The 144,179-nt window shown below is 44.0% G+C and overlaps 2 protein-coding genes across 2 annotated transcripts in view; both read right to left on the bottom strand.

The window, feature by feature from the left end:
• Positions 1 to 4,839: 4,839 nt before the first annotated feature.
• Positions 4,840 to 103,812, bottom strand: LOC310773798 (protein NLRC3-like). The gene is made up of 9 exons (XM_083633752.1): positions 103,774 to 103,812; positions 96,044 to 96,316; positions 87,534 to 89,346; positions 77,058 to 77,231; positions 75,324 to 75,497; positions 52,449 to 52,622; positions 52,088 to 52,261; positions 6,422 to 6,468; positions 4,840 to 5,796 (listed from the first exon to the last, which is right to left on the bottom strand). Exons 1-9 carry the CDS (start codon positions 103,805 to 103,807, stop codon positions 5,255 to 5,257), a joined length of 3,405 nt encoding a protein of 1,134 aa, XP_083489878.1. The 5' UTR covers positions 103,808 to 103,812; the 3' UTR covers positions 4,840 to 5,254.
• Positions 103,813 to 135,986: 32,174 nt separating this feature from the next.
• Positions 135,987 to 144,179, bottom strand: part of LOC310773365 (uncharacterized protein) — a gene marked incomplete at both ends in the record, with an annotated part of 22,144 nt that continues 13,951 nt past the window's right edge. The window contains 5 exons of the mRNA XM_083633234.1: positions 135,987 to 136,033; positions 136,421 to 136,519; positions 136,645 to 136,668; positions 137,565 to 137,702; positions 137,805 to 137,904. Of these exons, the coding sequence (XP_083489360.1) occupies positions 135,987 to 136,033; positions 136,421 to 136,519; positions 136,645 to 136,668; positions 137,565 to 137,702; positions 137,805 to 137,904 (408 nt within the window). The remainder of the gene's footprint in view (positions 136,034 to 136,420; positions 136,520 to 136,644; positions 136,669 to 137,564; positions 137,703 to 137,804; positions 137,905 to 144,179) is intronic.

Consider the following 144,179-nt stretch of genomic DNA (forward strand, 5'->3'; position numbering starts at 1 on the left):
TTATCATCATATAAAGATTTTGGAATATATATATATATATATAGGAATATCTCATTTTAAATTAACATTAGGATTAGACGGTTGTGATGTCAGTATTCAGTCTTAACAATCATATATTTGCTCCTTTTCTCACTCACTCCTATGTCACCACCTGCTCTCCGTGCAGGGTTTGAGATTAAACTTTTTTTTTATCACCAGCCAATATGGCTGCTAGATTTTAAAGTTACGGGCCAATTAATTTCAACTAGCCAAAATGTTTTTCTTGAAATAAACCAGAATATGAGTGCCACTGGGTTAATACAAGCATACGTATCAGTACAAATAAGTTATAGCATAATGAATCTATAAATTACAGCAGGGCTATTCAACTAAATTGTTCAGGGGGCCACATTGTCAGAAACCTAAGGGACCTGGGGCCGGACCGTTCCCCGAGCCAGTACACTTGACACAATGCGCCACCACATTTTCGCAGCCGCGCTGGAACTATTATTAAGTAGGGGGTGCTGTAAGGAATGGAATCTCGGCAGCGTCGAAGAAAATTTTATGTTTTTTGGACTTTTATCCATATTTAGAAGAATATTTACTTTTAAATTAACATTAGGATTATACTGTTGTGATGTCATTATTCAGTTACTTCTCCTTTTTTTTCTTTTTCACAGCCTGTGTGTGTGTGTGTGTGTGTGTGTGTGTGTGTGTGTGTGTGTGTGTGTGTGTGTGTGTGTGTGTGTGTGTGTGTGTGATTAGTTTATTAATCTGAGCCCATCTGGCACATGGCCACATCTGTGAATACTTGTTGCTTTAGACATGGGCATTTACTGCTTTAGCGCGGAGCGCACAGCCATTTTGCGCTGCATGGAGAATAGCAGAGCACTTGGCCACGCCTCAAAATTGCGCTGCGCCGAGCGTTAAAGGCTGCGCAAGCGCTAATTAGCGCGTTTGGGAAGATAGGGGCCGGAGAGTTTGAATTTTGTCTCCTGTCTTCATGTACATGTAGTGTTTATGTCATCGGGGGCTCTCAAAGTGATTGTCTTCTGTCTGTCTAGTCTTCCCTAGAGACCACCATGCTGGCAAACTATTTCATAGATGTGACTCTGCTCGACTACGAGTTGGTGCATCACCTGCCCTCTGAGATAGCTGCTGCCTCCCTCTGCTTCTCCCAGCAGCTGCTTGAAAACCTGCCATGGGTGAGTTCATGAGTGAAGTCTATGAGACTATTTCACTTCCCATCAATTTCACCCATTTTGTGTCTAAAGGCAAGAAGTAAAACAGGTGCAAGCAAGACATCGTTTATTGCCACGGCATAGGAACACCCAAATGGATTGGAAGTTGGAAACCCTCATTAGTATTTTACTTGCACCTGTTTTACTTCCTGCCGTGTAGACATAAAAGGAGTCAAAGGTAGCAAGTAAACATGCGTTCAGTTGAGTGAGTTGATCTCTCCTCTTTTGTGTTGCAGTCCCCTACACAGAGGCAACTACTCTACGTACGACCAGTCCCACCTCAAGCCAATCATCGAGCGCATTCCCCACAATGTGCTGACTGTGAATGCGGGGGAGACAGAGTTCCTGGTGAGTTGTTTGCCAACAGTGCACTCTCAATAAGATGAAATGGGTTTTTAGCATCATGACCTCTAATGCCTTGTTGTATTTCCCTGCAGGCTGTCAGACACAAATATAAGAGCAACCAGCTGATGCAGGCAATCATCTACAGCTTAAACTGGGGCAACATCTGGCCAGGACAGTTCAGCTGAGTGGAGCAGCAAAGCCGTCCATTGTTGTGTTGGGTTGAAAACTGGCAACCGGCAAATATCCTGGACCTATACAGTATACTCTGGGAATTAAAGTTTCACATCTATGCTGTCTGCTGAGTCAGCAACAACTGATGCAGAAAGCTCCTGCTTGGCGTTGATCTCATGTTGCTGGTAGAAGCCAAGAAGGAAAGCCATACCTGGGATGTATCGCTCGACTCCCCATGACGGAGGAAAGCCATACCTGGAAAGTATCGTTCAACTCCCCATGACGGAGGAAAGCCATACCTGGGATGTATCGTTCAACTCCCCATGACGGAGGAAAGCCATACCTGGGATGTATCGCTCAACTCCCCATGACGGAGGAAAGCCATACCTGGGATGTATCGTTCAACTCCCCATGACGGAGGAAAGCCATGCCTGGGATGTATCGCTCAACTCCCCATGACAGAGTAAATCCCTACCTGGGATGTATCGTTCAACTCCCCATGACGGAGGAAAGCCATGCCTGGGATGTATCGCTCAACTCCCCATGACGGAGGAAAGCCATGCCTGGGATGTATCGCTCAACTCCCCATGACGGAGGAAAGCCATACCTGGGATGTATCGCTCAACTCCCCATGACAGAGTAAATCCCTACCTGGGATGTATCGTTCAACTCCCCATGACGGAGGAAAGCCATGCCTGGGATGTATCGCTCAACTCCCCATGACGGAGGAAAGCCATGCCTGGGATGTATCGCTCAACTCCCCATGACAGAGGAAAGCCATACCTGGGATGTATCGTTTAACTCCCCATGACAGAGGAAAGCCATACCTGGGATGTATCGCTCAACTCCCCATGACGGAGGAAAGCCATACCTGGGATGTATCGTTCAACTCCCCATGACGGAGGAAAGCCATGCCTGGGATGTATCGCTCAACTCCCCATGACGGCAGGAGAGTCGGGCGAAGTCCCCCCACTCCACAAAACATGCGTGCAGCCCTCCAGGGAAACACAGCCACAGCACCCTGCATCACTTCAGTTGTTTAGGAGAACGCTTCCCCGGAAAACTCCACAACTGCCCCATGGAGCGAAAAACAAAACCCGACCCCCCCCCCCCCCCCCACCTGCATAATCCACCCAGAGCCAAACTGTACAAATCAATGTGATGGACATTTCACTCAGGTTTGCTACCTTTCCAGAGAGACCCATCGATTGGCGCAGTGTGGCTGTCCATCAATTTAGGTAGACTCGCATAATCAAACTTGTTGATTTAACCACGCTGATTCCCCTTGAATGGTGATTGGCTTAGAAAGACAAGGAGGATCTAGTCGTGAGCCTTAGATCACTAATAGCCTGGCTCCCTTGATACTGCCATTTTTGTTTTGATCACTTTTCCTGATGGTTGTTTAAATCTTGAAACAGAGTATCAGTGATTGTCTCTATCCAAGGGCTTCATTGTCAAGCTTGTAACCCTGGTTCATTGTTATTGTGTAGAGCAACCACATTGTCACTTTCTGTTTTATTAATAATAACATGCACTAAACCTTGTTCTTTGTCATACTTTTGTTAGGTTGTTTTCTTTAGGGAGTGCATTTGGTGGATGTGCTGTGGGTTCACACATGATGCTCTTGCACTGTAATGCAGTGTGGGAGTGTCATGTGTGGACCTGCAGTATCTCTATCCAATGCATTCACTTGTATACATTTTATTATGTATTTTTCTAATTCTATTTTAATATTTTCTTACTTATTTTTTCTAATATGTTGACTTTCTATCCTTGCTTATATAACACAAGTGTGGCCATCCAGCCTCATTCTTCTCGTATGCAAAACATTGATGCATTCCTGCTGTGTAATATATACAGACTTATCTATACAAGTGTACTGTTTAAATTGTATCTTATCTTGTTTGATATTCTCTGATGTTTTTGATATTGTATTCTTTGATATTTTATGATGTGAGATATTTCCAGTACTTGATAATGTAATTGATTGTACTTCCGGTTTGACACTATTTATACGTCATGTCCGTCCACTATCAGCACAATGCTGAGGAAGGCTTACGCCGAAACGTTCATTGTCACTGCTGCTGCTGCTTGAAGGTATTAAAACAACCCAAAAGGATTTATTTTGAGTGCTGGTTTTTTGTCCTTCTATTCTTTGTCATACATGGGCCACATGTCTGCGATCCAATTCATCAGCAACACAGGCATTTCCTATTGTTTTGTTATGTTTTTCCTATGGGAAAGGCACATGCCAAAATGCCAATACGATTATGAATGAATTGAGTCCATTTGAGTGAATAGCTGTTGTGAACACAAACAAGCAATAATAACGAGCCTTCACAGAGGTCTATGCTCTCTGACTGGCTGAACATTATTGATTAATTATTAGCGTCTATATTTATTGATATTCTGATTGTGAATCCATTAAGCCTGAATATGATTTAGTGTGTGATAAACACTGTAAATGATTTATCAGGCTAAATGTTTCAGGGGAAATTGAAATGATGTCACTCATATCAAACTCCAGACTCAGGACCTTTCAGCCTCACATGTGACTGAATGGAAATGATGATAAATGATGTCACATATAAATGTGTTTAAAATGTGTTTGTTGCTGTCAGACACACTCTGCTTTATTTTAATTTGAACCTCAATAAAGGTGAATGGGGCAAATAACAGATCAAGAAAAATATTTGTAATAAATGAAGAAAGTTCTTCATGCTTCTTTTGTTGATCAGACCTCAAACAAACACAGATTATTAACTAGATGGTGAATCAGAAAACAGATTAAATATGGGGAGTGATACACTTGAGTTATCTGTATTCTGTCTCCACTCAGTAACTCAGTGATGATGTGTCAGCTCAGTGTGTGTGTGTGTGTGTGTGTGTGTGGGGGGTGGGGGGGGAGGGGGGGGCATGTCTTGAAGGTTTGTGGATGTGAGCGAGTTTCCATGTTGTAGCGTCCAACTGATTTACAATAGAGGGCGTGTCAGCATGTAAAACACTTCAGTGAAGACTGCTCTCTCTCTCTCCCTCACTCTCTCTCCCCCTCTCAAATTCAAATTAGCTTTATTGGCATGACAAGTTACAAGCTGGTATTGCCAAAGCAGTACAGAAAGTTGGTACAAATAACAATATACAAATATCAGTATGCAAATAACAATAATTATGTACAATACAAGTATAATACAAACAGTAAATAGCAATAATAATATTGTCCATGTTAAGCACGCGCACGCACGCACACACGCACGCACTTTTTACTAATTACTAATAGCCTACTTACAATAAATGCACTTCCAGACTGATGGATCATGTTTGTTTACAGTAAAATGAGCAGTAAACACAGAAGCAGAAGCAGCAAACACACACACACACACACACACACACACACTATTACACTAATGAATATACAAACATTATACTATTATTATTATGCATGCGGGCACGTGTGTGTGATGCTGTACAGAGTGAAGCATCATGTCAGCAGCTGTGTTTGGTCACAGTGTGTTTCTCTCTCACTCCTCTATCTGACACAGAGACACTGAGGCACCAGGCCCAAACGAAAACGCAGGGTAGAGTGCTTCAGTGAAGGTGGAGGTGAAGGTGTAGATGTGGGTCAGTGTGTCAGAGGAAACTGTGTAGAAGGAGAGAGAGCCAGCAGGCCAGTCAAGATACACTGCGACTCTGTTAGAGCCAGAGGAGGAGGGAGGAGGTATGACTGGTACATTGTTATTGTGCCCGGCAATGTAACGACCATCATCAAAGCAGCGCAGACACCAGGACTTTTCATTCCCTGCAAGCTTACAGTCATCACCCTTTCCTTTCCTGCTGATTCCTCTGTAAGTCACTCCTATATCAACCCTTCCTCTCCTCTCCACCTCCCAGTAACAGCGACCAGTCAGACCATCTCTACACAGCAGCTGAACAAAGCCGTCAAATCTCTCTGGGTGATCAGGATATGGCTGCCTCTCTTTCACCCTCGTCACCTTTCTGTTGTCTTCAGACAGGAGGAGCACTCTGGCTGCTGTGTTTGGGTCCAGTGTGAGTTCACAGGCATCTGAAGGAGAGAACAAGACTCAATACAGCAGCAGCTTCTCATCTAACACACCTGTTGTGTTTATTATTGGTGGATTTATTCACAGATTGACTGTTCGTCTCTTCAGTTGCATGAGGACACATTCTGTCAGCCATCTTTTTTCAGAGTAGGATTTGAATGAATATATGTCACACTTGAGCTTTCTATGTAGGAGTTCATTTGCAAAAGCAGATATCTTCTTTTGTATTTATTACCCCAACTTATATGTTCATGTCTATTCATATCATGTCTATTTTCTTTTATGAATTACAATTAAACCATTTTCACACAAACAAGTGTGTGTGTGTGTGTGTGTGTGTGTGTGTGTGTGTGTGTGTGTGTGTGTGTGTGTGTGTGTGTGTGTGTGTGTGTGTGTGTGTGTGTGTGAGCATGTGCGTACGCATGTGACTGTGTGTTTGTTTATTAAAAGGTCCCCCCATTAGCTGACGCCAACACGACAGTAGTCTCCTGGGGTGTGTGTGTGTGTGTGTGTGAGTGAGAGAGAGAGTAAAACAGGTGTTCATTTGTTTTAAGAATGGCTTTTATCTGTTTTTGCAAACACACAATGCTGCTTTGTCTTCATGAATCTAACTAAACACACACTTACACTTCCTCACACCTGGTTTCAACATCTGCACTCCACCGTGGTCCAACCTGTGGAGAAAGAGGAGGTAAATATAGTCAGACAGCATCATCTCTTTGATAATGAACACAGAACCTTCATAAGCTTCCATAGGAGTGATTTTGCATCTCCTCCATTCAACATGAAACTATATTCCTCAACTTCTCAGCTTCTCCGTTCACACTGACTTTATGAATGAGCCTCAATGTTCATATGTTGGTACAGACTGGAGTCACATGACCAGACTGAGTCTATACACTAACAGACTCAATGTTCATATGTTGGTACAGACTGGAGTCACATGACCAGACTGAGTCTATACACTAACAGACTCAATGTTCATATGTTGGTACAGACTGGAGTCACATGACCAGACTGAGTCTATACACTAACAGACTCAATGTTCATATGTTGGTACAGACTGGAGTCACATGACCAGACTGAGTCTATACACTAACAGACTCAATGTTCATGTTGGTACAGACTGGAGTCACATGACCAGACTGAGTCTATACGCTAACAGACTCAATGTGCATATGTTGGTACAGACTGGAGTCACATGACCAGACTGAGTCTATACACTAACAGACTCAATATTCATATGTTGGTACAGACTGGAGTCACATGACCAGACTGAGTCTATACACTAACAGACTCAATGTTCATATGTTGGTACAGACTGGAGTCACATGACCAGACTGAGTCTATACACTAACAGGAGTCATTCCACTCCTGTACATCATGTCTGTAACTTGAGTTTCATCTGTATTCTGTCTCCACTCAGTAACTCAGTGATGCTGTGTCAGCTGTATGGTGTGTGTGTGTGTGTGTGTGTGTGTGTGTGTGTGTGTGTGTGTGTGTGTGTTTGTGTGTGTGTGTGTGTGTGTGTGTGACGGTGTGTGTGTGTGTGTGTGTGTGTGTGTGTGTGTGTGTGTAGGTGTGTGTGTGTGTGTGTGTGTGTGTGTGTGTGTGTGTGTGTGTCTAGACACACACACACACACACACTGTGTAATGTGATACATTTTTGTAAGAATGTTTGCGTAATATTTACTTACATAATACATAATAATATTTACATACATAATCCTAAAAACAGTAGGTAAATTAACTGTGTGGGATGGGTACATTTTTGTAAGAATATTTGCGTAATATTTACTTACATAATACATAATAATATTTACATACATAATCCTAAAAACAGTAGGTACATTTTAATCAAGCATAGCTTTATTTAATCCGCGCATGCGCATTTGCACCAGGCAGTTCTCTTTCGGTTTCAAGCACATGGAGAAGGAGTTGGTGGGTGGCTGCATTTTTGCAAGAGGATTGACTTGGTTGCAAGGTAAGTTTGCCTTTCTGTTTAATTCGATTTGTGATACTAATAGTGGAGCCGTGTGCGTTTGTGATACTTGTTGATATGTTACTGTTCATATTTTAATCTCATAAACTCGTGTTGCTAACTGCAGTGCAGCTGCACAGCGCCTGGTTAACAGGTTGCCGCCATTTCACTGCCCTGTATTTTGAGCTGAACAATTCACAGTTAAAGCTGCCTAGTTGAGTGGAAGGTGCTCTTCTCAGTCCACTCTAGTTCACCACCAGTGCGGGACTGAGTATCCCGCCAGTCCCGGCTCTCTCTCTCTCTCTCTCTCTCTCTCTCTCTCTCTCTCTCTCTCTCTCTCTCTCTCTCTCTCTCTCTCTCTCTCTCTCTCTCGTGCTGTCTCTCTCTCTCTTGCGCTGTCTCTCTCTCTGTGCTCACTGCATTTGCAACACACACACACACACACACACACACACACACACACAGAATGAATGTCTTTAAAAAAGGGCTAGTCTGCACACAATGAAAGAATGTGTGAATACTTTTGCAATTAGGTGAATGTGATCCATGAAATTCACCTGTAATTGGTTCGCGGAAAAAAACATGTCTCTGTCAACAGGACACAGGGCAGCCAGCACCACACATCATCACAGACAGGCAGGATGAGACAGTGGAGTGACACTGCAACATTAGTCAGGCAAGTAGAAATGTAATGCATTCTATCATATTTCTGTTATTTCCCCCTATCCTTCACTGTGTAATGTGATATAAAATTGTGGCTAAATGTTTTAGATCGGGGCTTTTAAAGTCTGAGACTACAGCCCCCCCCCACCCCCTTAGTTTACGTATTTACTACAAAATGCCACTCAATACCTGTATTGATCATAAATTCCGTAGACACTCAATAATTGAGCAATGATAGCTTGATATTGCTGTTTGACATCAGACTACACCAAATTCATAAAATAAGGTTGGTCTGAAGGCATGTATTATTCTCTGACTGGAGGGGGAAATAGTAAATGATCTCTGAACTATCTCTTTAACCAAATCACATACATTTAGGCTATTCTATGTGATCTCCTTTTGATAACTAATGAAATAATGATATACGGTATGTTTTAACTTCCATTCACTGAGCCTTCCCTGAAACTGTTTGGAGTCCCCCTGGGGAGGCCCGCCTCTCACTTAGAAAACCTCTGTTTTAGATCATTGTTTTAATATCACAATTGTGTCTGTTACAGGATGACCTTACTCTTACGATGAGTCGAGAGTGGACAGTTGAGGGAGGAGGACACACCAACACCAAGGGAGGTGTTGTGGAGACAACTGAGGCCGTTCCTGGACAAACTGAGTCAGGTGTGCTTGTTGTTGTGTGTGTGTGTGTGTGTGTGTGAGAGAGAGAGAGAGACAGGGACAGGGCTGTGTGTGTATGTGTCCTGTGTGAGACAGAGTGGGGGTGTATGTGTGAGGAAACAATAATTATTTGTGTCCAGTGTTCACCCATTACAAAAGAAGTGTGTATTTGATTGTTATGTTTTAGTTTGACATCAAATTAATTAGATGAACTAAATCATTTACATACTATATTACCAAAGCACACACATACTTGCCAGTTAGCCTAACTGTCATTACAGTTGGAGGTTACATTAACATGACTTTATTTTTTCTCAGTCCACAATTCAGCAAACTGTTAATAAAATACATTTTGTTCATTGGCATTTTTTATGCCACATAAAGGTCCGCAATACCTTGGTATTTTTGTCCAAGGTTATCATACCGTCAAAAAATCATACCGTTGCATCCCTAGTCCCCACCCCTCTGAACTTTCTTATGTAGAGCTGTTGTTTCTAGATTTGCGCACAGTGCGTTGTGTATTCATATACAGTCTAGCTCTGTAAATATGGCATTTAAGTTGTAATATTTTTTGTCTCCCCAAAAGTAACCATGTAGATTCCCACTTTGAGATTAGTTTATCAAAATGACGCCTGTACGAATATCTGAATTTCGTTGTCGGAGATTGCTCCTAGCAGCCAGACTCCGAGGTGCTCTCGGTAACAAACTTCAGTCCCCAACCAACTTCGCAATGTCCTTTTTATTGCGGTCCATCGATATACAGTCTGGTAGACAGATCAAGCAGTGTCTTCCTTTTGTTTTACCCATGGTTTTACCAAGCAGTGTCTTCTCTATGTAAAATAGATCTATAAGGTGAAGAGCCTGTCCAGCCAATGACGGCTTGAGACTGGCTGCCACAGCTGTCAATCATCCCTTTTTATATGTCAAATAACTACTTAAAAACAAACTGATCAGAAAAATGACCACTTGCACAGGCATTAGCATGATAATAACTATCTAAAATGATACAACCCACCTTTGGAAAAAATGAGTGACGATACCATGCACCGGGGCTATGCCAGGTTTCGACCTGGCCTTGTTTCCATAGACATTTAAAAAAATCCTTATATAACAAGTTTTAAGGCTGGAACCAAGCCAACTCGTGACCTACTGAACTGTGAGTGACCATAAAACATTTAACTTGGAGCAAAAAAAATGGATCGGATCATTGAATCGATGCATCAATGCAGATCGATGTATCGTTCCACCCCGAGGCTCTTGCTCCGTAGGCTGGTAAACCAGCCCGTCACGTGAACTCACATTTCATTTGGTTCTGCGTGACGGTCTGGCCCCGACGCCAGTGGGGGGGTTTAGCAGAAGCGGAAGAGCGGAAGAGCCAATCAGTGACTCCGCTGTGATTGACAGCGCAAGTTGGCCAATCAGGAACGCCACTAGCACTGCACTAACAAAACAGTAATGGCCGCCTCCTTGCCTGATCGTCTCGAGGAGTAATGTCAGCATTTGTCTAGTTTAAACAGCCATAAAGTGCAGTTATTGCAGAAATAGACTCAATAACAACAATTAAACAAGTACAGGAGTATCGCCACAACCGCAGAGTTTCTTGACGGAAAATATGTTTTTGCCATTCTCCCGAGTGGATTTGGGTTTGATTGGATCCGACGCTGATTGGCTGAAGGAGTTGTCTGTCAAGTCAACTACGCCCGCCCATGCTCCTGCCCCTGCTAAACCCCCCCCCATGGCGTCGGGGCCAGACCGTCACGCAGAACCAAATGAAATGCGAGTTCACGTGACGGGCTGGTTTACCAGGCTACTTGCTCTGTGCACTGAAATCACATGTTGTGTTCTCTCTTGACAGTTCATCGTGTATGAATGGTTCAGTATTGACACAATATTTGTTGTGCTCTGTTCACAGAACCAAAGCATTGAGATGAGACATGAAGCTGTTATCTGCACCCTCACACTGTACCTTGGCGAGAAAGAAGAGGAACTTTTTGACGAATGCCAGGTAATGCATGATTTTTTTAACACTTTAAAATGTTAATTTGTTATCATTTAAAATGCAAATTAACAGTAAGAGAGGAAGGCAGACGAAGGGATGGAGGGAAGGGATGGAGATATTACACTCAGCGATGGCCCAAATGGCAGATAAAAAAAATAAAAAATCATACTGTATCATCTGGAAGAACAAACTCAATTTCAATGATTCAAATTAAGTACAATGACAAAAATTAAACGTGCTCTACGGTTACAAAGCCATAGGTGGGCCTTTTCCATTGGCCTCTTTGGCCACTTGAGCTAAACCATGTCACCCTGATTTATGTTTCCTTTACCACTTTAAATTATTAGAAGCTACAAAAGAACACTTCAAAGGCTTTTAAACACACCTTTCTCTCTGCTCTCTCCACTCTGGAGAGAGACAGGAGAGTTTGCTATTACAACATATGCTGCAACACAGCTGTTTGTTTGAGGGGGAGGAGGAAGGGTCGTCAAGGGTTGACTGAGGCGTTGCTGCAGCTCGCTTGCAATTTTGCAACCCGCTCGAGGTGGGTCTATTGTGCTTTGGTCCCATTCCAGAGAAGGTCCATCTCGATCGCAGCTGGGCATGGCTTGGCACATAAAAAAAATTGTAATGGAAACTGAAATCAGCTCGACATGGCATGGCTTTACACAGCTAAAGGTGACAATGTAAAAGGCCAATTAAGGTGCAGAGGCACACGATTGGCTGAAAGCAACATGTATGCAGGGGCTACAATCTGGAATGCAGCCATCTTGTGCCATGTTCTGCAAATATTTTATGAATGCTGGCTTACTGTAAAAGCATCACAGTGTGAACTTACTGTAGATTTGACACAATTTAACATAATCTGAGCTATGTTTAATAAAGGTCATTTTTAACACTACTGTATGTGTTCATTCTGCCCTGACAATGTAATCACTTCAAATGATTCAATCACTCTATTTTGTATTTGTTTCTCAACTGAATTGTCTTCTTTTTTCTTGTCAATTGTATGAGGGGGACAGTCGCAGTGATGCCACTCAACACATCCTCAAGATCCTGGTCGTCCATGGTGCTGATCGAGAGGAGCCAGTGGATGTATCCGTCCTTCTTGAGGGCAAGGAGATGTCAGGATGCGACAGTACTGCTGTCGCCATGGCAAGTACTGTACAATCTGCTGCTGGTACGCCTCAAATCACTTCTCCATCTTGCAAAAGACTAACAATTCACCTGCATTGGACCCTCGTCTCGCATACAGCAGCTTGTGGACTTTCCAATGTCATGACAGACATTAATCAATAACACATGCATCTGATATAGAAGGGTTGTTTTTTTGCTGTAACTGAATGTTCATTCAAGTGTCTGCTTTTCTGTAAAATGTTTCCAAAGTCAAGTCCTGGACATATTTGACCAGATCCAACACAAGTCTTTTAGAGCAGTGGTTTTCAAACATTTTCACATGAAGGACCCCTACATGACACAAATTAGACCATGGACCACATTTGATAAGTTTTTGTCCCAGGGTCCACCATCTGATACAATTTTTGCTTTTGATGTTTTATTACAGAAAGTGTACGAAAATCCATGAACAAAATAGTCATACATTCTGTCATTGTATTACTTTTGGATAGAATTATAGTAAAATAATGTCTCTCGCTTTTTGATGGGGATCTTCTTAACTCATTCATGGCCAAAGACGTCTTTGACGTGTTATCAGGAATAGCCCTCCCAGCCAATGACGTGTTTTTGTTTTTATTAGTACAGCGCGTAGTTCAAAGACTTCCCCAGCCTGTGACATGTTATCAGGTCCCTAGCCTCAAAGACAAAGCCGACAACACGCGATCAAACACATACCGCAGCTGTTGTTTTGAAATGAGCAGGAGGAAAAACAGAAAACAGAGAAACGCGCTTCCTTGTTGCAGAGGAGAAACGCCATTGAAACACCCCTCGGTGTGCTGCACGAGCTGATCGGCTTGCTGCAGGGCAGCGGACATCGAAACCGCGGTAGTCAAACCCGTGACCAACATGATCGATCCTGGTCCCTGGACCCCGTTCCTGTGTCCCAGCCAGAAAGAGACGAGACGGAGTCACAACTGTGTGAGGAGGAGGAGAACAGCAGCCTCGCCACAGAAATGGCTTTCACACAGAGCCAAGCAGCACGGCCACTTTCCTGTCGAGGGCGAGGAGGACTGGACTGACTCCAATGCGACAGGACCCGGATGATCTCGCGGTAAGGAGTGTGTGTGTGTGTGTGTGTGTGTGTGTGTGTGTGTGTGTGTGTGTGTGTGTGTGTGTGTGTGAGAGAGAGACTACACTGATCTCTGCATTCTATTCTATGATCACACTCACTCACACTGAGTAAACTGTATTGTTGAATGTAAAAAAAGCACTTCATGTATATATATATATATATATATATATATTATTTTTTTTGTCATTTGTGTCATAACGAATAATATTTACATGTCTGATGTCAATACAGTTCAAAATAAAAGAATTGAGAGCGAGTTCTGCCTGAGATTGTGTGATTTACAAAAATGCCATTTTCTGCAATTTGTCTTCTCAGAGAGACCTTTTTGGTGAAAACAGGGTGTATATAAATGGCTATAAGTAGAGTACACAACATGCTAAAAGCGCACTTTGGTGAACCCATAGACGTATATCTTCATTTTGAGGTATTGCAAATCACTTTGGTGCTAATAGATAATTTACTGTGGGTCTTGAAAGATGACCAACAATTATGAAAATCTTTGGCCTGTGCTAAATATTGGCAGTCCTAAACTGGCCATGAATGAGTTAAGGACCCGTGGGGGTCCCCAGGACCCCACTTTGAGAATCACTGTTTTAGAGAGTCAGAACATTTATGGTCGCTATGATTAGGGCACTTAAAGGGATAGTTTGGTTTGTTTGAAGTGGGGTCCTATCAACTAGTTGCATACACTAACTGAAATAGGTACAGTGTTCTGGACGCTGAGCGCACCGTCTATCGAGACCCAGCACTCTGAAGCAACAGCCTCCACAGCTCTGTCTCTTTAGTACACGGGGTCAAGAACTAAAACGTAATTTAGCCACCTAAAACAACGCCCACCTAAACGAATCAATATCTGTGTACATGCACGCTCTATTTTTACAATTTTCAGCGCTTTACTTTACCGTCAAACAGCCCTCTCATTCGGCACTATTTCCTCCCAACCGTAGAACTACCATATTCCTCCGCTAGAGATTCTTTGAGTGTAAAACACTTCAGTGAAGACTGCTCTCTCTCTCTGTGTCTCTCCTTTCTCTTATTCCCTCTCCCTCTGTCTCTCTCTCTCCCTCTCCACATCTCTCTCTCCCTCTCTCCCACTCTCCCTCCCTCTCTACCTCCCTCTCCCCCTGGCTCTCTCTCTCTCCCTCTCCCTCATTCTCTGTCCCTCTCTCTCCCTCTCTCTCTGACTCTCTCTCACTCTCTCTGTCTCTCTCTCTCTCTCTCCCCCTCTATCTCTCTCCCTCTCTCCTTCTGTCTCTCCCTCTCCCTCATTCTCTGTCCCTCTCTCTGTCCCTCTCTCTCCCTGTCTCTGTCTCTCCCTCTCTTTCTCTCTCCCTCTCTCTCTCTCACTCTCTCTCCCTGTATCTCTCCCCCCTCTCTCTCTGTCTCTCTCTGTCTCTCCCTCTCCCTCATTCTCTGTCTCTCTCTCTCTGTCTCTCTCTCCCTCTCTATCTGTCTGCCTGTAAAACACTTCAGTGAAGACTGCTCTCTCTCTCTCCCTCCCACTCTCTCCCTCTGTCCCTCTCTACCTCCCTCTCCCTCTGGCTCTCTCTCTCTCCCTCTCCCTCATTCTCTGTCCCTCTCTCTCTGTCTCTCTCTCCCTCTATCCCTCTGTCTCTCTCTCTCTCCCTCTCCCTCAATATCTGTCCCTCTCTCTGTCTCTCTCCCTGTCTCTCTCCCCCCTCTATTGCTCTCCCTCTCTCTGTCTCTCCCTCTATACATCTCTCTCTTCCTCTCCACATCTCTCTCTCCCTCTCTCCCACTCTCCCTCCCTCTCTGTCCCTCTCTACCTCCCTCCCCCTCTGTCTCTCTTTCTGTCTCTCTCCCTCTCCCTCATTCTCTGTCCCTCTCTATCCCTCTCTCTCCCTCTCTCTCCCTCTCTGTCTCTCTCCCTCTCCCTCATTCTCTCCCTCTCTCTCTCTATCCCTCTCTCTCTCTCTCTCTCTCTCTCCCTGTATCTCTCCCCCCTCTATCTCTCTCCCTCTCCCTCATTCTCTGTCTCTCTCTCCCTCTCTCTCTCCCTGTCTCTCCCCCTCTCTCTCTCTCTCTCCCTCTCCCTCATTCTCTGTCTCTCTGTCTCTCTGTCTCCCCCCCCCCTTTCCCTCTCTGTCTCTCTCGATCTCTCTCATTCTCTCTCTCTCTCTCTCTCTCTCTCCCTCTCCCTCATTCTCTGTCTCTCTGTCTCTCTCTCTCACTCTCTCTCTGTCTCTCTCCATCTCTCTCTGTCTAGGAACTTGTTGAACGCGTGGACTGAAAGACTGAGTAATCAGGAGTGGGAAATGTTACAGGACTATCTAAGTGGAACGGACAGTCCTAATGATGGGGATCCGTTTCCTGAACTGGGTCCTCAAATAGACCAAACTGGACTGATGGGACCATTGTTGGCTTATAAAAACGTTGAATCTACAGACCTGTACATGTTGAATGGGAAGGCAATGTATAAATACTGTGTGCAAGTTTTAAACACAAACATGCTGTGTGAGAACAGACAGTGTGTGGAGAGAGAGACTGAATGTGCAGGATGACTGTAAACCAGTGTGGAGGCTGTTTTATAAAGCACCATTAAACAAGAGGTCAGGTGACCTGCAGTGGACAATATTGAAGGGAGCAGTGGCAGTCAATAGTTTTGTCTCCAAGTTCAATCCAACAGTGTCCAACAACTGTCCTTTTTGTCAAGAACCAGAGTCTGTTTTTCACTGTTTTCTGGAGTGTAAAAGACTTGAAGTACTGTTTGGAATTGTAGAATATGTGTTTGTCAAATGTGGGGAGAGTTGGAGTGAAACTGCTTTTATTTTTGGTGCTGGTTATAAAAGGGCAAATGCAATGAAGTGGGAGCTGTTGAACTTTGTAGTGGGACAGGCCAAACTGTCAATTTACAAAAGCCGGAAAAATCAAGTAGAAAATGTTTCAGGTGGGGAGTTGCTGCCATTGTTTAAGGCTTTGGTACGAGCTGGAATCACAGTGGATTTTAGGTTTTATTCACTTCACTGATGCTCTGTGTTCGTTTGTTGACGGGCAGCTCTGTTTTAACCCTTTGTTTCTGTGAGAAGTTACATGCTGTCTATGTGTCAATATGTTTCTTTGATTAATGATTTAATCAGGTATTTTATGCAAAAAATTTCCTTTATTTATGGAAAATAAAGATTCTTAAAAATAAAATAAAAATATCTCTCTCTCTCCATCTGTCTCTCTCTCCCTCTCTCTGTCTCTCCCTCTCCCTCATTCTCTCTCCCTCTCTCTGTCTCTGTCTCTCCCTCTCTGTCTCTCTCCCTCCCTTTCTCTCTCTCTGTCTCTCCCTCTCTCTCTGTCTCTCTATCCCTCCCTCCCTCTCTCTCTCTCTCTCTCCCTCTCTGTCAATGTCTCTCCCTCATTCTCTGTCTCTCTCTCCCTCTCTATATGTCTGCCTGTAAAACACTTCAGTGAAGACTGCTCTCTCTGTCTCTCTCCTTCTCTCTCTCTCTCCCCCTCTCTACATCTCTCTCCCCCTCTCCCTCTCCATCTCCACATCTCTCTCTCCCTCTCCCTCTCCATCTCCACATCTCTCTCTCCCTCTCTCCCACTCTCCCTGTCTCTCTCCCCCTCTCTCTGTCTTTTCCTCTCTCTCTCTCCCTCCCTCTCTCTCTGTCTCTCTCTCCCTCTCTCCCTGTATATCTCCCCCCTCTATCTCTCTCCCTCTCTCTCTCTCTCTCTCTGTCTCTCTCCCCCCTCCCTCTCTGTCTCGCTCTGTCTCTCTCTCCCTCTCTGTCTCTCCCTCTCCCTCATTATCTGTCTCTCTCTCTGTCTCTCTCTTCCTCTCTATCTGTCTGCCTGTAAAACACTTCAGTGAAGACTGCTCTCTCTCTCTCCTTCTCTCTATCTCCCTCTATACACCTATCTCTCTCTCTCCCACTCTCCCTCCCTCTCTGTCCCTCTCTACCTCCCTCTTCCTCTGGCTCCCTCTCTCTCTCACACTCTCTCCCCCTCTATCTCTCTCCCTCATTCTCTGTCCCTCTCTCCCTCTCCCTCTCTCTGTCTCTCTCTCTCACTCTCTCCCTCTCTCTCCCTCATTATCTGTCTCTCTCTCTCACTCTCTCCCTCTCTCTCCCTCATTCTCTGTCCCTCTCTCTCTCCCTCTCTCTCCCTCTAGGACTGCCAAAAGTTTATGGGAGGGTGAATTTGGGTTCAGCAGGATCATCTTCACAAACGTGAATCACTTTTATGCCTTTTCAAGCGTTTTCTAAAAATCACGTTTAAGAAAAAACACATTTGCGTTCCAAAAGTCATAAAAGTTATTCACGTTTGTGAAGATTATCCTGCTGAACCCACCACTCCCACAAACTATTGTTAACCACAGACCTTATTTGATGCATTTAAGTGAAATCCCCATTCTAAAACCCCATAGACTTTTCCACTGACGAACCCGGAAGTACTTCCAGACTCATTCCTGCAGCTGGTGCTCTATTTGACTCAATTAGCAATGAAATGATTTCATAGGTGTGCTGCTTGCTGGTGTTCCCTATGAAGGCAGGCAGCTCAGCCTGTTTGAAACAAAGACTTTTAATGGAAAGATGGACTTGTTTTTATGAAGCATTACTGAAGGGGACTAACCCCCTGGTATTGTGGAGTGGACTAATTCTTTCTCGGGGGGACCACCCGGCTGAAAATCCAGTCAGGATGTGGCTAAGCTGTCCAGAAAGAGAGCAGATGAACTTTCCCCCATCATCCAAGGCCTGTCTAGGTAGGTGGGAATTCACAAACACAGTGATGGAGAACTTTGCACTGTTGGACTATGTTCTTTTACTAATTTGCCTCTCTGTCTAGAGCAATCAGAACAAGTTGGTCGTTAACCTGGAGTGCGAGCTGGACTCTACCATCTTATTAAACGTGTCCTGAAAAGAAATAAAACTGTTAAACCTGCCTTCAGAGTTGGACCCTTTTTTTCTTACACTGCATTGCAGGTTTCTTTTAACACGCATGCGCGCACGCATGCACACACACACACACACACACACACACACCCGCACGCACACACACACACACACACACACACACACACACACACACACACACACACACACACACACACACACACAAATCAACAGCTAAGTCCAACACAATCCAACACACCATGGCTGTGAGACACTGCTGTGCTGCTATAGTAATTATAGGCAACATGACAGTAGCCTATAGGCTACACGCATAGGCGGAGTTTGACTTTTAGCTTTGGGGGGCCACTTCTGCAGGAGTCAGACGTTTGTGCGCCGGCTAACCTTTTTTTGGTCATTTTACATTTGAAATTTTGCCCGTTTGAAGCCAGATTTAGAGAAATATCTAATTTTAAGGCTGGCATCATCATGGTCTCTCTCGAATTATTGTTTAATAAGTATAATAATGGAAATATAAGAAATATGAGTAGAATTACATAAAACCTCTTCCCCCCTAGCGGGCCCGCCGGCGGGCTGAGCCCTTGTCATCTCTCACAAATGACTCTCTACAGCAGCCTAGGAAGCAGGCAGCGAGACATACAGTACACCAAAATGTCAGGAAGAAACGTGGCTACAAGACTCTGACAAGCATTTGTATTCAAACGAAAAATAATTCCAACCCCAAGCAACAATATCACCATGTAGCAAAAACAAGAAAACCGTGCATGCCTGCGTTTATGTGGTGATTTGTTTTTGCGAGTGAATATTTTCTCTCCAAACGAGACGGCTTTGGATAGCTAAGGCTCTGCTCTTTCCAAAGAGGTATAGCTCGTCTCTGAGAGATGAAAACTCACTCAGTAGGCTGTCAAAGAACAGCAAAAAAGTTTTAACGTTTTACAGATAAAACTACAAGTTATGTCTTACCTTTGCTGTTTTCAAATCAAAAGTTGTGTTTGACTTCATAAAAACGCTACTAATTGCTACTCCTAATGCCTCTTCATCATCTTAAAGTGTTGTTTTTTTACAGTCATCGTGTTTACAAAGCCATATGGAGGATTTTACATGGAGTGGTCATCTTCACAGAATAGACGAGCTTTGGGTTCAGTCGACAGCATTTCCTGGAAAACTGTCTGACGTAAATTCTTTCAGTTTACGTCGATTCTATTGGCTCTGACGCTTCCATAGAGGTGTCAATCATCGAAATCGGCCAATGGGGTCCCGAGATATCCCTCTGCGTATCGTCCCAGGCTTTGCCTGCAATTTGAAGAAGCTTTTCTGATGCATTTCACAGAGTAAAAATACAGATATAACGCTTGAGGGTTATCCAAACCATAACGCATATTAACTGAGTACCTATAGTGATATGTAAGTAGGAGAAAAAAAAGGTATTTCAGTGTTCTACCATAGAAAAGTCAAATGGCACCCATGATACCCAAATTGTGCCCAGATCATGTCCGCCTGGGCCTACATGTAGTAAATCATCTGTACAATTGCTCTGGTTCACTTTCTAAGGATTTCCTTTGATACAAGCACTCATAAGATATTAGTCTACTGCTCCATAGAATAATTTGGCTACCAACCCATGATTTTCAGGTGCTTTTCATCCAAAATAGTGTTGTTTTTTTTGGGCGGAGCTTGAATTTTTAATTTTTTGCCATGTTCTAACTGATTTTACTCTGATACAGTACATTTGTAATTAATTCTGACACTTTTACAGCAATCTCACAGGTGTTGGCTAGCTTTTGAAAAAAATAATTTTCAGAAAATACCCTGTAGTTGTGGAGATATACTCAATTCAGTTCAGGCATGTCATTTTCGGCAGGTGAGCTGAAAAATGGGCTTAGGGGTTAACAGGTTAATACTAAAATATGTTTAGTAATGTAATGTATATTATATAGCGCTTCACTGTTCACTGTTGCTTTTTTGACCGTGCTCAAAGACACTTTACAAATACAGGATAAAACAACTTTAATAAAGAGAGAAAATATTAAAATAGATGAGAGAGGGTTTTGAAGGCTTTTTTGGAAAGATGACATCATGAGTATGCAAGACAATGAGTCCTGTCAGATGTGACTGGGGGGAGGGCATTCCAGAGGGAGGGGGCGGCTGCAGCAAGGCCCTGTCAGAGGCCCCCCTGTCACAGCTTTAGCAAAGAGATCCCTGTGATGCTTGTCAAAGTGGATATAAATTGTATGATCATAGGCCTGGCCCCCCATTAACTCCGCCCATGGCTACACGGGGCTTATTAACAAGCCAAACAAGATATTTAAGAAATATCACACAAGAGGGAGTCATGTTGTACTGGATATCGTCATGACAACATCATGACCATGATATTTCTTTTATACAACAGTTATTCATCAAGTAATAATAGATTATTTTTAAGTAATTTCAGACAACAGTTGATTTTTTTTGTCTGTTTGGGTGCTTTCTCACTGGCGCCCGGTACCGTTCCCGAGCACACTTGTCCCCAAATTGACCCCAGTTTCGGAACATTTGACGAGTGTGAATGTTGCGTACTGTTTCGTTCTGCGCCCGGGCGCGCAACGGGGAACCGTGACAGGATCCACTTGAAAAGGTGGTCTGGGGAGCGCTTTGGCGTCCCCGGGCACGGAACACTTGCGAGTGTGACAGCGAACCGTTCCGAACCACATAGACAACACACGGGCGACGATAAACTCCAGGCATAGTTGATGATGCAAGTGCACTGTGTTCCGTTTCCGAGCGCAGAATAAATGTTGTAATGTGAAAGCTGACCAGCGGGGGAGAGGGGCGAGGGGGCAATCGTTCCCGAGTGCGGAACAGAACGGAACGAAAGCAATCGTTCCCAGTGAGAAAGCAGCCTTTGTCTCCACCAACAAACACAGTTCCCTCAGGATTGCACTAGACTACCAAGGTTTGCAGAGCAACATGTTAATACTATTTCACAACTGCAAGCGAGCTAAGCTAGCTGCTTTTATAGCACTATTTCACTATTGCTGTCACTACTACTCACAGAAGAACGCTGTTTGAACGCAGCCTAACCAATGTTACATTAGAACAGCTGTGATATACACAGAGTGATGCGTCCTGTGATGTTATATTGAAATATCAGCATGGAATGACCCTTGTCCAATCAAATTGCTTGGGCAGAACTAACTGTTGTATACAATATTGTTACATTTATATTGTATAATATTGTTATTGTTGTAATGGTTAGTGTATCTTTATCCTCTGCATGGTTGTGGTGGTAAATTTTCAGCATATCTATATCTATCTGTTAGAAACTACGGGCCCTATCTTCGTACGGCGCTATCGTTTGCGCTGCGTTTGCGCGCCTTATTGCTATCTTCCCAGCGTATTAAGCTATCGTCTGCATCCACCGTCCAGTTTTGCGCTGGGAGGACACAGGTGTAGGCGTGGCCCAGGCATGTCCGTGGGCCTCTAGCCTATCATGTGTCTCACGCAAGTGTCATTTTCGCGCTCTGGGGAAGATACCGTCGGTTTATTCAGAGCGCAAAGAGAGGTTTGGAGGTTTGGACGTTGCCCGTTCCAAAATAGGCGTTCCAGCGCAATTTGTTCGAAAAAGGGGCCTTGGGTGGTCTCAATTTTAACGCCAGCAAATAGCTGATTTTCAACTAACCTACACTGCAGAAAAAAACACACCTTGATTTAACAATGAGAATTCGTTTGTCATGGTTTTGGGCGAAAAAGTGATTTGCGTTTTGAATTGGATTACCAGGGGAACGAGGGTCTGGCAGGGTGGGAGTCTGTGTGTAGCGCAGGGAGGGGTGCTTTGTGTTCGGCTAGTGTGCCGGTGTCCTGAAGGGGGGTCTCCCTGGAGAAGGTGTGAGCTGGGCCGGGTAGGCAGGCCGGGGGGGGTCGGTGCACAGGGTGGGTAGAGGCACTACCGAGGCACGGAGGCAGCGCTGTGTGTGGTCCCGCGGATCGAAATCAGTTTCTGGCAGCAAATCACTTTCCGACACAACACCGGCCAGTAGGCTATATAGCAGACCTGGGCAACTGGCGGCCCACGGGAGCGCCTCCTGTGTGGCCCGCGCTGGAAAAAAAGAAAAAAAAAATGTACAGTGCACCTGAACGCAACATGCAAGATACCCGCTGAATAAGTGTCCAAATGTTCATGTCATTCTGGCCAATACTCCACTTCTGTGTTGTAACATTTCAGTCTGGAATATATGGAATATCTTTCAATAATCTTTACGGATAAAAGGCTAAAAGTAATCTAATTTGTAAGAAATGACTGTTCTACATTGAAGTAAAAATGTAAATAATTAGTTAGTAGTTGGTTTTGGATTTATTTAGCTTCAAGAGTGCATTTGTGTGTGACCCTCAACACAGGCTTTGAGAATCCCGGGCTCATATACTCATATACTTATGCTTAAATTAACCCACTCATATTCTGGTTTATTTCAAGAAAAACATTTTGGCTAGTGGAAATTCTAAATTAGCTGGTAACTTTAAAATCTAGCAGCCATATTGGCAGGTGGTCAAAAAAGTGGTGACATAGAAGTGAATGAGAAAAGTTTCAAATATTGGTGTTTAAGACTAAATAATGACATCACAACTGTTAATTTAAAATTAGTTATTCCTCTAAACCAGACTTCAAATGCCCCAAATTTTTTTGCACCGGCGCCGTTTGGCCCCCAGCCCTCAGCAAAATCTGGCCCTCTGGTAGCGAGGACATTTTTTTGTGGTCCTCTCTATCATCAAAGTTCCTGGGTTACGGCATGACAATATTTGTTCGGCCCCCGGCAACAATCTGGGTTTCTCATGTGGCCCCCCATGAAAAATAATTGCCCACCCCTGCTATATAGTATACAGCATAGGCCACTAATAGGCGGACCGCGGTCCGAATCCGGACCGAGACGCCGTCCTATGCCGACCCAGACCTATAAGCTGTTATTATATTGAGATTCTTCTTCAATGTTGAAGTGTTTCTATTTTTAAATAGCACAGCTTTTCTGGCTATTCTAGCATTTACGGTACTGGTTTAGAGTCTCACGTGACGTTACTCGGCCAATGACCATTCAAGATTCCTCCGTGCGGCAGCGCTCCACTCTGCTTGTCAGAGAGCTGGTGTCAGTGAGCAGCGATACACACACACACACACACACACACAAACACACACACACACACACACACACACACACACACACACACACACACACACACACACACACACACACACACCTATACACACACACACACACACACACACACACACACACACACACACACACGGGGGAGAGAAAACTGAGACAAGTTGGAGAAATAGGTGAGACACAAGAAGTATGGCGTGCTCTAAAAAGAGAAAAGTGGAGAGAACCGAGTTTTAAATAAAGAATGCACAGATTTGTTCATGTTTATCCTCCCCACGCCAGTTCAAAGCCCGTGGCCCCTATCGTTGCATCGGCGCTGTTTCTAGGCCGAGCGCCTGGCGCAGCGCAAATCAGTGGCCGTGGACCAGCGCACTTGATATCGTCGTGCTGGCGCTACACGCAGCCTAAAGCATTACAACCACGCCTTTTAAGCGTAAAATTATGCACCGTCATGCTCATTGGATAACTGCAATAAACGAATCGCACGCTTGCCTTTTCAGCTCCAATTCCAGTGGTCCCGCAAAACCAGACGAAAGCCAAACGCTCTGCCCCCCCCCCCTCCCTTCATCCAGTCTGTCTGTCTCCATTATAGGCTATTATTCCATATTATTATGCTTCTCAAACCAATCTAACTGCAGTTTAAATACTGCAAGCATGTAAATACGCTACACTATAGCAAGATCAAAGTGAAAAGAATGTTCTAAAGGCATCAGCTAGAAAAATATAGCCTATCCCTATATGATGAGATTAATTTTATATTGGTGAAAGTTTGTCCAGAACGATATCGTTTTCTCTCCCCTGCTGCAGGTAGAATGATGCACATAAATATACCCTACATTATGTAAAGTCATTGCATGAATGTGTTTTTATTGTAAAACTAAATGTGCAGTAGGGCCAAGTTATTGGAGTGGACATCACAGTAGAGCACATGACAGTAGAAAGCGTTCCGCAGCGCATTCCGCTGTCACTTATCTAAATCACGTTAAATCGATAAGAGATATATATAGGCCCAGGAGGACATATATGTTTCACATAGGGTGGTGTATTCATTTCGATGTTTCATTTGGTCCAATATTGAAATGTGTACAATTGCAGGTTGTGTTACCATTACACATTAATTTAGATCGACCTTTTATATCTATTTCGCCTCATTTGGTTGCTATTTAGTAGCGAAATGGAGAAGCACAATGCATGCTGGGACAGGCCCAGGGCCGATTTTACCAACGGGCTTACCCGGGCTGAAGCCCGGGGCCCGGGACATCAAGGGGCCCAAAAAAAAAAAAAAAAAAAAAATTCAATTTTTTTTTTTTTTTGGGGGACCCTTGATGTTTTTTTTTTGGGCCCCCTGTCCAGGGTCTTCGCAAAAAATGTTTTTTTTACTGACGCCATTCAATTTTTTTTGCAGAGTAATAACATCCAGTGTGAGAGGGTGTCCACCCGCTATGCCGACCACTCGCAATGCCGACCTTAGGTTTAGGCGTGGGGGGTGGGAGAGGTTAGGTTTTGGGTTAGGGTCTGGGGGAGGTTAGGTTTAGGCGTGGGGGTGGCAGAGGTTAGGTTTTGGGTTATCGTCTGGGGGAGGTTAGGTTTAGGCATGGGGGCTGGGAGAGGGGAGGTCGGAACAGCGAGAGGAGGAAAGGCTCACCTACTTGACATTGATGTCATTGGAAAGTGACATTGTTAGAACATTGGACTTCACCACTCTAGTCAAACGCTTTGCCACGGCAAAAGTCAGGAAGAAGACATTTCAGGTACGAACAGACTTGAATACTGCTTGATTGATTTGTGCAATAATTGTGAGAATGTGTGTGTGCACTGTAATAATAACAGCAATAATAAATACTAAATAATAATAATAAAAGTGCTTGTTGTGACATCTCAGTGGCAATGTTTTCTTTCCAATCAGGCTGTTTATGAAAGAACATGATGGCTAAACCTACAGTTTGTGTTTGTAAGTTAGAATGCTGACAGGAGAGCAGGTGGTGACATGAAAGTTAATGAGAAAAGGAGAAGATACTGAATAATGACATCACAACAGTATAATCCTAATGTTGATTTAAAATTAGATATTCCTTTAAATACGGCTAAAAAAGGTAAAAAAAAAACACTCAAAATTTTTTCCGGCGGCGCCCAACGTTAAAAAAAAACACTCAAATTTTTCCGCTTGAGGGGGGGGCCCTGCAGAGATGAATAGCCCAGGGGCCCATGAAGTGTAAAATCGGCCCTGGACAGGCCAGACAACTTACAACTTATTTTTCCTATATGGGAAGTGTGTTGTGCCTGTCTAAGCGAGGGAGTCAGAGAGAGAGAGAGAAGGGTGACAGAGAAGAGGCAGAAGAGCACTGGCGCACTGAATAGGCCTGGTTTCAGAGAGACAGAGAAGGGTGACAGGGGAGAGGCAGAAGAGCACTGGCGCACTGAATAGGCCTGGTTTTCAAAGGCGCAAAGCGCTAAATTTACGCCAGGTGCAAAGATATCAGTACGTTGAGATTTAAGGCCGACACGCCCACTTTGGCCCATTCTGGGACTGCGCCACGCCCATTCGGCCTAAAGCGCATTTGGCAGCGTAAAGCCATATTGATATCGTCCCAAAACAGGCGCAAGGCATGTTTTTTTGCGGTTAAGGCCCGTTTTAGCGCCGAAGGCCTGTGGGAGAATAGGGGGCCGTATGTCTGATCTGCTGCGAGACACTTATTAAAAGCGGCAATGTGTGTGTGTGTGTGTGTCTGTCTGTCTGTCTGTCTCCCTCCCTCCCTCCCTCCCTCCCCTCTTCCCTCCCTCCTCCCTTCCCAGTACAACTAACTGCCCACACAGCCTGCAGTCTGGTTGAATTGTTGGTCACCTTGCCTGGTTTAGTTTGAATGAGTTCAGACAGGTAGTTTGGTTAAATATGAATGTATTCTTGGTTAGCTAGTCTGTTGAAACAAGGATGTGTTCTTTGTGAAATTAGTCATCAACTAGTCAGGTTAAATATGAATATTCCTATTCAGCAAGTCATCTACTCTCAGAACAGAAGAAGCTGTTCAATTGTTCAAATATGTTGAGATTGTTTTGGTTGAGACTGCAAAAACCAGAACAAGGGAAGCTCAGCTGCTACTTTTGTAATTTTTTTCTTAAGCACTTAATTTTAAGATGCATTTTCAAAAGCTTTCTGCTATATGTGTTTTTTATTTTTAAATGCAGCCCTTACTTTACTTGAAAATATTAACATATTAATTATTGAAATTAACTCATTGAGTGCCATGCACACGAGTATGTTCGTCATTTCGTTTAGTAACGTAGAGTGCCAAGGACGAGTATGTTCGTCAATTGCGTTTTTTGACGGTGGGACGTGGATCAAAGACTCAGGCATCTCCTGTTCAAATATGGGAGCTATTGAAGGTGTATAACCTATTTTACGGACTCATTAGGTGGCGACAGTGCTCTCCAGATTACAGAAAGGTCCGGAAAACAGGAGGAAAAAGCCGTGATCAAAGAGAAACCGATGCATGCTGCAGCCAGAGCCATATAGATTGCTCTGTCTGCAGCTGACGTTGTCTGCGAACCGCAGTCAATCCGCGCCCACAACTGAGCTCCTCTGCCTCTGTCTGTCTGTCTGCATATAGTTTCTCCACATGATTACCCGCCAGAAAGGCAGCACCCGACGCCGAAGGGCCAAACCTTTCCCTGCAGTCCAGTTTGGCATGTCCGTGTCGCGCTGGGAGCCGCCCGGCGCACAAAAACGAAGCGCTCCGAAAATAGACTGGGTGCGTGTAGGCTGTGTGTTAGTGTGGGGAGGAGTTTGCAGCTGAGGGGGGGAGAGGGGGGTGGGGCACGCAGGCACCACACAACTACACCATGTCACTACATCAGAAAATATTAGCTAGAGTCAGTGAATGTGCTTGAAATGCTTCATTTCACAAAAGGCTGAATATCTCTGCTTATAATTTGAAACCTGTCTTTTTGCTAATAACAGCCTATCTTCTCCGGCTCATAACTAAAGAACGGAAAATGGTATCAATAAACTTTTTTTTGCAGATGATAGAAGAGAGTCCCATCGTTCTTTGTGCGTGTTCGGTGTTCACATAGTAATATCACACAATATCCTGTGGGCCTCGAGAAATCACTGAAAACGCTCTGAAACTCTGGCGCTGGGAGCGTCCGTTCTCCAAAAGTGGCTGGCACTCAATGAGTTAATGAGTTGTTCTTTGTGGCTGACTACATACAGACATTGATACAACTATTAGAGTATTTCTATGGCACTGAATCATAACGCAGGTTAGACATTACGATGTTGTGGACCTTTGCTTGAGGAAATGTTCTCGAACTGGACCTCTCTGAATTCTAATTGAATACCCCTGGTATACAGTAACCTCTCTCCCTGCACCATTGCACCATGCAACAATAGCTTAACCCGAGTGGACAATTCTCATATAGGCTATTGAAATAGGCTAGAATTAAAATCTCACACATCCCTACCCTATTAAAGAAACAAATATTTTTAAATGTGTAGCCTATATGAGCGAAACGAATAATTAAAAGGCTACTAATTACAAAAGCATCAATTTTCGTTACGAATCCGAACTGGTTCATCCTCCAATTCTCTCTTCCCTCTCTCGTTCTCTCCCCCCTCTCTCTCTCTCTGACTCTCTCTCTTTTCTCTCTCTCTCCCTCACTCTGCTGCTCCCCCGCGTGATTTCTAACCCCACATAGGATAAGCAATAACCACGCCCTGTGGCGCCGGGATTGGCCAGGAGCAACACTGGAGGGCACGCAGCCCAGCGATTTCATGAACCAACTGAATAGCTCTTGAGAAGGGACAGCGATTTCGAGAGCGGACATTGAGAGCGGACATTGAAATGAATTATGGTCACCTACCTTCCTTAGCATAGTAATAATAATAATAAGCATAATAATTGTAATCTACACAATGTACACAATCTACAAAAACATGCAATAATATAAACGGTGTTGTGTTCACGTTCATAGCTCATATAATATAATGTATCATATGGTTAATTTCAAGCTCAATTCTTACCCAGAGAAAAGGTACAGCACTGAAAATGTAACAAGCAATCGTTTTTTAAACATCTTTATTTTAAAAGATGAAAAACCCCAGGTGCTTTAGTCCCAAGCTTCAATGCTCCTGGCCAATCCCGGCGCCACAGGGCGTGGTTATTGCTTATCCTATGTGGGGTTAGAAATCACGCCTCTCTCCCCCTCTGCCTGCAGCGCACGGAACCTTTCCCCTCTCTCTCGTCCTTTCTTTCTCTGTCGTTGCAACACATTTTCACTCTGAAGTAGTCAAGCGTCTGACGTTATTCCCATACCCTCTAGTCGTCACTTTCAGAAGAGAAAGGTGCCCGCTTCTCATCAGAGAGCAACGATTGGGGGCGGACATTTTAGGTGCACTCCTTCTCGTCAGAGAGTGACGATTAAGGGCGTCATTATTAGCCTATTAGGCCTACTGTATATGCATTTTACACAGCGGTCGGGCTGGCCGCTATGGCGGGCGGAGGGGTGTTACAAACACCCTAGTGTTAAGGGGAGTGATCTCAACTTGTGTTGAATCCTGTTAATATGGGCATAAACACGCCTATCGGGGTTTGCGCTGAGATGACGTGAAGCGCAGCGGCCCGACACGCCCACAATTAGGGCTTTGCGCGGCGATATTCCAGCGCAAAACGGGCGCTAACGCAAAATTACCGCCATTGGGAAGATAGGGCCCTACAAGTTTTTCCCCTGATTGTTTATCGATTGCCAAAGGCCTGTCTGCAAAAGTGTGTTTTAAACTGTTTTTAAAAAGGCTTTCTGATGGGACGGTTCGCAGGGCCAGGGGGAGGGCATTCCAGAGCCTTGGGGCCGTTACCCCAAAAGCTTGCTCCCCTTTTGTTTTAAGTTTTGTCCTGGGGACCGCCAGGAGGGAGGGAGGATGGGAGTATGGGAGGATGAGGTCTGAGTAGGAGGGGGCGTGACCGTGGAGGGCTCTGTGCGTGAAAATAGGGACTTTGAAGTCTATTCTGAAGTGTACAGGCAGCCAGTGCAGGGTGGCAAGGATGGCGGTGATGTAACATGATTTTTTTGACTTAGTGAGCAGTCTAGCAGCGGCGTTTTGAATTAACTAGAGTTGGTTGACAGATGATTTGTTAATTGAGACAGGTATATATATTAAAGGTATGCTTCACCAGGTATGAAAAAGGGGAAAAGCAAGCACACTCACAAAAAACAGTTGGTGGGTGCACGGCTCAAAATGGTCTATGAAGGAGAGGAAAAGCCAGCACTCTCAAAAATGTCCTTTTGTTAATTTAATTGAAGCAGATGGCAGGTACAAACGTTTCGACTGAAGTCTTCCTCAGTGTACAAAGAACCAGGAAATGATAGACCCTTATATACTGTCAAACCAACAATGTGATCACAATTAACATACTTAACATATCATTTGCCATGTTTTGCAGCATGCTCTGTGTATTTGATTTATTTTAGGTTTCACTAACCTTTTATACTATTAATTTTTTTGGTACTATTAATTGTGTGTGTTTTAATCATTTTTGGTTTTACTAACTTTCTGTACTTTTAATCTTTTTTGTACTATTAATTTTTCTTTCGCTTTCATGATTACATCAACCTGCCATGGGACTACAGGTGGAAACTAGCCCTTGGGCTATAACCTGGCATATTTACTGTACGGCTGTACTGTTCATTAATGTGTAAAGTCCCATTCTTTAAATAAATGAATCTGAAAAAAGTCTGTTACTTCCTACTTCAGCTTTTCAAAATAAAATAAAATAAAAACTTAACAAGTCATATATAGATAAACACAGTAAAGTAAATAAAGTGTCTATGGAAATGAAGTAAGATAGAAACCTATAACGCACAGTAAAGTAGATAAAGTGCATGAGCAAACAATACAATAAAGACAAAATCCAGATCATAAAGCACAGTGAAGTAGATAAAGCGCATGAGCAAACAATACAATAAAGGCAAAATTCAGATCATAAAGCACAATGAAGTAGATAAAGTGCATATGAAAAAATACAAGAAGTCAATAAAAATACTAGATCCTAAAGCACAGTCAAATAAATAAAGTGCATATGGAGACCAAGACTAATAGAACATAGGTAATGAAAATATATAACACTACCTAGACAATAGATAACTATCAAAAATACAAAATTAATAAAAAACATCCCAGTAATAACTCCTCATTAAGTCCTTTAGGAAACTCAGTCTGTAGTTGGTGTATCCAAAAGGCTTCTCTCTGTAACAGAGCTCTATCACTGTTGCCTCCCCTACGAGGTGTACCTACCATCTCAATACCCTGGAACCTAAGTGTACAAACATCGTGACCTGCTTCATTAAAGTGGCGAGCAACAGGGGATTTAACATCCTTGTTCCTGATGCTACTTTTATGTTCAGAGAAGCGTGTTTTAAGTTCTCTTATAGTTTTGCCAACATAACAAAGGCCACAAGGGCACTTAAGGAGATAAACTACAAATGTGGATTTGCATGTAATTCTGTTTCTCACATGTAGTTTCTGTCCAGAGTGAGGGTGTACAAAAAACTCACCTTTGATCATAGCGTTACATTGAACACACTGACGGCACGGAAAATTACCACCAGGTAAAGAATCTAAAAAATGTTCAGGTTTCTTAAAACAATCCGCTCTCACCAATTTATCACTCAAATTACTAGCACGTCTGAGGGCAAAGATAGTGATAGGATTTCTCTCCCCAATCTCTGGTTTTTTGATCAAACATTTTCTCCATAGGTCCAGTTTGGACTCATCAGAAGGCGGATACTCCAGAATGGCGGCCCAACATGCTGATATGAAGCATATGCATTTGTTAATTCAAATGTATCTTTTATTCTGTTATACATGTTCTGTTCCTGAAGTACACTTCTAGGTCATCGGGTGAGCTGCTGTGAGTGTGTTTAGATAACCTTCTCCCTCTCTGCTAGGAGACATGCTGACCATGGAGAGGTGAATGATTCAACTGCACCAGGATGTCAGTTAATGAGTTGAACAGATGGTTAAATGGTTCTTGTTATCAGTAAGACTCCTTTAGACTGGATGGTCTGTTGACCTTTAATGGATATATGGGTCCCTATCGTTGCATCGGCGCTGTTTCTAGGCCGAACGCCTGGCGCAGCTCAAATCAGTGGGCGTGGACAAGCGCACTTGATATCGTCGTGCTGGCGCTAGACGCAGCCTCAAACATTACAACCACGCCTTTTAAGCGTAAAATTATGCACCGTCATGCTCATTGGATAACTGCAATAAACGAATCGCACGCTTGCCTTTTTAGCTCCAATTCCAGTGATCCCGCAAAACCAGACGAAAGCCAAACGCTCTGCCCCCCCCCCCCCCCTCCCTTCATCCAGTCTTGTCTGTCTCCATTATAGGCTATTATTCCATATTATTATGCTTCTCAAACCAATCTAACTGCAGTTTCAATACTGCAAGCATGTAAATACGCTACACAGCAAGATCAAAGTGAAAATAATGTTCTAAATGCATCAGCTAGAAAAATATAGCCTATTAGATTGGTGAAAGTTTGTCCAGAAAGATATAATTTTCTCTCGCCTGCTGCAGGAAGGATGATGCACATAAATATAGCCTACATTATGTAAAGTCATTGCATAAATGTGTTTTTATTGTAAAACTAAATGTGGAGTAGGGCCAAGTTATTGGAGCAGACATCACAGTATAGCAGATGACAGTAGAAGCTTCCGAAGCGCGTTCCGCTGTCACTTATCTAAATCACGTTAAATCCACACAGGGTATATATAGGCTCAAGAGGACATATATGTTTCACATAGGGTGGTGTTTCATTTCGATGTTTTATTTGGTCCAATATTGAAATGTACTACAATTGCAGGTTGTCTTACCATTACACATTATTTTAGATCTACCTTTTATATCTATTTCGGCTCATTTGGTTGCTATTTAGTAGCGAAATGGAGGACCCAATTGCATGCTGGGACAGGGACATTCGCAGGCAGTAAACTTACAACTGCTATTTCCTATGGGAAGCTGGGTGCTGCTATGTGTTGTGTCTGTCTGAGTGAGGGAGTCAGAGAGAGAGAGAGAAGGGTGACAGAGAAGCGGCAGAAGAGCACTGGCGCACTGAATAGGCCTGGTTTCAGAGAGAGACAGAGAAGGGTGACAGGGGAGAGGCAGCAGAAGAGCACTGGCGCACTGAATAGGCCTGGTTTTCAAAGGCGCAAAGCGCTAAATTTATGGCAGGTGCGAAGATAGCAGTACGCCGAGATTTAAGGCCGACACGCCCACTTTGGCCCATTCTGGGACTGCGCCACGCTCATTCGGCCTAAAGCGCATTTGGCAGCATAAAGCCATATTGATATCGTCCCAAAACAGGCGCAAGGCACGTTTTTTTGCGTTTAAGGCCCGTTTTAGCGCCGAAGGCCTGTGGGAGAATAGGGCCCATGGTCTCTGCTCAGTCACTTTGGGATAAGGTCTGGAAAACAACACAGGGTTTATGGCGTCTCTCTAAGATAAATGGTTACAAGAGCATCCACAGAAGTGGGGAAACATTCCACCAGATGCCCCAGCAGGCAGAAGCTATGCGGAAAGGATGGTTTTCTCTCATGCTTGACTGTTGTTGCTTAATATTCAATATATATCCTACTGATTGACTGAGTGGGTTTTGATATCTGATATGAAATAAAGTGTAAGAGCATACATTAGATGCGCTGATTTTTCCCCAGAGAAGAGAAGATATGCACAAGGACACAGCATCAATGAGAGGAGAGTCGGATGTTGTGAACAACTTCAATTTGTCCCACATGATACAAAAGGAGAGTGCTATATAATATTTAGATAAATATTAGCCTATTGATACTACTGCAACTATAGAATGGAAAATAAAAGTATAGTCAAAATAGTGGTTATATTAGAGTTGAATCTGCCAACCGAATTGGCAGGTAGCTGTCAAATTAGTTGATAATTGGTAATAGATAAGAGTTTTCTCATCCGGTTTAAACAGGGTGAGTTTTTCTCTGATTTGTTGAATTTAACCATAAGGAACTATCTTCTTCTCTTTTTACACCTCCTCGAGGTGGTTTTAGACCAAGAGGATAGTAAGTTTGAGCTGTAGGAAAAATTGTTCCAGCTTCAGACTAATTAGCTGAATTTGATCTTATCCAGGGTGTAGAATTAGTTTATATAGTCTAAAGTAATTATAAATAAAGTGCTATAGGATTTCTAAATAGGTAAATAGCTAAATTAGCTGACCAAACCATAGGAGTTGAAAATAGGAATTTAAAGTAAATATATTGACAGTTGCTTTGGTAGATAGGAAGTTAATAGATAACTATTTCAAGTGAGGGCTAGTGCTGTGACCTCCAGTGGAAGCCAGGTCACATGATGCGGACCAAGAGGGGGAGAAAAACACGCCTGCCAAGTAGGAGTGACAGAAGGAGAGATCATATGACCACCAATGACAAGCCAGCAGTGAAGGATGTCACTAGATGGAGGAGGAAACCTACGGGGAGAGACCAGCCCACACTGGAAGACAGACGCCCCCAAGAAAATGCACTTTAAGGGCCCTATTCTCCCACAAGCCTTCGGCGCTAAAACGGGCCTTAAACGCAAAAAAACGTGCCTTGCGCCTGTTTTGGGACGATATCAATATGGCTTTACGCTGCCAAATGCGCTTTAGGCCGAATGGGCGTGGCGCAGTCCCAGAATGGGCCAAAGTGGGCGTGTCGGCCTTAAATACCGGCGTAGTGCTATCTTCGCACCTGCCGTAAATTTAGCGCTTTGCGCCTTTGAAAACCAGGCCTATTCAGTGCGCCAGTGCACTTGTGCCTCTCCCCTGTCACCCTTCTCTGTCTCTCTCTGAAACCAGGCCTATTCAGTGCGCCAGTGCTCTTCTGCCTCTGAGTCACCCTTCTCTCTCTCTCTCTGACTCCCTCGCTCAAACAGACACAACACATAGCAGCACCCAGCTTCCCATAGGAAATAGCAGTTGTAAGTTTACTGCCTGTGAATGTCCACTCCCAGCATGCAATTGGGTCCTCCATTTCGCTACTAAATAGCAACCAAATGAGCCGAAATAGATATAAAAGGTAGATCTAAAATAATGTGTAATGGTAAGACAACCTGCAATTGTAGAACATTTCAATATTGGACCAAATAAAACATCGAAATGAAACACCACCCTATGTGAAACATATGTCCTCTTGAGCCTATATATACCCCTTGTGGGTTTAACGTGATTTAGATAAGTGACAGCGGAACGCGCTTCTGTGATGTGCTATACTGTGATGTCCGCTCCAATAACTTGGCCCTACTTGACATTTAGTTTTACAATAAAAACACATTTATGCAATGACTTTACATAATGTAGGGTATATTTATGTGCATCATTCTACCTGCAGCAGGGGAGAGAAAACGATATCTTTCTGGACAAACTTTCACCAATCTAATAGGCTATATTTTTCTAGCTGATGCGTTTAGTACATTATTTTCACTTTGATCTTGCTATAGTGTAGCATATTTACATGCTTGCAGTATTGAAACTGCAGTTAGATTGGTTTGAGAAGCATAATAATATGGAATAATAGCCTATAATGCAGACAGACTGGATGAAGGGAGGGGGGGGGGGGGCAGAGCGTTTGGCTTTCGTCTGGTTTTGCGGGATCACTGGAATTGGAGCTAAAAAGGCAAGCGTGCGATTCGTTTATTGCAGTTATCCAATGAGCATGACGGTGCATAATTTTACGCTTAAAAGGCGTGGTTGTAATGGTTGAGGCTGCGTCTAGCGCCAGCACAATGATATCAAGTGCGCTGGTTTACGCCCACTGATTTGAGCTGCGCCAGCCGCTTGGCCTAGAAACAGCGCCGATGCAACGATAGGGACCTAAAAGCCCACGCAAAATATTAGAATTGGTCGGTTTACAAGGGTCTATTTCTTGACCTGCTTCATATCAGCTGTGAGGGAAAGACCACTGCAAATCCACCTCGGAGATCTCTGAATGGGGTAATATATAACTTGACCTGCCTTTGTACCACTATGCAATATTCTCTATATAAAATAATGTTCTAAATATCAGAATTGCTTGTTGTATTGGTTTTTCATATATCTGGAATAATTGGACACACTGGAAAGGTATTAACATATGTCACACCTTCTGATTGGAGTGGGCAGTTTTAACTAGGTTGAGCGAGGCACAGACAATATTTTTCCAACAAATGGTGACCCCTCCGCGATGAGGATCCAGAGAAAAAAGTAAGCATTCTGATCAAGCATTTCAGGAGAACAGTGGGTAACAAATCCCGGGAAAATATCAATAAAGGGTTTACGGATTACCTTTTTCATAAAAATATCTGCATTGGCTATTCTAAATTATTGTTACACTAACTGAATTCCACAAATGCTGTAATTTATCAATCAAATTTAGGAACCGGTACAAAGCTGGTCAGACACATGTTTTGATATTTTGGAAAGATTTGTAGGCGAGATGTACGTTAAAACATCTGCCCAAAGAGACCGAGCGTATGTGAGGGGATAACAGTAATTTTCTCAAGACCATATAGCTCTCGAATGCATGTGAGGGATAATAGTACTTTTCCAAGATCATAGCAGAAAATATGTTATTTATACAGAACCGGCGTGTTCTGGAGAAGTCCGCTTTGTACAGAGAGCATAAATGCTCAGGTTTTTGCATTTTATTGTAATATATCTCTGAAGGTTTTGCTATAATATGAATTGTGAAAAAATCAGCTATAGAAAAGTTCATAAAAGATTATTTTTAATGGGGAAGAAATAACACAGAATTGTCTAATAATAGTAATATCAATATTCATATTTTGAGTTGAATTTTAGATTCTTCCAATTTATGTTGCTATGTAAATTAGACACAAAGGTGTATGCTATAAATTTAAACAACAAGGTGAATTTAATGCAAGATTAGGTCACGTTGGGTTAGTATTCCTTTGTATTTTTGTGTTATACTGCTTTATGATCCATAACTTTGCTGTAAGTTTGAGAAGAAGAGAATGAATGTAAAGGATCCTTAGATATAGGGGAACATTTTCTATATAATATAAAGGGATAAATAGGTTGTATAATTAGTCACACTCCTTGATTTGTCAAGTGAGTGCTATTTGAAACAAAGAAGTTTCAGTGTGCAGGGACGCCTGTCACAGTGAAACGGTAATATGCAAGAGTATAGTATATAAATAGAATCAATAGTAATTTGACGCTTATGAAAAACTGTTTGTGGAAGAAAATACACCACAAGTTGATGCGCGCAGCTTCTAACCAAGGGTTCGGGTGCAGTCAAATGGCCGCGGCTGTGATGGTGCTGGCACCTTTGCTGTCTGAGTGAGCTTTGGCGTTCAAGCAGAAGTCGTCTGAGAGGAGCGCCGCCCGTCTGGTGGAGATGGGACCACAGAGCGGAGAATTGTAGATAGCCTATGAGTTATTTTGCCGTCAGGTTGGCGCTGTTACAGTCGCGCGACAGTTCAAAATTAGACATATAGCGTTTTAATTTAGAAATATAAATAGATATGGAATGTTATTTAATGGCCTATGGCCTATACATTATATAAGCATGCCCGGCTCGTTGTGCATTCAAAGAAATATAGCTCAGTTGGTAAAGCGCTCGGGTTTGAACCTGTGAAGTGTGCGGTTCCATAGTAGCCTAATGGAACAATGTCTGTATGTAGTAAACGATTGACTGTTAAATCAAAACAGACATCGACAACCTTTATTTAGTTTTTGTCTGTTTGTCAGTCTGTCTGTCTGTCTGTTTGGTTGTCTTTTATCTGTTGGTCGCTCGCAGTGCAAACTTCACATGTCGTTGGGCAGAGAATGTGTGTGTGTGTGTGTGTGTGTTTGTGTGTGTGGGCTGCTGTATGAGGAAGCGGACTTTCCGGCAGTTTCCAGGGGAGGGAGAGGATTGCTGACGCTGCGAAACTCCGAGAAAAACGCCGCTGGCCGGTCCGGCTCGGGGGGGCTAAGCAGCTGTACAACAGGTAGACGTGGTTTTCTTTCAGGGCTGGTACAGTGACAGCGAGCTGAGCACCAGACGTGACTTGCATCGGGCGGTGGCGAGCCAGCAGCTACCGGAATGGCCAGGAGGGTGTTTCACGCTACTTTTGTCTGTTAAAATGAAGTTGGTAATGTACAGTTTGATCCAAGGGGGAACAAACCCTTTCAGAGGAACTTGTAACACCAAACTGTCTGTTTTGCTGCAGCTCGCAGTGCTGCTTTGTCCAGGACCTTGCTTCCTGGATCTGTTGAGAGGTGGAGGGGGGCTGCTCCGTGCAGCTCCAGTCGGGAGCTCCGTTCTGTTCAAGGTCTATATGATAAGTGAACTGGGCATGCGCGAGGACTGGGCGTGCCTAGAAAACACACCATGTCCAAGAATGTTGTCCCTTGAGAAGGTTAAAGAGGTCAGCCCTTTCCTAAGGGTGGGGCTGCACGAGTGGGGTAGGCTCTTTGAGCAAGGCATTACACCAGGGCAGCGCTGCTGTAAGTGGCTGAATATGTAGGCTATAAGTTTCAGAATATTTGAGTTGATTTGAGTGTGATATTTGAGATAGATAGGATTCTTACTGCATGAGTGATGGTTGGATGCCGGGTGTGAAATTTGATAGAAACGGATGTCATTGTTGATAATGCTGATAGTATGGGGCGTGAACGTTCATTGATTCTATGGAGAATGAAAGCATTGATTATAATATTTAGATTGGCGAAATGGTGCTGTGTTTTGTCGGTGTGGCTGTGATATGTGAAATGATGTCTGTTCATGTTTGGAACATTCTTGATGACATCATTTGTGGGTAGTATAGCCTACTGGAGTTTCAGTGTGGATCAATTGGTGGGGAGGATTCATTAATGATTACTCGTTTGAGGTGTCAATTGATCTGACCATATTGATAGTTGTTTGATTAATTTAGACCAAAGGGGGGTCCCCATACATTGTGAGGTGCATGCTGAATGGATGCGTAGACTATAGGATGTAACCATGGAAGGTTAAATCTCAGCAAAAACACACTGACTCAGATATAATGAGTTATGAAAAATAGATTGGACTGGGAAAGTACAGCAGTGGGGAACACTGAATACTGCACATCATTATATAGTAATACTCACTGAATAGAAAGTTTGCAGTGACACATAAAAGAACAATAGTTATATGATGAGTTTGTTTAGTTGAAAACTTTGCATAAATGGAGCGTTTGTTGATTAACTTGAAAATTCTCTCTGTCGTCCCTATAAAAGAACTAGCTCAAACCCAGGTAAGATACACCATCATTTTTCCGTTTGAGAAAGCTACACATAGCGAAATTTACACTTAAGTACGCTGGAGAGGTTTTTAAAAGTATTAATGAATAAGACAATGCCCTCTAGGACAGACAGTCTTGAGTGTGCGTTTGAAGTATGTGAACAATGTTAGCACTGTTTTATTTAGGGGCCTAGCCAACCCCAAATATCCAAGTAAACTGGGAGGTCTAGCCAGCCTCTGTGTTAAGCCCTCACTAATAGACATGTCACAGGTACACAAAGTCAGTACATTGTCACTCTGTAAGCTGTGAATGCACCCCCATGAGTCATCTTGTTTATGAGGAGGCATTGCAAACAAATTATAAAGTAAACAATTGGATATGTACTCACAGAGTATCTCAAACATTATCTGCCATACGTGCGTACTTGTTGTACTAATAAAAATACAAGAAATTATTTTGTTTAAAATACAGGCACATTGTGAAATCTGATGTCTTCAGTTACAGGTGGTACGTCACCAGGAAGACCTTCACACCGGGACAATTCCAATATCAAAGATGTGGGTTTCATTTTTGCATAGTGGGATCTAAGCAAATCATCATGCACTCATTTGGTTACAAATAGGTCAAGGGGGTATGGGTTTAGCATGGGGCAAGGGGGCAACCAATATTATGACAAATTTGGAAATGATTAGATGCATTAATGGGGTTAAGTTGTGTTTGTGCTGAGGTTTAATGTTGTCTAAGTGGGTTCCAGGAAAGATATGGGAACAGTTATGCTACTGAATGAACTGAATGTTGTCGTTAGGGGGGTTTCAAATGGGGCTTATGTTAGATGCAGTACCAAGCCAGGTTGAAGAGCCAGGTTGAAGAATATGTTTAAAATAACTCAAATCACAGTGCTAATATAATATGCTATGTTTCAGGAAAATATGTATTTGGACCGTCCGATGCTGCCATGGGACGAGATCAATAAGTAGGTGGTTTCACACCTCGATTGGAGGTGTGAAAAGGGGGATTGATAGGATTTCTCTCCCCAATCTCTGGTTTTTTGATCAAACATTTTCTCCATAGGTCCAGTTTGGACTCAACAGAAGGCGGATACTCCAGAATGGCGGCCCAACATGCTGATATGAAGCATATGCATTTGTTAATTCAAATGTATCTTTTATTCTGTTATACATGTTCTGTTCCTGAAGTACACTTCTAGGTCATCGGGTGAGCTGCTGTGAGTGTGTTTAGATAACCTTCTCCCTCTCTGCTAGGAGACATGCTGACCATGGAGAGGTGAATGATTCAACTGCACCAGGATGTCAGTTAATGAGTTGAACAGATGGTTAAATGGTTCTTGTTATCAGTAAGACTCCTTTAGACTGGATGGTCTGTTGACCTTTAATGGATATATCGGCCCCTATCGTTGCATCGGCGCAGTTTCTAGGCCGAGCGGCAGGCGCAGATCAAAGCAGTGGGCGTGGACAGGCGCACTTGATATCGTCGTGCTGGCGCTAGATGCAGCCCAAAGCATTACAACCACGCCTTTTAGGCGTAAAATTATGCACCGTCATGCTCATTGGATAAGTGCAATAAACGAATCGCACGCTTGCCTTTTTAGCTCCAATTCCACTGGTCCCGCAAAACCAGACGAAACCCAAGCCTCTGATCCCCCCCCCCCCCACCTCCCTTCATCCCGTCTGGTCTGTCTCCATATATCGGCTATTATTCCATATTATGATGCTTCTCAAACCAATCTAACTGCAGTTGAAATACTGCAAGCATGTAAATACGCTACACTATAGCAAGATCAAAGTGAAAATAATGTTCTATGCATCAGCTAGAAAAATATAGCCTATTAGATTGGTGAAAGTTTGTCCAGAAAGATATAATTTTCTCTCGCCTGCTGCAGGAAGGATGATGCACATAAATATACCCTACATTATGTCAAGTCATTGCATAAATGTGTTTTTATTGTAAAACTAAATGTGAAATAGGGCCAAGTTATTGGAGGGACATCACAGTATAGCAGATGCCATTAGAAGCGCGTTCCGAAGCGCGTTCCGCTGTTACTTCTCTAAATCACGTTAACTCGACAAGGGGTATATATAGGCCCAGGAGGACATATATGTTTCACATAGGGTGGTGTTTTCATTTCGATGTTTTATTTGGTCCAATATTGAAATGTTGACAATGGCAGGCTGTGTTACCATTACACATTAATTTAGAACTACCTTTTATATCTATTTTGGCTCATTTGGTGGCTATTTAGTAGCGAAATGAAGAAACACAATGCATGCTGGGAACTCAGAGAGAGAGAGAGAGAAGGGTGACAGAGAAGAAGCAGTGAAGGCACAGAATAGGCCTGCTTTTCAAAAGCGCAAAGCGCTAAATGTAGGCCAGGTCCCAAGATATCACTAGGCTGGTATTTAGCGCCGACACGCCCACTTTGGGACTGCGCCACGCCCATTCGGCCTAAAGCGCATTTGGCAGCCTAAAGCCTATTGCTATCTTGCCGAAACAGGCGCAAGGCACGTTTTTTTGCGGTTAAGGCCCGTAATAGCGCCGATGGCCTGTGGGAGAATAGAGCCCATGGTCTCTGCTCAGTCACTTTGGGATAAGGTCTGGAAAACAACACAGGGTTTATGGCGTCTCTCTAAGATAAATGGTTACAAGAGCATCCACAGAAGTGGGGAAACATTCCACCAGATGCCCCAGCAGGCAGAAGCTATGTGGAAAGGATGGTTTTCTCTCATGCTTGACTGTTGTTGCTTAATATTCAATATATATCCTACTGATTGACTGAGTGGGTTTTGATATCTGATATGAAATAAAGTGTAAGAGCATACATTAGATGCGCTGATTTTTCCCCAGAGAAGAGAAGATATGCACAAGGACACAGCACCAATGAGAGGAGAGTCGGATGTTGTGAACAACTTCAATTTGTCCCACATGATACAAAAGGAGAGTGCTATATAATATTTAGATAAATATTAGCCTATTGATACTACTGCAACTATAGAATGGAAAATAAAAGTATAGTCAAAATAGTGGTTATATTAGAGTTGAATCTGCCAACCGAATTGGCAGGTAGCTGTCAAATTAGTTGATAATTGGTAATAGATAAGAGTTTTCTCATCCGGTTTAAACAGGGCGAGTTTTTCTCTGATTTGTTGAATTTAACCATAAGGAACTATCTTCTTCTCTTTTTACACCTCCTCGAGGTGGTTTTAGACCAAGAGGATAGTAAGTTTGAGCTGTAGGAAAAATTGTTCCAGCTTCAGACTAATTAGCTGAATTTGATCTTATCCAGGGTGTAGAATTAGTTTATATAGTCTAAAGTAATTATAAATAAAGTGCTATAGGATTTCTAAATAGGTAAATAGCTAAATTAGCTGACCAAACCATAGGAGTTGAAAATAGGAATTTAAAGTAAATATATTGACAGTTGCTTTGGTAGATAGGAAGTTAATAGATAACTATTTCAAGTGAGGGCTAGTGCTGTGACCTCCAGTGGAAGCCAGGTCACATGATGCGGACCAAGAGGGGGAGAAAAACACGCCTGCCAAGTAGGAGTGACAGAAGGAGAGATCATATGACCACCAATGACAAGCCAGCAGTGAAGGATGTCACTAGATGGAGGAGGAAACCTACGGGGAGAGACCAGCCCACACTGGAAGACAGACGCCCCCAAGAAAATGCACTTTAAAAGCCCACGCAAAATATTAGAATTGGTCGGTTTACAAGGGTCTATTTCTTGACCTGCTTCATATCAGCTGTGAGGGAAAGACCACTGCAAATCCACCTCGGAGATCTCTGAATGGGGTAATATATAACTTGACCTGCCTTTGTACCACTATGCAATATTCTCTATATAAAATAATGTTCTAAATATCAGAATTGCTTGTTGTATTGGTTTTTCATATATCTGGAATAATTGGACACACTGGAAAGGTATTAACATATGTCACACCTTCTGATTGGAGTGGGCAGTTTTAACTAGGTTGAGCGAGGCACAGACAATACTTTTCCAACAATAGGAGGATCTTTCAAGGCGTTACCAAGCTGGGGATCACTAGTTAAAATGTGCCAGTGTCTCATCACACAATTCTTCACATCAGTGGACATATTAGAGAAAGTAGTGGCACATACAAGTCGAGAAGTTTTAGATTTCGGACATTTTGATGAAAATAAAGATTTTCTGTCAAGCCCCCTTGCTTTCTGTAAACATTGCTCAAGAAGGTCATTATTGTAACCCTTAGCCCTAAAGCGAGAACACAGGTCCATAGCCTGTTCTTCAAAAGTGGCATCAGTGCTGCAAATCCTTCTCAGACGTAAAAATTGGCTAAAAGGCAAACCTTTCTTTAGACTAGGGGGGTGATAGCTCGAGAAATCGAGGAAACTGTTAGTGTCCGTTTTCTTTCTAAACACACTTGTACATAATTGTTCTTTTTTAGAAACCAACACATCTAAAAATGACACAGAATCAAGACTGGACTCTAAAGTGAACTTAATAGAGGGCAACCTTGAGTTCATGAATGAAACAAAATGATTCAGTTCTTCACCAGTGCCAGAAAAGATGAAGAAAATATCATCGATGTACCTGTACCAACATTTCAACAAGGTCAAAAAAGGGTTGTTGTTGTATAGAAAATCTTCTTCAAACCTACCCATAAATAGCCCAGCTACAGAGGGGGCGAAAGGAGACCCCATAGAAACCCCTTGGACTTGGAGGTAAAAGGAATCTTCAAATTTAAAATAATTCCTGGTCAAAATCAAATTGGACAGTTCTACCAAAAAACTATACAACAACAACCTTTTTTGACCTTGTTGAAATGTTGGTACAGGTAGATCGATGATATTTTCTTCATCTTTTCTGGCACTGGTGAAGAACTGAATCATTTTGTTTCATTCATGAACTCAAGGTTGCCCTCTATTAAGTTCACTTTAGAGTCCAGTCTTGATTCTGTGTCATTTTTAGATGTGTTGGTTTCTAAAAAAGAACAATTATGTACAAGTGTGTTTAGAAAGAAAACGGACACTAACAGTTTCCTCGATTTCTCGAGCTATCACCCCCCTAGTCTAAAGAAAGGTTTGCCTTTTAGCCAATTTTTACGTCTGAGAAGGATTTGCAGCACTGATGCCACTTTTGAAGAACAGGCTATGGACCTGTGTTCTCGCTTTAGGGCTAAGGGTTACAATAATGACCTTCTTGAGCAATGTTTACAGAAAGCAAGGGGGCTTGACAGAAAATCTTTATTTTCATCAAAATGTCCGAAATCTAAAACTTCTCGTCTTGTATGTGCCACTACTTTCTCTAATATGTCCACTGATGTGAAGAATTGTGTGATGAGACACTGGCACATTTTAACTAGTGATCCCCAGCTTGGTAACGCCTTGAAAGATCCTCCTATCTTTGCCCTCAGACGTGCTAGTAATTTGAGTGATAAATTGGTGAGAGCGGATTGTTTTAAGAAACCTGAACATTTTTTAGATTCTTTACCTGGTGGTAATTTTCCGTGCCGTCAGTGTGTTCAATGTAACGCTATGATCAAAGGTGAGTTTTTTGTACACCCTCACTCTGGACAGAAACTACGTGTGAGAAAGAGAATTACATGCAAATCCACATTTGTAGTTTATCTCCTTAAGTGCCCTTGTGGCCTTTGTTATGTTGGCAAAACTATAAGAGAACTTAAAACACGCTTCTCTGAACATAAAAGTAGCATCAGGAACAAGGATGTTAAATCCCCTGTTGCTCGCCACTTTAATGAAGCAGGTCACGATGTTTGTACACTTAGGTTCCAGGGTATTGAGATGGTAGGTACACCTCGTAGGGGAGGCAACCGTGATAGAGCTCTGTTACAGAGAGAAGCCTTTTGGATACACCAACTACAGACTGAGTTTCCTAAAGGACTTAATGAGGAGTTATTACTGGGATGTTTTTTATGAATTTTGTATTTTTGATAGTTATCTATTTATTGTCTAGGTAGTGTTATATATTTTCATTACCTATGTTCTATTAGTCTTGGTCTCCATATGCACTTTATTTATTTGACTGTGCTTTAGGATCTAGTATTTTTATTGACTTCTTGTATTTTTTCATATGCACTTTATCTACTTCACTGTGCTTTATGATCTGAATTTTGCCTTTATTGTATTGTTTGCTCATGCGCTTTATCTACTTCACTGTGCTTTATGATCTGGATTTTGTCTTTATTGTATTGTTTGCTCATGCACTTTATCTACTTTACTGTGCGTTATAGGTTTCTATCTTACTTTGTTATTTCCATAGACACTTTATTTACTTTACTGTGTTTATCTATATATGACTTTATTTTATTTTATTTTGAAAAGCTGAAGTAGGAAGTAACAGACAGTATATAAGGGTCTATCATTTCCTGGTTCTTTGTACACTGAGGAAGACTTCTGTCGAAACGTTTGTACCTGCCATCTGCTTCAATTAAATTAACAAAAGGACATTTTTGAGAGTGCTGGCTTTTCCTCTCCTTCATAGACCATTTTGAGCCGTGCACCCACCAACTGTTTTTTGTGAGTGTGCTTGCTTTTCCCCTTTTTCATTGACTTTGCTGCAAGCAGTGCACCTCCATACTGAAACAAGATGGCGACGTACCAGGACATTGATTGTCAAGAAGGTCGCCTCCGATGGAAGAAGAGCGACCTAAGGTTGCGAGATCAGATCGCTGGAGTGACCACCGGGTCTCTAACAAGCCACATAGCTCCAAAGGTCGGGCGGCTCCTGTTCGTCATAGGATTAGAAAGAAATGAACAATTCCACAGGAAACGGCTGGGCCAGTAACCAAATGAGATGCTTGATGTTAGAAGCCAATGTGAACAAGTGATTAAGGGTGATTAAACAAATGAGGTAACCTAGGTAACAAATATTAACACATGTAACGAATATCAAATGTAACAAATATTAACAAGTGTTGAACAAATATATTCTGAAACAAATATAACCGAATGTACTTGTGCTATAAGTAGGATTTCAAGGCACAGAGTTAAGTGTTGGGCCGTGTAATTGGTCCCATGTGTGCTGAGACTGCATGGGCCCTTCCTGGCCGGGTTGATGTGCAGGCTGTAATTAGAAGCAGCATGAGGAGTTGGGTGGTGAAGTGTATTACATTCTCAAGGTATGATTCTCCATTTTGAGAAAGGATGTGGTGCTTCCCTGGAAGGCCATTCTTGGCAGCCTGTAATCAACCTGGCAGGAAATGTGGTTCATAACGAAGCAGGATGTACCATATATGGGAGCTGAGTCGCACAGGAAACAAGTAAGAAGGAAAAACCCCATAAGGAGTTATGGGAGTCGCACAGGAAACGCGTAGGAGGGGATGGCCGAATATGGGCGAATGAGTCGCACTTCCCTGGCCATGGGATGGTATATAACTGAGAGACTTTGGCTCAAACAGGGCCAGTTCGCTGCTGCTACGAAGCTCTCTCGGACGGGAGACTTCACTTTGGACTTAACAATGGACTAAGGATTACGAGCATTTTCCAACGGAGTACACACAGAGGAATATTTCAAAGTGGATTACAAGAACAAAGCATGAATCGCGGATTGGCCATTTCCCCTAAAGAGACTTTGGAATACAATTGAACTTTGTGCGTCACTCCCCGCTCGTCCTCGAGTTAGCGTGGAAGTCGGGAGTCCAACGAAGCGGCCGCTTCAACGGATCCTGAGCAAGGAGCTCTCCCAAGGACTCTCGCTGCTCGACGGAGGCAGCCCCCGGCCGGGGAAGCTGGTCTCATTCTCATTCCGCCCCCAAAGTAACTTGATGAGTATACCACCATTAGCAGTAGTTTATTAGGTTATTAGAAGTGATATTACATGTTACTGTATTACTAAATGAAATCAGATGTTTAATCTATGCTAATGCTGTACCCTGCAAAAGCCTTATAATAAAACAAATCAATTGGATTTAAAGTAACGAAGTGGACATTGAATGGTGTATTTTCCCATGATAGTAATACTAAGGCTAGAGGTGCGCACAATATACTAAGGTTCTAAAAGGTTATCCTGGCTAACTAAATAGCAGTGCCCCGACGACTTTGCTTAGTCGTTAAACATTACCTAGTCGATAACAAGTGCAAGATTCTAGTGGAACAAGCTGCCATAATAACAGACTTGACTGTACTGGTTACGCCCGGCTCCAGGCTATTCAGCCGAGGTCGCCAGTCAGTGGTAGAGGGGTAAGGAGTCTGGAACGCCATCCGGCAGTTAGAGCTAGGCGAATTGTTCCCACCTAACAGCTTAATTAAAGGAACAGAAGCTAGATGGAGTTATACACATCAAGCTGTTACTTTCGGACCCGTTGAATGGAGAGCTGTTCTACCAGTATTTAGATCGTTCGCAATCATACTGAGGATATTGGCAGAGAATCAAGACATGATGCTATCACTGATGTCCGGGCCACCATGCTGGCCTTCTCGGATTTTGATTCTGACAACATTCTTAACCTTTTTCCTCCAGAAGGGTCTCCATACGCTACATTCAGTTCAGACTCAGTCCCTTCTAATGTACATCGCTTGGAATATCTCCTCAAGAAAGAGGTACGGACTAGCCTGCATGGCTCTACTCTCTCACAATATTGGCGGAGTAAACGTATCCCACGAGGGCTCCGCATTCAAAAAGAACCAGCCTTTGGCAGAGATAACACTGAATTTTGTGAGAAGTGGTGTGAGGTTTTGAACAAGTGTTCTTTCGATCTCATGCTACTGATTATTCAACAAGCTGACCGTGACCTTTTCAAGATTAGAACTGAATTATCTGAACTGAGAGACGAGATGAAGACTAAGTTGAGCCCTGTTAACATAAAGGAGATTGAAGAAAAGTGTTCTGCGTTGAAAACTTCATATGAAAAAGAGATTACTGAGATTAAAATCAACAAATTCCTCAGAGACACTTTTGATTACAAAAATGGTCGTATCTATGGATGGACGACTTCTGATGGGAGGAACCAATGCCGTTTTCGACGCAGGCGAGATGACTTCACAGCTTCCAGTGGGCAGTCTACTGATGGGTCGGGCACTGATGCACCTTTTTTAGGGAGACCTCCAGCTCCACGCCGGCCCCAAAGAGCCAGATACGACGTCCGACGAGGCGAGGGGGCAGACGACACCGGCCAAGACGTGAGATACAGCATGCGACCACGCAGGGGACGCAGGTGATTAACCTGTCCGACAGGCCGCTGACTCTCCATGAATCATCAGTGCTTTCCAAGGGCCTGTCGTTTATTCCATCTAAGAGGGTTGAGTCTTTCACTACTCGTGTTGAATTGTTTAATTTTTTGAGAAATGTCAAGTTAAGAGCATTTTTCAACAGAGAGGCTCCCACACAATATGTCCATAGACAGCAGACTGCAATCAACACCTCTGATGAACTTGTTATTCCTGCAGGTGGGGTGCAATTTAAGCCTAAGAGCACTTTCCTACCACCTGTGCTTAACTCCTCAGTAGCCACTTTCTGTAGACTTGTCGAAAATGATGTGTTTTCTGAGGTACATAATCAGCGCTCCAAGAAGCTTTATTCTAACATCACACTTTCTGAGCGTCGAGCGGTGGATGATCTGTCTAAAGACTCCTCTATTGTTATACGCAAAGCCGATAAAGGTGGAGCCATTGTTATTCAGAATAAGTCTGCGTATAGGACTGAGATCCTAAGACAACTTGATGATATAACTTTTTACATTCCACTGTCCTGTGATCCTACCTTGAAGTTTAAAAATGAAATTACTGGGTTTTTGCAGAAATCTTTATCTGATTCTATTATTTCTCAACAGGTATTTGATTTTCTTGTTCAAAAATATCCTCTACGGCCAGTGTTTTATACATTACCTAAGATTCATAAAACCTGTTGTGAACCTGTGCCAGGCAGGCCTATTGTGGCTGGAACTCAGTCATTAACTGAACCTATTTCTCAATATATAGACTCACATATTAAGCCTTTAGTGTGTCTTCTTCCTTCCTATTTAAGGGACACCTCTGATTTTTTAATTAAATTAGAGTCTGTTGAGGACGTTCTTGAAAATGACTTTTTGTGTACCATGGACGTTACCAGCCTCTACACTAATGTACCACTTTCTAAAGGTCTAGAAGCTCTTTCGTACTATTTAGATAAAAGAAGCGTTTTGACCCCCCCTACTGGTTTTTTGGTAGAACTGTCCAATTTGATTTTGACCAGGAATTATTTTAAATTTGAAGATTCCTTTTACCTCCAAGTCCAAGGGGTTTCTATGGGGTCTCCTTTCGCCCCCTCTGTAGCTGGGCTATTTATGGGTAGGTTTGAAGAAGATTTTCTATACAACAACAACCCTTTTTTGACCTTGTTGAAATGTTGGTACAGGTACATCGATGATATTTTCTTCATCTTTTCTGGCACTGGTGAAGAACTGAATCATTTTGTTTCATTCATGAACTCAAGGTTGCCCTCTATTAAGTTCACTTTAGAGTCCAGTCTTGATTCTGTGTCATTTTTAGATGTGTTGGTTTCTAAAAAAGAACAATTATGTACAAGTGTGTTTAGAAAGAAAACGGACACTAACAGTTTCCTCGATTTCTCGAGCTATAAAGGTTTGCCTTTTAGCCAATTTTTACATCTGAGAAGGATTTGCAGCACTGATGCCACTTTTGAAGAACAGGCTATGGACCTGTGTTCTCGCTTTAGGGCTAAGGGTTACAATAATGACCTTCTTGAGCAATGTTTACAGAAAGCAAGGGGGCTTGACAGAAAATCTTTATTTTCATCAAAATGTCCGAAATCTAAAACTTCTCGACCTGTATGTGCCACTACTTTCTCTAATATGTCCACTGATGTGAAGAATTGTGTGATGAGACACTGGCACATTTTAACTAGTGATCCCCAGCTTGGTAACGCCTTGAAAGATCCTCCTATCTTTGCCCTCAGACGTGCTAGTAATTTGAGTGATAAATTGGTGAGAGCGGATTGTTTTAAGAAACCTGAACATTTTTTAGATTCTTTACCTGGTGGTAATTTTCCGTGCCGTCAGTGTGTTCAATGTAACGCTATGATCAAAGGTGAGTTTTTTGTACACCCTCACTCTGGACAGAAACTACGTGTGAGAAACAGAATTACATGCAAATCCACATTTGTAGTTTATCTCCTTAAGTGCCCTTGTGGCCTTTGTTATGTTGGCAAAACTATAAGAGAACTTAAAACACGCTTCTCTGAACATAAAAGTAGCATCAGGAACAAGGATGTTAAATCCCCTGTTGCTCGCCACTTTAATGAAGCAGGTCACGATGTTTGTACACTTAGGTTCCAGGGTATTGAGATGGTAGGTACACCTCGTAGGGGAGGCAACCGTGATAGAGCTCTGTTACAGAGAGAAGCCTTTTGGATACACCAACTACAGACTGAGTTTCCTAAAGGACTTAATGAGGAGTTATTACTGGGATGTTTTTTATGAATTTTGTATTTTTGATAGTTATCTATTTATTGTCTAGGTAGTGTTATATATTTTCATTACCTATGTTCTATTAGTCTTGGTCTCCATATGCACTTTATTTATTTGACTGTGCTTTAGGATCTAGTATTTTTATTGACTTCTTGTATTTTTTCATATGCACTTTATCTACTTCACTGTGCTTTATGATCTGAATTTTGCCTTTATTGTATTGTTTGCTCATGCGCTTTATCTACTTTACTGTGCGTTATAGGTTTCTATCTTACTTTGTTATTTCCATAGACACTTTATTTACTTTACTGTGTTTATCTATATATGACTTTATTTTATTTTGAAAAGCTGAAGTAGGAAGTAACAGACAGTATATAAGGGTCTATCATTTCCTGGTTCTTTGTACACTGAGGAAGACTTCTGTCGAAACGTTTGTACCTGCCATCTGCTTCAATTAAATTAACAAAAGGACATTTTTGAGAGTGCTGGCTTTTCCTCTCCTTCATGCTTCACCAGGTATGCCTTTTGAATGAGGACAAACCTTTACTGTGTTTCATATGGAGAGGAATGCAGCTAGACCAGGAGCCCAGTGTTTATGAATGGCAAGTCTTGCCATTTCGAACAACATGTAGCCCATGCTGTGCCACCTATGCAGTCCAGAAACATGTCCAAAATCACAGTGAAGGAAATGAGGAGGTCCTTCAATCTGTCCAGCATTGTTTTTATCTTGATAACTGCCTCCAAAGTTTCCCTTCCTCTCATGAAGCCAAGTCCCTCATTGACACAATGAGACCTCTGCTTGCTGATGGTGGGTTTGACATGAGACAATGGGCGAGTAATGATCCAGCTGTAATACACCATCTCCCACAAGATGCAAAGTCTAAAACCAGTTCTCAGAAAATGGAGACCCCAAAGAGCTGACACTTGGCCTCCAATGGAACTGCTCCACTGACATGCTGGGTTACAAGAACAGATCCATCATCTATCATCAGCCTACAATGAGGAATATATACAAGGTGCTGGCAAGCCAATATGATCCTCTGGGCTATCTGACCCCTTTCACAACACATGCAAAAATCATAGTACAGGATCTATGGAAGCAGGAAAGAGGATAACATAACATAATAACATAATCAAAACAGACGGCTTGTTGGAGAAATGGCAAGCATGGGAACTGCAAAATCTCCCTGACATTCACTTTCCACACTGTTATCTGCCCCCCTGTACCAACGCAGCCACCTCAGAATCCCATATGCATGTATTCTGTGATGCTTCGGAGCGTGTGTATGGTGCGGTTGCCTACATCCAGAATAGAGACAAACATGACCACACCCATGTCAGCTTCATCATGGCCAGGTCTCGTATAGCCCCTTAAACGCCAGCTATCTATCCCTCGCCTTGAACTCTGTGCAGCTATCTGGTGCCCAGCTGGCTAACCTTCTCATTTCTGAACTCACTATTCCACTACAGTCAGTGACCCTCTGGACAGATTCCACAACAGTCCTCACATGGCTAACATCTGACTCCTGTCACTACAAGGTGTTTGTTGGCACAAGAATAGCTGAGATTCAGACTTTGACTGACACAAAGAGCTGGAGATATGTTGACTCAAAGAATAACCCAGCCGATGACCTAACACGGGCCATTCCTCTTGCTGAACACTAACTGCTGGCCAGCCAATCCTATGCAAGCTAAATCAGAGCCTGTTGAAGAACTCGGAAAATCTATGTTCTGTGGCACAGTGATGTCAGATGACACAAACATCCCTGATCTGAACAACATGAGCTGATAAAGGAGACAAAGAATGTGCTCTATGGGGCGGCAGATCACAACTCCAACATAGCCCAATGCAATATAAACTCAGAGAGGCAGCTTGTGCAAGGGGCCCAATCAGAGTGCTTCCCTGAGGAATGCAATGCCCTCAAAACTGATAAGCCCATACCAAAGAGTAGCAAACTACTCCCCCTGTCTCCTGAATATGACCCCAATCTCTTCAGAGAGTCCAGTCTTCAGTGTGACAGAGAAAAGATGACTCTCAGCCTTCTAGCAGATGTTGCCTGTCTTCATACCTGAGAGAGTCCAGTCTCCAGTGTGGATCCTCCAGTCCAGCAGAGAGCAGCTTCATTCCTGAGACTCCTGGATGATTGTAGCTCAAGTCCAGCTCTCTCAGATGGGAGGGGTTGGAGCTCAGAGCTGAGGCCAGAGAGGCACAGCCTTCCTCTGTGAGCAGACAGCCTGACAGCCTATACATGCACGCATGCACGCACGCACGCACGCACACACACACACACACACACACACACACACACACACACACACACACACACACACACAGTGATGTATTTTTTGTTTGCAGTTCTTGGTGATAAAACAATATTGATACTTATTTCAGTTAATAATGGTCTGTTGAATAGTAACAGTGATCCTGACCTTAGAGTCTCAAGACTGCAGTGTGGACTCCTCAGTCCAGTACAGAGCAGTTTCATTCCTAAATCCTGCAAGTCGTTGTTACTCAGGTCCAGCTCTCTCAGAATAGAAGACTGGGAGCTGAGAACTGAGGCCAGAGCTTCACAGCTTCTCTCTGACAGCTGACAGCCACTCATCCTAAAGGACAAGAAGACATGTGGAAATGTTTTCTGTTCTATCTGATGTCATTACCGGGCACCTGGCTGCCTCCGTGCGGACTGCCATTTCCAAGCCGAGGCAGAGCGCTGGCTGCTGGCTTGAAGTGTCTGACCAGCCGCGATAAGAGCTGCGGTAAATAACAATATTCCTGGCTGACTTCCTTCCTGACTTTAACAAGCCAGTTATGTCCTTTGCATTCTACATTAATGAAGATATTACCGTTTGTTTTATGTTGTATGTTACATACTTAGTGGCTAAATATATTTCATTTATGGGCTAGAAAAGTCTCCCCAGGTAGGCACTAGGCAGCCATCTTGCCTGCTCAGAATTTTCTCCAAGTCATGAAGACTGATTGACAGCTGTCATGTCATGATATGGTTGGTTGAAATGGGGTAAACAAATTGATAGTACTACCTGATTTCAGCAAACTGTAGATGACTGTTATGAACTCTTGATGCATGAACTTTTGATGTTGAAAAACTAAAGAAATTAGATTTTTGTGATTCTTTTCTTTGCATACATTGTTAAATAGGTGCACTGTATAACCAGGAATATGACCTAAAATAGGAAGTCATTTTTCATTTCAGCTCGACTTTAATGTCATTATTTATTACTTCTCCTGACAGACTGTATTGATGGGGCTAACTGACTGTAATGGCGAAATTAAATCTCCATTTCCCTTTAGGGGTTTATATTTTTCCTATTCATACATCTACTTATTCTTACTAATTTTATCTTTAATACATTTATACTTTTATACTTTTTATACTTTTATACTTTAATACATTAATACATTTACTTACATTTATACTTTTATACATTTTATACATTGTATTAACATGTATTTGCATTTACCTAGTTTTCCTATTTCTCATATACTCAGTGTGTTGTATGAACAAATTCTGTATCATGAGGTAAAGCTATGGTCGGGCCTGGCCTAAACCCAATATAATTTGCCTACTCTGCTTTCCTCCTTCTGAGATAATAGCTAGGGCACTGCTAACCATTACCCTGATTAAACTTGCATATTGTTTAATAGATAGCCCCACTTCCTTATCATGGGACCCCCTTTCCTTAGCTCTTTCTTCTTTCACGTCCGCTTGGTTATGTGTCCGGTTGAGTCAGGTACACTTATCGGTGTCATGCGCTGAGCCAGACTTCTGTAGGAGGGGGTCTCCATCGGCCCATTGTTTATGTCTACCAAATTAATCGGGAAATAAATGTGTGTATGGGGTGGACTTTTGACCTAGCTGAAACTTCCCCTTTTCCAGGACATCGGGCTATTGTACTGTTTGTCATTATGAAAATCATGTGCTCTGGGATATTGCTGTACTGATGATAACTGCATTAACTCTTGTATTATTGCATTGTAATGATGCACCATAAGAGACTGCCTCTGAGTGCAGCTGCTTGCTCTTTCCCTCATACCCAGACGCAGTTTGGGTCGGACAGGAAACAGACAGCGACAACCTTTTATACTCTGTGTGATAAATAAAAACCAACAAAGATATTTTCTCGTCCTTGGACATTTCTTTTATTCAGTTCAGTGGAGAGTTCTATTTTTCCGTGACAATTCTGGCGACCACGAAGGGACAGGACGTGTGACTGGGACCCCTTTATGGTGGAAGGCGCGCACAACTTAGACAGAATTCCTCCCTCCCCGGTGAGACGCTCCCACCTTGCGGTGCCCTAATCACCGCTCCTGCCGAATCAAAGCAAACAACCGCGGTAAGAATCCTCACTGAACTATTTAAAATTATTATTATGAAATGAATATGTGCGATAAAAGGTTGTGGATATCATGATACAATAAAAGGGAAATTATCATTTGTGGGGTTTGAGTCCCTGCACGAGCAAGCTCTCACACTTTTGAGAAGTGTCAATAGACGTATTGTGGACCATTACGCATACAGTTGGGTTTCAAATGGACTCATGACGTAAGACTCAGGGTTTTCATAGAGGCTCATGGAGTAAGCTCGAGGTTAGAGTCCTCACCATTTTCGCAGGGTAAAATCCTGGGAAAACAAGCTGCTACATGCGCTTCTAGAGCAACTTGAGTTTGGCCCTTTGAACCTATTTACTGATGGGCTGCATGGTTAACCATAGACAGGATCCAAACGGGTTTTGATTGATTGATTGATTGATTGAGTACTTTATTGAAGCAATGGCACGAGAAATACAGCGTAAGACCAGTTCATTGAAACAAAAGGAATAAAACACAACAAAGCCCGAGGGCTTATTTCCATTGTGGTCCTTGAAGTGAGGCAAGTGGAGTGAGTGTATGTGTGCATGTATGAGCGCGTGTGACGCGAGGGACATTTAACACAAAAGACATTACATGCGTTACACATAAAAATAGATAAAAAACTATCTATATGCATATAAATACACGTGTACACACGTCCACCCATATACACGTACATAAATACACATACAAATATACATGTAAAATAGCACAACATTTTACAATTCTGCAATAATCATTTCGAATCCAATTACTGCAGAAAGGGCCAACCTTAGGGGCCGCTCTGTAGCCACTGTTTTAAGGTGGACTTATACGTGAGTTTAGACCTGAGAGCCTTAATATTTTCGGGGAGACTGTTCTACAGGATCGCTGCTGAGTATAAAAAAGTACATTTACCTATTAAAGTTTTAAATTTAAAGAGAACAACGTTTGCGGAGCTTCCCCTGGTGGAATGGCTGTGCACCTCGCTAACTCTCCGGAAATAGCCAGAGAGGTACACAGGGGCTTCCAGATTAATGATCCTGTGGACCATACACAGCTTGATATGAGAAACCCTCTCCTCCACTCTCAACCACCTGAGGCTGAGGAAGTGAGAGCGGAGGAGAGAGGTTCTGGGGTGTAGGCCCTGGACAACCCTCACCAGTTTATTCTGGGCCGTCTGAAGTCTGGTTTTAAGTTTGGCTGCAGTGGCTGTGAACCAGGAGGAGCAGGCGTAGTCGAAGTGGCATTGAATTAGAGCATTTGCCAGTATCAACAGCGTAGCACTGTTTATGACTGGGGAGATGCGAGCTAAAAATTTGGTCTTTTGATTGACCTTAGAAATAACTTTTAGAGCCATCTTCTCGCCTGAGAGCTTGTTGTCCAGGATACACCCCAAGTAGGTGATCTCCTCCTTTGAGGGTACAGACACGTCACCCACCATAATTGAAAATCCTGGGGATTTTTTAAGATTAAATTTGGACGCAAATAAAATTGACTCTGTTTTTCCTAAGTGGAGAGATAATCTGTTGTCCGAGAGCCAAACACCAACATTCGAAAGTTCCCTGCTGAGTTTTTTTCCTACCTCCCCCTTGTCCGCGTCGGAGAACAGGAGGGCGGAGTCATCCGCGAACAGGAACAGAGAGCAGTCACCGGCAGATTGCATATCATTTATGTACACCAAAAATAATAATGGACCCAAAATGCTCCCCTGGGGGACCCCGCAGCTAATGGGGAGGGGGCGGGACAGTGTCCCATTTATGTCTACCACCTGCCGTCTACTGTCCAGGTAGGACCGAACCCAGTTGAGGGACGTGCTGTTAGAGTCCCGAACGGGTTAGAGTCCCGAATACCGGTGAACCAGAGACAGGATCCAAACGGGTTAGAGCCCTGAATACCGGTCAGACAAGCTTGTGTACTTGTGTATTTATGTATGCGCGTATTTGTGTATTTGTGTATTTGTGTATGCGTGTATTTGTGTATTTGTGTACTTGTCTATGTGTATTTAGTTTATTTGTATTTTTTGTTATTTTTTTTATTTTTTGTCTCATCTTGATTTTGTGTGGACTGACCAAAGACAACCATGGGATCTCTGACGACAAAAAATAAACGCTCAGAGGAAACGGCCCAAGGCCCCAAGGCCCGCACACAGAATGCATTGTTCATGGATACAAAATACCCCGGGAGCTGCAGTCAGCTCAGAGTATGGCATACAATGGGGTTCAATGATAAATTGAATGTCAAAGAATTGACTGAACTCAAAAGACAGCTTGAGACCAGAGAAGCCAGCGAAAAAGCAATGCAAAGCAATCTGTCCAAAAAACTAAAGAAACAGTTGCCCACATTTGAGGTTAACTGGAGGGCTTATGGTGACTGGATGTCTGAGACACTGCTAAGAATGAACAAGGTCAACAAAAACGCTAAAAGCAATGAAGACACGCTTGCTGGAATGAATGTTCCTCGCCGCAATGAAGAACTTGCTTCTAACCAGGCTGGAATGAGTGTTGTGAATGAGAATCAAGGGAACAGAGTGATGTCAAATAACCCCTTGTGCCCTTCTCTCCCCACTGAGGACAAATGCAAGCCGCAAACCAGGGTGGATGATCTTCTGGACACCGTGCCGCCGCCCTACGCCCGTGAGCCCAGTCAGCCTTTCCAACCAACACCTCCAGCTGCACTGCCTGCAGCCGCTCCTCCCCAGCGGGTCGACGCGGCTGCCGCCACAAGCTCGACTTCAAATCCCTCTCCCCTCCTCGGACTTGTGAACGCCCTGGGCGAATATGTGAACCGCTCAGACAGCCTCCACATGGGACTCCCGGCACTTTTCCCGTCACCTGTGGCCAGCAATGTGAGTGCGCAAATAAACACGACACCCGTTTATGCCCCATTGCCACGTTCATCACAGCGCGTGACACAAAAAAACCTCCTGCAACATTTGGCAAGTCTCTCCTCTACTCTGAGGAACTCCCCATCCAAAAAACACACATACGTGGATGAGGTAATGACCTATGGAGATGACGAGGCGAACCCACTATTTCCGATGGTGGAAGTGCACGGCCCCACAGACATAGCACTGGTTTATCGCCCGTGGTCCGCGGCCGAGATTGACGATGCAGCCAAAACGCTGACAAACCCAAAACATAATTATGACAAATTCCACCACGAATTTGAACAGTGGGTCCGAGAGTATCGCCCCAGCATGCAAGAAATCTGCCGTATGCTTAGCACAAAGCTAGGCACAGATTTCCACAAAATCGCTGACACATTCACTGCTACAGTGCTCCCCCTGCGCCCAAATAATCCTGACTGGGCTCAATGCGGAGAATTTTCCGCTGCCGTCAGAAACATTGATTTGGCCCTAAAACGGGCGTTCCCACAAACCGTAGACCTCACGGCCATCGCCGTGTGCACCCAGCGCGTGGAGGAAAAAGTCAGCTAATTTCTCCCTCGCCTCACTGATGTGTTTCGGGTGCACGGTGGCCTCGAGGAAACTGTCCCCGCTGACGATCGGTCCCTATGGAGTGGTCACCTCAAAGGGTATTTCATGTCGAATATGTTACCCACCCTTTTGGCGGCTGTGCGGCAGTCTTGCATTGACTGGAGAACCACCAACATGCAGACCATTCTCCAACATGCAATACATGCAGAGGAGATGGCACATGAGGCAACACAGAGAGCCAAGAATGCACATGAGAAGAAACAGGACACTGCAATGACGCTCATGTTTACACAGCAAGCCCAACAACACCAGGGTGGCCACAGGGGAGGACACAACCAGCGCGGGGGCGGTAGAGGCAGAGGCAGGGGCCGTGGGAACAACCAAAGCAGACCTAATGATAGATGTCATAACTGCGGGGAGTACGGGCACTGGCGCAGAGATTGTCCCATGCCACGGTGGCCAATTTGAGGGCGGTCGCGACGACCTGCAGCGGTTCCATGGGGGTGAGCCACGGGCCCCCCAGTTGATGGGCCAGGGATGGTCCAGGCCACATCAACAGCAGTTCCACGGGGGTGAGCCACGGGGCCCCCAATTGATGGGCCAGGGGTGGCCACTTGAGAAGGCTGACTGAGGGCGTGGGACGGCGGAGCGGTCGGCGGACATCTCCACTTCATTCTTGGGTGAGTCAGAAAAAGCTAATGTCATAGCAGCCATTGAACACATTGAACTCCGAGATACAATTGAAAAGGAAATTGTTAAACCTACTTTTCAAATGTATAGTCTCTCTGGGTTTAGGAAAATGCCTGAAATAATTATGAACGTGGCAGGATCAGATATAAAAATTTTGGTAGATTCTGGGGCCACTGTTTCAGTGCTCAACAAAAATTCCCTGCCCCTATGTCCAAAACTGAGCGGCCGGAAATGCAAAACTATATGTGCGAGTGGAAATCATTCAACTGAATCATACACTTGTCCACTCAACTGCACTTATACCGATGACCAGGAGATGGAGCCATTTAAGCATTCATTTCTGTGGTCTGACAGCTGCCCGATCAATTTACTCGGCAGAGACTTGATGTGCCGCTTAAATAGTGTTCTTTCATCCACGTCTGAAGGTCTCGTTGTGTCTCGGGCAGCCCCTCCCGATTTCATCATGCCTAAATACAACCCAGAAGATCTACTGAACGTTTATCAATGGCTGCAATGTTCCGACCCACCTAACAATGTGCCCCTTTGTCTCATAGACACTGCTCACACAAGAGCCTCACAAGCAGATGAATACATGAATCAAGAATCACTGCACTGCACTGCCCATGTTAGCGAAGGGAGAGATGTATGCTTTGAGCAGAAATGGTATGATGAGTGGATGGAGGAGAAAGTGTTGATAGACAGTGTTTACTGGACAGATTGTATTGCTGATGCCGCTGTGTCTTTGTCTGCCCCTCAATCTGTCTTCTACAGGGCAAGTGGGGTACCACACATCTCCCTTGCAAAAACGAGGATCATGGAGTGGGCGGATTTGGGCCCTTGGTTGAAAAGACAACAACAGTACACTGACTTCCTGCCGACTGAGGACGACCCTGACAGCTACTACAGTCAGACTGGTGACGTATACAGAACACGCATGACACTGCAGGCTGCAGCACATCGCACAAGTGAGCTCATTGATCCCTTTGGTTCCCGCTGTCTAACCCAGGCTATGTCTGGCCTCAGTGGGGACGAGGATGATTTAATAGACGTACCAAGCCAATTGTGGGCTACTGATAAATATGATGTCGGGCTGATCAAAAATGCTACTCCTTTAGTAGTCCGACCAAAATCTACATACAGACCCTGTCTGAAACAATATCCGCTCAAACAAGAGGCCATTGTTGGTATCACGCCTGTGTTCAACTCTTTGTTGAAAGCAGGAGTGATAGTCCCCTGTGATGATTCACCAGTGCGTACGCCTATTTTTCCTGTTAAAAAGATCAGAGAAGCTGGGGCCCCGGTTGAATGGAGATTCGTACAGGATTTGATTGCAGTTAATTCGGCCATACAACTACGCGCACCCCAGGTGGCAAACCCAAACACTATATTGAACCAGGTTCCTGCTGATGCAGAATGGTTCTCGGTAGTGGACCTGTCTAATGCTTTTTTCTCTGTCCCTGTAGACAAAGACAGTCAATTTTGGTTTGCCTTCACCTTCAATGGGCGTGGCTGGACCTGGACCAGGTGCCCACAGGGGTTCCGGGATTCACCTTCGGTTTTTCACCAGGCTCTCATGCAGAACCTGGATGGCCTACATTTGCCGCAGGGCTCTACCCTATTGTCGTATGTGGATGACATCCTGATCGCTAGCTCTTCTCAGGAAGCGTGCAAGTATGACACAATTGTGCTTCTCAAACACCTTGCTGAAAATGGCTTTAAAGCAAGTCTTAGCAAATTGCAGTTTGCTACACAGGAGGTCACATATCTGGGACATGTACTCACACCTGAAGGACGCTCTCTGTCTCCCAAGAGAATTGAGGCCATTCAGGGAGTTCCCAAACCATTAACTAAGAAACAGATGATGTCTTTTCTAGGTATGACGTCCTATTGCAGACAGTGGATACTCGATTATGGGGTAAAAGAGGCACCACTGTCCGCGATGGCACACGGTAAGAAGCTAGGCCCGCCCGACCGGCTGACATGGACCCCAGAGGCTGAGGCAGCCTTTGCAGCTCTTAAACAAGCCCTGCAAAACACTCCCACCCTCGGGTTGCCCAAACCAGACCTCCCTTTTGTTCAATTTGTTGACCAAAAACAGGGCTACATGACATCTGTCCTCACACAACGACATGGGGGAAGATCTAGGCCTGTGGCCTATTTTTCTTCAAAGCTCGACCCTGTGGCAGCAGGACTCCCTCTCTGTCTGAGAGCAGTCGCAGGGGCGGAGAAAGCAGTATTGGCCTCCAGAGACATTGTCGGGTATGGTATGATAACACTCAAGGTTCCCCACGAGGTACACAAACATCCCATCTATCCACACAGAGATGGCTAAGGTATCACACAACTTTACTTGATCTGCGTAATTGTTGAACGGTGCAATGTGCTTAATCCTGCTACTCTGCTTCCCACTGCAGACGACGGGGAGCCACATGACTGTTTAGCTGCGATAGAGGAGGTGTGCTCTGCTCGGCCTGACTTGACAGACGTACCACTACTTAATGCACAGCTGGAACTCTGGGTGGATGGTTCAGCATCCCACGAGCACGGGAAGGCAAGGGCTGGTTTTGCTGTAGTAACTCAACATGACACTCTACTCTCGGGTAAGTTGCCAGACCATTTCTCTGCCCAGAAGGCGGAGCTGGTGGCCCTAACCCAGGCATGCAAATTGGCAAAGGACAAAACAGTGAATGTCTGGACCGATAGTAAATATGCATTTGGCGTCATTCATGACTTCGGAGCCCTATGGAGACATAGGGGCTTCCTCACATCATCCGGCAAACACATAGCGCATCACCAGCTAGTCCTTGAGCTCCTGGATGCTGTACTCCTCCCCAGTTCTATTGCTGTGATTAAGTGTGACGCGCATACCAGGAGGACTGACTTTGTTTCGCTTGGTAACGCACGTGCAGACATTGCAGCTAAAGCAGCAGCAGAAAGGGGAGAAGTGTGTATCTCTCTAATGACTTCCATGCAGGTTCCGGACGCCCCACCGGCCTGGGCAGACATACCCCTGTTGCAGGAACTGTCCACCCAGGATGAGAGGTGGGCCTGGACCAAGGTGGGCTGTGCTGTGATGCAGGGGGTGTGGCAGAGCCCGGATGGCCGCCCATGTTTGCCACGCGGTCTATTCCACTGCTATGCAAAGATAGGACATGGTCTAGACCACGTGGCAAAAGGAGGGATCTGCGAGGCAATCAATCGTGTCTGGTACACTAAGGGGTTCTCAACCTATGCAGAAAAATACGTCAAAAGGTGCGTGGTCTGCCTTTCCAATAATTCCCAAGGTGCAACCAGAATACAACTAGCAGGGCACCCAGCGCCCAAACAACCCTTTGATCACATCATGGTAGATTTTATTGAACTCCCAAAATGTGAAAACAAGAGGTACTGTCTGGTCATGGTCGACATGTTCTCCAAGTGGACGGAAGTGTTCCCTTGCAGCCATGCAGACGGGCCCTCAGTAGTGAAAGCACTGATTCAGGAGATTATTCCTAGATGGGGAATTCCCCGGAAAATCTCTTCTGACAATGGCACCCATTTCAGAAATGAGCATGTAAAGAAACTGTCACAATATCTAGGATTTGACATCAGTTACCACTGTGCCTACCACCCTCAGTCAGGGGGGGTGGTAGAGAGGGAGAATGCAACTCTCAAACTCAAACTAAAGAAAATAACTGATGACACAGGCCTCAGCTGGCTCAAGGCACTCCCCCTGGCACTCTTTCACATGAGAACCAGAGTCAGAGCTGGCAGATGTGGGCTTAGCCCATATGAAATTTTGTTTGGCAGACCACCGCACACGGGAATTAAACCAGTAAAACCTGAACAAATGGAAACTGCCCTCTATGATGACACAATGATAAGTTATTGTCTCGCTCTGTCGAAATCTCTTACAGAGCTCCACCAAAGAGTCCGGGAGGCGTTACCAACTCCGGCCCAGGGGCAGTTGCACTCCATCCTGCCAGGAAACTGGGTTTTGGTTCGAAACACCCGGAGAAAGAGCTGGAGAGACCGTCGCTTTGTGGGGCCGTTCCAAGTTCTGCTGACCACTCACACCTCAGTGAAAGTGGCCGAGCGAGACACCTGGATCCACGCCAGCCACTGCAAGGTCATTCTCACTGACACCGCAGCTGCTCTTCCCGACTTCGCCATCACTCATGAGGGCGACAAGGATCGAAGTGAGCACCTCTCTCAAACAGGTTAAGCGCCAGCAACCTCTGATCTACATACAGGAATCAACCCAGCAACCATGACCGCGGCATGGGACCAGTGATCGTCAGAGACCGCCGACCTCCAACACCTAGAAGAGGTGCAGAGTTCCGGAAACGACTGATGATACAGACCCTGCTGTGCCTCGCTGGGGGTATCCTTGTTTTTCTTCTCATCTTGCTGACAACTATAGATACGTGGAGGATGAAACCAGCCTTAGCACTTCCACCGACCCCCATGATGACCACAACACCTGCCCCCACAACGATGATGACCACTGCACCTGGCCCCACAACTACAGGCTCCTCATCAAAGCTGGCCACCACCCCAGCTCCGGATCCTGGGAACCCCTCTGGCCCTCGCACCCCAACCCCAGGTACTAGCATGCATCACTAAACAAAGCAGACCTCACCCAAGCCATTCCAGCCAAGACCACGCTCCCCAGAACGAGCATTTCGTAATCAGACTGTCCCACAAAACCCTAAGCGGATAAGACCAGGTAAAACCAGAAAACCAAAGCCCCGATCAACCAAATCCCCGAATCAGGTAAAACCAACTGCAACCAGAAAACCAAAATTGCCACTCAAAACCCTACAGAATCGGACAAAGCCCAGGTTGCAGTCTAAAAATCTACGAAACAAGACAAGATCAATGACACCCAAAATGCAGCCCAAACGTGGACCCCGGTCCACACTGTCTGATGAGGCAGACCCAATAGGGAATTCACCCTTAAATCAAATTGCCAAAAACAATGAATGGCTGAAATTTGCCTTCTACACAGCCAGAGAAATATCTCCCCAGTCATTTTATGTCTGTATGGCAGCGAGGCCCACTATTTATGCTGTGGGACTGCCTTTTGATGCAAGCTGTCAGACAGGACGTAACCGAATCTGGTCTATTTGTCCGTTAGACTGCCTGTTGGCTCGCGCATATGGGGGACACCTCACTGACCCATTTTGGAACACCTGCCCCCAAGCCGGTAAGGTTGATCTCATATTGCCCCCTCCTTCACTAAAAGACATTGCTGGGGTTCACCCAAACGCCTCCTTTATTTGTTTCAACCGCACTTTCGGAAAGGTTGATGTAGGCCATACAACACTGCCATGTAGAAAGACCTATTTGTATAAAGATCCACCAGATGTGATCACTGAAATTCAGCAGGATGCGGCCTATGGAGCACATCTCAAGAGGAGGCTTTTGGCAAATCTCACCATCCCCATCCCTGATGTGTTCTGGGCATGTGGGGAGAACAAGCTGCTATTGTCTCTTCCCCGTAATTGGACTGGAACGTGCACTATGGTTATGCTCTCTCAGGAGATACATGTGTCCCCTGAGGGAGCAGGCTCAGCTGTGCTCCCCAGTCCCAGCCCCGAGGCCCACCAGCGCACACGCAGGGATCTGTTTGGTCTGTTTGGTGATGACATGTTCACTAAGGATCCTCGGGTGTACATAGATGCGATAGGCGTGCCACGTGGGGTCCCTAGTGAGTTCCGGGCCAGAGATCCGACAACTGCAGGCTTTGAGTCTCTATGCTTGCATTGTACGATTAATAAAAACGTTAATTGGATTAACGCCTTATACTACTCTCAACAACGATACGTAAATACGACACGTGATGCATTTATGGCCCTGGGTGAACAGGTGCACGCTGTGTCTCAAATGGCCTGGCAAAATCGCATAGCGCTGGACATGATCTTGGCTGAAAAGGGCGGAGTATGCATTTTGTTCGGGGATGAATGCTGCACCTTTATCCCAAACAACACCGCTGTCAACGGCTCCTTTCAACGGGCACTCCACAAGCTACAGAACCTCACCATTGAACTGAAAGAAAATGCAGGAAATGAGGTTGCTTGGGGCAACTTCTTTGACTCTCTGTTCTCAAAATGGAAGGGTTTATTCATGAGTGGCCTGATTGCTGTTGGTGTCGTGATTCTGGTATTTCTGATCTTTGTATGCTGTGTTGTGCCTTGTATTCGATATATGGTACGAACAACTGTTGACAAAAGTGTGGAAAACCAGATGGCCCTGTCCCATTTGTGATGAGTATGTAGCCATGAACACCATCCTGGCTGCCAGGTATGACCCCATTTTGCCTGCAGATCTAAGTGTGAGCGAGCTGTATGCGACTGCGATTGAGAATGTCTATGAGGATGCCCCTGACCCTATCAGTCACCCCACACAGGACTCTAGGGCCAAAGTCTTCTCCAACCCAGCCCTGCATGTTGACGACGGCGTGACTCCTGCCAGGGAGAAAGCTAGACTGAGGGCCTACACTAACCCAGTCTACTTTGCTCGCACCCCGATCCCTTCCTCCCCAGAGGTAGAGATAATGCTGTAAGAGCCACTTCACTGCCCCGTCAAAGGTTCCAAATGATAATTACTACATTTACAAAACACATAACATGATGATGATAAGATTACAAGTTCCCTGAGCGCTCAATAAAACGATGATTTCGGATACTGACTTTATTATGATTCATTCCTGCATTGAATGCATTCTACTAATGTGGTTTTGAAAAGTTCTATTTTTACATTCATTACTGCATTAAGTGACGTTTCTAACCTTGATGATTTCTTCCCTACAGTAAAACTGAATGAATTATTGTGATGATAATCTGACTGGAGTTTTGCCCTTACAGTTACCCCCTTGGTCTAAAACTCTATTCTGACCTGATGTTTTTAGATTTCAAATTTTTCAGTAATGAAAGACTGACCTTAAACTAGTAATAGGTGGTTAGTTTCGATGTCTGATTTAATTTTGTTACATATCTGAAGTGATCAGATGAAATGATCAAAGGGAGAAATGTAATGCCGAAATTAAATCTCCATTTACCTTTAGGGGTTTATATTTTTCCTATTCATACATCTACTTATTCTTACTAATTTTATCTTTAACACTTTGAGTGCCACGGCCCTTGGGCAAAAGGTTGCTGTACTGTGCCACATAGGCCGCAATGCATTTTAATATAGCCATATCATTTTTTGTGTTCCTCTTATATGGACAACCAATAGCCTCTATGAAACTTTGAACCCTTCTGTTTCATTTAAAAAAAAAACTGTGTTTATAAACCGTTCCATTTTGGAAATACACCGCTCTGAAAAAGAGTGTTTTAGACCGAAAACAGCATGCTGAACTTAGTTTCTGAGATAATCACATCTTTATGTTAGAAAGGCGACAGAATGAATTCTGCTTTGAGTTGAACAAAATGATATAGCTGAAATGAAAGCTTAGAATGTCTAGTTTACCTGCGGGAAAAAGTATGTCAAAAGAATGTTTTTTTTTTTTTCTACTAATATTAGTATGCAGCTTGGTCTAACATCAAAATGCTCACTTCCACGGGGTCATGCTGGATATTGAAGTCCATATTTCCACAAAGAAAGAAGATATCAACTTTTTTTTTTTTCTGGATGAAACTACACATTCTAAGCTTTCATTTTTTGTGTAACATTATAAAAATATTCAAACACAAAATTTCCTGCATTGTTTTATTTTCTTGAAAATAACCTTCACAGGAGTTGGAAATGAACACATGCTGTATATTGGAGGCAAAAAAAGGTCACGAGCGATGACATCATCACTGCTGACATCACTGGACACTTGTACCGATGACATCATCCGAGCCTATGACATTGAGGACAGTTATGACATCAGCATCACTGTTATAGAAAATATTATTGTCTTGTACTATAAACAATGGGCCGTGGCCTCTCTGGGCGTCCCCCTGTCCGGACAGCCATATTCAGATGACCTGTGTGGAGTTAGCACAAAACATACAGATCTTTTATAACTGCTGCTTTGAGATGTGGGGGCGAGTCTATAGTACTGTAGTACTATAGAATAGGATAGAATAATCTATAAATAACTATCTATATATAATAATATATAATAATATAATATATAATAATAATATATATAATAATATATAATAATATATATAATAATAATCTATAAATAACTATAGAATAATAATAGTACTGTTATCTAGTCTCTTTTTGAGTATCACTCACAGTGATTGTTGTATAAAGATACAACAATCACTGTGAGTGGTACTCAAAAAAGCAGGGGTAGAGGCAGAGAGGTACATGGTCACATTGCGGGCAGACAAATTTGGTCTCTTTACGGTGTCCCTTTGCTGCGCAGTGTGCACATTTACGATTTGCCTTGCTCTTGGTGGGCGGGACTTTCACCGGCTGTGGCACATGTCCCGCAAAGTCCACATTCTGCCTCACTGAATTGGACCGTTGGCGTGTGTGTCTTGGTGTCTTTCCTGGAGGAAGAGGAGGTGGCTCGTCTGCCGGAGGAGGAGGGGGGGGGGCAAGCAGATGTCGCCTCCGTCCACGATTTCACCACAGACAGGGTGAAGTCTTTGAGCACTTTGCAGCTGGACGTAGGATTGCATTTCCTGTACACAGTAAACGCGTTGCTCATTGCAATCTGCATGAGGTAGACCACGAACTTGGAGCTCCATTTGGACGTCTTCCTCACAAATGGATAGTAGGAGATCTTCTGGTCAAGTCGATCGACCCCACTCATGTACTGGTTGTACTCGACAACACATGCTGGCTTGCTCTGCAGGACCCGTTCACTTTGCCCTTTCTCTTTTACCGCCACAGTCTTCATGACATCCTGGTGGAAGGTGGAGATCATCCTGACGATGCGCTTGTCCCGCCATGCCAGGAACATCACCCCATCGTCATGACGAGCGAGTCGTTCACCTACTCGCAGATCCGACATGGTCACCTGCCGGATGGACGCAGGTTCGCCCCTCCTCACCCAGAGTGTCCCAGCTGAGTGCATCTGGAGGCTGAGGAGACGTCGGCTCACGGTCCCGCTGTTGTAGAAATTGTCCATCCAGAGACGGTAGCCATAACCCTCAAGGCCGGCAATGAGGAACTGCACGGTGTCCAGAAGTGTGCTGTGAATTCCACAGTATGGTTTCATTGCATAGCAATAACCGTTATCTGAATCACACAGAATGTAGCTTTTTATTCCGTACTTTATCGGTTTTGCTGGATTGTACACACGGAAACGTAGCCTCCCCCTCCACAACAGCATCCCTTCATCCACACTAATGTTTTGTGAGGGCTGATACATTTCCTTGAACTTGGAGAGGAGCAAGTCAAGGATGAGCCGCACTTTGTGGAGCCGGTCGGTGGCATCGACCCTCTGATTGTCACAGAAATGGAGAAAGCGCCATATCAGCTGGAACCTGTTGCGGGACATTGTCTTCCTGAAGTATGGGGTCTCCATCGCCACATCAAGAGACCAGTAGTCCGCAATCCTGGGCTTCTTGATAAGGCCAGTCAGGAAGAGGAGCCCCAGGAAACGCTTCAGCTCTCCCACAGACAGCGGTTGCCAGGCGTTTACCCGGGTGTAGGGCATGTGCAGCTCATCCAGCAGCGCGATACACTGTTTAGCATAGATGTTGGTCTGCTCAACTATCATCTGCAGCAGCTCATCACAGAGGAACAGCTCCAGGAAATCTGCCGGCTTGTCTGACTGGAGTGATGCAGCCGCATTCCTGGGACCTGGCACTGCTGTGAACGGGAAGATTTTGGGGCTCCAGTCTGGCATCGTATGCCAGCGTGGAGAGTCCTCCTGACGAGGCTTGCCCGCTGAAAAATGAAATAAAAGGTTTTTCTTCAGACAATTGTGATATGTAAAAAAGCTGTCTTTTTTCCAATAATTAGAAGCCTTGTGTTGACAATAATAATAATAGATATTATTATTATTATTATTATAGATGAGCTGGCTGCATACGTGACATGAATTTCCTGTAAAGTATCTATAGATTCTCACCTCTTGAAGACCCTCTCTTCCCAACTGCAGATGCCCGCACGCGCTCAGTCACCACCTCCTCCTCCTCCTCCTCCTCCACCACCTCCTCCTCCTCCCCTGTAGTCAAAGTGAGTTTATAAAATATGATACATTCTTGAGGGAAAAAAGTTTATGTTTTCAATATCAGATGAATAATTGTAATTCTAAAATGGCTTATATCTCACCTTCGTCACTGGACTGCAAGCGGGCACGACGAAAGCTGGCGGGAGCACCTGCCTCTTCATCGTCAGTCCCCTCCTCAGAGCTGTGCTGCAACTCTGAAATTTTATATTTTACATGGTATTAGTAGGCTAATTCAGGATTGTTATTCTTACCAAGCTTTGTGTTGACAAAAATAAATTGATGAATAAGTGTGTGCGTTTATTTTTTTTATTTTTTACATTATTACCTCCAATGGTTTGTTTACTTGCTGGCCAGTGATGCCTGTTCCTATATAGATACTGTACTGTAAGTCACATGTTTAGATTGTTCTCATGGTTTCCTTTTGTCCTGACAAATACATGGTGGATGAGTTGAGTTCCCTCCCCCTCCCTCCCCTGATATGTGAAGCGCTTTGTGTGTCTAGAAAGGCGCTATATAAATCCAATCAATTATTATTATTATTATTATAGATGTAGCTGGCTGTATACGTGACATGAATTTCCTGCAAAGTATAGGTTCTCACCTCTTGAAGAAGACGCCATCGCCACATCCCCCTCCTCTGAGCCTCTCTGAGGCGCCAGATCAGTCTCCTCCTCCTCCTCCTCCTCATCAAACTCGTCAGAGTCTGTAGTCAAAGTGAGAGTTTATAAAAATAAGATACATGATATGTGTTTTCAATATCAGATGATTTTTTGAAAATCGATTCATCTCACCTTCGCTGGAATCCAGGTGGGCATGACGAGGTGGTGGATGCCAGTCACCATCCCTCGTGTTGGATTCCGCAGGATCCGATGAAGGATCGGATGAGGGGTCCTCCGAGTCCGTCTCCGGAAGATCTCTCTTCCTCACGGCACGGCAGAGGGCCTGCTCCAGCGTAAGCTGGCCAGCTCCGGGCCTAGGCCGTCTGCGCCTGGGCATGCTGCTAATCTACAGCTAGACCTGGCTATAAACTAGCTAACACAGACACACAGACAGAGACAACTACACACACACACACACACACACACACACACACACAGACAGACAGACAGACACACCGACACCAACACCAACACCGACACTTATTTTTATTTATTTATTATTATTTTTTTTTTCACAGACACACTACTAACTAAGAGCTAATCTACTGCTAACGCTAACTAACACACGCGATCTCCCACACACACACACACACAAACCACTCACCAAACACGCCAAACACTCAAATCTACTCACCACACAATCTCACAAACTGATCTAAATATAATCTATCGCTAATGACTATGCTAAATACTCGCTAAATACTCGCTATGCTATGGATATGCTCAAGAGGAAATAAACGGACCGAGAGGAAGGGAAGACAAGGAAGGAATGGCGATTGTCGCGCTCTCAAGAAGAGAAAGGCAGCGCCCTGACGCAGGAAGGGGGGGGGCAGCACTGCATCGCGTCAAGATTGCGCCGATTTACGCATCCGATTCTTGTAGGGATTCATGTTGAATACTTGCCCAAGGTCCTAAACGATCTAAAAATTGAATAAAAGCAATTTCGAAAAAAAGACGCCGTATGGCGTCTTTGGCACCCAAGCGAGATTAATAAAAAGACGCCGTACGGCATCCATGGCACCCAAGGTGTTAATACATTTATACTTTTATACTTTTTATACTTTTATACTTTAATACATTAATACATTTACTTACATCTATACTTTTATACATTTTATACATTGTATTAACATGTATTTGCATTTACCTAGTTTTCCTATTTCTCATATACTCAGTGTGTTGTATGAACAAATTCTGTATCATGAGGTAAAGCTATGGTCGGGCCTGGCCTAAACCCAATATAATTTGCCTACTCTGCTTTCCTCCTTCTGAGATAATAGCTAGGGCACTGCTAACCATTACCCTGATTAAACTTGCATACTGTTTAATAGATAGCCCCACTTCCTTATCATGGGCCCCCCTTTCCTTAGCTCTTTCTTCTTTCATGTCCGCTTGGTTATGTGTCCGGTTGAGTCAGGTACACTTATCGGTGTCATGCGCTGAGCCAGACTTCTGTAGGAGGGGGTCTCCATCGGCCCATTGTTTATGTCTACCAAATTAATCGGGAAATAAATGTGTGTATGGGGTGGACTTTTGACCTAGCTGAAACTTCCCCTTTTTCAGGACATCGGGCTATTGTACTGTTTGTCATTATGAAAATCATGTGCTCTGGGATATTGCTGTACTGATGATAACTGCATTAACTCTTGTATTATTGCATTGTAATGATGCACCATAAGAGACTGCCTCTGAGTGCAGCTGCTTGCTCTTTCCCTCATACCCAGACGCAGTTTGGGTCGGACAGGAAACAGACAGCGACAACCTTTTATACTCTGTGTGATAAATAAAAACCAACAAAGATATTTTCTCGTCCTTGGACATTTCTTTTATTCAGTTCAGTGGAGAGTTCTATTTTTCCGTGACACTGACCCTTATATCTAATGTCATTATTGTATTATTTCTCCTGACAGACTATGAGGCCTGTAGCCTGTACTACGAAGCTAGTTTAATGCCTTATCCGAGTAAGTTTGAGTTTAAACCTGGTTTAGCCGTACTACAAAGCAAGTTAACTTTCAATCACCATGGCAACTGACGCTGCAAAGCTAACCTGGTCGCGACCACGTTAGCTTCAGAGGATAAGATCAAAATCCATGACAGACCCATATAATCGGCTCTCTGGAGTCACTCACTGTTCATATAAGATCGCCATATGAAAAATAGATTGCAGTCAACTGAGAATATAACAAGAAAAACATTTGTGGCTCTGTAGGCTACATAATTAAATTAAGCCTACTTACCACTTTATGTCTTAACAGCTCAACGATGCGTGGAGAAATATGATCACTATTAATCACCGCGGCGCATATCATGAATGGACCCTCAAATGGAGTGAGGGTGATATTCTCCTACATGCCAGAAAAGCCTATACATATAATATAGATATGGGATAAATATGGATAGCCCCAATACTAAATATGCAGGCTATTCTTGCATCTTTCAGCTGGAACTGTGTCCTGTAGGCTGTATGCCAATATATGAGCAAAAATAGGCTAGTTTTTATCAATGATAACTATGCCCGCATCGTCTCAATTCAGTTCAGCAGTTTTCTCTTTTATAGTAGGCTATTAGGCTTTATACTAGGCTATTTTATATATGAATTATTCGATCAGTGCAACCACACACATGAGTGATAGAGATAATTATTCATTGAGCATGCGTTTCTAAATCTATGGTCTAATAGGCTTACAGATTGTGGAAATGTATAGACTGAGATTACACATTTACATTTGTTGCTGCTGTATCAATGTATGCAGCTGTATCAGACAGAAATCGCTGATCAAAATCAAATGACTGATGTGAATACAAGCTGCTGCTTTAGACAGCCCTTCAGCAGACTATCCAACGCGGATTTTCATTCTGACATTAAATCGCGGATACATTAAATATCCGCTAAAACTCTGATCATGCACTGCGCTTTCATGGAACGAGGAAATGGGTGTGGAAATGGGTGTGGGCGTGGATCAACTCAGCTGTTCATAATGTGATTGGCTAGCGCACCTCTTTCGCGTGGACGCGCGCCTGTGCACGAGCGAAAAACGTGCGCGTGCACAGGCAGATCCCAGGTCCACTTACCTAGTAAAAAACCAGCGTCGTAGTATCAGTTAACTAGATAGCTTTGATCCTGTTCAGTCAAACCAGATCAAAGGGACTTATCGCGGATCTGTTAAACTAGTTTCGTAGTACAGGGCTCTGGTCTAAAGCAGGTCCAGTTTGTTTGCATGGTGCTGTATACTGAGCTGACGGGAGCAGGGCTTAAAATTCACTTTGCAAACTGGGGGGGAACTCCGCCCTTATGTTCTTCAGATAGGGGGGATTTATAGATTTGGGGGGGTATCTATAGACTTTGGGGGCACTTTTTTGAGCCAATACTATAACCAACAAATATCTGCTTCTCATGTCCGATAAGCGATATTTTCACATTTTGTATTTGAAAAAGGAAGTTCCTAACCTGCAGTTTATGCACACCTGAGTTTAAATTACTATGGCTTTTGTCATTGTGTTTTATCTGCAGACTAGGAGCCATATGCTTTTGGTTCTATCAAAGCCTTTACTTAGTGATACACTTTAATAAAACATATGATATCATAAGTGTTCTTTGTGTTGTGTTCACAATAGTAATGTTAGATTTGGTTCGGACAGAGCTCTGGAATATTACAGTTAAATCATCCATCTTTGCTCACTACATCTGCCTTTCTTACTGTCATGTTACTGGCAGAGCCATTACACCAGCTCTGGGAGTATGAAGTGCTTGGAATGTGCGGATATTTGGTCACAACAAATATGCTGCTTGCCGAGCGAGGAGGCTACACCGCTGCCTGAGGTAATGTTCAGCTAAAAGTCTGCCCTCTAATGTGTCCGACCAGTCATCCGTATTCAGCAAATGTTCATTCCGCTCTGTCGGCTTAACATTATAGACATTTGTGCGCAAACAATTGCTGGACTTCTCCCGCATTATAAATGACAAATCTGCGGGAATTAGCAAAAATATGGGTGATTCTCGCAATCCAGTGCCAAATTTTAAGCCCTGCTGGAGCACTAACACTGACAGGGGAACTGGTTTGATTCCCACTAACAATAGCTGTTTTCACACATGTTTGGAATTCAGGAGTTATGTAGAGGCCATCCGCATGGGGCTCATGTGTGAACAGATTTTCGTGGCTCATGCACGCTCCCGCGGAGCCTCCTCCTAGACGGAGGGAAGTGTAGCCCCAGCGGTAGTCGCAGAAGAGTATTGTCCCCCCCCCCCTCCAGAGCTCCGTGAAGTAGTCAGCTCAGTGAGTGTAAGGACAGAGACATCGTGACAGATTATTATTATATAAATAGTCGATGTGAATGAGCGAGCAAAAAACACATCATGCCATTTGGTTTCCAAATGAAGCTCAAAACTGCTCCGTGTGCGACAGCCAACATGTTGCTGGATTGCTGGATTGAAAGGCTCATGGCTCTGATCTGATTTCATGTCTGCTTCGCACAGCACACACATTTAATAAGCATTTTTGGACGCGAGGATCGTCCCGCTTCCCAGTATTGGACATCGCTAGGTAGGGTATCTGGATCTGGTTGCGTTCATGTCTTTGATTTAACGTTTACACAGCGTTTGTGAAGATTCAATGGCAGAACCGCAAATTCCAAGTAGCGTCAAGTCAGGCAGTATAAAACGAAAACTTCCGGGTATAACCTTCGCAATAATGGCAATTAAATAAAGTAAATGCACGTGTTTTTTTTTTGTGTCTGTTTTGAAAGATACAGAACGGAGATAAACTGGAAGAATATCTGCTCCCTTCGAAAAGTCAATTTTAACCCGTAGTGAGTCGACATTCTGATTTTTTGTTACTAAGTAATACAACATTTATTTTATTTTGAAGGTAAAAACGTCTAGCTTCCTGTATTCTGTATAATTCTAGTAGGTTTGATGTATTTTAGGACTGAACATAGCAAAGACCTGTTTTGTTTGTAGTGCTTGCGACTCGAGGAAATCGATGCATCTGGGCGTGAGTTGTAGGGTTGTTTAATTAATTACTTACTAACGTTATGCGCAAACGATTATATGCCGTGAACGTTAGGCAGTTATCACCCATTATGTATTTTTAGTTTTCACAACTCCACACGTCATGCCCAAATTCCCCCACCCCCGCCGCCCGCCCCCTCTCTACTTTACAAACTCTGCGGAGGTGCTACTCATGTGAGAATGCAACATGCCTCATGTGTGAAAGGGTACACTTCACGTATCATCTGGGGCAGGCTCAGTGGGGAGCAACCCTCACCTGATCCGTAGTTCATGTGTGAAAATAGCTAATGTCTTCACACATGGTGCTGTAAGCTGATTGGATGAATAAATGCACCACAACGAGATGAGATAACCACTTTTCCATCTTGTGCGAAGATAAAGTTTATATAAATTATGAAACTAACAAGGGGATTTAAATCATATCAAATATAAACATGTGAAACAAGCTGAAGAATTGAGGACAGACAAAAAAGATTACACAGAATGACACAAAAACAGCTCAAAGGTGTGTTTTCCAAAGAGTTTGAGAGTGAATCTGCAGCCTCAGTCCCCCGGGAAGGCTTTCCACAGTCTGGAAGCTCTGAGGACTAAAGTGAAACCAACTTCAGTGTTGAGTCTGGAGTGAGGGAAAGTCAGGAGGAGCTGAAGATCTCAGCTGGCTCTCAGCTCACAGGGTAAGAGCGCCACAATGTAATTCAGGAGCAAACCTAGCCTGCTTTAAATGTGTTGCATGACATTTTCACATGAATTCTCTAACTGGGAACCAGAGCACAAATGTTAAAACTGGGGAGATGACGACGATGACGATGATGTCACCTTCCCATTGGTTAACATCTAGTTGTTCTATTCTGAAGCAGCTGGAGATGTGACAGTGAATTATGGCTAAGAGGAACAGAGAGAGGTGCAGTAATCTAATGACAGGATATCAGAGCATGGATGATCTCCTCTCAGTCACAAAACTCACTAACAGTCAAAACTGTTTTGAGAGAACAGACCTTAGTTTGGATAAATGTGTTGAATCAACTGAGAAAAACTGTCAATTGATTTTACCTGAGAATCTCCAGTCTGCAGTCTGGACTCTCTAGTCCAGCAGAGAGCAGCGTCCCTCCTGAATCTTGCAGGTTGTTGTAACTCAGGTCCAGCTCTCTCAGATGGGAGGGGTTGGACTTCAGAGCTGAGGCCAGAAAAGCACAGCTGCTCTCTGACATGCTGCAGCGACTCAATCTGAACAATAAAGAATAAAGCAAGTAGCTATAAAGTAAACTATTCCTGAAAGCGTTCAACAATCCAGTGTTTCATAATCCAATGGACTTCAGCATGGTGTCAATGTGGATCAGCATCGTGTTGGCTGTATAGTCTTTCCACCTGAAACCAGACAGGCTGTCACACCTCTGTCCATTCTCCTTGAACACATTCTGTAACTGACCAGATGAATAAATCAGATTTTTGGGCCCTGAATGCATAGTTTAAATATTTTGTTAGATGCAGAATCCACTTTTTATTGGAACAATATCTTCATATGGCAGTTCCTCTGGAAATAAGTGTGATAAAAAGCTGAATTTGAGTTGGATGGGGTACTTAACTCTAACTTAACCCTAACTATTTAACCCTGACTTTGGTCAAGGAAGATTCAGAAAACACAGGATAAGATGTTCACAATAATTTGTGCCAATGGATGGTAAGCACATTGTCAGTGGCATGGGGTTGACATGCAGGGATTTTCAAGTGGGCCTTCCTTGATGTTTCAGTGATGAGCCCAGTACATCTCAGGAGGGCTCGACAATGACTTATAGCATCCCAGGGTCATCCTGTCCCTGTGCTTCACACGACTGCTTTGACTGACTTCACAAGAAGTATTGGTCAATGTGAGGCTCCCTCAATCACCTTCTCCTCCCTTGAAGCATCTTCAACCCCCTTCCTGATGCTTCTTTCTTCTTCTGTGGTGTTTTATGGCAGTTGGCATCCTTTATGTTGCATTACCGCCTCCTTCTGGATTTATCCATCCACTGTGTCCCTACAATCTGTCCCTGGTCTCCCCTGGGCAGCAGCACATGGTCGGCAACCCTGATGCTACTAGCCTCAGCAGGTAAATGTAGATGACATCACTGATGAAGTCACAATGTATATGACCTCATCAGTGATTTATGACATGACTGATGCCAATGACCTGAAGCTCATGGCCTTATGTTGCTCCTGATTTTTGGTAGTTTATTGTGCTCGATGATGACTTCTAGCGTCCCAGGGTCATCTCCTGTTGTATAGCCATGAGTGGGTGTCCCTAACATACTGAATCAGTTGTGGACTGCTTCCCTTGTTGCCAGCTGTCCTTTGACAGCAGTCTCTAGATGAGTCTTGCAAGTGGCATAGGGTTGAACGCACCAAGAGACAGGTCTGGCCAAGGACACTTCCCTGTTAAAGGGCTCTTTCCTTGCTGCCACCTCCAGGTGCTTGCTCCTGTTGGGGAATTGTTTGAATTTACACGACCTTGCCAGTGCAGTAAAGTTGCCATGTGCTTGCTCATGTGATAATTGTTTCAATTGCTGGGTCTGAAAATTGAGAGGAAAAATTGGGAGGCAATAAATTGAAAAATGTATTGCCTCCCACACTCACATGAAAGATTTGTCCCCAATAGATGGAGGCCATTTTGGAGAGATTTGACTAAAAACTAAGCCTCTAAAACCGGATCCTGTCTGATTTCAGATGGAATGACTCTATACAGACATCAGCAAATTACAATATTCATGTAATATTCATATCAGTACTTTATTAAATATACTGTCTGACCTGAGAATCTCCAGTCTGCAGTGTGGACTCTCCAGTCCAGCAGAGAGCAGCTTCACTCCTGAATCCTCCACGTCATTGACACTCAGGTCCAGCTCTCTCAGATGGGAGGGGTTGGACTTCAGAGCTGAGGCCACGACTTGACACTCAGTCTTGTCCAAATCGCAGTCCCTCATTCTGAATAAAAAATAAACAAGGTGTTAGACTTCAGAGCTGAGACCAGTCCATCCCATTTCTCTTATCTGGTATCTCCTCGGTCCTTTATCCTCATGTGAACAGGAAGTTGTTTTTGGTCCATCATCTTGAAGAGCGTCTCAAAGCTCTCTTATCCTGCCAAGTGAGGAGAAATCTGCGAGGAGCTCTGAGCGAGGAGACACCAGAGCAGGATAGGAATAGAATTTCCCAAATGCAGGGTTGCAGGGGAATATCCGAAATGCAGGGTAGTCGGGGGACTCATTAATCATCAACACTACAAATGAACAACACCACTTTAATTACTCTGCCCCGTAGTGCAAATGTGAAGAAGCTTAAATTAAGAGAGAAACAGCGCAAGTGTTAAGTGTCTATGATACTTATATAACATTAATGTAAGAACATGGGGAACCTAAGTTAAATTAAATTAATTAATTATATTCAGCCACAACCCATTTTAGTTGTGAAGGGAAAGGGGGGGGGGGGTAAAAAAGTTTTACTTTATTTCGAACTTCGGATTCTCACACTATGTCAAGCTTCTTCTCGCAGCGAACCTACTGGATAAATGTAAATTTTCTCGAATAATTGACCACTATAAAACCATCCATTACCCCTGAAGGTGTCTTGGTACTGGCTATGACACGGCTACCCGGTCTGCCCCCGTGACTGCAGTCACTTCCGCACCAATAGCCAATACGAATCACTCTTTGCCTATCCAGCAACCCTGGTAGACTGTCCTTCTCTGAGACCATTGCTAGCATTAGTTAGCTCTTAGCTAGTAGCTATCCCCGTCTTAACTGTTCCACAAACCGACACGAGGACAGCGGACGAGATTGCAGGTTTCCCTGACCTACTTCTCTTCGCTACGGAACGGCGGGACCTGCTGTGAAAGCTAAGAGTGCTCTTTCTCATGGTTTGACTGCTAGCCTTAGCAGTTTGTGAGCTAGTCGGCCGCGTGGCTTGAGTAGCTGGGTTGTTACGCTAGCCCTAGCTAGCTTGATTGCTGTCTGCCTGGCTGGGGAGTGTCACTGCTATTAGCCAGTTTGCTAGCTTAGGCAAGGTTTGCCTTATTATTAGCCTATTAGCCTTCCCCTTGTAGCAAGGTGTGTTGTTACGCTAGCCTTACCACTGTACGCTAGCTAACGTTACGCTAGGTTGCTAGCTGTTGCTGAGACACCATTAGCCGGCTCGCTTAGTAGTGTGCCTTGCTCACTTCCGTGACAGGTTAGCGAGCTCTCTCCTGCTGTAAGAGGCTGTGTCTCGGACTCGCCTCTTAGTCATGGATCGAGACGGGTCATTCCGACAATGCACCCGTTGCAGGGACGAAGGACGACCCCCATGAGCAGTGTATGTTCTGCTTGGAGCCGGAGCACCCTGAACATGCAGTTGCTGACTCGCGGCCCTCCTCATGACGACGCACCGCCACCGGGCCGCTGTCATCCATGGGGAGCTGCATCCCAGCAGCCTGCCTGCTGTGGCCTGGGCTTCCCTCATAACCTGGAGCATACTGCCTCCCTCCCCGTGGGGTGTGGAGGTTACGCCGTCTCCCAAGGCTTGTCGGAGTCCCGCCTGCTACAGTGGGGCGACTCTCCGGTGCCACAAGATGTGGACAAGGGCAGCCTGGAGTACGATCCGATTTATAATCGGGAAGACCTCGCCGTGCACATCCAGGTGAGTGACGACGAGGGGCAGGACAGCATGTGGGGGGTAGAGGCCACTCCCGCCCAGGAGGTTGAAGAGGAGGCCCACGTTTCTGCTGGTTAGCTTTACCAGAGGTAGTTCAGGGAAGTGCTGGCCAGGGCCATAGCCAAGCTGGGCATCAGTTGGGCCAAGCCCCAGCCCCCCCTGCCTCCTTACTGCTGGCTTTTTTCAGCCCCCGACAGCCAAGCCCCAACGTCGCATGCCCCTGTGCCGTGATGTGTGGGACACTGTACGGGCATCCTGGGGGAGCCCCCAATCGACAAAAAGAATGCGGGCGTACGTGGAACTAGACTCCAGGTGTTGGAGAATAGAGTGCAAACACAGGGACACCGCATCATCCACGCCTCTATTTGCTCTATAGGCGAACTGATGCGAGTCGAGTCTGTCTCACATCTCACTCGACTCGCATCAGTTCGCCTATAGAGCAAATAGAGGCGTGGATGATGCGGTGTCCCTGTGTTTGCACTCTATTCTCCAACACCTGGAGTCTAGTTCCACGTACGCCCGCATTCTTTTTGTCGATTTCAGTTCTGCGTTTAACACCATCGTTCCTGTGAAGTTAATACATACTTTACAGGAGCTAGGTGTTAATCCATTCCTCTGTAAATTGATTTATAACTTCTTATGTGACAGAAAACAAGTTGTTAAAATAGGTAAGTTAGTCTCTCTGTCCAGGATTCTGAACACTGGCGCCCCCCAGGGGTGCGTCTCATCTCCTTTTCTGTACTCTGTATACACATTTTTCTGTCAATCACAGTCCAAATCCGTTCTGCTGTTTAAATTCGCAGATGACACTTCTGTGGTAGGTCTTATTACTAATAACGATGAGTCTGACTACCGCAGAGAGGTAGAGGAGCTGGTGAGGTGGTGCGAGAACAACAACCTGATACTTAACATCTCAAAAACCAAAGAGATGGTCGTTGATTTTAGGAAGAATACTAGCCTCCTTCCCCCTCTTCTCATCAATGGTGAAGTGGTAGAGAGGGTCACCTCTTTCCGGTTCCTCGGGACCACCATCCATGAATCCCTATCATGGGATCTCAACACCTCTCTCAAGATCAGCAAATCCCACCAGCATCTCTACTTTCTGCGGCAGCTCAAAAAATTCAGGGTCAGTGAAGTAGCCATGACCCACTTCTATAGGTCGGCTATTGAGAGTGTGCTCACTTTCTCCATGCTTGTCTGGTTTGGTCACGCAACCACTCAGGACAAGACTCAGCTGGAGAGAGTAGTACGCCGAGCAGGTAAAATTATCGGCTGTAGTCTCCCCTCACTGTCATCACTTTACTCAAAAAGAATAATCAGGAAGGCTAACAAAATCATTGCAGACCATTCTCATCCGGCACACCACCTATTTAACCTCCTCCCATCAGGCAGGAGATACAGGAGTATGAAGAGTAGAACATCTCGCTTCAGAGATAGCACCTACCTCCAAGCCATAAGGCACTTGAATTTGCACTGACACATTACCGTTGTCACTTTAAACTGTATGCACCTTAAACTGTATGCACTTTCTACTGTATATGCTGTAGCTGAGAACTGTTCCTGTATGTTCCTGTCGCTGGCTGCTATGTTTTTTGTTTGTCTCTGAGAGTGAACCAAGACAAATTCCTATCAACTTTTGTTGACATGGCAATACATCTTTTGAATCTTGAATCTTGAGGCCAGGGCCCTTTCTCACCAACTGGTCGATGGTGGATGGCGAGCCCGAGATGGGCTACGTGGGCATGCCGGGAAAGGCATGGCTTTTTCTGTGCTCACCCACCGCCACATGTGGCTGAACCTCACTCAGCTCTATGAGCTTGAGAAGACAAGGCTGCTCAACGCACCTGTCTCCCCCTCTGGCCTCTTCAGGCCGTCGGTAGAGAGCAGCCTGAGAGGCAGCGGCAGGACTCGGTGGCTGTGAGGTCCCTCATGCCATGCAGGCAGTGTCATGCCGCCGTCATCTGCCTGGACCGGAGTGGGCTTGGGGCCACCCTTCAGGGCCCTCCCCCACCCGCTCCCCGGCACAACAGCCCTGGGGAGGGGCACCCAGCCAAGGCGCGAGCCGCCCCCGGGTGGTGAGCCAAACCCCCACCGCAGAGCCATCCTGGACCCCGCACCCACTCCGGCTGCAGCAGCGCCGCTGCGACCGAGTGCGGCAGGGTGGGCCCCCGCAGCAGCCTATGCAGGCATCCGTGAGTGCGACCGGGGCTCCGGGCCGCACTTAGTTGCTTTCCTTTGGGGGGGGAGCGAGCCCACTGCCCAGGTCCAGGTGAGTGACAACGAGGGGCAGGAGAGCATGCGGGGGGTAGAGCACACTCCCACCCAGTAGGTTGAGGAGGAGCCCCATGTTTCCGCTGGCGAGCCTTACCAGAGGCAGTTCAGGGAAGTGTTGGCCAGGGCCGTAGTCAAGATGGACATCGGTTGGGCAGAGTCCCAGCCCCCCCTGTCTCCTTACTGCGGGATTTTTTCAGGCTCCCACATCCCAGCCCCAACGTTGCATGCCCCTGTGCCGTGACGTGTGGGACACCATACAGGCATCTTGGGGGAGCCCCCAAGAGGCCAGGGTGGCAGGGTGAAACACCCGCACTGTGTTGATTCAGAGCATATATTTCTAACGTTAAATCTATATGATCTAAATAGGCCTACGGATTTTGGACATTTAGACTGAGATTACTCGCAAAAAAGTAATGCAGGTTTTAGGCTATGCTGCGTATGCTCATGGAGGCAGAAATGGCAGCAGAAATCAAATGACTGATGATGTGAATCAAAGCGGTAACTTTAGACAGTCCTTCAGTAACAGACTCATATCCAATGCAGACTTTGATTCTGACATACAGTAAAGCTCCGCTAACACTTTGATGTGTGCTTTCAATGAATGAGGAAATAGACGTGTCTGATGCTGTAAAATCTGGAGCTGTCCATATTGCATTGTGATTGGCTAGTTGTTACAACTCTTTCGTGGGCAGGAGCTCCTGTTCATACACAACAAAGCCAAGTGTATAAAAGCTCTATAGCCAATCAGAGACCTTGTTACATAGCTCATTTGCATTCATTTGCACAGTTTGGAAAGACAAGGACCAGGAGAGTCATGGAAAGCGTAAATGGCATTTGAAATTGGGATTTCGAGTTGCGATTTGAAAATGTATTTGAAATTGCATTTTCAAATCCATTTTCAAATCACAATTTGAAGTTCTATTTTCAAATCCATTTTCAAATTGCAATTTCAAATAGGAATAAGGAATTTACCTTTTAAATGGCCAATTAAAAGATGTATTCGTAATTACATTTTTAAATTGACTGTTTAATAGGTGATTTTGAAAATAAAATTTCAAATTTAACTATTTATTGATGGATTAATACTTCATTTGTGAATTCGTTTTGAAATAACTCTTCTTAAATGTACAATTAGATAATGATTAAGGAAACACTTCATTACATTCCAATGTAATTCTGGTCCTTCAAATTGGATTTCAAATACATGTCTAATTTGCATTGTTTTGCACAGTTTTGCCAGGCCAAGGCCAAAAGAGTCGTGCAATGGCTAAATGGCATTTCAAAATGCAATTTCAAATCCATTTTCAAATTCCATTTTCAAATTGCAATTTCAAATCCCAATTTCAAATGGCAATTTGAAAAGCATGAAAAGATGTATTCCTAATTCCATTTTCAAATTGACTGTTTAAGAGGTGATTTTGAAAATTCATTTTCAAATTGAACCATTTATTGATGGATTAATACTTCATTTGCGAATTCGTTTTGAAATTACTCTTTTTAAATGTACAATTAGATAATGCTTAAGGAAACATTTCATTACATTTCAAACGACTCTGTGGGTCCTCCATAGGAATAAGCTCCCTGTGTCTCTGAAGCTTATGGAAGAGGAGGGACGTTTTAGACGGGCCACAAAGAAGTGGCTAGCATATGGTCTGTCAGAGTAGGGATCTGGTGCAACCTGTATTGTGTCGAGTTATGCTGTATGTTTTTTTGTTTGTTTTGCATATTATGTAAATTAATTATTGTATTGGAATGCTGTGAAGTGAATTAATTACTTTTTGTATTTAAATCCTGACGTTATGTCATTTGTACCCGTAAAATTGTTAATAGTGTATTGTAGCATTTGTTGGACCTGCCAGTCTTGCCCCCCCCCCCCCCCCCCCCCAATCCCCCTTCCCCAAGCGGTGCACCCCAAGAGGATCACAATGGAAATAAGCCTTTGGCTTTATTGTGTACTTAATCCTCGGCAGATGTGTTAATGTATGTAAACTGTCTTTATTTGAACTTTGTATGTGGATTTTACATTGTGTCAAATAAACTACTACTACTACACCCACTCCGGCTGCAGCAGCAGCAGCGCTGTCGCGACCATGTGCGGCAGGGCATGGTCCCCGCAGCAGCCTAGGCAGGCATCTGCGAGTGCGACCAGGGCTCCGGGTCGCACCTAGTTTATTTCCTTGGGGGAGGGGGGGAAGCGAGCCCACTGTCGTCTGTGCCCATTGCCCGACTTCAATGCAGAGCTACCAAGAGGTTCTCATCTTTAGAGTGCCCCCGGCCGGCAAAAGTCGTGGTAACCCTTTATTTTACAGTTAGCCTAGTTACATATGAACTATTTGTAATTACACATGAACACCAAATGTAATTACACAGTAATTACCAATAGTTATAAATATGTTTATATGTAGTAGTTGCATTGTAACGGACCTGTAAAATGGAGTGAGTCTGTTCAACTGTAGTTCATATGTAGTTACATGGTACTGGACCTGTAAAGTGGAGTGAGTCTATTCAACTGTAGTTCATATGTAGTTACATGGTACTGGACCTGTAAAGTAGAGTGAGTCTATTCAACTGTAGTTTATATGTAGTATGACTAGTATACTATTGGTAATTACTGTGTAATTACATTTAGTGTCCATGTGTAATTACATACACATAGTTCATATGTAACTAGGGTACCTGTAAAATAATGGGTTACCAAAGTCGCCCGGCAAAGGGGACGAGCCCACCGCAGTCTGTGCCCAGTGCCCGACTCCGGTCTGGAGCTCCCAGGAAGACTTTGCCCCGCTATGTACAGTGTCTGTGGAAGCCTGGGTCGTACAGCTGTGAGCATCGCTTTGCTCACTCTTCTTCCCCCGCTTTCTCCCCCACTGCCTCGCCCTGACTCAGGTGACCACCTTCCTAGGGCTGGAGTTGAACTCGTTGGCCATGACGGCGTGACTGTCAGGGGTGAACGTGGTTTGAATTTCTTGCAGGAACTATAGGCTACTACCCCAACCTTCATCGTTTCATATTGTTCTCCTCCCACCCCCATCGCCTGTTCTTTCTTCTGAGGAGGGACCTGCTGCTTCTTGTTGAGTCTCCTCTTCCTCCCTCTGGCCCTCAACTGTTTTAATTAAATTAGAATAACATTTACAACTAAATTCATCAACAGTCAAACAGTCTCTGTTTTTGAATTGTCAGAACAGTGGGCAGATAAATGAATGAACAGATTATTAGTAAAATAAAATATATCAAAATGTATCCTACAATGTGTAGGATACATACAAAATGTTGTACTGTATGCACACAGACTGTGTTCTGAGTAAGCCACTGTCTAGTTTGCTAGTAAGCTAACTTCATGTCCATTCTCTGGTCTAAATTAGCATCATCACCTGTATTTGCATCTGAGGGTGGGTTTTCATTTTGCAGAGGCTCTGCCTCTTCCCTCTGGCCCTCAATTTGCTCTCTTCTTCTAACTTTAGCCACATTATCTGCTTCTTTATCTCTCTCCTTCCTCTTAAACATTTGAGTTATTGTTTGTTGCATGTTTCTGTTCCTTTTGTTCTGAAAACAATGGCAAACATGTTGGGCTCGTTTATTATCCATCCTTGCCCGCTGCCCGGTGCAAATTGCATTAATAAAGTAGGTGCATTTGGTCGCAAAATGTCCGGGAACAATAAATCAAACGCACCTTTATACAACAGTTAGTTCCAGCCGAGTAATTTGATTGGACAAGAGTTGCCTACCGCCATCCATTTCACGTTAACAGCGCTGGCACTTCACTGTGTGTGTATCACTCCATTTCACTGCGCCTCCTCCAGCCTGTTAGCTGCTGTTACTCGCCCCACAATTGCCACAAAGTAAACCCATGCCTTGCGGCACATCGCTGCCTCTCAGTGGTTGGAAATATTACCGTTTCTGCTTGCTTGGGAACTACACTCGTGCAATCCTGGGAGAACTGTTTTTGTTGGCAGAGCGGAGGCAAGCCGCAAGCGAGACTAGACTTGACACAGGCACAGCCCAGTGCAGCAGCAGCAGCGGCATTCAGGAGCTGCGTGCTGGAAGCGCAAATCAGCCTGCACGGATTAAAAACCACTGACAGCCAGGTCTAAAACACGGAACAATTTAGAAGCAATTTATGAGAGAGACTGTTGTTTATTACCCTAATGACATAACGTCAGCCATGCATTTCCTTGTTGGAAATTATGGATCGACTGCACTCTGCAGCAATCAGATTTTGATTGACAGGCAGCTGCATGTCTTCCCCCAACGGCGTTCAGGCAACAAAAGTCTTACCGGAACTGCGCACTGGACGGTTCCGGCCCACTTTCACCAGTGGTGACTGTTAGGTTCTATTCACCTTATGTTCAGACCTTACAGTGGGCCAAATTCTTCCAGGTCCTTTTAACACTTCCGGCAGTCACTGCGCAAAATAAGAGTTGTTTTTGGAGCGGACAGTGCAGGGGTAAAATAATTAGCCTACTACTTTGAGCCGGTACACAGCAAGCAAGCGAGTATCCACTGTTAGCCAGGTCAGATAACGTTATCGTCGACAATGACGAGCACTTTCTTGTAAAACATACCTGGACTCCAACAAAGAAAGCTTCAGATAGTTGTCTCTCCTCCCAGGCAGCGCGAGCCACTAATGTCAATAAGACCCGCAGACGTTAACGTAATTCCCTGGAATGCGAGACTTAACGAGCCAGTTACATGGTGTTGCATTCTTAGACATTGCGTTTGCTTTTATTTGGTATGTTACATACAATTGGCTAAATTATTAGTTAATTCAGAGTTAGATGATATTGGAGCAGTGCAGCCATTTTTTTATTTTATTTTATTATTATTTTTAGCCGGAAGTTTTGATACGGCCACACAACCGGGTCAAATGGGCGTGGCTACATAAGGTGAATAGCCTTGATGTGGCCAGCACGCCCTTTACGCACGCTGTGTTGTCAGCCGCCAGGCAGTACTGCCTTAGTCACTCGTTATCCCGTCAGGTTGCCATGGGCGAGAGTGCCCCGTTGCCAGCCTTAGGTCTCAGCGTCACACGAGGCGCTTCCTTGCAGTAAGGTTGGTTGTATATCGGCATGGTGTGAGATTTTTTTTTGAATATTGACATTTGTGACACAAGTCGGCTGTTTCAGTTTTCCACTAGGGGGATTTAAAGTCTATTTCATGAAAAAAAAATCATCTTTTACATGCCCATAAACATGCGCCCGTCTTAGGTGAAGGCGTGGCCTTACATAAGCCTCATATTGCATCATACCCCAGGGTAATATGGACTGATGTCGGCCACTGTGATCTAGTGTCGCAGTGAGCATTGACTACATCAAGCTCTGCCCTCATCCAATAGCAAAGCCTGAAAAGGCTGAGCTGAAGGAAACAAAATGATAGATTTAAAAGTAATCTCTAGTTTTATTACTTCAGCGAGGCCCTTTCAGGTCTGGGCTCTCCGCTCCACAGAAGTTAGGATTTTTTCTATGGGAGCAGATGAATGGGTGCACCACGGCACCGCCCTTATGTAGAGGATAGCTGAGTAGATAGGGGTGGCCATGATATGACGCCAATGAAAAGTCTTCAGCAGTCCTACTCATGTGAGGGATTCAATCCAATAGCGAAGTCTGAAAGGGCCTCGCTGAAGTCATAAAACTAGAGATTACTTTTAAATCTATCATTTTGTGACATCAAAGCGGGGTAATAAGCCAAAAAAGGTTGGGAACCAGTGGCCTGCAGCATTAAATTCTAACTTTCCAAGTGATATTTCCAACCCGATCTCCAAAAAAATTGTAAAATAGCAACATTTGTGGAGCAACGTTGCTATTTTACAATTTCGGCTCAGAAATTGTAAAATGGTAACGTATGTGTCTACAGCGGTGGGCGTGGTTTGGGCGTGGTTTACAGAGATTTTCTGTTTCTAACCCCTCCCCCTACCCTAACCCTAAGATCTCAGAACGTTACCATTTTACAATTTTCGAGCCGAAATTGTAACATAGCAACGTTGCTCCAAAACGTTGCTATTATACAATTTTCTGTGAGACTGTGTTGGATATTTCCCACATTGTCGGCTTGTTCATGTCTCTCTGTACTTCTGATATTTCTGACATGAGTTGTGATTACAGTGATACTTTACTTTGTAACGTGTCACAACACTGTGTACCACTGTAGAACAACAGTTACAGGAACACTCAGACGTCCATCACTGGTCCACACTTTTACTCAAATGAGCTCTCAATAACTGTCAGACTAAATGAATGCCTGCAAAACTGTTTGCAGTCTTTGGAGTGTTCCTGTAATAGTGGCTTTACACTGTTCTATACTGTTATTACTGGTATTCACATCAGGACTAACCGAGCCGTCCTGCAGTTCCTCACAGCTGGGACCAGTCTGCTTCGTCCCCACACTGTTGTGTTGTAGGCCTTCAGGTCCAACACATCTATAACCTCCTCTGACATCTGCAGCATGTAGCCCAATGCTGAGCAGTGGATTACAGAGAGTTTCTTCTCTGATCTGTTCTCTGACTTCAGGAACTGTAGGATCTCCTGATGTACTGACTGGTCGTTCATCTCCATCAAACAGTGGAATATGTTGATGCGTCTGTCAGGAGAGGTATCATTATCAGTTTCCATCTCCTTCAGGTTGCTGATGGCTCTCTGGATGCTTTCTGGTCTGCTGTTTGTCTGACCGAGCAGGCCTCGTAAGAGTCTCTGGCTGGACTCCAGTGAGAGGCCGTGGAGGAAGCGGACAATGAGGTCCAGGTGGCCATTATTACTTTTCATGGATTTGTACATGGCTTTCCTCAGGAAGTCATCCAGGGATGTTTTACTGTTTTCAGATCTATCGTCTTTTCTATCTCTTCTATCTTCTCCCAGGAATGTGTCCAGTACCTCCTCATCCTGGTTTGTGTGACAGTGGAAGATGTAGACAGCAGCCAGAAACTCCTGAATGCTCAGATGCACAAAGCAGAACATCTTGTCCTGGTGGTACAGCCCACGCTCCTCTCTAAAGATCTGTGTGAAAACTCCTGAGTACACTGAGGCTGCTGTGATATCAATGCCACACACTTTCAGGTCTTCTTCATAGAAGATCAGGTTGCCTTTCTCCAGCTGCTCAAAAGCCAGTTTTCCCAGAGAGAGAATCATCGTATTGGTCCATGCAGTCCAGTGTGAATCTGTCTCAGATCTCCCATGATCCTTGACGTTCTGCCGTTTGGATTGAACCACCAGTAATTGGATGTACATCTCAGTCAGGGTCTTGGGCAGGTCTTCTATCTCACTGGTTTTCAACACAGACTCCAGAACACTAGCAGTGATCCAGCAGAAGACTGGGATGTGGCACATGATGTGAAGGGTTCGTGAAGTCTTGATGTGGGAGATTATTCTGTTGGCCTGCCCCTCATCTCTGAATCTCTTCTTGAAGTACTCATCCTTTTGTGGGTCAGTGAAGCCTCTCATCTCTGTCACCACGTCAATGCACTCAGGATCGATCAGATTGGCTGCTGCAGGTCGTGTGGTAATCCAGAGGCGAGCAGCGGGAAGCAAGTTCCCCTTGATGAGGTTTGTCAGCAGCACATCCACTGAGGTTGACTCTTTAACATCAGTCAGGATCTCGTTGTTTTGGAAGTCTAGAGGAAGTCGGCACTCATCCAGACCGTCAAAGATGAACCCAACCTTGTCAAACAAGCAGATTCCTGCTTCTTTGGTCATAGGAAAGAAGCGATGAAGAAGTTCCACCAAGCTAAACTTTTTCTCCTTCAGCAGATTCAGCTCTCGGAAAGTGAATGGAAATATGAACGGTATATCCTGGTTCGCTTTCTCTTCAGCCCAGTCCAGAGTGAACTTTTGTGTTAAGACTGTTTTCCCAATGCCAGCCACTCCCATTGTCATCACTGTTCTGGTTTGTTTAACTCTTCCAGGTAAGGGTTTAAAGATGTCTTCATATCTGATTGGTGTTTCTGGTCTCTGGTTTCTGGATGCTGCTTCCATCAGTCTGATCTCATGTTCATCATTGACCTCTCCACTCCCTCCCTCTGTGAGGTAATGCTCTGTGAAGAACTGATTCATAACTGTTGACTTTCCTGCTTTAGCAATCCCCTCAGACACACACTGAAACTTCTCCTTCATGTTGGATTTGTGTTGACGTTGGCATACATCAGCATGTGTTTCTGAATGAATAAAGAACAAATGTGAGTAAATAGTCATGCAAACATTTCCCGATAATTTACACATTCCGAACTCCATCGAATCTATTCAGCTCAGTACTGGTGGGTGGACAAGCAGGTCCTGACTGGGTGTGAGGTATAAGGTAGCTGTTGTAGAATACATTATTATTACTGAAGCATGAGTTTCATGCAACCGATCAGATTCCTTAAAGACACATTCACACAAGCAGCTAGCTGAATTTCTCACTTACTGCTGTTTTGTTCATGTATGTAAACTACTTCAGGGGGAACTTTTCAGACAATGCATATGCATTGTGATTGTATAAAAGCCCTGATATCCCTGAGGACTAGCCTGGCATCACCAGACCAATTCACTAGAGCAAATCAAACATGAGCTCGCAGATTTGTCAGGTACCCAGGCTACCTGCATGGACCTTCTTTACTGGGGTTATGGATAAAGTTATGATGCAACATGTGCACGGCTGCATTACACTTGTCTTGTAGACGGTACTGTCAGGTATTATTGTTATATTGTGCACAACTGTTATCAGTTTTTGAGTCAAGATACCTAACTCCTGCTGCAGAGGCACTGAACTACATGGCTGACCCTGCACCCCACCTAGAGGCCGATGTGAGAATTCACCCACTGGGGAATAGTGCTGTGCCGATGATCATATAATTGCGATCACGTGTTTATATTAAATATATTTAATATTCAATTATTTTCTATAATCGTCTTTCATCTGATTCCATAAAGTTCCTGAGTTTAGCTTTATTTTTGTTTTCTCTGAAATAAATACACCCATATAGATAAACCCAAGCGTGTGTACCTGTCTCCCAAATACTTTCACTACTCTAACAAACTTTTAAATAAAAACTGCCCTGCAGTAAGAGATTAAACTAATATGAACCCAGCACACTCTTTAAGATGTGCTGACACCAAACAGTCTATCTTCCTGTCAGCGTCTCAACTTCTACTTTTTGACACTCTGGACTGTCATAACCTGCTACAGAAGATCGCTCTGCTACAAACAAGAAGAGACTGCAAGACACACTTCAATGTGTTCCGTCAGTGAGTTAAAACAGCCTAGAGCTCAGGCTCAGAGCTAATGAAGTGCCAGATTTCACCTCAAACCTCTGTAAACCTGAACCAAAACCAAAGAAACTGAACAGTCCCAAAAACTACAGCTGGAAAATAGATTTGAACCATTATATGATAGTTAATGACTGTTAACTTAGGTTCAGGAGCTGGGCCACGCCTCAACCACTTCTCTAACCACGCCTCTAACCACACCTCAATTACCTGGCAGGTTACATATACATGTACCTGGTGAACCTGTCCTGCCCTGTTTGTCTCAGATCATCTCAGTTCTCTCAACAGACAGACCATGCAGCATAGCTCAAACGCTTCTACACATCAGTAAACTTCGACAATCGCTGGAATCACCATGCAAAAACCAGACAAACTCACCGTGGATGCCGAGCGCAGATCAAACCTCTCCGTCTCCGGTAACGTTTATCAGACATGCTAACGTTAGCCGCTAACAGTTAGCGTCACAGCCTCCACACCAAAGCCAAGAGTGCACACGGCCAGCCCGACGGAATCTTCAGTCAATATTCCCGTGTCAAATCGACTCGACAAACGTGGAAGGCGATCATATTCCAGGGAGGCAGTGTATCAACGTATTCTACGTTAAATTCAGCTCTCTTTAATCAGATTCAGATTAATTACTTTAGACCACACGTTGTGGTATGAAGTACAAACCACGGACAACTAGCTTCATGGCTAATTCTGGCTTATATATCTATAGGTCCTATATACACACACATATATTTTAACATGTTTGTCAATGTTAAATATACAAATAAATAACACAAATACATCAGTTCAATGGTAAACAACCAGCATTGATCTTCAACAACAACAACAACAATAATTCTGGTTTCTGTCTACATAAGTCAACATAGACAGATAGTCACAAGTACTTAAGCAAGTACTTCTCTCTTTCTCAACAATGATCATGTTTTACTTTCAAACTAAACATGATATTCAGCCTGTCTCTCAGGCTTCACAAACTCCCTGTGCACACGTACAGCCTACCATCCATCATCCTTTTCCTCTACCCTCCCTTCAGCCGCTCACAGCAACATGGCTTCTGTTCCTCCTTTTCTTCCAGGGCCATATGGCAGCAGCCTGGCTATTAACCCAAGGAGTCCGGCCACAGACTAAAATCGGGCCACAGACTATTCAGTCTCAGCCTCTTCCTTCTTTTCAAACTTGTCTATCCTCACACCCATCCCCACCCCCCCCTTATCCCATCCCTTCCCCAACACCCAAACATTGTGGTTGTCTTGTTGTCTTGTGCTAATACTTAACACTCCACAGCAGCGTCACCCACCCAGGGAGCTTCATCATTTCATCCCGCCTGCCGTGGTAAAGAACCACTTGCTGCTGCTCAGAGGCAGCTCAACCAGCCCGTCCCTGCAAAGACGCAGTTCACCCGGCTACCAATGCTCAGAGCGATGCTCGCTCCATCACCTCATCCCTTCATCCCCTCATCCCTTCATCCCCTCATCCATTCATCCCCTCATCCATTCATCCCCTCATCCCTTCATCCCTTCATCCCCTCCTCCCCTCATTCCTCCATCAGAGTGAGGACAGGGGCAAAAGGAAGCCTAGCTCTGCAACCTGTGTTGAATCTTGACTAACACCACAAGCTCCCTCCATCCCTCCACACTCAGTTTCCTCTATCAGCTGCTGCAGTCGCAGTCGCTTCATCAGCCAATGCACAGACCGCAGTTCACTATTTCAGTTGCTACAGACGGTTTGCTTTATCAGTCAGTTTACTCTATCAGCTGCTGCAGATGCAGTTAGCTTCACCAGCCACTGCACAAAATGCAGTTCACTCTATCAACCGCTGCAGACGCAGTTCACTTGTCAGCCAATCTATCAGCTGCTGCAGATGCAGTCAGCTTCATCAGCCACTGCACGAAATGCAGTTCACTCTATCAACCGCTGCAGACGCAGTTGTTGCTTCATCAGTCACTGTACAGAATGCAGTTCACTCTATCAAACGCTGCGGACGCAGTTCACTTTGTCAGCCAATCTATCAGCTGCTGCAGATGCAGTCAGCTTCATCAGCCACTGCACAAAATGCAGTTCACTCTATCAACCGCTGCAGACGCAGTTCACTTTGTCAGCCAATCTATCAGCTGCTGCAGATGCAGTCAGCTTCTTCAGCCACTGCACAAAATGCAGTTCACTCTATCAACCGCTGCAGACGCAGTTCACTTTGTCAGCCAATCTATCAGCTGCTGCAGATGCAGTCAGCTTCATCAGCCACTGCACAAAATGCAGTTCACTCTATCAACCACTGCAGACGCAGTTCACTTTGTCAGCCAATCTATCAGCTTTTGCAGATGCAGTCAGCTTCATCAGCCACTGCACAAAATGCAGTTCACTCTATCAACCGCTGCAGACACAGTTCACTTTGTCAGCCAATCTATCAGCTGCTGAAGATGCAGTCGGCTTCATCAGCCACTGCACAAAATGCAGTTCACTCTATCAACCGCTGCAGACGCAGTTCACTTTGTCAGCCAATCTATCAGCTGCTGCAGACGCAGTCAGCTTCATCAGCCACTGCACAAAATGCAGTTCACTCTATCAACCGCTGCAGATAGTTTGCTTCATCAGCATGTTCAGTCTATCAGCCGCTGCAGACGCAGTTCGCGTCATCAGCATGTTCACTCTATCAGCTGCTGCAGACGCAGTTTTGCTTCATCAGTCACTGTACAGAATGCAGTTCACTCTATCAAATGCTGCAGACGCAGTTCGCCTCATCAAGTTCAATCTTATCAGCTGTTGCATACGCAGTTCACTTTATCAGCCACTTCACAGAATGCAGTTCACTTATCCACGGCTGCAGATGCAGTTAACTTCATCAGCCAGCTCACTCACTCCATCACCTGCTGCACACGCAGTTCGCTTATCAGCCATTGCACAAGTTCAAAACTCTTACAGCCGCCACAGACGTAGTTAGTTCATCCCCCATTGCACAGGGGTTCAGTTACAGTTGCTGCATACGCAGTTCGCTTCAATAGCCTCCTTGTGCAGTTTACTCAGTTATTGCAGACAGTTAGCTTCACCTATTGCACAGAGTACGGTTCACTCCATCAGCTACTGCAGACAGTTATTTCCATAAGCCACTGCATGGAGTGCAAATCACTCTATCAGCTGCGGTATAAGCAGTTGGCGTCATCAGCCAGAGTGTAGTTCACTCCATCAGATGCTGCAGACAGATAGCTTCGTCAACCAATGCATAGAGCATAATTGATTCGCATCAGTTGTAGCACACAGTTAGCTTCTCCAGCCACTATAAGGTTCACTCCATCAGCTGCAACATACACTGTTAAATCCATCCGTCACTATACAGAGTCCAGTTTATTTCACCAGCTACTGCAGAGTGCTGATCACTCCATCAGCTGCCGTAGACAAAGAAGGCTTCATCAGCCATTGCGGAGTGCAATTCACTTCATCAGCTACTGCAGATGGCAGACGCAGTTAGTTTCATCAGCCACCGCACTAGAGTGCAACTTGGTCTATCGGCTGCGGCAGAAGCAGTTAGCTCATCAGTCATGGCTAGAGCTAGGCTACAGTTTAATCCATCGGCTACGGTAGATGCATTTAGCTTCTTCAGTAACTGCACTAGAGTGCAACTCATTCTTTATGCAGCTCGCTAGATCAGCCACAGTGCACTCCCGTCAGCTACTACACAGCATGCAGTTTCTTCTTCAGCTGCCGCAGACAGTTCTATCAGCCACAGACAGACGCAGAGGTCAAATCTTTCGACCCAGTCTCGCTTTCATTCAGCAGCAATTATCATCGCTTATCTGCCATTCTTTGGGGGCATGTTGGGTCTAGGAAGTCCATACTCATCCACTCTCATAACTCAGCAGTCCTAGAAAACTCAGCAGTCCTAGAAATCCTAAACAACGATCGATCTAGTCTTCCAGCCATCATGCATTTCTTGCACAGAATCGCGTTGATCTCGGCTCAAACACTAGTTCAACAGATCAGCATGGAATTTCCTTCCCTCTACTTCTGCTTCTACACCTATCTTAGCAACACAAGGCACTGACTAATTATTTCCGCTTCATGTACGCTGCAAGCATCACCTCAAGACCCACTCTTTACCAAAACAGGAAGAGTGGCCACTCAATTCCGGGTCCAGAAGCTACACCAAGTTCTCTGTATATATTCTGAACAACTTCTATATCTTCCTTCCGAGCAATTCCTTCTACAGTCTCAGACTGAATATCTCAGACCAAACCATTCAGGTTCATGGCCGCTGGTCATCTCAAGCATACCATTCCTATATCGCCACAACGTCAATGATCTTTGTCAAGCTCACGCTCAACTCAGCTCTTTCTAAATCCAACTCTTTTGGGGGTCTGAAATCAGCTCGGACGTAAACATGCCTGAGAAGCAATCCGCTCGGGCAGCTCATGCTGAGACGGAACCCCCAACGCTGAGTCTCCTCCTGCCTGTCTCCTCCCAGACAGACATCAACGGATGACACCTTCATGCATTCTCACATGCACTTTCATGCACCCCAATGCTGAGTCTCCTTATGCCTGTCTCCTCCCAGACAGACATCAACGGATGACACCTTCATGCATTCTCACATGCACCTTCATGCACCCTCACGTGCACCTCATCACTTACACATATCTATCTTCATTAAAGCTTCAAATGATACATTGTTGTGGTGTGGTCCTTGCTAGTGAAATGTTAGTTAATGAATGTTAACTTAGGTTCAGGAGCAGGGCCACGCCTCAACCACTTCTCTAACCACGCCTCTAACCACACCTCAATTACCTGGCAGGTTACATATACATGTACCTGGTGAACCTGTCCTGCCCTGTTTGTCTCAGATCATCTCAGTTCTCTCAACCCACCCTCCCTTCCCTTCATCCCTACCCGCAACCCTCATCCGTTCATCCCTCATTCCTACCCTCAACCCTCATCTTAACCCTCACCTCCTAACATCCTCATTCCTTCCCATCAAATTCGGTGCATGTCTCCGCCATGTCTCATTCCCAGGATCTGTCTGGAGGGGTCTGAAATCAGCTCGGACGTAAACACGCCTGAGAAGCAATCCGCTCGGGCAGCTCATGCTGAGACGGAACCCCCAACGCTGAGTCTCCTCCTGCCTGTCTCCTCCCAGACAGACATCTACGGATGACACCTTCATGCATTCTCACATGCACCTTCATGCACCCCAACGCTGAGTCTCCTTCTGCCTGTCTCCTCCCAGACAGACAACAACGGATGACACCTTCATGCATTCTCACATGCACCTTCATGCACCCTCACATGCACCTCATCACATACACATCTCAATCTTCATTAAACTTCTAAATGATATATTGTTGTGGTGTGGTCCTTGCTAGTGAATGAATGTGGGAATCAGAAATGTTGACCACTTTGATCATTTACACAATCGATTAAATTTGCAAGTTAAACATTACAAATTTAAATGATCGGATTCAAATTCAGTTTTTAATGCAATTAAAATTAAAATATAAATAATTCAATTTCACTTTCTAGTGACACCTTCTGTATTTCTGCCCACATCTTCCACCAAATTAAGTATTTCTTGCTCTTTGATGTTCTTCTGTTAATCACTGTCCAACTTACCATTTTCTTGATTCTTGGGTTTCTCAAGGTCATCTGCAAGAAACTTCTCCTCTTTCTTAAGGATATCACAGAAGATATCTTTGCCTCTATCTCCACTAGCATTCAGTGACGTATAGAGTTCCCTCATCTTATCCTGAGTGGTAGGTTTAGACATGATGTTATCGTAGGCTTCTTGCATGATAACGTCCTCAGTCAGGAGCTTATCCAAGATTGGCGCGACCATTTTGACTCTCTTGACCAGCTCATCCCGGTGTTTATCCACAAAGTGCTTCTCTGAGGAATGAAAATGAGTTGATTTGAGTGAGCATCATTCAGGCTAATATCAGCTTGTATCAGGCTACTTTGCTTCTGAAGGATTACAACATGAAGGATTTCATTTGAAAACTATGTTTGTGTCTGCTTATTTTGGATCTCCAAAATGTCACTGTCTGAAATCCATCAATCAATATTTCAAAATCACACATAATCCAATTGTCAGATTTTAACACTGGTGAAATAGGAAGCTGTTTGTGCTTTTCCTGATATTAGGTATCTCGCGCGCTACGCACGCTCGATTCATAGGCTCCACTGCGTGGCCTTGCCCGCCCTGCAGCTCGCCGAGCTGGACATTTGTTTCAATGTAAGGTCGGATCTGGAAAATACCCATTTAGAGGCGGTTTGGCTGGATATTTTAATGCCTAAAACCAAGCCCCTTTTAGTCGGGATTTTATATCGTCCACCGACCCAGTCAGACTTTTATGAGTATCTGGAGGAGTCTTTTTCCAACGCTATTGACCACGGTAAACGCGAAACAATTCTTATTGGAGATTTGAACACAAATATGCTAAAACATGACTCCTCTTGTTTCAAAGCCTTTAAGGCTTTTTGTAAACTTTTTAGTCTCCACCAATTAATTTCTCAATTTACTAGAGTATCCGCCACGTCAAAGTCTATTATTGATCTTGTGCTTATTTCTGACAAGTCCAATATTTCCAACAGCGGTGTAATTGAGTATGGCATAAGTGATCATGCATTCATTTATTGTACACGTAAAACTCAGAGACCGGTGATAAACTGCCACCACACGGTCAAAATTAGATCTATGAGGAACTATAATAAGGAGTCCTTAGAACACGAGCTTGGAAAATTGGACTTGTCACGGGTGCTCAATATGTCAGCGGCAGAGGATGCATGGTGCTTGTTTAAGGTTTAATTTCTAGGGGTTATTAACTCATTGAGTGCCAGCCACTTTTGGAGAACGGACGCTCCCAGTGCCAGAGTTTCAGAGCGTTTTCAGTGATTTCTCGAGGCCCACAGAATATTGTGTGATATTACTATGTAAACACTGAACACACACAAAGAACGATGAGACTCTATTCTATCATCTGCAAAAAAAAGTTTATTGATCCCATTTTCCCTTCTTTAGTTATGAGCCGGAGAAGATAGCTTGATTCATCCAAAAACAGCAATTTTTTTCTAGAAGCTGAGATAATTGGCCTTTTGTGAAATTAAACATTTCAAGCACATCACTGACTCTGAAGCTAATCTTTTCTAATGTAGTCACACCTCAAAAATAATTTCCTTCAATAAAACAGTGAAGGCCAGGGAATTTTGTTTGGCAGAATAATATTTTTTAGCTACAACCAGCAGCGCTGGCCCCTGCGTGCGCTGCTGGTTGCAGCTTCTTGCTGGTCTTGATTTGCTGCTGGTGGGCATCGGATATTCTGGCTTGCGTTTGTCAATCCTGTCCTGCTGCCTGGGTCTGTCTGGGTGTTGTGTGCTGCTCTGCGTGCCCCCCCCCCCCCCCCCCCCCCCCGCCCCGCTCCGCCTCAACTGCACACTCCTCCTGTATGGGAGTGTCTGTGGTGGCTCTCTGCTGAGTTTGCTGTGCGCACAGTGAAGGGTGCGCGACATCCAGCTTTTTTACAGCGTTCCGCGTGTGTTTGTCACCAGCAACCATGCTTCCAGTTGAGAATAATAACAACTCCACGGTGTGGATGTGCGGATGTGCTGTCGCAACCGACACGGAGCGGCTCAATTGTGGGAGCAGATTGGCTGCTGCAGGCACAGCTGCAGTAACGTTATGCTTCAGCATATCGATGCATACGGATGCGATGCGATTTCCGTTTCCATAACGACTTCTTCTTTGTTTTTTCCTTGCCTTTCTGTTATGTGGAGAGCACTGTCGCCACCTAAGGGTTCTGTAAAATAGGTTAGACACATTCAATAGCTCCCATATTGTAAGAGGCGATGTAAGAGGCTTAGATCGACACCCCCCCGTCAAAAAACGCAATTGACGAACATGTTCGTCCTTGGCACTCTACGTTACTATTTGAAATGACGAACATGTTCGTCCATGGCACTCAATGAGTTAACCAGCTGGCCCCGGTCAAATCGGTCAGGTTTAAAACTAGAACTGAACCCTGGATCAATGCAGCAATCATTGAAGCCATTAAGGTTAGAAATGATAGCCTGCAGAAATTCAAGAAGATAAAATATGAAGCTTCTTTCGGTTTGTTTAAAAAGCACCGAAATGAAGTAAATAGGTTGATCAAAAAGGCCAAATTAGAGTTCTATAATGAGGTAATTGCAGATAATAAGGATGATCCTCAAAAGCTCTGGAAATCTTTAAATCAATTGGGCTACAATAACAAACTTAAAACAAGATCACTCAACTTGAACTTAAACTCTGAAGGCACCCTAACATCTGATAAATCCCTTGTCGCTGGCATCTTAAATAGATTTTTTACAACCATTGCTAGCACCTTGGTTAGTAAATTACCCTCCCACTCTGGATGGTATGGTAAAGACCACATTGAGAGCTTTTACTCGAATTTAGGAGTACGGTCGGACGACTTCCAGTTTCAGGAGGTGTCAGAGGAGGTGGTGCTGTTGAAGCTCAGGGCCCTTAAGCCGTCTAAAGCTACAGGTATTGATAACATCCCAAGCAGGTTCATCCGAGATGCAGCTGATTTGATTTCACCTTATATTACTCATATAATCAATCTGTCTATTAGAGAAGGTCATGTCCCCCATGATTTCAAACAAGCCAGGGTAATCCCCCTTCATAAAAAAGGAAGTAAACTAGAACCAGGAAATTATCGCCCAGTCTCAATTCTCTCTTCCATTTCTAAGTTAATGGAAAGAGTCATTTTTGAACAAATTGACAGTTACCTTGCATCTCGGGAGCTCCTGTTTAAATTTCAGTCTGGATTCAGAAAATCACATTCAACTGACACCTGTTTGCTTTTTCTAACCGATCACATCAGGAAGGAAGTAGACGCTGGTAAATACTGTGGTATGGTCATGCTGGACCTTCAAAAAGCTTTTGACACGGTTAACCATGATGTTCTACTGTGTAAGCTCGGGGCTCTGGGCTTCAACAGCACTTCCCTCAACTGGGTTAGGTCCTACCTGGAGGGTAGGGAGCAGGTGGTGGACATAAATGGAACACTGTCCTGTCCCCTCCCCCTGACGTGCGGGGTCCCCCAGGGAAGTATTTTAGGGCCTTTATTCTTTTTAATTTATATAAACGATATGCAATCGGCCTGTGATTGCAACCTGTTCCTTTTCGCAGACGACTCTGCCCTCCTGTTCTCTCACAAGGACAGGGGGGAGATTGAAAGGAAATTGAGCAGTGAGCTTCACAGTGTTAGTGTGTGGCTCTCGGACAACAAATTATCACTTAATCTGGGGAAAACGGAGGCTATTTTATTTGGGTCAAATTTTAATTTAAAAAAGTCCCCCGAGTTTAAAATCATGGTGGGTGACGTAGCTGTTAACACCAAGGAGGAGATTACGTACCTTGGCTGCATTTTAGATAACAAACTCTCTGGAGAGAGCATGGCCTCAAAAGTAATTTCCAAAGTAAATTAAAGAACCAAATTCTTAGCCAGAATGTCTTCTTTCATAGACAAGAGCGCCCTTGAAACCTTGGCAAATGCTCTGATTCAATGTCATTTCGACTATGCTTGCTCCTCCTGGTTCACGGCAATCACCATAAAACTTAAAAACAGGCTTCAGACCTCTCAGAATAAATTAATACGGGTTATTCTGAAACTTCATCCCAGAGACTATCTCCTCCCCTCTCACTTCCTTAGCCTTAGGTGGCTCAGAGTGGAGGAGAGGGTTTCCCAGATCAAACTGTGCATGGTTTTCAGGATTTTTAAACGGGAGGCTCCACGCTACCTCTTTGACTACTTTTGTAAAGTCAGTGAGGTACATGGCTACTCCACAAGAGGAAGTACCTCCAACATTGTTCCCCCCAAATTTAAAACTTTAAAGGGTAAATGTACCTTGTCTTACTCTGCAGCTATTTTATGGAACAAACTCCCTGAGAGTATAAAAAAGACCCTTAACTCATTGAGTGCCATGGACGTCGATCGACGTCAAAGTAAATAGTGACGTAGAGTGCCACGGACGTCGATCGACGTCAAATGCGTTTTTTGACGGTGGGACGTGGATGAAAGCCTCAGGCATCTCCTGTACAAATATGGGAGCTATTGAAGGTGTATAACCTATTTTACGGACTCATTAGGTGGCGACAGTGCTCTCCAGATTAGAGACAGGTCCGGAGAAACAGGAGGAAAAAGCCGTGATCAAAGAGAAACCGAGGCATGCTGCAGCCAGAGCCATATAGATTGCTCTGTCTGGAGCTGACGTTGGCTGCGAACAGGAGTCAATCCGCACCCACAACTGAGCCCCTCTGTCTCTGTCTGTCTGTCTGTATAGTTTCTCCACACGATTAGCCACCAGAAAAGCAGCACCCGACGCCAAACCATTCAGCAGTCCGGTTTGGCTCTTCCCTGTCGCGCTGGGAGCCGCCCGGCACACACAAACGGAGCACTCCGAAAATAGAGTGGGTGCGTGAGGCTGTGTGTTAGTGTGGGGAGGAGTTTGCAGCTGAGGGGGGGAGGGGGGGAGAGGGGGGTGGGGCACGCAGGGCATCACACAACTACACCACGTCACTACATCAGAAAATATTATCTTCAGACTCAGTGAATGTGCTTGAAATGTTGCATTTCACAAAAGGCGGAATATCTCAGCTAATAATTTGAAACGCCTGTATTTGCTCAAAACGACCTATCTTCTCCGGCTCATAACTAAAGAACGGAAAATGGTATCAATAAACTTTTTTTTGCTGATGATACAATAGAGCCAGCTCGTTCTTTGTGCGTGTTCGGTGTTTACATAGTAATATCACACAATATTCTGTGGGCCTCGAGAAATCACTGAAAACGCTCTGAAAACTCTGGCACTGGGAGCGTCCGTACTCCAAAAGTGGCTGGCACTCAATAAGTTAATTCCAGGTTCTCTTTTAAGCTTGCCTTGAAAAAATGGCTGGTTGGCTCCCAAATGGGTTCCTAACCTTTTCTTTTCTTTTCTTTTCTTTTGTCTCCTGTATGGTCGCAGTTTTTAAACCCTAGGTAGGTCTTTGATTTATTATATGAGCTGGTCTCTCTCTTTTTATTTATTGATTGATGCATTTTTGTTTGTTATGTAAATAACCATTCAGTCAATGACTAATCAGTCATTGAATGTATGGTGGTGTTGTAAAATGTTTTCATTGTTTGTGTTGTTGTTGCCCGCGCACACACGCGCTCTTACTTGCATACATATTCACTCCACTTGTCCCACACAAAGGACCACAATGGAAACAAGCCCTCGGGCTTTATTGTGTTTTATTCCTTTTGATCAATATTTTTTGTTGTATTCTGCCCTACAAATCATGACCGCAGTAACTACGCCAACACTGAAACTGAGAAAAATGGCTTTAAAGTTTTTTGACTGTCCAGCCACATTAGATATAGGTTGAAAAGTGGCAATGCGCTTATTAAATATGTATATGTTAAAGTATTTTTTGGGGGCAGAACAATTATCAATTACTTGACCTATGACCCCATAAATGCAGATACGGCACTCTGTCTGTGTATTACCTTAAACAGATGTGTAGGTAGTACAAGGGAAAAGCGCAGTAACTACAATCTAATGTGCTTCTCCTGTCTTGTTTTTCATGAGACAATTGTAATCGGTTTTGATTTCGATACCACATCATATCTGTATTTAATTGTTTTATTGTTTACATGTTTAAAACATTTAAATGGATAAGTAACAGATAAATTCAGGGAATCCTGAAGTCAGTTGATGTAATCTTCACCACTGGTGTTGCTTTTTGGTCATCATTCTGACACAATTAATTAATGAGCACAGTTGTTTTACTATCTTAATTTAGAACAGGTTTTCTTTACAAATCAGATTAGCTTTTCAGATTGATACTTCATACAAGAACATATACAGTATATTACATAGCATATTACAATTATTTTGAATAAAATTAATTACAGACTGAGTCTGAATGCTGATAATTTATGCAGCAATGAAAAAGATTGTCCTGATGAGCTAGGTAGTGATACCAAACAATTATCACTATCTACAGCCAGATTAACACTTCCCAGTGGAGTGGATGATCTCTTATGGATTATTAGCTAGAAATACAGCATTTACAATTTTAAAGACACTGAAGACTCATTCATTAACAATTTGGACAGCTGTCAGTGCGCTCTCATATTGGGAATTGACTGGATTAACTAAACAGATTGTGCCATTATGAGTGATTGATATGTTGGGCTTTGTTATGGAAAGAGCGGGAAAATTGCAGTAACTACAAAATCCAACCAAAAACCAGTCTGAACCGCAGTAACTACACCTCAAAGTGTAGTTACTGCGTTCATCTCTGTTTAAGTCCAGCTGAAGCTCTGTGAAAGCAAATCAAAGTGCAGTAAGTGTAGTTACTGCAGTTTTGTCTGGTTTTTGGTTGGATTTCGTAGTTACTGCAACTTTTATACTCTGTTTTCTCAAATATAGAGCAAGACTGAACTTTGAAAATTTGTCACATGATAAAACAGATATCTAAAAGTTCAATTTCAATAATAACTCAATTTTGACCAAAATTGTAGTTACTGCGGTTTTGATTTGGAGGGCAGTATTGTCTTGCACAATTCTGCTATTATTGTATCAATAAAGTTATCAATCAATCAATTATCAATCAAACCTGCAGCTCACATGCATCGCACACCCTGCGGCCGGATGTCACGATGCCAGGACTTTATGACATCACTGATGACATCATCAGTGGGACAAACATTTAAACAAACAGAGAAACATTGCCCACATGCTCCATGTTATTATACGGTATATAGATTTGCCTTAAATGTGGCAGTGGCCTATTCCACTTCTAGCAAAATATTGACTCTTGTGTTTGAGCTTGTGTTTCTGGCCACTGCACCAGCTGCTGCCAAAGACATAATGGTAAATGGACTGAATTTATAGAGCGCATTCTATATAGTCTTTCGACTACCCAAAGCGCTTTTACATGAATACCTCACATTCACCCATTCACACACCTACGGCGTCTGCAGCCATGCAGGGCGCTAACTGCTCGTCGGGAGCAGTTAGGGGTTCAGTGTCTTGCTCAAGGACACTTCGGCACACTGCCGGGAGGAGCCAGCCTCGAACCGGGAACCTTCCGATTCCCAGGCGACAGCTCTACCTCCTGAGCTAATGCCGCCCAAAATAAAATTCATAATAAAATGAAGACATTTTTTCTGTTGCTAGTGTTGCTATCAGCAGTCCATGCTCAGCCCGCTTGAAGGTAATGTATTGAAAGGATGGGTTGTAAAAGGTGAATGGTGGGACTCCCTCTGTTTGCATTAGGACCCCCAAATCACTAAGTCAGCCCCTGTTTCACCTACCTCCCATTGTGGTTTTCTCTTTAGCCGTCGCCATCGTTGCTCCCTGGTAAAATAACAGGAAATATTCAGAAGAATATCATCGGTAATGTAATGGTCATATTTGTTTTTTTGTCTGACCTCTATACCCTTCATTACAAACACAGTGCCCATATACATTATGCATTTCTTCAGCTTCACAACCGACACAAACTTTCAGATGTGATGATGTGTTACATGACACATCCCACTACATGACAACAGGATCATTTTTCATTAAACACAACCCCCCCTCTACCCCCCCCCCCCCCTCCCCATTAGTTAGATGTCTCTGTAGTAAATCTAAAGCTTCTCTCTACAGCAGGTGTTGGTCTACTAAACTGACGAGGCTGAATCTGTTCTAGTCAGACTCAACCTGCCAACTAAACTATGTCAATTATGACATCATGCACTGCAGCTCTAGTGGTGTGCATTGGTTTGGCTGCTCCATTGATTTCCAGTGGGGTGAATTGTTTCTAAACAGATGAGATCAGTTGTAATTTGAATTTAGTTACACTTCAAACCAAGCTGATGTTTAATCTGAAGAGGCTAACAGGTCAAATGTGTAGCTGTAGTAAAATGTGTTGTTGTACATGTACACACCTTAGCTGTGGAGTCCAGGTGTGTTTTATGCTCCTGGACAGACTGACCACTGGGAACCTCTGTCCTTTGCTGCTCAACTCTGTGGAGAAAACATGAAGAATGAGGTCTCCACCTAAGTAAAACTAATGTGTTCCCCCAGCCCTATGTTCATTTATCCCTATGTAGCCTCAGCCCTATGTTCCCTCAGCAGCTCTATGTTCCCTCTGCTCTGTTCCCTCAGTTCTATGTTCCCTCAGCCCTATGTTCCCTCAGCCCTATGTTCCCTCAGCCCTATGTTTCCTCAGCCCTATGTTCCCTCAGCTGTTTCCTCAGCCCTATGTTCCCTCAGCCCTATGTTCCCTCAGCCCTATGATTCCTCAGCCCTATGTTCCCTCAGCCCTATGTTCCCTCACCTCTATGTTCCCTCAGCCCTATGTTCCCTCAGCCCTATGTTCCCTTAGCCCTATGTTTCCTCAGCCCTATGTTCCCTCAGCCCTATGTTCCCTCAGCCCTATGTTTCCTCAGCCCTATGTTCCCTCAGCCCTATGTTCCCTCAGCCCTATGTTCCCTCACCTCTATGTTCCCTCAGCCCTATGTTCCCTCAGCCCTATGATTCCTCAGCCCTATGTTCCCTCAGCTCTATGTTCCCTCACCTCTATTTTCCCTCAGCCCTATGTTCCCTCACCTCTATGTTCCCTCAGCCCTATGTTCCCTCAGCCCTATGTTTCCTCAGCCCTGTTTCCTCAGCCCTATGTTCTCTCAGTTCTATGTTCCCTCAGCCCTATGTTCTCTCAGTTCTATGTTCCCTCAGTTCTATGTTCCCTCAGCCATATGTTCCCTCACCTCTATGTTCTCTCAACCATATGTTCCCTCAGCCCTATGTTCCCTCAACCACATGTTCTCTCAGCCCTATGTTCTCTCAGCCATATGTTCTCTCAGCCCTATGTTCTCTCAGCCCTATGTTCCCTCAGCTCTATGTTCACTCAGTTCTGTTCTCTCAGCCCTATGGTATCTCACAGAACTACACCTTGGGTTGGTCAACTGTATAATGAGATCATTCTGGGACCCCTGCAGTCTACATATGAACTTATACATCAGTCTTCTCAGGGTGGCCTGGAAGGTGTTTATCCCTAAATCACAAAAAAGCTTGCTGGCACTACTACCCCTGGGCTTCTTGAGCAGGATTCTGAGACAGTCATTATATGCAACCTTGAGTTTGCGCAAGCTCTCTTTCTTATATCTCACCCAGAGAGGGGCCGTGTACATAGGGGTGCAGTAAGCTCTAAACAAGTTCACCTTCACTTCATCAGAGCAGTAGTGAAATTTTCTCACTAACACATTGGCTTGGACATATAGCATTCTTCTCTGTCTAAGCATGTCAGCATCATCCTCCATCTTATCATTGATGATGTGGCCTAGATATTTTACATTGGTACACACAGACAGGGTTTGACCAGACAAATAGAAACCTGGGAAATTAAGATGTTGATCCGCCTTGGTCCTACATATCATTATTACACTCTTTTTGGCATTATACTTGATGTCGAACTTGACCCCATAGTCTGAGCATATGTTGAGAAGCTGTTGGAACCCTGCACTACTGGGAGATATAATGGCCAGATCAACAGCGTACATGAAATGGTTGATTAAGGTGTTACCCATTATGCACCCTGTTCTACAACCTCTCAACTGCCTTGACAGGTCGTCCATGTACAGGCTGAATAGGCCTGGGGATAGAAGCCCACCCTGCCGTACCCCATTGCCAACTCTGAATGGAGAGGATGAGATACTCCCCCATTTTACCTGCATAGTCTGCCTGTCGTACCAATATGCCAGGATACGTATGATGCTACCCGGAACACCCCTACGCTTCAGCTTGGTGAAGAGCTTGTGATGGTTGACTCTGTCAAATGCCTTAGAGGCATCAATAAAGCCTACCAACATTGTTGAGCCCTGCCCTCTGTACTTTTCTACTGCTTCTTTTAATGCATAAATACACAAATCAGTACTGTGCTTGCTCTTAAAACCGAATTGGTTGGCTGTGGTGCAAATAAGATCCCCAACTCTGTCTATTATTACACTTTCTAGCACCTTAGACAGTATGCTGGCTAGGGCTATGGGTCGATAGTTATCCATACTCCCTACCTTCCCAGCCTTGTCTTTAATTACAGGTACTAAGACAACTGTCAGCATAGCATCTGGCAGGATGCCATGTGTTACCAACCCTGTAAGACAGATGGACAGCAACACAGCAACCCTAGGGCTGGCTAGCTTCAGGTGCTCTGCAGTAATGTTATCCTTGCCACATGCTTTGTTATCCGCTAGTTGCCTTATGGCTTGGGAAATGTCATAGGGGCTGATGTGTACCACTTCCTCCTCTATGTTGCCTGTACAGTAGGGCTCGCTTCTGACACAGTTGAACAGAGCAGCATAGTGCTGCCTCCATAGTTCAGTTATATTTTCTCCACCAGATACACCCTCAATGTTACATGGCAGTGCTGTTTTACCCCTATTTATATTTTTAACTTCTTTCCAGAAGCCAGTGACATTGCTGTCAAGCAGTTTTCCAGCCATAGAGTCAGCTCTCAAGGCTTGCTCATGCTTGCCAACAAAGCGCACTGCATATTTGTATCTAGCATTGCTTAGCTTTTTATGCTCTAGAACAGGCCCCTGTCTAGGTCTGCCAGCAATAACCCAGGCTTTATGGGCCGCCTTAGCTTCTGCATGGGGGCCAGCTACATACAGTATCTGTTCCACCCAGGCTTGGTGTTTTTAGCTTTACCAAGGTGAGTGAGTAGAGGTCTGCTGGCCTCTAATAAGGCATACACAATACAATTGTACATTTCACAGAGGTCATCACTGTGAGAGGTGTCATTACAGTTGACATTGGAGCAGAGAATGGCATTCATAGGTAAATGTATTTTGCTCGAGTGCATCTGATTTCCCACAATAAAATAATACATCCTCTGAGGAGAGTTTAGACCAGTCTATCTTAGCCTCACTTGCACTATTGTCCTCCCTCATTATCTCAGGGAGACTGCCAGTGTCAAGCATGATCTCAATGGGGAAATGATCAGTTGTAGTAGCCTCATACAGCACTTTCATAGGCCCAAGTGTTGCATGAGCATCTGCAGTACATATCAGATGATCAAGCCAGCTGGTTGTTCTGTGGGCTTCACTGTAGTAGGTGAAGCTATCCGCAGGTAGAAGCACCTGACTAGATAGAACCAGATTATTGTCTTCACACATCCTGATCATATGCTTGGCAAAGGAGGAAGCATTATCAGAAATATCAGCATTCATGCCTCCCATATGTTCCCTCATCCCTATGTTCCCTCAGCTCTATGTTCACTCAGTTCTGTTCCCTCAGCCATATGTTCCCTCAGCCCTATGTTCTCTCAGCCATATGTTCGCTCAGCCCTATGTTCTCTCAGCCCTATGTTCTCTCAGTTCTATGTTCACTCAGTTCTATGTGCTCTCAGCAGCTCTGTGTTTCCTCAGCCATATGTTCCCTCATCCCTATGTTCCCTCAGCTCTATGTTCACTCAGTTCTGTTCCCTCAGCCATATGTTCTCTCAGCCCTATGTTCCCTCAGTTATATGTTCCCTCAGCGATGTTCCCTCCAATCTATGTTCCCTCAGCTATATGTTCCCTCAGCTCTATGTTCCCTCCGATCAATGTTCTCTCAGGCCTATGTTCCCTCAGATCTATGTTCTCTCAGCTCTATGTTCCTTCAGATCTATGTTCCCTCAGCTCTATGTTCCCTCAGCCCTATGTTCCCTTGGCCCTATGTTCCCTCAGCCCTATGTTTCCTCAGCTCTATGTTCCCTCAGCCCTATGTTCCCTCCTATCTATGTTCTCTCAGCCCTATGTTCCCTCAGCTCTATGTTCCCTCAGCCCTGTTCACTCAGCTCTGTGTTCCTTCAGCCATATGTTCCCTCAGTCCTATGTTCTCTCAGCCATATGTTCTCTCAGCCCTATGTTCTCTCAGCCCTATGTTCCCTCAGCTCTATGTTCACTCAGTTCTGTTCCCTCAGCCATATGTTCTCTCAGCCCTATGTTCCCTCAGTTCTATGTTCCCTCAGCGATGGTCCCTCCGATCTATGTTCCCTCAGCTCTATGTTCCCTCAGCCCTATGTTCCCTCCTATCTATGTTCTCTCAGCTCTATGTTCCCTCAGCCCTATGTTCCCTCAGCTCTATGTTCCCTCAGCTCTATGTTCCCTCAGCCCTGTTCCCTCAGCCCTATGTTCCCTCAGCTCTATGTTCCCTACTGTTAGCAGTGTCAGGACAGAAGTGCAACAGTTAGATGCCAAAGCAAAAGGACAATGTTAGAGAAAAAATAACTATAATATTTAAAATTAATTAACTAAGTCTAACCCAAACCTCAGAGCCTGTTCATATTTTGCCCATTTAACACACAGTTAGGCGCCCATGCTGAACCAATTTTAGATCTCATGACTTGAGTCCTCTTCTCAAGAGAGATGGATAACAACATCTGATTAAAGTCTTACCTTTGCTCAGCAGAGGGCGCTCTATCCACACAGCTGGGCCCAGGGGAGTCTGCTCTCTGGATCCTGATAGAAACAGGAGAGACAAAAGAAGTGCAGTTTGAACCAGACAGTTAGCAGCAAAGGCTAACATCTATATAGCTACACACTTTCTCTACATGAAAAATGCTAAGAGCAATGTTCTATTATTGTTAAAGGGACCAACTTTGTGGGAGTTTCGTCAATTTGCCATATCGCCCATACGTAACCAAGATACACAATGCCTTTACTGGCACTCTCTGTACAGTATAAAGTGAGCAGTCGCCCAGTTAGTTAGTATTGCCAATGAATTGTGGGAAACGGTACAGCCGTTAAAAGTCACCAAAAACACAGACGGCAGCTCCGACTTTAAAACTCTGGTGGGAAAATCTACCCCGACTAGGCTGGGAATCAGTTGTGTGACGTCACACAACAATGGCCGCAGCCATGGAGTATGTAGTCCAAAGTATGAATAAGTTAGATTCACTCAGTCCTCTCGATGTACCATTGTGACTGCTTTTTGGTAGAAGCTGTTCAGGTGACGAGTCTTTTTTGTTGTTTATAACATACAGATTAATTAGATAGGTTGCCCTCACCTTGGAGCCTGAACAGATCAACTCAGATGTCCATGTCTACAGACTGGAGCATATGGTCATCATGTACAGCAAGAGCTGTGGCTCCAGCCAAAGAGATGAAACCAGACAGCAGCTTTTCTCAAACAGAAGTAAGTCCCTCAGGAACTCTCACCCAAGCTGCAATGATCCAGCATGTCAGAGGGGCACTGCTGTAGGCCAGCTTCTACTGGAGCCATCTTGCAGATGCCAGTAAAGCTTGTGCCATCCTCCTCTGCTGCAGCTGCAAAAAGTCATGTAGTGGGTGCTGCAAATGCTTTAAAGCTGGAGTCCATTGCACCTCCATATGTATGGATGTGAGGGTGCATGTACCCACAATGAGGGTCAAGATGTTGATATGAGTCATTTCTAGGGATGTCACAATATATCGTCCCACAATATATCACGATATCAAAACGTGACAATATGTATCGTTGAGATGAAATCTCATATCGTGAGAAAAAGGAGCTGAACATGTTGGCAGTGATCTGCAGCTGTTTGCTCACTCTCCTTTTCATTCCTTTGTTTGAACAGACGAGGGACGTTACAGACACGGAGGATGAAAATGGTCAAATTACTCAAATTAGCGCCCCCTCAACTTACAAATCGATCCCAAAAAAAATTGTTAAAATATCGTATCGTATCGTTATCGTGAACCCAATATCGTGTATCGTATCGTATCGTGAACTATATTGTGACACCCCTAGTCATTTCACAGCAACTTTTTGAGGTGGTAAAGCAGGAAAGAATGCATCAGGTTTAATCATTAGCATTAATGAGGGCACCTGGCAGTGGAACACCTAAACAGAATGGAAGCATAATTAATGGTATTAGCTGCTTTACTTCCTACTTTTACCACCTCAAAAGGGTTGCTGTGAAATGGGTCCATTCTGGATATGTGATAAGGATATAGACGGTTTTCACAGAACTGTGTTGCTAGGGAACAGTTTTTAACCTATCATATGTCCTGTCAGTTATTGTACTAGCAAACACTGCAACTGGAAGTAAGCTGGGGGAAATGTACAATGTTTTGTGAAAAAGTATTGTGAGTGAAAATTATTGATTGATTGTTGATTGATTGATAGCTGATCATTATTGACTGTAATAATGATCAGCTATCAATCAATCAACAATCAATCAATAATTTTCACTCACAGTATGTACATTATTGGGGATAGTGTCCATATTGGTAGCCGTAGCCTAATATGAAAATTACTGTTCTACAATCTAGATAGATTCAACCATAAATCTGAGTATTCCAATGTGTTTCTAATGTTCAAAAAGCAGACACCAAGTTTGCCAAAATAGTCAAAGGTTAAGGTAAAACTCTTTTCAGGTAGCCACCATCTTGGAAATATGCAAATTAAGGCCCCCACACACACACACGCTGCCATTTTTTTTCTTTTTTTTTTTTCGTTTTTTATACACAGACAAGTAAATAAGGTAAAATAAAGTAAAGGGAAAGGGGGGAGAGGTAAAGGAGGGGGGTTGTACAATGGAAATTACAAACATGTGGTTTATCGTACACAGGTATACAGTGGCAACTCAACACATAACACTTAGAACATGGTTATACAGTTATAGTGCTGATCAAGAGGGTCTACAGTAGCATATTGGTATAGTGTCTGTCTTTATCAAAAAAGGCACGTGCAATGTCCCAGTGGCCCTGCATGCCCCTGTCAAAGTCGAGGAACAAGTTAGACGCTCTTTCCATGCTTAGAAGATCAAGATCATCTTTAAACCACTTGCATAAAGCAAAGCACGAGGGCTTATGTACCTTCCAGTTTAGAAGGATAATTCTCTTTACAGACAAAAAACCAAGGTTTAAAAGAAGCTGTGCAGACCTGGATTTTATATTGTCAGGTTTTAGCCCGAGAAGGCAAATAATAGGACAGGTAGGAACTTGTACATCCAGCATATCTGTTAGAACCCCCATGACCCCAGACCAAAAAGCCCTGACTGCAGGGCAGTCCCACAGAAGGTGTAAGAGGGAGCCATGTTCTCCACAGTTGTGCCAACATTGGTCTGACATTTCACTGTTAATTTTATCAATACGAGAAGGGGTCATGTAGGCTCTACATAAAATCTTAAATTGAATCACTCTGTATCGCACACACCTGGATGAGGACGTACCCTTCCGCCAGATGTCGCTCCACTGTTCTAAAGTGAGTGATTTACCAAGGTCCTTTTCCCATGCCTGTTGCGTGGGTATGAATGGATTGGATAAAGCAAATGACAACAGGCTGTAGATGTTAGAGACGGTGCCTCTTTTTGTAGCAGCTAACATTAGATTGTGGTCTAGTTCTGGTTTGAAAGCAGGGGAGGATATATTCTCACCTGTCCCTTTACTGATAATTGATTTAATCTGGAGATAAGACAGAAATGATGATTGAGGTAAGTTGTATTCAGCTTTCACCTCATTGAAGGGACGGAAGCCATTCTCATTAAACAGCTGTCCAATGGAAATGAGACCTTGCTGTTGCCATAGTTTGTTTATCAGTGGTTTCCCTCCTGCAGTCAATAAACTATTGGACAGGAAGGTAGCATTAATCCATTCATACGCAGTTTTCTATGAAGCACCTTGGCGATGGAACAAGAGAAGTCTATTATGATGTTGGTAGGGGCTGTTGGGGGCTTAGTAGAGTAGAGAAGTTGATGTACTAGCACTACTAGAGATGGTCCTCCCCTCCAACCACTCCCAACTGCCCTCTATTGGATTGCCTTTGTAGGCCCAGGCAAGGGGGTATCTTGCATTAAATGATAAATAGTAACGGTATACATCCGGTACCCCCAAACCACCCTGTGATCTTGGTACCGATAGTTTTTTATAGGCTATTCTTGGTTTTTTATAATTCCAAATAAACTGGGTAAACAGTGAGTCGATTTGTCTGAACCATGTTAGAGGAATTTGGAGAGGGATGGCTGAGATAATATATGTGAGCCTGGGTAATACATTCATTTTAAGTATTTCGACCCTTCCCCATATTGATATTGGTAAAGCAGTCCATCTTTTCAAGTCATCTTTGATTTTAACTAGCAGCTTAGGGCCATTCAAGTTAAATATTTAGGTAATTGGGGAAATAATATTGATACCTAGATATTTCATGCCCTTGTTTTCCCAAACAAAGGGCGTTCCTGCTAAGTCTGTTTGAGACGTATATTGGTTCAGAGGCATCGCCTCACTTTTACTCCAGTTTATTTTATACCCTGAAACATAACTAAAAGGTTCAACAAGTTCGAGAAGAACAGGTAAAGAGACTGAGGGTTCACCTAGAGTGACAAGGATATCGTCTGCATATAAACTCAGTTTGAAATTGTAGTTGTGCACAGAAATCCCTATAATATCTTTGTTGTTACGTATCGCACAGGCAAGTGGTTCCAGGGCGAGGACAAAGAGCAATGAGGACACAGGACATCCTTGATGGACACCACGATGTCGGGTGAATGGGCTAGATATCAGACCGTTAGTTTTTACACAGGCCACTGGTTCATAATAAAGAGCCTTTACCCATCGTATAAATTGAGGGCCAAATTCAAATTTAGAGAGCGTGTAGTAGAGAAATGGCCACTCAATTCTATCAAAGGCTTTCATTGCATCAAGGGAAGCAGCAATTGCCGGTGTCTCCAGTTGGTTGGCTGCCATTATAACATGTAACAACCTCTGCATGTTATTAGCAGAGACGCGACCTGGAATAAAACCAACCTGGTCTATATGGATTAAGGATGGGACCACTCTCTCCAAGCGAAGAGCAAGAGTCTTCGCTAGAATCTTATAGTCGTTGTTTAATATACTGAGGGGCCGATAGTTACCCATCTCCAGCGGGTCTTTACCAGGTTTGAGCAGAACAGTAATTGTGGCACGTCGCATAGAGGAAGGCATTGACTCCGATTGAATAATTTTGTTGAAAAGCAATAAAAGAATTGGTGTGAGGACCTCACTAAAGCATTTATAAAATTCCATAGTGAAGCCGTCCTCACCAGGAGTCTTGCCGGAGTCTAGTTTTTTAATAGCCATTTGAATCTCCACTAGGGTGAGTGGGGCGTCTGAGTCTGCCTTCTCCTGGTCATTAAGGACTGGGAGAGGCAACCCATCAAATAATTTGTCCAGGTCCTGGCCACACGCTTTGTGTTCAGATTCGTAGAGGGTGGAGTAAAATTGCTTAAAAGCTAAGTTAATAGATGTGTTGTCTGTATGAGGTGTGCCCTTACAGTCTTTGATAACTGGTATTGAGTGCATATTTTCGGCTTGTTTTAGTTTATAGGCGAGCATTTTGCCTGCTTTATCACCTGATTAAAAGTGTTGCCTACGCAGTTGAAAGAGAGCAAACGCTGTTTCCTCATGCAACAAGCGTTGTAAGTCAGCTCTGACATTAAAGAGTGACCTCCTTAGCTCTAAATTAGAGGGGTTAGACATGTGCTGTTCCTCCAGAGACTTAAGTTCATTGTGAAGTTTAAGTTTGTTTTCAACACGTTTCTTGGTTTCTGCTGATGCGTAACTAATCACCCAACCCCTGCATGTGGCTTTAAAGGCCTCCCACACCATAGAGACGGAAGAGACTGAGTCTAAATTTATGTCAAAGAACTCTGTTATTCTATTTTCGATAAAAGTGATAAAGTCATCTTTCTTTAGCAAGGAATTATTCAGTCTCCACTGCCTGGTTTTACATGTATTGGGTGATGGGAAAAAGGAAACCGAGACAGGTGCGTGATCAGACAGTATAATACTATGTATGTGAGAGTCAATAATGTTCTGTTTAAACTGGCGGGACATTAAGATATAGTCAATTCTCGAGTAGGAGTTGTGTACATTAGAGTAGTATGTGTATTCTCGCGCACCCTGGTTCACTAGTCGCCAGATGTCAGAAAGTGCAAGTGAAGATTGTAGCTCCTCCATTGCTGTTCTAGACGCTCTGTCTGAGGGTAGTGGGGGTCCAGAGCGGTCTACCATTGGGTCTCTCACCAAATTAAAGTCACCAGACATAATGAGGGGGCCCTCCATTGCTTTAGAAATAATAGTGCCAAGAGCTGATATGAAGGTAGCCTGAGCAGTATTGGGGGCATATATATTTATGAGGGTACACTTAACATTGTATAAAAGACCAGATATTATAATGTATCTACCCTCTGCATCCGTTATACTATTATTTAGCTTAAACGGGACATTTTTTGCTATTAAAATACAGACACCCCTAGATCTACCTGATCCTGGGGAGGAGAAGACCTGTCCAACCCATTTCTGTTTTAATTTTCTAGATTCCTCTTCATTCAGGTGGGATTCCTGTAACATAGCTATGTTACAGTTCAAAGATTTTAAATGAGCTAGGATTTTATATCTTTTAACAGGGTTTTGTATACCATTAACATTCCAGCTCACCACTTTGACAGTATTAATCGTGTTATTCATACAAGCAGATGGATGCTAAGTATAAGCACATAGAGCCACCTACTATACCTGAGGTGTTCAGTTTGTAGTTAAGTGTCGCTGTAGACGTGTAACCATGAAGTTGTGTTGACATTTTACAGTGAGGGATAGATGGGGGAAGGGGAAGAGGGGGAGAAAAGTGGAGAAAGGGAGACGACATGTTAAAAAAAAAATAATAATAATAAAAAATAACAGGGCAAATTGGCCCTGATGGTGAGAGAAAAGAAAAAGAAAAGGCGAGAAAACAAATAAAATTACAGTAGAGGCGAATGCCTCCAAAAAAGCGTGATGACAGGGTGCGTACAGACTAGGCAGCCGCACCCCAGACCTATATTTCTAGTTATTTGAGAATCAGATACAGACTAGACTATTACGTACTTAATCATAGAGTTAGTCAATATTATTAAGGTGGGCAGTTTGATAATTGCATTAGCAATTATGTTGATTTAGCAGGTCCATATTGGAATCACATCACACTTCTGATAACCAAATTGATATTTAGTTATTTGTCAATAAGCTCCGTGTATTTGGTGTGCACCCAACATGAGACACTTCAAATTCAGTGAGATTAAACAGCCATACTAATGAGAACCACAATCAAGACTTATGAGCTATTTACCCTAAACAGAAATTTACCTCTTGTGTCCCCATACGTTTTTATGTATATATAAAAAAGGAGAAAAGAAAACGGGGGGGGGGGGGGGGCACCATGCTATATATTACACCACCTTAGATAGTGATATTTACACTAAGAGAATTGAAAGAGAGAAAAGAAAAAAAAGAGAGAACTAAGACTGTAGTTATGAATAGGCTATGTAAGCAGTATGCAAATCTAGGGATGACCCCCCCGTATACTCTACTATCAAGAAAGAAAGCATTTATGCTGTTCTTACTATCACACTTTATTTACTGCCTTATATATTTTCTACCATTTCACATCATTAGTTGTTTCATGTAGGGTGATAGGTAGAATAATAAACCGCCACAGTTATTAAAAAAAAAGAAATAATATGAATATACCGTCGGGTCAGGATATTATAAACAAAACTAGTAGTAACAGGCAACTGTCAAAGTAAGCCTAACCTCATAATACAGGTATAGGCCTAGTAAGTAGTGCAATTTTTTTTTTTTTTTTTTATAATTTTATAATTACCCCCCCTTACCCACTAGGCTCACGATCAGAGTGTTACTGCTCATTGAGCATTCTGGAATAACCTCAGAAGTGATTGGGTAGCTTGATTTTCAAGTCTTCGGTTGCTTCTCTTGGGGAGATGTATGTGCGTTGTTGTCCATCTGGCAGCGTGAAGCGCAGTTTCGCCGGGTAGCTCATACTGTACTGCAGGCCCGCTTTTTGGAGAGTCTTCTTGATGTCCCAGAAGCTGGCACGTTGTTTTTGGACCTCGGCTGAGAAGTCCTGGTAGACAGAAAAGCAGTGTCCCTCCCATGTGAGCTGGCCCTTCTTCCTCGCAGCAGTAAGGATTTCTTGTTTGTCACTCCATCGTAACAGCCTGATGAGGATGGGACGCGGTGACTCTCCTTGGGCAGGTCTGGGTCTCATTGCGCGGTGTGCACGGTCCACTTCTGGTGTTTGGTCCTCAGCACTGTTCAGGATGTAACCGAGCACTTTGTCCACAAATGGGTTAATATCCCTCCCCTCCAGGCCCTCCGGAATCGAGGTGAGTCTTAGATTGTTACGTCTAGACCTGTTTTCGAGGTCATCAACTTTTTGCATTAATTGCTGGATCTTCTTGTCATGTAGCTGCACCTGGCTGTTAGCCGTAGTTAGCGTGTCCTCCATAGCTGATATCCGTACCTCCGCGTTGCCAATTCGGTGGTGAATTGCTCGTGTCTCGGCCTCTAGGCTCTGAATGGATTTTACAACACCATCAAGTTTCTTGTCTACCTTAGCGCCGAGGGCTTGTAGTTGAAGAGATAGTTGCTGTGCCCATTCAGGTGTGTCGGAGCTAACGTTAGCTTGGTCCGCCATGCCTGGCTCGTCAGCTGGTATTAATTCGTTCTTTGTCTTGCGGGTATCGCGGCCGCCGGCAGTTTGGCTTCTTGGCATCGTAGTGCGTTAGTGCTCTTCTATGAAAAATATTAGTTGTGCTGGTTTTCTCAAAAAAGGTTATTTTGAGGCAAGTTCTAGGTCTGGGAGCAGGAGCTATTTGCCTAGCCTGCCTTGTGCACAACCGGAAGTGACATCACTCCACACGCTGCCATGTTGACCCCGCGGGTCACCGGCTTGGGTGCTGAGTCTCGCTAAATCATTACAGCATGCCCTGTCTACTTCTGGCCCAAATTTAGTTATTTTACACTTGATTTGCACAAACGTAGTCTCAGATCTCCCTAAGGCCCTTGTCACAGGTCGTTACTGTGGTTGCCCCTGGTTACTTAATTTGTCAAGTGATTTATCATTGCACAAGATTATCAGACAGGAAGTGGGAGTGGCTTAGAGGTAGTTTATATGACGTGGCATTTCCCCGCTGCCATTCCTTCTCTGCTAGTGACTAAGAAAGCCACGTATTCTCTGACTGCTGTTCTCTAGAGACTCTTCCCTCTGTTTTCACGTATGAGTGTGACTGTGTGTGTGATATACTTTTATAATAGCGTCCCTAATCTACTGAAGAGGAGCTGTTGATAGATAGCTTCCATACCTAGGCTTGTGCTGTCCCGTGAAACCGTCTGAGCACCACAGCCTGCTGTCCACAGTCTACTCCTGGGCTAATTGGTAAGCCAACTCCCGTTTATTGACTCCTTGTATGATCAATCTTGTGCAAAGTTGTTCTGTTGTTGTTGTAGCGGGTCTGGTTCATTTAGACACGAGCCTGATTCTATTTTGAGAACCGACCCTGTTACACCCTTGACTAAAAGGTTTGAAAAGAGTGTTTTGCATGAGGTTATAAATTGAGTGATAACACATTTGGAGGCCACTACTGCAATGCTATCACATATTGTCTAACTCTAGGGGTGTATTCACCTTATGTAGAAGAGACAGTCTGTTTTGAACAGGAAGTCGTGACACAAGGGGTCAAGTGGGCGGGGCTACATAAGGTGTATACCTTGCCAAATATCACCATAAAGTTTATAGCCCAAACACACCAGACACATATCCAACGCTGAAGCAACGCCTCACGGAGGGAGTTTCATTTTGGCGTCTAAAGCAACTTTTTTCACGTGTAAACGCCTGCTGTTGCCTGCTGGTTGATTGGTGCCGCAGCTTGATCGGCTGTCTTCCTTTCCTTCCTTTCCTTTCTTTCCGCTTTCAATTGGTTGATTCCAAATTGCCCCCTCCTCTCATGGCTGCCGTTCGCCGCTCATCGCCGCCGTTTGCCGCTCATCGCCTGGCAAAGCATGCTGGGATACCTGCCGAAATATCCAATACAAAATGAATGGACAGCAGCGACAGCAGGTGCAAAAGAAATCGCTGCAGTGTGGCCGGGGCGTAACAGGGGAGACCGATCACACCAGCCGCAGCGCGTTGCCTCGCCTCGCCGAAGCGACGCGTCACGCGTGGTGCAGCGAGAGTTTCTGCGCCGTGAGCAGTACACGAGCAGCCAGGCATAGTTAAAGTCTAATTCACTCCTTGTACCCCGTAGTTATACTATAACTACAGTGTGGTACCCCGTAGTTATACTATAAGTACAGATCTTGTTACCCTCTAGTTACAGTCTAAATTCACTCCTTGTACCCCGTAGTTATACTATAACTACAGTGTGGTACCCCGTAGTTATACTATAAGTACAGATCTTGTTACCCTGTAGTTAAAGTCTAAATTCACTCCTTGTACCCCGTAGTTATACTATAACTACAGTGTGGTACCCTGTAGTTATACTATAAGTACAGATCTTGTTACCCTGTAGTTAAAGTCTAAATTCACTCCTTGTACCCCGTAGTTATACTATAACTACAGTGTGGTACCCCGTAGTTATACTATAAGTACAGATCTTGTTACCCTCTAGTTAAAGTCTAAATTCACTCCTTGTACCCCGTAGTTATACTATAACTACAGTGTGGTACCCCGTAGTTATACTATAAGTACAGATCTTGTTACCCTCTAGTAGTTAGATGCTTATTTGCGGGCTGTATTCTAAAGCGTTACCCAAAACGTTCTCCACATGAAAAATGTTAAGAACAATGTTCTATTATTGTTAACTCATTCATGGCCAGTTTAGGACTGCCAATATTTAGCACAGGCCAAAGATTTTCATAATTGTTGGTCATCTTTCAAGACCCACAGTAAATTATCTATTAGCACCAAAGTGATTTGCAATACCTCAAAATGAAGATGTACGTCTCTGGGTTCACCAGGGAAAAAAAAGTGAGCTTTTAGCATGTTCTGTACTCTACTTATAGCCATTTATATACACCCTGTTTTCACCAAAAAGGTCTCTCTGAGAAGACAAATTGCAGAAAATGGCATTTTTGTAAATCACACATTCTCAGGCAGAACTCGCTCTCAATTCTTTTATTTTGAACTGTATTGACATCAGACATGTAAATATTATTCGTTATGACACAAATGACAAAAATATATATATATATATATATATATATATATATATATATACATACATGAAGTGCTTTTTCTACATTCAACAATACAGTTTACTCAGTGTAAGTGAGTGTGATCATAGAATAGAATGCAGAGATCAGTGTAGTCTCTCTCACACACACACACACACACACACACACACACACACACACACACTAACACACACACACACACACACACACACACTCCTTACCGCGAGATCATCCGGGTCCTGTCGCATTGGAGTCAGTCCAGTCTTCCTCGCCCTCGACAGGAAAGTGGCTGTGCTGTGTGCTGCTTGGCTCTGTGTGAAAGCCATTTCTGTGGCGAGGCTGCTGTTCTCCTCCTCCTCACACAGTTGTGACTCCGTCTCGTCTCTTTCGGGCTGGGACACAGGAACGGGGTGCAGGGACCAGGATCGATCATGTTGGTCACGGGTTTGACTACCGCGGTTTCGATGTCCGCTGCCCTGCAGCAAGCCGATCAGCTCGTGCAGCGCGCCGATGGGTGTTTCAATGGCGTTTCTCCTCTGCAACAAGGAAGCGCGTTTCTCTGTTTTCTGTTTTTCCTCCTGCTCATTTCAAAACAACAGCTGCGGTATGTGTTTGATCGCGTGTTGTCGGCTTTGTCTTTGAGGCTAGGGACCTGATACTATGTCACAGGCTGGGGAAGTCTTTGAACTATGCGCTGCACTCATAAAAACAAAAACACGTCAAACACGTCATTGGCCCTCTGGGCTATTCCTGATAACACGTCAAAGACGTCTTTGGCCATGAATGAGTTAAGGGGATACGCCAACTTTGTGGGAGTTTCGTCAATTTGCCATATCGCCCACATAACCAAGATACACAAAGCCTTTACCGGCACTCTCCGTACAGTATACAGTGAGCTACAGTCGCTCAGTTAGTTAGTATCACCAATGAATTGGGGGAAACGGTACAGCCGTTCAAAGTCACTAAAAACACAGACGGCAGCTCCGACTTGAAAACTCTCGGGGGAAAATCTACCCCGACTAGGCTGGGAATCAGTTGTCTGACGTCACACAACAATGGCCACAACCATGGAGTATGTAGTCCCAAGTATGAATAAGTTAGATTTACTCAGTCCTCTCGATGTGAGTAGAAGTATCTTTTGGGTAGAAGCTGTTCAGGTGACGAGTCTTTTTTGTTTGTTTATAACACACAGATGAATTAGATAGGTCGCCCACACCTTGGAGCCTGAACAGATCAACTCAGATGTCCATGTCTAAAGACTTGTCATGTACAGCAAGAGCTGTGGCTCCAGCCAAAGAGATGAAACCAGACAGCAGCTTTTCTCAAACAGAAGCAAGTCCCTCAGGAACCCAAGCTGCAATGATCCAGCATGTCAGAGGGGCACTGCTGTAGGCCAGCTTCTACTGGAGCCATCTTGCAGATGCCAGTAAAGCTTGTGCCGTCCTCCTCTGCTGCAGCTGCAAAAAGTCATGTAGTGGGTGCTGCAAATGCTTTAAAGCTGGAGTCCATTGCACCTCCATATTTATGTATGGGTGTGAGGGTGCCTGTACTAACAATGAGGGCCAAGATGATGATATGAGTACTCATTTCACAGCAACGTTTTGAGGTGGTAAAGCAGGAAATAATGCATCAGGTTTAATCATTAGCATTCATGAGGGCACCTGGCACTGGAACACCTAAACAGAATGGAAGCATAATTAATGGTATTAGCTGCTTTACTTCCTACTTTTACCACCTCAAAAGGGTTGCTGTGAAATGGGTCCATTCTGGATATGTGATAAGGATATAGACTGTTTTCACAGAACTGTGTTGCTAGGGAACAGTTTTTAACCTATCATATGTCCTGTCAGTTATTGTACTAGCAAACACTGCAACTGGAAGTAAGCTGGGGGAAATGTACAATGTTTTGTGAAAAAGTATTGTGAGTGAAAATTATTGTTTGATTGTTTATTGATTGTTGATTGATTGATAGCTGATCATTATTAACTGTAATAATGATCAGATATCAATCAATCAACAATCAATCAATAATTTTCACTCACAGTATGTACATTCTTGGGGATAGTGTCCATATTGGTAGCCGTAGCCTAATATGAAAATTACTGTTCTACAATCTAGATAGATTCAACCATAAATCTGAGTATTCCAATATGTTTCTAATGTTCAAAAAGCAGACACCAAGTTTGCCAAATTAGTCACAGCTTATGGTAAAACTCATTTTCAAGTAGCCACCATCTTGGAAATATGCAAATTAGGGTCCCTCCCCCTCCACACACACACACGCACACACACACACACACACACACACACGCACACACACACAAACACACAATCGTAAAGATAAACATTTCACTGTGTTTCTATATGACAAAAAAACACACATTAAATAGACACAAAGTTTGCAATTCTAGCTCATCTGGTTCAAAAGTTATAGCGGAAACCTTCTTGGGGCGGTGGCCATATTGGATCTGTCTGCCATGTTGACCCCGCGGGTCACTGGCTTGGGTGCTGAGTTCGCTAAATCATTACAGCATGCCCTGGGCTACATCTGGCCCAAATTTTGTGCTTTTAGGCTTGATTTGCACAAACGTAGGGCTCTATCGTCGCAAAGGCGGTAAATTTACATTAGCGCCCGTTTTTACGCTGGAATAGTGCCGCGCAAAGCCCTAATTGTGGGCGTCTTGGCCCGCTGTGCTTAGAGTCATCTCCATATAGGCGTGTTTATGCCCAAAACAGTATTCACAGGTGTGAGATCATGTCCATCCCCCTTAACACATTGAGTGCCAGCGACGCCAAATGGCGTCAGGAGAAATTTACCGTAGGCTGCCAGCGACGCCAAATGGCGTCAATAACTCCTTACTCCTTAACTCTTACATCGCCTCTTACAATATGGGAGCTATTGAATGTGTCTAACCTATTTTACAGAACCCTTAGGTGGCGACAGTGCCCTCCCGATTAGACAAAGGCCAGGAGAAAAGAGAGAAGAAGTCATGAGGAAACGGAATACGGAAATCGCATCGATATGCTTGAAGCATAACGTTAGCTGTGCCTGTGAACAGCAGTCATCTGCTGCCACAATTGAGCCCCATCCGTGTCCGCTGCGATAGTCCATCCATATGATTTAGTTGCCGACACGGCGACACCAGCGTCTTTCTGAAAAGTTACATTATTCTCAGCTGGGAGCCGAGGACACGCTGTAAAAAAGCGGGGGGATGCAGGCAGCGAACTTTTCAGTGCAGATCAAACTCAGAGCAAACCGCAGCAGAGACACGACTCCTCCCACCACGGAGGAGGAGGAGGAGGGGGGTGGGGCACGCAGGGCACTAGAGCATACAACCATTGACAGTACACACACACCCAGGCAGCAGCAGGCTCGATGCATAGAGAGCAAACAAGCTAGAATAGGCTATCTGATGCCCACCAGCAGTAAATCAAGACCAGCAAGAAGGTGTAGGGTCTGCGCACGCAGGGGCCAGCGCTGCTGGTTGCAGCTAAAACATATTATTTGGCCAAACAAAATTCCTTTGTTTTCACTCTTTTATTGAAGGAAATTATTTTTGAGGTGTCATTATATCAGAAAATATTAGCTTCAGAGTCAATGATGTGCTTGAAATGTTTAATTTCACAAAAGGCTCATTATCTCAGCTTCAAGAAAAAAATTGCTGTTTTTGGCTAAATCAAGCTATCTTCTCCGGCTCATAACTAAAGAACGGAAAATGGGATCAATAAACTTTTTTTTGCAGATGATAGAAGAGAGTCTCCTCGTTCTTTGTGCGTGTTCGGTGTTTACATAGTAATATCACACAATATTCTGTGGGCCTCGAGAAATCACTGAAAACGCTCTGAAACTCTGGCACTGGGAGCGTCCGTTCTCCAAAAGTGGCTGGCACTCAATGTGTTAAAAGCCACAGTCACATCTGTGACAGCAGCTTATTTCTTGCTGAGTGTGAGAGAGAGGCCGAGAGAGAAAAGAGCGTAACCCTTACTTCTACAGTTCAGTAAAAGTATTTACTGGCTATTTACCTAGTTATTACCAGGTAATTACCCGTAAATACCAGGTAGTTACCCTGTATTTACTAGATATTTTGCTGACAACTACCAGGTATTCACCTGGTAATTACCTGGTATTTACCCAGTAACTATAGATTTTAAACCTCCACTATTACCCATCAATTGGTGTAAATGTGACCGTGTTAGGGTGACAATAACTCAGATATTTACCAGGTAATTACCAGGTATTTACTCGACAATGGATAGGTATTTACCCGGTATTTAACCTGATAACTACCAGGTATCTACCTGGTAGTTACCTGGTATTTGAATTGAGGTAAAGCGTACAACTCCTTATATGAAAAACAGACGGGTGCCTGGATAATAGATAACAATGAAAGAGGAGAGCCTGCACACACGGTAGGCTAATTTGAAAAAAAGCCTTTTATTAGGCAGTGAAAAATCGGACGTTTCGGCGTAAAGCCTTTGTCAACCCTGTCAATTACGGAATTATGGAAAAGGGATGCTCCCAGTGCCAGCCCTTTCAGAGCGTTTTCAGTGATTTCTCAAGAGCCACAGAATATTGTGTGATATTACTATGTAAACACCGAACACGCCCAAAGAACGATGAGACTCTCTTGTATCATCAGCAAAAAAAAGTTTATTGATATCATTTTCCGTTCTTTAGTTATTAGCAGTAGAAGATAGGTTGGTTTCACCAAAAACAGACGTTTCAAACTAGAAGCTGAGATAATGAGCCTTTTGTGAAATGAAGCATTTCAAGCACATCACTGACTCTGAAGCTAATATTTTCTGATGTAGTGACACCTCAAAAATAATTTCCTTCAATAAAACAGCGAAAACAAAGGAATTTTGATGGCAAAATAATATTTTTTAGCTGCAACCAGCAGCGCTGGCCCCTGCGTGCGCAGAACCTACACCTTCTTGCTGGTCTTGATTTACTGCTGGTGGGCATCAGGTATTCCAGCTTGTGTTTGCCAATCTGTCCATCAAGCCTGCTGTCTGGGTCGGTGTTGTATGGTGCCCTGCGTGCCCCACCCCCCTCAACTGCAAACCCCTCCTCCGTGGGAGTGTCTCTGGTGGCTCTCTGCTGCACGAATGTTCTGCTGCACGTTTCAAAGTGCGCTGCACCCAGCTCTATTTTCACAGCGCTCCGCCGTTTTTGTCGCCGGCTCCCAGCGCTTGCAGCTGAGAATAATGTAACTTTTCAGAAAGACGCTGGTGTCGGGTGCTCCTTTTCTGGCAACTAATCATATGGAGAAACTATCGCAACAGACAGAAAGGCTCAATTGTGGGAGCAGATTGGCTGCTGTTCACAGGCACAGCTAATGTTACAGCATGCATCGGTTTCCGTTTCCCCATGACTTCTTCTCTGTTTTTTCCTCACCTTTCTCTAATCTGGAGAGCACTGTCGCCACCTAATGGGTCCGTAAAATAGCTTATACACCTTCAACATCCCCCATATTTTTACAGGAGATGCATCAGGCTTTGACCCACGTCTTTAGACGTCATTGGCACTCTATGTTACTATTTGAATTGACGTCTTTAGACGTCATTGGCACTCAATGAGTTAAGTAAGCTTAAACTGTACTGTAAAAGGAAGCCTGGTTTGTTTCCAAGGTATTACCATGTTCTTACTGTAGCATATCCTTTGGAATAGAATATCCCATTGTCACTGCTATCAACACAAACTTGTACCATGTACCATGTAGATTTTGGTGGTGAAAGGTTAAAGTTCAAGGTCACTGTGACCTCAGGAATGCCCTTTTCTAGTTCATTAACGCGATATCTCAAGAATGCCTTAGCAGAATTTCTTCAAATTTGGCACAAACGTCCACTTGTTTAATTGTTGTTATTGAGTCGAGTTCTGCAATAACTGCACTGGTTATTGCACTGGTAGTTACCAGGTAAATACCTGGTAATTACCGGACTGTAAAAGGAAGGGTTACCAAAAAGGGTGATGGGGAGAGCGAGAGAGGGGGAGAGAGAGGGGAGAGAACCAGAGAGGGGAGAGAGAGGGAGAGAATTGGAGGATGAACCAGTTCGGATTCAGATAAACCATTAGAAACTAATGAAAAATGGTGCTGATGGAACAATATTCCATTTGAAAGACACGAAAGGGCTGCCGTGCAGTTACGCAGTGAATATCCCCATGGTGTTATTATGTCCCAAAGCGTGCGCTTACTGTAATTAGTCGTTTCGTCCATATAGGCTATAACATACACATTTAAAAATATCAGTTTCTTTAATAGAAAGGGATGTGTGAGATTTTAATTCTAGCCTATTTCAATGGTCTATTTCAGAATTGTCCACTCGGGTTAAGCTATTGACTGTGGTCACGCCATCCGCGCTGTGAAGAAGCTGGTCTTGCATGCATGTAATTGCAGGGAAAGAGGTTACCCTACTGGCCTGCACAACTTTCTCAAAAGTAATCTACTGTTATAGTATACACCTAACACCACAGACCTGTATGATTGGGAATTATAGCCTAATAAAACCATGACAAACTAATTTTCATTTTCAAATCAAGGTGTGTGTTTTTTCTGCAATGTAAGCTATAGTTGAAAATAAATCTGGCATTCTGAAGAGGCGGGGGAGTGTGTGCGCGCAAAAGGTTTTGGAGAGAGAGGGACATCCATGCCATGCGTAATGTATCCAAGCGAGGATTTCCTGCACTGCGTGGAGAATACTGCGTGCGCTCAGGGGCAGTGTTTTCTTTTTGCATGAAGAACTGCTATTAGGTGGCGTTAAAATTGAGTGCATTTACATGCAAACAATAAACAGATAACTGAGAATAATCAGGTAACTGGCAATAATCTGATATCCGCATTTACATGCACTTAGTAAATGAAGGGAACTCCCCCCAAAGTGTGTGAGTGGACATTGACGGCAATGAATAAACCTGATGAGTCAGCAGTAACCTAGGTGTGTTTATCAGTTTTCTCATAAACTGATAATGACCTTTATCTGATAAAGGATGCTGTTTACATGACACTTGAATAATTACTAGAAATCTGCTAATAAACAGTTTATTAGTGTGCATGTAAAGGCAGTCATTGAGAGCACCCAAGGACATTTTTTCCTAACACATTGCGCCGGAAAGCCTAGTTTAGCATGGGCAATGCCTAAACCTGTGTTTACGCTCGGGAACCTGGCGCTGGTATCTTGGCCAGAGTGCAAAATGACACTTGCGGGGGGCAGACGATAGCATTTGAGGCACGCAAAGGCCAGTATTAGCACCAATACGACACAAGGAAGACGTGATTTTTTAAAATGTGTTTCACAAATCCAATCACGGCAGTTATTTGTACATCAAACGCGTATTCTATGCTCATGTTTTTGTATCTGTTGGGGAGCTATTTCCGACAAATTTTACCACATTTATGGGGCTGGGGAACTGTCTGTTTGCGCTGGCCAGCCTGCAGCACACAGTCCATACAGGCTGAACGTGCAGAGAACGCAACATTTACACAGTTATAGTAGAGTATAGGGCTGCAACAACTAATCGATTAAATCGATTAAAATCGATGATTAAATTCGTTGGCAACGAATTTGATTATCGATTCGTTGCCTCGCGATTAGTTGGACCGCAGAGCCATCTGTTTTGTTGATAAAAAACAACAGCTGACCGCAGCTGCTACGGCGCAGTGCTGGCTACGTCACTCCCTGGCCCCGCTGTCGCGGAGCCGACTACGTCACTCGCCTTGCGCACGTGCAGTAAACGACAAACAAGTTGGAATATGGCCGAAAAGGAGAAAGCAGTTCGACCCAAAACATCGCAAGTTTGGGAGCACTTCAGATTAACACATTGGGTGCCAGCCATGTTTTCATTCCTGTAGGTAAGTTGTGCCAGGGGTGTTTTTGACGATTCTGGCTCATTTTAGAACAGCCGAGGATTCTTTTCTGTTAAGAATTCATGAACAGCAATCATCTAAAAATAACTAATAGAATGTGTGCTTTCTCTGTCTAAAAGAGTTAGTTTGCAGAGTTAGTAGTTATGTAGATATTAGCCGTTGAGTACAGCATGGTTTCAGCGTCTGGAAATTTATTCAGAGATAAATGGCTTTTTGTGAAACAGTCACTTTAACCATTCATTTTTGGCATCAGTAAGACCGTCAGACATTCTAAACAATAGTTTTGAACAGTAATTTCCTCCATAACAACAGGAAACACCCCTCTCATTCAAACTCCTCCCTCCGTGTGTCTTCTCCTCCTTCCTCCTGGCTTCAGCGGGCGTGTCAGAAGCGTGTTGTGCTGCCTGCCTGTCTGTCTGCGTGCCTGCCTGCCTGCTTGCCTGAAATGGATTGGATTACTGTAAAATCGCCAAGCTTGCTCCCGCGGTGTGTGTGTGTGTGTGTGTGTGTGTGTGTGTGTGTGTGTGTGTGTGTGTGTGTGTGTGTGTGTGTGTGTGTGTGTGTGTGTGTGTGTGTGTGTGTGTGTGTGTTCGCGCGTTGATCCGCGGCTCTGGGGGGAAGGGATCTCTGTCCGTTCTGTGTGTGTGTCTCGGGCTTCTGACTGTAAAATCCAAGCCATTTCCGCGGAGGCGGCTGCTTTTGGGTCCCGTGGCTGTGACTTCTCTCGGTCTCTGTCGCCACTTAGTGGTCGGTAAAATAGATTACACACATGCTCTTGCTCCTATAATTATCTCGAAGATGTAAAAGGGGTTGATTGATGTACCACCGTCAAAAAAAAAAAATCTTTATGTAAGACGAGTTAGTCCGTCCTTGGCACTCAAGCGCTGGATTATGTAAGACGAATTAGTCCGTCTCTGGCACTTAATGTGTTAACTGGAAATAAAAAGTCAGTTACGTGCAAAATGTGCAAAGCTGATCTTGCATGGCATGGCAGCACAACGGCCCTGCGTGAACACCTTAAACGCAAACATGTTGGATCTTTGGATGGTGCCGGTGAAGGGAGCTCAGCAGCGGGGTAAGTTAACGTTACTACAAACTCGATATGCATGTAAACTAATGTTACATTATTAGACCCATGTGTATTGTTGTTTGAAGTGGAAATGTTCGTCTCACAGCAGATAGTTTGTTTTCGTTACGTTAGCTTTCTAACGTTAGTGGTAGAGCAGTTTACATACCACGGTATGTAAACTCAGATAGTTTGTTTCGTTTATCTAACGTTAACAGCTGATGCGCCCGCACTTAGGTCGACAAGCATGGTGTGTTAAGCCGACCGGCTAGTTAACTCATTCACCGCCAAAGACGTCTTTGACGTGTTATCAGAAATAGCCCTCGCCGCCAATGACGTGTTTGACGTGTTTTTGGTTTTATTAGTGGAGCGCTTAGTTCAAACACTTACCCAGCCTGTGACACAGACACGGGTCCCTAACCTCAAAGTCAAGCCGACAGCACGTTATCAAACACATACCGCAGCTGTTGTTTGAAACGAGAAAGAAGGAGGAAAGCAGGAAAAACAGAGAAACGCGCTTCCTTGTACAGAGGAAAAAACGCCATTGAAACGCCTCTCGGCGCGCTGCACTGCTGCCTTGCTGCAGGGCGAACCTGGATTGCCTAGTCAAACCCGTGACGAACATGATCGATCCGGTTCCAGCAGCGCCTGGTCCCAAAGCCAAGCCACGGACCCGTTCCTGTGTCGTGTCGCAGCATTCGTCCCAGCGAGAGGAGGAAAACGAGCAGCAGAGGAGGCAAAACGCTGATGGGGAAGGAGGGGGAAGGAGGTGCGATCTAGCAGCAGCTGTGGAGAGAACTCTCTCTCTCTGTGTGTGTGTGTGTGTGTGTGTGTGTGTGTGTGTGTGTGTGTGTGCGTGTGTGTGTGTGTGTGTGTGTCTGTGTCTGTGTGTGTCTGTCTGTCTGTCTGTCTGTCTGTCTGTCTGTCTGTCTGTCTGTCTGTGTGTGTGTCTGTCTGTACACTCACTCACACTGAGCAAACTGCATTGTTGAATGTAAAAAAAGCACTTCATATATATATATATATATATATATATATATTTTTTTTTTGTCATTTGTGTCATAATGAATAATATTTACATGTCTGATGTCAATACAGTTCAAAATAAAAGAATTGAGAGCGACTTCTGCCTGATATTATGTGCTGTGTACATAAATGCCATTTTCTGCAATTTCTTTTCTCAGAGAGACCTTTTGGTTGAAAACAGGGTGTATATAAATGGCTATAAGTAGAGTACAGAACATGCTAAAAGCTCACTTTTTTTTCCTGGTGAACCCAGAGACGTACATCTTCATTTTGAGGTATTGCAAATCACTCTGGTGCTAATAGATAATTTACTGTGGGTCTTGAAAGATGACCAACAATTATGAAAATCTTTGGCCTGTGCTAAATATTGGCAGTCCTAAACTGGCGGTGAATGAGTTAACGTTACGTTAGCTTGCTAACGTTAGTGGTAGAGCAGTCGTGGTATGTAAACTCAGATAGTTTGTTTCGTTTATCTAACGTTAACAGCTGCTGCGCCCGCACTTAGGTCGACAAGCATGGTGTGTTAAGCCGACCGGCTAGTTAACGTTACGTTAGCTTGCTAACGTTAGTGGTAGAGCTGTTGTTGTTGTTGGGTTGTTGTCCCTTGTTCATTGGTGTGTGTGTGTGTGTGTGTGTGTGTGTGTGTGTGTGTGTGTGCGCGCATCTTAATGTAAGGAGTGAGCTAGGACAAATTGCATTTGAGGCTTCTGTTATAAAAAGGCCTTCTTTACATAAGCAATTATCAACTAAATCTTCAATGAGTGAGTTTTATTGAGTTTTATGTTAATAGTGCTGTTAGGCATACTCACTCATACTGTCTTTCTCATTTCAGAAAAAAACAACTCACCATGAGGCGTTTCGTTGTGGGGAATGCGGCGTGTACACCAAGCCAAGCAGCCATCATGTCAGACAGTGTCCTGAACATGCTGGTCACCGACATGAGGCCCATGTCAATGGTTGGAGATGCAGGCTTCATTGCCATGATTAACACCCTCCACCCTGGCTACACTCTTCCATCAAGAACATTCTTCACAAAACAGATGTAAAATTACTGGAGAAAAATCATGGGTGGTCTTCTGTGCGCTGCACTGGTCACACCTTGCAACTTGTGATTAACGATGCACTGAAGCACCCAACGATTGAAAAGGCTGTTGGGGCGGCAAGATGTCTTGTGGAACATTTCAAAAGAAGTGAGCTAGCCACCAGCAAGCTACGAGAGAAACATAAACAAATGAACACAGATCCAAACAAGGAGCACAAGCTTGTGCAGGACGTGTCCACAAGGTGGAATAGCACATTTTACATGGTGCAACGACTGATTGAGCAAAGGTGGCCTGTAACGGCAACACTGTCTGACCCCTTTGTCACAAAGAGAGGAAAAGGGTACCTGGATCTGAAACCAGAGCAGTGGAGCCTGCTGGAAGAGCTTTCCACAGCCCTTAGGCCTTTTGAATGTGCCACTGTCTTCATGAGTGCGGAGAAGTACGTAACCATCTCTGCAGTTCCGCCACTTGTGAAGGGGCTATTGAAGTCCACCCAGAGTGCTGCCTTCGAGTCAGCCCCGAAGAGGGCTTTCCAGCACACTGTTACAAAGGAGCTGCAAGAGCGATGGGAGAGGGAGACTACTTTCTCAGACACAGCATCAAACACAGTGATCCTCTCAACTGCCTTGGACCCGAGGTTCAAATGATTTAAATTTCTAACACCTAATGAAGTTCTGCATGTGCAAAGCAGAGTGCAAATGCTGGCACTCGGAGAGAGAAGGGCGATGGATGAACCGCAGCATGGCCGAACCAGTGCAACATCCACCTCAGCTGCTACAGCTCCTCCTGTCTCCATACTTAGCTCACTCCTGGATTCTGATGATGAAGAAGAGGATAGAGAGCAAGCAGACGACCTCCAGAGCAACGTGAGGAATGAAGTCCTCGCAAACTTTGCAGAGAAGAACATTGCCAAGGAAGAAAGTCCATTGCAGTGGTGGAAGGCCAACAAGGACAGATATCCCATCTTGGCCAGGCTGGCAAAGTCCTACTTATGCATCCCCAGCACCTCAACACCATCTGAGCGGCTGTTCTCTGCAGCAGGCAACATAGCTTCCAAGAAGAGAGCTAGCCTTAGCTCGGAGCATGTGGACATGCTAACATTTTTGCATTGCAATGCAAAGTTCCTGAAAGGAAAGGCTCAGGCTGTCAGTGTGAGTGAGAGTGAGAGTGAGTGAGTGAGTGAGAGAGAGAGAGAGCGGGTGAAAGAGTGTAATGTGTATCATAAAGTCTTACTGCAGAAACAATTTACCTTTATGGTTCATGGCCTGTTGTTAAAGCTGTTTGTAGCAAATCCTGCTGATTTCCACTTTTCTTTATAAGTTATTATTGTTTAGACAACTCAGGTCCGTTCAAGCAACGTAAAAAAATACCTCTTTTTGCGCACTTTATGAAAAGAAAACAAGTTTACATCTTTTAATTTGCACATGTTGTATAGCATAAATTTGTTTTTTTGTGTTAGTCCATGGCCTGTTGTTAAAGCTAAAGCGAAGTGATTTTTATTTTATGTTTGTAATTTACAAGTTGTTATTGTTAAGACAGCTCAGGTCCGTTAAAGCACTTTATTTATTTATATATGAAGATATCTGGAGGCAGGAGAGGGGAGGTGAAGTGGTGAAGGGCTAAAGGAAGTAGGCAGTGAAGGAGAGAGGAAGTGAAGTGGTGAAGGGCTAAAGGAAGTAGGCAGTGAAGGAGAGAGGAAGTGAAGTGGTGAAGGGCTAAAGGAAGTAGGCAGTGAAGGAGAGAGGAAGTGAAGTGGTGAAGGGGTAAAGGAAGTAGGCAGTGAAGGAGAGAGGAAGTGAAGTGGTGAAGGGCTAAAGGAAGTAGGCAGTGAAGGAGAGAGGAAGTGAAGTGGTGAAGGGCTAAAGGAAGTAGGCAGTGAAGGAGAGAGGAAGTGAAGTGGTGAAGGGCTAAAGAAAGTAGGCAGTGAAGGAGAGAGGAAGTGAAGTGGTGAAGGGCTAAAGGAAGTAGACAGTGAAGGAGAGAGGAAGTGAAGTGGTGAAGGGCTAAAGGAAGTAGGCAGTGAAGGAGAGAGGAAGTGAAGTGGTGAAGGGCTAAAGGAAGTAGGCAGTGAAGGAGAGAGGAAGTGAAGTGGTGAAGTGTTCATGTTCTTGAGTAAATAAAAACAGTTTTCTACAATTTAACTTGGTTGTGGTTTCCCCCTTTTTGTATGCAAGTTTGAAGTGTTCCAATATAAACCACTAATGAATACAGTATAAACAAGAATGTTTTGATGCAGACTTATGTTGCAATGCAGGGAGTACTATAATCATTGTAATGTTGGAATTGTATGCATCAAAGGGTTCAATCGAGCATTTCTGAGCGATTTCAATATATCCGATTAATCGATTAATCGAACAAATAATCGACCGATTAATCGATTATCAAAATAATCGTTAGTTGCAGCCCTAGTAGAGTACCACAGGGATGACGTATTTTTGTAGTCGGAAGACAAGTCCCGGACATTTTGGAGCCTCAGGGGAAAAGTGAATGGGGATTTTGCTTAAATGCATAAAATACGGTCTGTGGTTAACTCATTGAGTGCCAAGGACGTCGATCGACGTCCAAGTAAATAGTGACGTAGAGTGCCAAGGACGTCGATCGACGTCAAATGCGTTTTTTGACGGTGGGACGTGGATCAAAGCTTCAGGCATCTCCTGTACAAATATGGGAGCTATTGAAGGTGTATAACCTATTTTACGGACTCATTAGGTGGCGACAGTGCTCTCCAGATTAGAGAAAGGTCCGGAAAACAACTGGAAAAAGCCGTGATCAAAGAGAAACCGCTCATGCTGCAGCCAGAGCCATATAGATTGCTCTGTCTGGAGCTGACGTTGGCTGCGAACAGAAGTCAATCCGCGCACACAACTGAGCCCCCCCTCTGCCTCTGTCTGTCTGTCTGCATAGTTTATCCACACGATTAGCCGCCAGAAAGGCAGCACCCGACGCCGAAGGGCCAAACCTTTCCCTGCAGTCCCGTTTGGCATTTCCGTGTGCGCTGGGAACAAAAACGGAGCCGCTCCGAAAAAAGAGTGGGTGCGTGTTGGCTGTGTGTTAGTGTGGGGAGGGAGGAGTTTGCAGTTGAGGTGGGGAGGGGGGGAGAGGGGGGTGGGGCACACAACTACACCACGTCACTACATCAGAAAATATTATCTTCAGAGTCCGTGAATGTGCTTGAAATGCTTCATTTCACAAAAGGCGGAATATCTCAGCTAATAATTTGAAACGCCTGTATTTGCTCAAAACGACCTATCTTCTCCGGCTCATAACTAAAGAACGGAAAATGGTATCAATAAACTTTTTTTTGCTGATGATACAATAGAGCCAGCTCGTTCTTTGTGCGTGTTCGGTGTTTACATAGTAATATCACACAATATTCTGTGGGCCTCGAGAAAGCACTGAAAACGCTCTGAAAACTCTGGCACTGGGAGCGTCCGTTCTCCAAAAGTGGCTGGCACTCAATGAGTTAACAAAGGTTTATGGGAGTGGTACAGTCATTTGTGTTCCACAGGATAATCTTCACAAACGTGAATCTCTTTTATAACTTTTGAAGCTTTTTCTGAAAATCACGTAAAAAAAAACATTTCAAAAGCCATAACAGTGATTTATGTTTGTGAAGATTATCCTGCTGAACACAAATTACCACTCCCATATATTATATATATATTATATATTATATATTATATATATATATATATATTTTCACTAGAATACAACCATAAGTAACATCATAACATTATGGTATGACTATTTTGTTCATGGGTTTCATACATTCTCTGTACTAAAACATCTACAAGTGTGACGACCCTCCCACTCTCCTGGCCCCATCTTGAAGGAGCCTGGTGTTGGGGTCCTTAGGCTGATTGGGTGCACCTGGGTCCATGCACTCATTGGAAGACCTTCAAACTTTCCCTTCTCACATTATGTTCTGTTTGTTTCAATGTAGTTTGTGTTGTCTAGTTTTAGTGTATAACTCCCCTCATGTTACAACCATAGACTATAAATATATGGACGGAGTGGGTCTGAAGGTATATGAGTATACCAGGCCCAGGTGCACCCAATGATCCTAATGACCCCAAAACAAGGCTCCTGCAAGACAGGGCCAGAGAGGCCATTTACACCTGGCACTAACATGTGTTTTCTCACATCACAATGTGATCACAATCACATCTCAATGTGGACACTGGAGACGCATTAATACCAGGTGTAAATGCAATCAGGTTAATGTGGTTAAGTCTGTGGTCTAATTTATGTCAGTTTAGGGGTCCTTGACATGAACAAGTTTGAGAACCACTGGCCTAATTAACTGGTTACCGCTAGGGTAAGCTGTCCTATTTCATTCGATTTTGCTCATCCTTACAATCAAATCTATACCCTGGTCCAATAAACTTACCCGTGATTCTCAACTATTTGCGAGGTAACAATGTTGACCATATCCTGCCTTCTTCTTAAAGTCAGCGTCCCAGTTTCTTCATATTCTTCAATCACTGCTGTCCCTCCTGGTTTGGTTTCCAGGATCTGCTTTATCAGCTAAACAGATTATGACAACACTGATTTAGAAGTAGACATTGTAACAAGTGACATTTAATGAGGCCTAACGGTTCAAAATACAATGCTTCAGCATGCCCTGGGACGCGTCATCAGTGATGTTAACTGGGGTCGTAAGGTGTTTCGAATCTGTTCCAACATCATACACCCTCGCCCAGTAGACCCAGCCGAGGCCGATTAAGACCCCGACCCTCGTCCCAGAAGCAGCCGCTCACGGTTCAGCCTTCCTACTGTGTCTGCAGCATTGCCCGCGGAAGGGTTGATCATGCCCAATCCGCTGCAATAGAGCTAGTGCTACACCGCAGCATTGAAAGTGCATGGAGGGCTAAGGCTCTGTGGGTTTCTCCCGGCCGCGCTCCTCCTTCGTCTCACCAGACCCTCCCACAAGGCAATCCTACTATGCTGTACCATAGACAAAGCGGATGCCTCAGGACCTCAAGGGGGCCTGTGCGCTGCACGTCATTCGCCTGCGGCGAGCACCTCGCTCTAGCCTGAAGGACCCCAGGCCGCGCCGATCTTTATACAGCTTTTCAGGAGGCTAATCCGTAGCGTTTGTGGATTTCTCCCTCACGGGAGAGCCAGGCTGGGGTGCTAACCCATCCCGTACCGTACCAACAATCTAGCTTGGATTTGTTATTCCTTGGTTCACAAGGAACCTTTTCACAGTTACCTGATAATAATAATCAGTACAAAATAAATAATTCTGCAAACATGAGTAATAATGCTAACACAAATTTACAAGACAGATGAAAGGGTCGCTACATGTTTTCAAATAAAAATTCCTGAACTGGGAATGATCAATACATTTTTGATAGTTCCTGCGTAGTAGGAACCCTGTCCCTCCCAGAGCTATATTTAGCAGTTTTAATTTAAAGCAGCAAACTACTTTCAGACATCATGATACCAGGATGATGATAATAATGATGAAGTGAAGCCAAATTTGGGCTATATTTAGTCCAGATTTTCGTGATCATAACATCAGGCTTTCTACATGTGTCCTGAGACATGAGTTGTAGCCAGCCGCTTCTTTTCACCTGACAGCGGGAGGCTCACCAGTAGGACGTAGCACGTGGGAGGATCACGCTATTCCAACCAGTTCACTTCCCTGAGCTGGCCAGACCAGAGGAGGCGCTAGTGCAGCGACCAGGACAATATCCTCAATCTGGCTTCCCTCCCGCAGACATCAAGACAATTGTGCCTGTATGTATGGACGGCCGACCAAGCCGGCGGTAACACGAGGATGCGAATGTGCAACCCCGTGTTGGTAGTACATGGGTTTGTTTTTAATTCACTGTTAAAATTCAAGCACATTATATTACTCAGATTGGTGACAATGACAATTTATATATGATCTAAACGTTCTATCTGCAGACATGATAAACTTCCATCTTTGGCTGAGGAACTCTGCAATGCCTCATCACTTGCCGTATCACTGTGACTGCTACTAATGGATGTCGATGGGATGCTCCCACGGGATGACTCTGACTGTGGTGCTGATGGAGGTGATGATTGAGATGTGTCTGAAAGTAAGAACAACATATACAATAAGAGGGATGCAAACTAGTCACCTTTTTGATCATAAAATAGGACACTTATGATTTCTCAGTGGTTTTGTCTGCCCTAGGTTGTAAGTGTGTTTTGTCACCTTTTTCACCTCGAGTTTGCATCCCTCAATAAACAAAGATGAAAAGGCAGTGAGTGTCCAGCTCAATTACCAAAGGAAGGTGACAGTCAAAAAGAGCATCCGGGGCACTCTGATTCTGATATATTAAATCCATTAATTTAGCAGGGATGACCAATGCGTTTCAACTCATATTCCCCGATGAAGACTGCTGTTAAACAAACTACGCCCCATTTCACCCCAAACAAAAAACTATGTCCATTTCTGCTACTAGTAACTAGCGCACAGTCCTTTCGAAACATCCCCGTCTGGAACCGGCCGATTGCTGCTTGCAGCTATCTCAAGAACTGCTCATTCAAACAGCTTCAGTCGACACTGCACTTCCTGGGTCCACAGCAACACACCCACCAAGTGTGAAGTTGATTGGATGAGCAGCTGTTGAGAAAATCAAAGGACGGACTGAGACAGAGATTCCTGCCTTTATAGCTAGATTTAATCAATCAATTCCCACTTCAAGATAAACCTGTTTCCATCGGGTGTGTTAATATTTCATAATGCTAATCTTAAAATTGGATGCAAGATAATGATGTCAATAGATGCATCTGAAATGAGCAATGCTATTAATGCAACATAAAACTAAGCTATCCAACTATAATTAGAATTCTATGTCTATCTGTCTGCTGATTCTCTCAAACGCTGTTCATCGGATCAACTTCACACTTGACGGGTGGCAATGAAGTGCAGTGTCAACTGTAGTTGTTTGGATGAGTGGTTCTCGAGTAAGCTGCAAGCAGCCCGCTCTGGACCTGCACGTATTGAATGGTCACACGCGGTTGTCGAGAAAGCTGCACTACGGGCACAGGAAAGCACCAATCGGCATTCAGCCCGCTCCGGTCAGGCATGTTTTAAACGGGCAGTGCACTATTTATTTCTTTTTAATTTACCATGGTCATCGCTGTCCTTGATCACAAAGCAGATCCCTGGAGCCGTGGATAATTCTGCAAACACGTTTTCATCCACCTCAATGCCGCCATCATCTTCCACAGTAATCTTGTTCACAGGGATGGAGAACTGCTGTCTCACTAAGTGATGAGTTTAAAACATAACATGGCAAATTGTTTAAATTGTAAATAACAACCACTCAGTCATATACCAGTTAGTCATATACCATCTGGGACATTTACCTTCAGAAATGAATCCTTCAAAATCAGCAGCTTGTAATTTGATGTATTTCTTGCGGTTTTGATACTGCACCTTAATTATCATGTTGGCTATAACATGAGCCTGTGGAGAAAGAGGGAAACACAACATTTCTTAGATATCATAGTCTTTTAATAGCCTAAATATTAATACAAAAGTTACACCACACTCAAATCCTCTTGATGGACTAAAATATACTTTTTTATACTGAAGCCAATGGGTATGATGTTGGTACCCGGGTTGGGTATGAATAGACACGCCCTGCGGCAGTTGCTATTTGTACCCCCTATTTACAAGCACACCCCCACAGAGGCTCGGAGCTTGGACCTCGTCTTTTTCAAGCGTTTGAGAGCGCAGCGCTGCATGGAATTCCCCCCCCCCCCCTCTCTCTCTCTCTCTCTCTCTCTATCTATTTCTCTCTCTTTCTTTCCCTCTCTCCTTCACTCCGTTCCTCACTCTTGTCATCAAGGATCTATCCAAAATAAACGCTGAGAGAGGGGTTTTGCACTGTCTGTTTAGTTAGTTCACTAATCCAATGCTACCTGCTTTTGAGATCTGCTTCTCTCTCCCTCTTTACACGTCCTCCTCATGCTACACTTGCCAAATTTGAGGGAAAAATCAATCAATGATTCTTCGGGATTAAGGTTTGAATTAAATAAATAATGTTTTGTTCTTTAAACTGTCCCGACTTCAGATGGTATAAGTTCAACATGCCACAGTCTACTTATGCAGGAAATACACTTGAAATCTTAACTGTGATTTTGAAAAGACTGGGAGTTTTTACAATACACGACTGGTTCATTAAGACTTTTTATCACGACTGAAAAACTCATTGAAATACATTACACGGCTGGAATCACAGCTCAAAATACACTACCCGACTGTGCGCCCAGCAAACTCATGTCTTTCAAGTTATAAGACGGTATCGTCTTGAACCCACAACACAAATAACCAGCAAACTGACATGACCATACTAACCATATGGAAGCTAGGCATCATTTTAGTTAGAAAAAAAAAGTGCAAATGTATTACTGCATGACTCACTACGGGTTAAAATTGACTTTTCGAAGCCACAACATTACGTTCATCAATTCATTCATTTCTATGCAAATGTGTTCTTTATTTCCTCTTTGGTACTTGGGGTATTTCGGATCACACACACAAAGCGGTTGCAATGGTATACTTTTATTTTGAAATTTGTAACGGGAAGTTTTGGTTTTATTCTTTCTGACTTAAAGGAGAATTTCGTTTTTTTTTAACCTGGAGCCCTCTCCTCACATTAATTATTATCTGACGACTCACCCAGTGTTCTCCGCAGCGATTTGTACCGTCGTAGGCGTTGTTGTGATCGAAATAGTACTCCAAGCCAGTCCTTGAATGCGCTCCGTCGGGGCCACATGGCAGCGTGCTCTTCCTCCATGTAAATCCCGTTTTCGACCCATATCGTCATTATATATATATAAAGAAACATCAGACTGCCAATCTCCCCCGGGCTATTTCCAGCGGTATTTACAGGCATCCCATTTCCTCCTTTCGGGTCAGTGTCACCAAATCTCGTCAAGTCAGTCCACAGCATCCACAGGCCAGCCGGCAGGAAAGTCTCGCGGGACTTGACGAGATTTGGTGACACTGACCCGAAAGGAGGCAATGGGATCCTTGTAAATACCGTTGGAAATAGCCCGGGGGAGATTGGCAGTCTGATGTTTCTTTATATATATAATGATGATATGGGTCGAACACGGGAAGAAAACTGTCTATTTACATGGAGCAAGAGCACGCTGCCATGTGGCCCCGACGGAGCGCATTCAAGGACTGGCTTGGAGTACTATTTTGATCACAACAACGCCTACGACGCTCCAAATCGCTGTGGAGAACACTGGGTGAGTCGTCAGATAATAATTAATGTGAGGAGAGGGCTCCAGGTTAAAAAAAACAAAATTCTCCTTTAACCGTGAGCAACCGGCATAGCGTCTTTGCTTCCCTCATTCACGTGTGCCTTGGTATCAGGAATATTGGTAACGCTTTGGAATACAGCCCGCAAATAACCATGTAACTACAGGGTAACAAGAGTGTACTTATAGTTTAACTACAGGGTAACAAGACTGTACTTATAGTGTAACTACAGGGTAACAAGAGTGTACTTATAGTGTAACTACAGGGTAACAAGACTGTACTTATAGTGTAACTACAGGGTAACAAGACTGTATTTATAGTGTAACTACAGGGTAACAAGACTGTACTTATAGTGTAACTACGTGGTAACAAGAGTGTACTTATAGTGTAACTACAGGGTAACAAGACTGTACTTATAGTGTAACTACAGGGTAACAACACTGTACTTATAGTATAACTACAGGGTAACAAGACTGTACTTATAGTGTAACTACAGGGTAACAAGACTGTATTTATAGTGTAACTACAGGGTAACAACACTGTACTTATAGTATAACTACAGGGTAACAACATGGTATTTATAGTGTAACTACAGGGTAACAACACTGTACTTATAGTATAACTACAGGGTAACAACATTGTATGTATAGTGTAACTACAGGGTAACAAGACTGTACTTATAGTGTAACTACAGGGTAACAAGACTGTACTTATAGTGTAACTACGTGGTAACAAGACTGTACTTATAGTATAACTACAGGGTAACAAGACTGTACTCATAGTGTAACTACAGGGTAACCACACTGTATGTATAGTGTAACTACAGGGTAACAAAACTGTACTTATAGTGTAACTACAGGTTAACAATACTGTACTTATAGTGTAACTACATGGTAACAAGACTGTACTTATAGTATAACTACACAGTAACAAGACTGTACTTATAGTGTAACTACAGGGTAACAAGACTGTATTTATAGTGTAACTACAGGGTAACAACACTGTACTTATAGTATAACTACAGGGTAACAACATTGTATTTATAGTGTGACTACAGGGTAACAACACTGTACTTATAGTATAACTTCCTACCGTCCTTCCGCATGATATAGGCCACGCCCATTTCCGTCTGACTAGATTTTCTGCCATTTTGAATTTTGTCCAAAATAGTTTTTTTTGTGATTCCTCCTTCAAATGTCCAAACTTCATGAAACCAAAGCACACATCATGGACTGTCCTGCACAACACTGATTTCGCAGTTTTTGAAAAGATTGCACACCGTTGCGATATAATCCACTTACAAACATCTGTGGGTGGGGCCTATTCCACAAAAATCACCATAACTCCGGAACGCATTGTCCGATGCTAACCAGACTTGGTACAGGTGTGGGATGTACTCTGAGCTGATAGTAAACATATTTTGTCATTTTGCCTATAGGGGGCGCTGTAGCAACATCAAGTACCTGTAGTTCACGCACCATAAGAGCGACTGTTCCCAAATTTGGTCCCTATGTCCATAGAGTACACTTCTACTCTGGCCTAAGAGTACACCGATTGACATGAGGTAGGCACTATAACAGCCATCTTTAGGGTTTGGTACATAACTTTGGAACCGTAGCTTCTACAATCAAAAATATTTTTTCCCAGGTTTCCTTGGCTCGCCCCATGTTTACTCATTGGTCTAAACTAAAAAAAATACTCCTATTGACCTGATGGTGGTGCTATAACAGCCCTCTTCACGTTTTGGTCCATAACCTTTGAACTGTAGCGTCTACAATCAAAATTAGCTCGGCCCTGGATTCCTTGGCTCTTCCCGCTTCTGCTCACATTGGCCCGCCCATAACCAAAGGAGCTGTCTTGGAGCGCCAATACATCCGCCATGATTGGCCTAGGTAGGTCTTTGATTTATTATATGAGCTGGTCTCTCTTTTTATTTATTGATTGGTGCATTTTTTGTTGTTATTTAAATAACCATTGAGTTTATGGTTGTATTGTTAAATGTTTTCATTGTTTGTGTTTGTTGCCCGCGCACACACGCGCTCACACCTGCACACATATTCACTCCACTTGTCCCATACAAACGACGACAATGGAAACAAGCCCTTGGGCTTTATTGTGTTTTATTCCTTTTGATCAATATTTTTGTTGTATTGTCTTGCACAATTCTGCTCTTATTGAATCAATAAAGTTATCAATCAATCAATCAAAATTGGCAAAGCACAGCAACGCCTCTTCTACTTAAGGAAACTTAAGCGTGAAAAACTCCCACAGAGGCTCCTAGTGAACTTCTATCGATGTGCCGTCGAGAGCGTGCTGACATACTGTCTGTCAGTGTGGTTCTCCAGCTGCACCAAAGCAGACCAGCACGCTCTGCAGCATGTCATCAAAACGGCGGTCAAAATCATTGGGACTTCACTCCCGGACATCCACTCCCTCTACTCCTCCCGCTGCCTGCGCCGTGCCCACAGCATCATCAAGGACTCATCTCACCCGGCTCATCATCTGTTCGTCCTCCTGCCCTCAGGTAGGAGATACAGGTCCATCCGCTCTAAAACTTCCAGGATGCTTAACAGCTTTTTCCCCACAAGCTGTCAGCCTGCTGAACACCACCCCTCGAAACACAACACAACCCCCCCCCCCCCCTCTCCCTTCCCACCCCCAACATTGAACTCTGACCAACTCTGACTGTCTCACACTCATTTTGCCCACAAATTCTGTACAACATTCTGGACTCACTGTTTACATGCACCACTGAACAGTCACTAACTCTGATGCTTTTATAGAATAATGTATTTATTTATTGTATGTATTTATTATTTGGGCCGATGCACTTTACCTTGGTGTTTCACTGTATGTCTCAGGGAGATGCTTGTCTATATCTCGTTGTTGGAGTAATTTAACAATGACAATAAATATACTTGAAATATACTTGAACTACTTAGTCCACCCTAGCAACCATCTACAAACGCCCTAGCGACCAGCCGGAAACACTCTAGCAACCAGTTACTACTTTAACCACCTACAGACGTCCTAGCTACACATTGCCGATTGGGGCTGCATGGGGAGGGGCGTTGCTAGGAGGCGGAGCGTGGCGAGGACAGCAAGCACAATTACATTTTCATTAGGAAGTTTAGATATTCTAGTTATTATTATTATTAATGTATTAACCGTATCCATTATGCATTTCTTCAGCTTGACAACCGACCCAAAACTTTCAGATGTGATGGTGCTACTGCACGACAACAGTGGCACCGGCACGACAACAGTGGCACCGGCACATCATATTTCATAGTACTCACAAGCCATTGTGCTGCTCCATTGATTTTCAATGGGGTGGAAATGTTTCTAAACAGATATTAGATCAGTTTGGTAGCACAGAGGGGGCACGGTGGCGCAGTGGGGGAACGGTGGAGCAGTGTGTAGCACTGTCACCTCACAGCTAGAAAGTCCTGGGTTCGATTCCCGCCTGAGGCGATGAGGGTGTGTCCCCCCAATGTCCCCACTGCCTAGTGCCCAGGTGGGCTATCTTGTCAAAAGGGCCTTTCTGTGTGGAGTTTGCATGTTCTCCCCGTGCTCCCCTGGGGTTTCCTCCATACAACATCACTATGGACCCCCACTAAAAACATACAGAAGATCGTCATCTGACCAGCGACTACAAAGAACTGAAGATGGTCCCGGGGCGCTGTATACACTGACCTTATATATTGTATATTGCTGTACACTAAAGAAAGCTGCTCACAGCTCCTGGCTGCCCCCCCTGCTGGAAGGACATGCCTTGATGGGATAAATGCAGACACTGAGTTTCACGGCGCCAGTCAGAGTGTAACACCCATGCCACGGTGTGGCTCTGTTATCATCCTGTATGTAATTCCATATGTGTGTATCCATAGGAGCTGGGATAGAGCTTACTGTGACTATGAGTCATACGGTAGAGAAATGTTTATTCCTTGTATGTTCTCTGTTTTCCTCCCACCTGTTGCCTATGTTCCCTCATTAGTCTGCCCCATTACCTGAGTTCTCCCCACCAATCAGTTCTCCCGTTTTGCCCTCTGTGTTCCTGCCTTCCCCAGCTGTCCCTCACGTTTCATTAGTTATCTGTGTCTATATATTGTCTCAGTCTGTGTGTAGTCTTTGTCGAGTCATTGTCTTTTTGTCGTTGGTATGGTAGTATTGTCCTCTGTAAATCTCCTGTTGTTTCAAGCCTTGTTTAGCCTAGCCTTGGGCTAGTAGATTTTGTTATTTTTATATTTAAAGTTCAGTAAAGACTTTGTTGCTCCTAAGAAAACCTTGCATGTTGCCTCTTTGTTCTGCATTTGGGTCCACACACCTTTACCTTCTGACACAGAATGTGTGTGGTGTTTGTGACAATAAAGACGGGCTTGTCCATCCCCTGTTAATTTAGTTACATTACACACTGACTTGATGTTTAATCTGATGATGAGGCTAACAGGCCAAATGTGTAGCTG

This window comes from Poromitra crassiceps (genome assembly GCF_964638095.1).
Source record: "Poromitra crassiceps genome assembly, chromosome: 3".
Classification (NCBI taxonomy): domain Eukaryota; kingdom Metazoa; phylum Chordata; class Actinopteri; order Beryciformes; family Melamphaidae; genus Poromitra; species Poromitra crassiceps.

Excerpts from the sequence above, each read along its gene's own strand:
- LOC310773798 (XM_083633752.1), bottom strand. The coding sequence starts at position 103,807 with ATGGCGACGGCTAAAGAGAAAACCACAATGGGAG. Across the intron at positions 52,623-75,323 it reads TGCAGACTGGAGATTCTCAG|GATGAGTGGCTGTCAGCTGT; the intron begins GTAAAATCAATT and ends CTTGTCCTTTAG. Across the intron at positions 6,469-52,087 it reads TGGAGACTGGACTCTCTCAG|GTTGGACCACGGTGGAGTGC; the intron begins GTATGAAGACAG and ends CTTTCTCCACAG.